General features: G+C 37.8%; 1 protein-coding gene across 7 annotated transcripts; it reads left to right on the forward strand.

Moving 5' to 3' along the window:
- The first annotated feature begins 14863 nt into the window (after positions 1-14863).
- RPS6KA5 (ribosomal protein S6 kinase A5) lies at positions 14864-99019 on the forward strand. 7 transcript variants are annotated; one of them, XM_082318417.1, is made up of 18 exons: positions 14864-15486; positions 16015-16205; positions 27408-27479; positions 40168-40386; positions 45504-45619; positions 46372-46479; positions 65750-65833; positions 68513-68616; positions 78247-78397; positions 79414-79575; positions 80769-80894; positions 81611-81744; positions 84922-85015; positions 87283-87453; positions 90915-91106; positions 91713-91872; positions 92888-93051; positions 94035-99019. In XM_082318417.1, the coding sequence occupies exons 2-18, from the start codon at positions 16172-16174 to the stop codon at positions 94272-94274; spliced, it is 2331 nt and encodes a 776-aa protein (XP_082174543.1). In that variant the 5' UTR covers positions 14864-15486; positions 16015-16171; the 3' UTR covers positions 94275-99019. The 7 variants fall into 7 exon arrangements, with proteins under 7 accessions (XP_082174543.1, XP_082174542.1, XP_082174544.1 ...); XM_082318416.1 differs by lacking the exon at positions 16015-16205; XM_082318418.1 differs by lacking the exons at positions 14864-15486; positions 16015-16205; positions 27408-27479; positions 40168-40386 and adding an exon at positions 44894-44989.
- Positions 99020-103679: the final 4660 nt, after the last annotated feature.

Raw genomic sequence — 103679 nt, forward strand, 5'->3', positions numbered from 1 at the left:
ATGCATGGTCACAGGGCTGACGGGGTGCCTGTTCCTCCTAACGAATTCCATCTGGAGGTAAGCAGGTGAGTGATGTTCTGCTTCCTACACACCATAAAAATACTACCAAGCTCCCAAAAAACTGTGCCATGTTCCTGCTATCAGGTCATTCAGGCTACCCCCAGGATTATGCTATTTCTTTTGGGCTCACACGTCTGCCGGCAGGTACTAAGTCACTGCGTCCATTTCTCCTCACCAAGCAATTCTCCTCAGATACGGTCACCAAAGGAATGACTGCAGACTATGTATTTACACAAAGATAGTGCCCTTGAAATGCAGGTGTCTCAGCAGGCTGTGTGTGGGGAACCTCCAGTGAATTGTATCTCTCCAAGTACTACCGAGCACAAACATCTTTGCCTCCACAAATACCTCTGATGGAGAGATACTGACTTTCTTTGTTCCACTGCTTCCTTCAGCTCTTAGACCAAGAAGTACTGTGAACAGCTCAAAAGGACCGAGCATAATTTCCTTGATGGAACTCCTGGCTTAAGCAGAGCTATTTCGATAACCAGGTGAATCAGTGGCAGGCTCTGCAACAATACCTCACTGCAAATTCCAGGAGTAAGTGTAGATAAAGTGCTGTTAGCTACTGTGTGATGTGATGGCAAATGGTGTGCACCTGGACTGCTGTTTTATCTTGGAGCATCCACACTGCCCGCATATTAAATGTTATCTGCATCAAGGATGCCTGCACAGCTTTGTTCTGCAGCATCCATTCCAATTGGAAAGGCTCCATGAAGTTTCAGACAAGTTATGGCTGCATTACTATGTTTTCATTACTGCATACCTGACAACTATGGTACTATGTGGCAACTATAGTTGTCATGATAATCTGGAAACTGCCCTTGATGGTCTGTTTGGTGCAGCCAGGCACCTGCAGACACATTTGCACTCTACCTCCAAGAGCTCAGGGCCTGACTGACCAACACTGAGTAAAGCAGCATGATGAAAAGGTATAGTGATAAACAGTAATATCAACAATCAGACATATACTCTAAGGCTAACAATGACCACAATCCCTATCGAGAAGAGAGTGCTGCTTTGTCCCTAGTGAAGATGCCCAGGCTCTAGAAACTGCAGATGTTCCATACTTATTTGGTAGACTGCATCACAGAGCCCATAAATCATCAATGACAATGTTCCCCATCCTTGAACTTGTGAACAAGAACCTGCAGAATTAGTGAGTTATAATCCTGAACAGTCAAAGCCCCTTGTGGTGGGACCCAAATGAAGATCTGTACATCATTCATAGCTCTTCTTCCCCTGACTATACAGAGACAATATGAGACTCTATGCCACGTGAACCTTTGAGGACCTCAGCTTGTCAGTAACATGAGGGATGGAAGAACTGGATGATGTGGCAGTTCAACCAAGCAAATGAGCATGTTGATACCCTGACCTGATTGTCCAGTCATCTGTAGGAATCAGGAATGAACTAGTTTTATAGACAAATGGCAATCATGCTGACCATGGGAAGAGAGGTTCTGCAAGTGGTGTGTTGGTGCTGCAGAGTACCAACAGTACCTCCAGTTGCCCTCTCCATTTCAGGAGACTCATGACAGTCATTCAAGACCAGCATATGATGTAATCTCACTAGGCAACTGTCCTCATCCACCAGAATATTCGTTGACAAAGCAGAGAATGAGTTACCCTACAGCCATAGGCTGAAATGGTGCCTACTGTCTAGAAGAAAGATGGGCTTGAACTGAAGCATTGTGTTCTGAAAAGGAAATCCCCAATTACCTTACACTCTTAAATTGAGGGAAAGAATACAGGCCCTTATCAAGCTGTCCTGGACAGCCTGACCCCACAGCACATGGATGGTTCTGATACAGTCAATCATGGTACCCTCAGAGTGTCACCATTGGTGGCGGCAGCACCACGGCTGTGCAGCAAGTGCAAGGGAGAAGTTTAGGAGCTCTGTTAGGCTTGGGTCCTAACACAGGTAACGCAAAGAACTTCTCATATAAGTTTCTGGTTACAGACTAGATCAGGCATCAGATGACTAAATGCTGTCACTCCGTTAGCTATTCGGTGGCTTATACAACTATTGTGTTCAATGCAGTTACAGCAGACAGAGTGAATATCTCAAACCGCTGCTTTCATGTGCAGGTTTCAGCAGAGAACTCAAGAATTTGAAAAAATACACAGTTCACCTTTCTAGTTCATAGAATTAATCCTGGACTTTTACTGCTTTTCCCTACATTCTGTGGGTAATTGGAGTAAGACCTGCAGGCCTATCACCCTCATACCTTTTATCACAATTAAAATATTTTTTGAAAAAGCAGCTCGGTGTTGAAGAGATGACTCATAATGCTGCAGCATCAGTTAGCTGATTTGAAAGAGATGTTAATGTCATAATTTTGATTTTCATTACCAAATAATAAGAAGGTAAGGGCTGAAAATGTATAACGCATCTATCGCCTCATTTTGTGTTTTTAAAATATACATAAGCTACACAGGTTGGTGTATCTTGGTGTGCTCTACTTCCAAAATTCCGTTTTAATACAGATTTGAGCCCATATTTTGTATAGAAGCAACACAGAACAAAATTTAAGCTATTACTATTTTTGTTTATTTATTTATTTAGGGTTTTGTTCCCAGATACGGTTGAAGTAATATGCATAAAACTTTGTCTCAGAGCTTACAGTTTAAGGACTCAAACCTGTAGTACTTCTATGAATATAACATAAGTAGATAAGTAGTCCTATTGAGTTCAAGGACAAATGAAGTGCTTAAACATTTGCTGCATTGTACTTCATCTGCATAAGTGTTGCACACAAGCCATATACTATACACAGATCTGAGTAAAGAAAGATGTGACAGAAAAGTTAGTTTAAAGTAAAGAGGGAAAAAGATGTAAGCAATACACAGGCTTTTTATAAACAGATGTGTCTGGAACAAGCTAATACCCTTGATATAAAATAAGTTATAATTAGTGTTGATGAACCATACAGTTCAGAAATGAGGTTTAGCTCTTTTTTAGCCTGCTTAACAACCATTGATCTTCTTTTCCATTTTCTGTATACATGCCAGATAGGCAATTGCAATAAAGTACCTTAAAATTCCATAGCTTCTATTTAGGAGGTGCTTTAAGATATTAAGTTTTGAATAACCATTTTTGTTCTTGGATTTTTTTCAGGTAACTTATTATATATCCTAAGTATGGAAAGTGCGCTAAGTTTTGTTTCATTTTGTTTTCAAATGGGAAAAGGCTCTTGGCTTGTTTGAGCATTAGGTTTTGATCTGGCTGACTTTTCCTCCTTCTCTGAAATGGATTTTCACTTTCCGTTACATCATAGTGCCTCAAGAGTGTCATGGTGTGGATTAATGCATGAATAAAGTCCAAATAAGTCAAAATGTTATTACAACAGTATTCTTCAGAAGATAGGATTAAAGCTACATCAAGCCCAGTATCCTGACTTTGATAGTGGCCAATAATTTATACTTAAGGAAGAGTTTAAAATTAGAGCAAATATTGACAAAACTTAGCTGGTATATCCTTCCAGCATTCCATGACATTCAGGAACGTTGGAGCTAAGGGTGATTTCTTTGTTTGTAGAGGTTACATAGGAACTGATAGCCAAGTGGACTTTATCCCAGTTTACAGCATATCATATGGATTCCAGTAGCTACCTCCTAAATTAATTTACTCAGGGAACTGTCTAGATGCAAAAGCCAAGAATTTTGCATGGTTTGTTTTATTAGGATTCCAGTTCAAAAGCTAATATATTTAAAAGTAACGAAACTATCCTTACATTAGAATGCAATCTACAAACGCAGACATTCCTTTAATCTTAATCCCATAAATATATATCCTCTTTAGACCAGCATCTTAGAAGAGTGTTCCCAATACAATTAATTAGCTATTACCAGAAATAACTTCTCCCAAAGAAGGGTCAGGCTACACAGTATATGCAGTGAAAAAAGACAAGACAAATTAAAAGCACTCAGCAGCTTGCATTAATGGGCTCCAAGTCTAAATGCACAATTAAAATAGAGCATTCACATTTGCAAAAACTGAACTGTGAAAATCTATGGGTTTTGTCTCCAAAAGATTAGTTGAATGTGTGGGGTTTTGATTTTTGGAGAAAGGGAGTAGTGAGTTTGGTTCAAACCTAGGCCTATTTAGCTAGCTTCTCTTTTAATATAATTAGTATCAAGACACATTTTTGGGACCACCTAGAATTCTGAAAACTAAGTATTTAGGATCAGCATTTCTGGACAGAAAAAGATAAATCTACAAAACAGATAATTGCTCAGCTACCTGGAAATAAAAACAAACAAAAATATAGAGCAGGGTATACTGTATGATATATTGCTATATTATAACTATCAGGGAGTACTTTTAATAATATGCAAAGATGGAAGAACATTATCATTTGAATAAAGGCTGAAGGTGTTTCTCACTACAGAAAGAAGAGCAAGGATTTTAATCAGCTAAAAGGAAGATGAACAGGCATCAGTTACTAGAAACTGCTATGATTTCCAGTCAGACTGATGGAGCAGTAGAAGACTGCTATTAAAAAAAATAGTTGCTACTACTAAAACATTTGAAAAGATGATGGTAGCTAATGACTTTCAAACTCCATTCTCTACTGATAGATTTCCCTAATGGAAATCTCTTTTCTATTCTCATAATACTTGTCTTTGTAAATTAACAGACTTTGACACAGAACATTTGGTATACACGGCTAATTTGAATCTATTAAGCACTTCAAGCTGCAGATATATGAGATATACAATCATTGTGTCTATGGGAAAATTGTCAGAAATAATGAAGGTTCACTGGAGCATGAAAATACAAGACTGGAAAGAAATGAGACTTTCTTGCTTGACATCGAAAATATAGTTTACCAGAAGGCATATAAAAGAATATGAAACCATACATAAAAAATAGCAAATCCGTGTCTTCCTGATCAAACAATAAACATGCTTTTTTTTTTCCCATTTACTGGAAAGTTTAAAAAATAAGCATTCTGAGTAGATCCAGCTTCAGTTTGGAAAATACTACACAGTGTTTTCCACTCCTTTTGAAGAAGGAAACTATTGCAATCAGTACTTGGTTTCAAACTCTAGGCAAAAAAAGTGTGTGCATATATATATAATATATATGCATTCATTCCACAGTTATCATTTAAAGCAAACTGTTCTCAATTAAACAGAGTTATTTCAAGACTGCATAAATTTAACAGAATAAAAGATAGTCCAAAATTAATATCTTATAGTTCAAAGAATAGAATGATCTGTATGTGACTTTTCCATGGTTACTAAGTATTCAAAAGAAAATATGCAAAACAAAGTGTATTAAGCGGGCATTGTTTAGGATATAATCTATGTATACTAAAAATAGCTAAGAATATTAACAGACATGCATCTAACTTCAGTGACTTTGGGTTCATGAGCTCTGCAGAAGTCACACATCTCAAATATCTTTCTTAAAAATAAACAGGAATAGAGAGGATACCATGCTTATAGATGGCCCATTTTGTTCCCAATAGACATGTATTTTTGAGGGACAATCAATTTCTGACCTTTATAGAAATTATCAGCTTCAGTGAAAAAGTCAAAGTTTTCCCAGTTTTCAGTTGTGCTCTAAGGGCTCTCATCATAGCACATTAATGAAAAATTTTGGGGGGCAACTTTGTGTTCAGGATCTGTATATTGCTCAGCTCAAAGGAGTGCCAATCTATAGCAAGGGCTCTTCACTGCAGTGGGATGTAATCCCACTACTTCTACTGCAGTGGGATGTAATCTCTTACCTGCACCGAACCCTTGTCCTGTGACTAAAACCATAAGCATATGTTTTCAATTATACGATTGAAACTTCTGCGGAAAATAACCTCAGTAGCACCTATAAAATAACATTTAGAATTAATTAATTAGATTTTTTTTTTAAATAAAATAGAATACACTTGTGGCTTCTTTGAAACAGTTTATGAATATTGCAGGTAACTTGACTGCTGGTGTATTTACTGCATGAATACATGGACTTAATAGGTAGATGCAAGGCAAGCAAATAACCAGGAAAGACAAGAGATAAGCCTCTCCGAAGTAAAGATTAGCAATGAACATTCTATGAACAGGGGATAGTAAGATCATTAATAAGATGGATAGGCAGGCTTTCTTTAACTGTTTTGGTTATATTGTTGTTCTAGACAAGGCTCTGTTTTAATAAGACTATATGAATTCTGCATTTGTCACTTTTAAGAATCTCAACAGGAATAAAGTTTCCAAAACCAAACAGAACAACCAAATCAATAGGGCCAAACCAGACTGAATTGTAGCCCAAAGCTTCAACTATACAAGAGGATGCACTGTGAAGCTTCAATCTAGGGAGGTAGAAGCATTGAAAGGAAGAGACGAGTGATGATGTGCAGATGCGCAGCATCACCTGCAACGATGACAATAACTTCCCTGACTCTGTAACTGAAGACAAATGAACGTTGCTGCTGCTGTAGCAGAGGCAGGGAGTGGGGGGAAGGCTGCTCTCCTGGGGCGTGTGGGTGGGGTGAGAAGGCATCTGCTTCTTCAGAGAAAGAGAGGCACTGGGAAGATTAGGCAACTGTTGCCTTAGAGGAGGAATGATTACTTTTTCATGGGATATCTGAAGTCAGAAAGGGTACATAAAAGCCTACAAAAAAGCATGTCCTGGTCTGGCTTGAAACACAAGATTAAATAAGGGATTAACACTCGCTCTGTGTTTGTCAAAAGCAAGGAGAGGCTCATGATTTTTGCAGAAATCCCCTTCATCCCCTGCCTATATATCCATCAAAGGATAGCGCTCCAGGACTGCAGTGGGTCCATGGCCAACCCCAAACAATTTATGATTCTGTTGCTTTGGTACTTGCTATCCAAAAGCAATTATTTTGTCTTCTGTATAAACCAAACCAGTACCTCATGCTTGCCCACTGACTTCTATCACATAGCTTTCTAAAGAAAAATATTGTCACACAGTGGAACAGATTAACCAATTTATTATCTAAAGACTTAGTAAAGTAATGGAAAGCATCTCGCAGCAACTCACAACCACCCAAACCCAAATGCTTTTGTGGGAAGACATCGTAAGGCCACGTTGCAGATATACGTTACGAGTGAACGAGTGATTAAGCTGAAGTCATACCCTAACTTCTCTGCATATTACAAGTAATTCTAAGAACTTGTGGGATTTGCCTCATTTGACTTCCCATTTGGAAGACGCATCTCACTAGAGTCGTAGGAAGGCAACATTGAGTCCAATGGGAAGCAAATCACTAACTACACAGTTTCTGTAGTGACATGGTGGATTTGGTGTAATAAAATCTGGTTGAATAGGAATGTGTTCTTTTGAAGCTGGAGAGAGATGTGGTATTAGTGTAAATCTTCATTAAATCCCAGAAAATGCTGGGGGGTGAGGGGCTTGAAGTAGCTCAGAATTAATGGAGTTATTTACAATGTCGATAATCTGCACTGCTGTAATGTTCCCCATCAATATGTTAACAAGCAGCCAGAACAGAAAAGTAACTTTAACATGACATGTTGTAAGGAGGAGGATGCCAAACCTCACTCTTAGCCAGACTTAATAAATGACAGCCAACGGAAAATTGCTTAATGGGACATTTCTTTGCCTAGAAGTCTAACACTTCAGAGAAAACGCAAATCCTGAGGAATTTACAAAAGGAGTGTAAAATGCCTTCTGACCAACCGGGGTTTTGATATCCTCTTGAAAGATTGTCACAGCAAACACTTTACATTAGAAGAGAAGTGTATTGAAACTGAGGGTTCTAACATCTAAATACCCTAGGTTTCCCCTATAAGCCCTTTACCTAAGCAAAATAAAATAAATGAGGCTGTCCATGTATTACTGAAAGCTCAAAAAACTGCTAGTGCCTGGTGCATAACCTGTACCTACAGAAAATATTTTACTGGACATTTTGAGGCGGGGGACTAGTGCTTCACGTTCTGGGTTTGCCTACGAAATAGGGGCAGATCCAACAAAAGCATGGAGGAGATAAAAGGTAACAATTCTTCACTCTCTTTTTTAACTAAATCATTATGGGTCATCAGATGAAACTAGCAAATGGCAAAGTCAAAGCAAACAAATGGAAGTCTTTATTCATAGACTGCGTAGTTAAACCTTAGAAGTTTCTTACCACAGTTTGTCGTGACACTACACAGCTGCTATTGGCCAGTGCTGGAGATGGGATGCTGAGCTAGACATACCCTAGTTTGTATCCTATACCCCAAGAAATCAGTATGGGATGAAAAATTTAAGAAAAACAGTAATGAAATTATAGAATTGCTGAGTACCAGTTACTGGTTAGCTCTAGACCCAAGTCATACAGTTTACAGTGCCAGTGTCAATTACGCAACTTCAGTTAAAAATCCCCAGTTTTTTTTTGATGTACTGAAAATTTGTGATTTATTATTACAGATACTGGCTTTACTACCTGATTTTTCACAGTAGTATTTTATATCTGGTGTGTGTTCATGGAATCATGTTTATCTACTGTTCTTATAATCCCTTTTTTTTTTTTTCTTTCTTTAAAACTAAGGGTAATCTTTCAAATATTTCATCAAAACATTTTCCTGATCCTTTTAAAGAATTTTTTAGATGTAATGCTGCTTATATTAAATCATATTGTATTATAGTATATAATATATTACACTACCTTAAGAGGTGCCTTCCAGTCACCTGATACTTGAAACTAATGGGAGTTTTTGTATTTTTTCTGAAGAGCTCAAAGTTCCTTCCAAACTCCAGGAGATATTCCACCTGAGTCTGGAATACATTTCTCTTAATTTAGCCATCTGTTTCAGGATTTTCTCTTCTGTTATTTCATGGGAGCATCTTATCTTTTTAAATTTAAAAGTGTAGCTTCAAAATCAATAACCATACAACTATTGTTAAGGTAAAGGGAAAAGGAAAAAAGGAATCTCTGCAATATTGTTCACTTCATTAAATCTTTTTTTTCCTCTATGGTAATTTATCAGATGTAATGTCTTTAAATACATCAGTAGAAAAAAGTTGTGGAAATGCACTTATTAGTTTTCGTTTATGCTTTTCAAAAACTGCCTTTCCCCCTTCATTTTATGCAGCACTTCTTCTCACTTACCTCCTTTTCGGTGGGCTCTCTGTTAAGAACTACAGTGCATACCATTAAGCTCTGCCATTTAATCACTTTTTTTTCTCATGTTTTTGCTTCCTTCTTTGGGGGTGGAAAGCAGATGCATGGATTCTGCAACTATCAGAATGTACTCGTGGTCTCTATGCTGAGTTAAAAGTTTTAATTTCCTCATCTCTAGCTTTCAGATCATCTTGATTAGCTTCTCCTTTCTAAAGTCCCCGTCTCCAAAGTTTACAGACAATTTTCAAAATAGTGAGAATTCACGTAAGTCTTCTGAAAAGGATTTTGAGTTTAATTACACTGCAGTCAGTATTACTCAGAGGTTTAATGGTACCATTATGTAGAACAGCCCTCTGTGTTTCTTCCAACAAATTTTAAAATAATTTCAAATTATTGTGAGTGAGTGAGGATTAGGATCCAAAAGTCAATTCTTTGTATTAACTAGAAGTTCCATCTCTGCCTAGCTCAAGTATTTAAGCAGATCAGAAATTGGAATAAACCCCTATTTCTGTTCTAATAGATAGTGCTGCTTCCTTTCTCCTCTGGACAGTGTTCACTTCTTTTCCTTTTCCTCATCAGAAACCGAGTAACATAAGAAGTATTTTTATTGTTTCTCCCTTATAGCTGTGTAGATTTTTAACAAACTTTTGAAAGTGTTGCCTGGAATAGTAGTTGTAACTGTATTGTAACTGAAGAAAAAAATAAACAAATGAATTTTCAGTGAAGAAATGAATACTAACTGAAACCGGACTTAAGTTTAATCAAAGATGTAACCTTAGAATCAGTAACACATCCTCACTTATATGCACTCTTTCAAGAAACGATCCATTTCCTGACAGAGTTGTACCACTTCCGTTAAGAGAATTATTAGGCTTGGATGCTTAGCATAACTTCTCCTTTCATGGTAAGACATTAAGTGGTTTTAAAGAGATAAAACTGTTGGCCAGAGCAGTTTCATACAAAAAATGCTTTAAACAGCAAATTTACCTACCCAATCTACTTCTTACAGTTATCAAACACAAAATGTTCAATTGCAGATTTAAAAAAAATCACAGAGAATATATGTAAACTCAAAACTGGAACTAATATTGTACTAAAATCTCACACAAAAGCTGTTTCATGTCATGACTGTCTTTCATAGGGAGTCCTTCCCTAAATTCATTTCTTGGTTTCCAAAATTTGATCCTCTTTTTCCCTTGCTGTGCAAAAGTTCTCCGTGGAGTGATTAAAGGGAACATTTTGCATCATCTGGCTTTCCAACATTTGTACTTTGAAAATAACACCTATTTCTGTAACAATTCAGTGACCATAAGAAAGCGCCAGATGCCTCCAACTTTAGCTCCATAGAAACCACATTTTTCATATGCAGCTCCCCTCCAGAAAGTAAATCAAGTACCTCAAAACTGTAAAGCAGTGGCACCCTGGAAGCAGGCAGCTACAGCACTCATTTTCTTCTTTCTTTCTTTCTCTCTCTCATTTCCTCTCAGAAGCCTGTACACTGAGCATTTCAATTTCACCTCAGCCCTCAAACCAGCCTGGCACACCACCTCTTTTAGAACCAAAAAGGAAATGTTGTGACACTTTTTCTTAAATGAAGTTCAATAATATCTTTCCATGTGGGTATTTCCCACAACGTTTTTTCCTCCGTCACTTCACAATTAAGAATAGCAAGTAAATACACATATTTCAGAACAGTTGTGTTGTGGGGTAGAGAAGGGACATCTATCTTTAGAACTGTGTTACTCCATGTTCCCAAACTTGCAGCACATGCTCAGCCCAAATATTGAACTGTTTGTTGATTGACCTGTCAGGTTGCTTTTATCATACACATGAATATGAAAATCCTACTTAAAAAAAAAAATACATTTACACTATGGAGGGAGAGGGGCTCTGCAGTTTTAAATCGTTTTTACACCAAATATTTTTCCTTTTAACATTGGAGAGGTAATTTATTGAATGCACATCATACAAATAGCATTTTTTTTGTTCAGTGGCATAGCACACACATAAATGAGTATTTAAAATGCAAGTAACATTTTCAGTCAGTTAAATTGCACTCAGAGCTGCACTTCTAAAAGCACAGTTTACATAGCAAGGGTGGTTTTACTTCTCCAACCTATAAAGGAATCTCTTATAGATCACTGTGTATTCCCTGTGGGTCTATAGCCCATCATTGTTTCTGTACTTTCACATGCCTGCTTTGGCTGCAGGCTCAAGCCAAATTTCCTCCCTCATCTGACTCTGTGACTGTCTCTGTTAGTGATTTAGATGGGACAAAGGCAGAATCTGAGCGCTGGCACATGACTACCCATACTTCTGACTGCTGGCATGCTTTCGGGAATGGTTGGGCCCCTGACTAGCACTCTCCCAGGCAATGCCCTCGTACAAGCTGGGGGCCAGCATAGCTCAGTAACAGTTTGCAATCTGTATAAATCCGGTAGGCAATATGGAAAAGGCCACGCTGTTTTGAATGGGAAAGAATTTAGCTGTGTGCATGCACGCTACGCCATGCTATGTCAAGCTACTTGCCCTGACATCTAAATAACGAGTCCTAATCTGCTTTTATTTTCTGGTATAGATGTAGCCTGTATGTTTCCACCAGCCTGTAAATCCCTTAAGGCTGAAAAAACTGTGTCCTTTTACAAACAACCACAAAGCCATGTGATACTGCTTCAGAGACAACGGTGACAGAGGTAATGAAACCAGCCCACTATGCCTGGACCATTCCACTGAAGGGAGGTCCACTCTTAAATCAAGCACACGACCAAGTTTAATTCTCCACTGCTCCCAAAAGTTCAGCTGAAATGGAAACTTGAGCATAGTCTTGTACTCATGGACTACTGACAGGAGGTTTAGGATTTCAGTGCAAGTATAGCTCTTTTGTCTGTCAAAAGGTGGGATGCTTTCCAAGCACTCAGTAGGGCTGCTTTGCTGTTTCTGGATATGACACCAGAATCCCACTGCAAAAATATTTTAAGACTGGAGAGACTGTTATGAAAAAAATCTTAATTATTTTAATGGAACGACCATGTTGCTCAGTTACTTTTTCCAAGATGCAAGCAAATCAGCGGGTCCCTCAGTGATAACAATGACCTTTCAGCTCATGCAATAGTACTTTCCAAGCCCAGTCACAACTTAAACCTAAATATACAGGGTAATCATTGTGTCTTGCTATACACATAGTCAGCAGCTACTGCAATGGATCATTAACCTTGATTCGGTGCTTTAGGGTTATCGCCTCATTCTTTAAAGCTCTTTTAGCTGAAATTTAAAAGGAGAAAAGAGAAAGTTTCAGCCTGAGGCAAATAAGCAGATAAAGTCTGTCAAGCTATGAACATCTGAAACCAAGACTATTAGCAACTACTGGGTTCATTGCCAGCTTCACTCACACTGAATGCTAGTAAGGAACAGAGTGGAGTCAGATTTCAGTTTCTCTCTTCTGAGGCTGCCAGGGATAGTTAGTCCAAAGTGTAGGCTAGTAGAGACACTGGAGGAAATACAGGACTGGTCTCTTTAAAATGTAACATATGGGACACAGTATAACCAGAAGTGGTTGTTACTTCTTGTAAAGAAGAAGTAAAACTGACACTCCCCACTAGTTGTACAAAGGAACCATTAGTTAGAAAGATGCAAAAATGTAATTTAACAATGAACTTTATCAGTTTGTATTTTCATTATTTTCCCTTTTGTAGTTTAATATTATGCTGATGTAACATTTACCGTCTCTGCAATAGAGAGGCTTCTAAAACCAAGTGACAAAAGTTAGTGAATCAATTATTTTTCAGTTTGAAAACATCTTCTGTGATCACACTTCCTATATTTATAGTCTTGATATAGTACTGTTGGAAAGGCAGTAACTGAATGGACATTTTCAGTGAAGTTGTGTATACCGTATGCTACAGGGAGATACCTCAACAGAACACCTGCAGTGCTTTGTGGAAAACACCTTCAAAAGTTTTATCAGGAATGCTATGAAACCCTTAGACAGTATTTTTAATTTCTGGGAAGAAAACCAATCCCAAATACGCCCTAAAAAAAAAGTTTGGTATTTAAACAATTCTATGGTAGAAAGCTCTTATCAACTTTAAATAGTTCAACTCAACTTCTCTACAGGAAACTGCAGAAATGTGTGTATGTATATATGTACATGCATTTTTTATATATATGCGTACAAACACACACACACAAAATATATATAATACTGGAACATGAATAAAGGATTAACAGAAGACATTTTATTTCATTGATGTCTGATGTACCAGAACTCTGTGTGAACACAGCTGTTGTATGTGACATGGCATTGCAAATTAGCATCTTGTTATAGTGTCAAAGGATGGGAAGCAACAGCATTCAAAAGCAACAAGTCAGGAATTACTGCAAGTAAGAAACAGGGAGAAAAGTGATTTGTGTGATCTGTCTCAAGGAAACGTGGACTGCTTTAGATGTACCAGATTGCTTCCAAAACATAACAGACTGAGAGGCCTAAGTGAGACGAACAGGTCTAAGATGATTTGAAACACATCCTCCTTAAAAACGACATCAAAAGCCGCTGTCAGGATAGCGGGGCCCACGCCGCTAACAGGACCAGATGAAAATGCCCCAAGCAGTGCCATGTGAGCCGGGCACCCCGCCCGGGCCTCCTCCCTCTCCCGCCTCACAACACGCCAAGGCAGGCCAGCGCCTCGGCAGACCCAAGCAAGCTCCCCCCTGCTTCCTGACCTTTCAGCGACCACAAAGCGTGTTTTATCTGCCACTAAATTCAGCCTCTGCAACCTCCCGAGACGACGGCTCCGCTCGCTGCTCTGCAGCCGGGCCGCGGACGCCGCCTACTCCGCCAGCCCCGGCCGTCGGGGCCCCGGCCCCGGCTAAGAGCGAAGGCCGCGTCAGGCGCGACCCGGGGCGCCTCTCTCCCCGCAGCCCCCTGAGCGCAGCGGGCGCCAGGCCCGCGCTCACCGGCCGCCCGGGGCCCCGCCACCCACGCCCCCGCTCCGTGGGGCCCTGGAGCCTGCGTGACCTGAGCGCGTACCGCACGGCCGCGGCGCTGCCACCCGGCGCTGAGCGCTGGCCTGAAGGCGGACGTACCGGCGTGCCGCACTGACGGCGGCAGCTCTCCAGCTGCCCCAGCCCAAGGAGGCGGCCGTGCCGAGCCGAGCCGAGCCGCGCCGCACGGACGGGCCACCGCTGTGCGCCGGCACACACCGCCCGCGCCGTGCGTGGAGGCGGAGGTTCAGCGGGCGGTCAGGGCCCTGCGGGAACCCCCCGTCCCGTCCCGTCCCGTCCCGTCCGTCCCTCGCTCCTCCCTGCCCCGTCGCGTCCCTCGGCGAGGGGATGCCCTGCTCCCCCATCCCGCCGCCGCCTCCCCCCGTGCGGGGCTGCAGCCCTGCTCGGCTCCCCCCTGCCGCCGCTGCGAGTGGGGAAGCCCAGGGGTGCTCCCCCTCACCCCCAAGCGCGATGGAACCGGCCCGTAACCCGAGGGAAGGCCGCCACCGCCGCTCCCTCAGATGATTGCCAGCCCCAGTGGTCAATCAGCGCCTTCCCTTTTCTCTAGGCAACCTAGCGCCCGCCCTCAGGCGGAGGGGGAGCGGGAGAGGCGGGCGGGAATGTTTACAAACAAGATCAGGAGTACGGGGATTGGGGGGAAGCCGGGGGCGGGGCCATCGATTGGCGCAGCCGCCGGCCCAATGAGCAGAGGCGCCGCTCGGCGGAAGGGCGGGGGGAGTCACGTAGAACGTTCTCTGCCCAACAGCCGTTGGGGTTCGCGGGCGCGCGCGCCCAATGAGTGCTCGGCGGGGGGAGGGAGTGGGCGCGAGCGCTTGAGTAGGAGCCGCTCCTCAGGGCGCCCCCTCCTCCCGTCTGGCTCAGCCTATCCCGGCTGGGCCGCGCCGCGCTGGGCTCGGCCCCGCTCGGCTCGGCTCCGCTCCCGTCCCGGCTGTTGGGCGGGGAGGGCGGCCGGAGCAAGGGGGAGGGGAGCCGCAAGGACATGGGCTGGCTCTGAGGGCCGGGGGAGGGAAGCCGACGTGCGTGTGCCTCCCTGTATTTTAATAACTGTTTGTTGTTGGGTGGTGTGGTTTTTTTGGTTTTTTTTTCCGTTTTCCCCAAGGCGGAGCGGAGAGCAGCCGCCCCCCGCCCCCAGCGCGCCTGCATGGCTCCTCTCCCCCGGAGCGCCCCTGGAAAATAAAATCCGCCTCAGGCCAGGTGACGTCCCCCGCCTCCGCGCTCACACTCACGGGGAGCGGCAGGGGCGGGGGAGCGCCCGCCTGTGCGAACATGGAGGGACCCTCGGGCCCGGCGGAGGAAGGGGAGCTGCCGCTCCTCACCGTCAAGCACGAGCTGAGGAACGGTGAGCGGGGCGGGCCCGGGGGCCGGGGCGGCCGGGGGAGGTCACGGCGGCGGGGGGGGGGGGGGGGGGCGTCGGCGCCGAGGGGAGCGCTCCTGCCTGAGGGGAGGGCGGCGGGAAGCGCGGGGGGTGGCGCAGGGGGCCCGGCTGCTGGGACTTGGGGAAGAAGTGCTGAGGAGGAGGAGGTTCAAGAGAGTTGATCGGGACCGGTAGGGAAATCTCGGAGAGGAAAAAAAAGAGGATGAGCTGGAAGACATGGGCAGGAGCGTGTGAGATGGGGGCGGGGGGCTCCCTTCTTTTATTTCTGAAAAAAGTATTTCAATTGGACTTCTGCTGCGTATTTGGCTCCCCTGTCCCACTTCCCCACTGGTATTTGACGCTTTTGAAGGAGATAAGGGTTAGCCATTCTTCTTCTCTCTTTTTTTTTTTTTTTTTATTTTTAAATTGTGTGTTTGACTTTTATGGCTATGTCAGTATGGGGGGGGGGGTGCTGCTTGTTACAGTCCTAAATGATGTCGTTTTATGTGACAGCTTTTCTCTGACCTCGATGAAATGCCGGAATTGTAGGGAGGGGAACGTGCCAACATGTAACCGCAGAGTTATCTGGCTTTTCAGCCTATGAATCTTCTTGTAGCTCGGTGGTTACTTGAAGACCCTCTAGAGAAGTAGTTCAACACGTGAAATATATATGACCTTTCAAGATACAGCAGAAATGCTCTGTGGTAGGTTATTGTGTTGGGGAAGATCTTCATATATTTTTAATAGGGACTCTGTGCTTCTCAGAAGTTTCCAGGCAACTTGAATACTGCAGTAAATCTGGATTTTACTGTTAATTTAGAAGTGCGTGTAAAACATAATCATGATGTTTATTCTCTGTATTTATTAACAATGGAGGTGCTATTAACCCATGTTCTTCATTCCTTTTCTCTCATCTTTTTTTCCTCCATGATGAAGTAAATGTAAGTCTGTGATGCTGCTCATTGCTAAAGTTTGAGAGAAGTGCCCCTCGGGTTAATGTGTTGGCATTCTCTAATGGGCCGATGGGGAAGGCATGTGGTCCCGTTCAGCCTTCTGTCCCCCAGTCGCTTGGGTCTAGGGGGCTCCCTGGAGGTGCCCCAGCGGAACGTAGCTATCACTGCAGCTTTAAAAAAAAAAAAAAAAAAAAAAAAAGGCGCTCTTCCTGATAGCTACGCAGAAACCAAAGGGACTGTAGTTTCCTTCTTTCAAGAAGAAGCAAAAGAGCTGGTGGAAAACATATTTGTCTCGCTGGATGTTGCTAGATTTCAGTGTGCAGCAGAAAAAGGGGTAACGGGAAAGGAAGTGGAACGCATTCATTCTATATATTTACCTAGCTATGTCTAGATTTCCTTTATAAAAGTTGAGACAACGCATATCCCTGTGGGATAGTTATTTAAAGATAGCTTGAGGAATAAACACATTCATATAAACTAGACAAAGAGCTGTCTGATATAGCATAATAAGTAATTTTAAATTTGATCCTGATCTTAAAGCTTTATAGATTCAGGAAGTACTGATACTTGCTTTTAATTTAAAAATTCTCAACCGTGTTTGTGTCCTTTTAAGCTTCTGAAATTCAGCTTAATAGGAATCAGTTGCTTCTCCCCTCCTCATTCTCTTCTTATTAAGTATTTAGAAAACTCTGCTTTCTGAAAAATGCTTTCTAGCAATGGCTTGTCTATTTCTGGAGCATTAGGGTGGAGGAGGGAGCTGCTCTGTCATGTACTCCTGGGAGACTCCTACTCCTGAAGGTGTCAATAGTGTCATCGCTATGCAAGACGTATCAAGATACTGTTTCAGAACTTGTCTCTACACAATACACAGAGATATGATAATTTGAGGAGAAAAATTGCAGTGAGCTTCTGTTGATATAGACATATAGAAATAATCTGTAGGATACTTTGGATATTTTTCTTATTTTTTTGTACTGGGTCTGGCTGTGTGGGTGCCTAGCTGCTGGCTAGGGTCAACCCACCACAGTTCTAAAGCGTGCAGCATGATTATTTACTTTTGCATCATTTTGGGAAAGAGGGTGAGGGGACATGCAAGAACCAGAACTGGAGCCAGAGGATCTTCGTTGTTCTTACATACTGAGGTTGTATACCATGAATATCTTTTTAATGTGCAATTTGTTTAGATTCTAGTGTTCCCTTCCTCTCTGTGTTCTTTCTTTGATGTTGCTAGCTCTGTGACTAATTGAATGATTTAGAATTACATATCGAAAGTAGCTGTCAGTTTGCAGATGAAAAAGAGGTCAGTCTCCACAGCGCTTTGAAAGAATGTACTATTGTGGTAGAAATAGTGGCTTCTTTGAGAAGGGAGTGTCTCATTTTCATATTGTGGAAGTTGTTGCTTGAACCTCTTGATAACAAACTCAAAGTACAAAGAACTGTATATTCAAATCAACTAAATGCAGGTGAACCTATGGTTATACTTTGCATTTGCAATTACTTGGGTCTTGGAATTGCTCTAAAAATATTAAACGAGTTAGAGACTTGAAAATGCACAGTTAGAGCATATGCAGTGCTATTTCTACACAGCTCTCAGCTGATTGTTAACCCTATCATACCACGGTTTGACTTCTTTTAAACTTTGACTTTGAAATTACAGTGCTGGCTTTGACATGTAGGGTCAACCTTAATTTTAATTCTATATCCTGTATTCTTAGGGCCCTGAAACTCCTCTGTTGCGTGACCAAAAAGCAATTGCTAAAAAAACATCACTTCATAGGCATGTAGATTGAGTCTGTGATAGGGAAGGAACTGTGGGGCATAACACTTGAGTGCCTCTGTGAGATGCCATGTGATTTGCTGTATTACAAATACTGGGCACTGCGCTGTACATATATATTTTATTTTAATGATGCAAAGAATCATAATGTCCCCCTACTGCTGGGGAAACTGTAAGCATGCACGTGCTTCAATGATTGTTCCTTCAGTTGGTTATTTTGTGGATTAGACATAGCAGTGACTTTCAGGACACATTTCAGTTAATAATGATTTTCTCCTAATATATTTAGCAACTTTTTTCTTTTTTTTTTTTTTTTTTTTCCCTTCTTTTCCTGTCACACAAACCATTTCTTCCTTGATAGAAACCTCACAATTCGGCCACTTCAGAATAGTCACCATCTTTTCTCACTTTGGGAAGGAAATGACTTTTTGGCGAAAGTGGAATCACCGTCTCTTTTCAGGAAGTAGAAGAAAAAACATGCCAAAGATCAAATGGTAGGAAGTGGTGACTGTCTCTGATTCTCCCTGAAGATCTCCAGTGAAAGTAATAAGAAAATGAAATTTTCTGCCGCATCTGTTTCTGGAATCTTGTAAAGGAAAAGGTTTTATTTTTTGAAGGCTAACCTCAGAGTTAGTACAACTTCTAATCTTTTTGGAGACCTGAGAAGTTACGTATTATTTACAGTGAAAGAAGAATATCGTTGCCTCTTCACGTTTTCTGTTTCCTGGTAATGCCGTGGAACTGAACAATGGCAAATACAAAACCTATTAGAGAAAAATTTTTGTGTGATATGGAAGGATATGGGCAGAGAGGGAAAGACCTGTGATGTAGGAAGGGAAAAAGGAAATAGAACTGTTAACAGTGAGGTTTCTCCCCCCTCCCCCTGCCCCATTGGCTTCTGTTGTAGCTCTTGTTTTTGGGAAAAAATAAAACAAAGATCAAAGGATCCTGAACCTTGAGTGTATGTGACTAGGTAGGCGATTGCTCATCTTGCAGCATGCATGTGCACTCCCTGCTTTGCCTGGTGAGAGGCAGAGATTAGCAAAACTGGGATCTTGAAGGGAACTTCTGAGACATTCCATGAATATATGGGCGATAGCCTGTATATATATTGCTTGTTTTGCCTCAAGACGTTTGTTCTTTTCCTTTTGGCAGGTCTGTTTTGAAGAGGATACTGGATTCATTTTAATGCTATCACAAACTTTGGGCTAAAGAACTTGCTTTAGTTTGACTGTAACTTGCTTTACAGTCTGACTGTAACATGTGAAATGCGAAAAGGCGTGTATAGTGCAGAAGCCAACTTAGCAATGGGCTGCAGGGCTCCAGCGGCAGAAGAATTTGGAACTTCCACTTGAGTCAAATAGTCTAACTTATAATTCAGTGTGAAACTATAAAAGGCTTCAGACAATAAATACATGAACTATTTGAAGGGCTTAATATTGCAAATTGTTAGTTACCCCTTCTTGAAGGAGAACTTAAACTGGAATGGATTTATTTGTAAACTGTGAAGCTTCATGTTACATCGTAAGGCATTGTGAAAATTCCTATGGCTAGAAAACATGATGAATCATGCATTAAATAGAGTATTCAACCTTTGCTATGGAGCTACACCTGGCACCTCTACAGTATTTTGGTTTTTATTTTTAAAAGGAAATGTTCTTATGAAAGTTTAAAGATACTTTTAAAATTATATTTTCTGTAAGACACAGATTTTTTTTAATTTGACTCTGTACTAATTCTGTATATTGATAAGAGATCAGGAGATATTAATAGTTGAATATTTCAAAGATTGAATTGCTTTTACTTCTACTTTTCTCTTTTGAGCACTAAAATATATGTGTACTCATATTGCTGTGGGAAGTATAAAGAGTGTTTTAAGAGAGTAAGTTTATGAATCATCCTTAATACGACTTAAATCTCTCAATTTCACTCTTTACAGAATCAATACTTTAAAAAAAATGTTTTGTAGTCTAGGAATTTATTGTTATCTGTCTTCTGGTAACTTTGATTATGATAAGCTTTCATTATGAAGGAGGAGAATGACTGTTGGTCTTTTGTGTTTCTGCCCCCCGCCCTCTCCCCGGGCTTTGGAACCTAACAAACCTGGCTAAAATGATCTGTAAAAGGGTCTGGTGCCATTGCTCATTTTGCTCTCATTGCTTCAGTGATTTTCTGTAAAATGTCTGATATGAGGACTAGTAGTTGCAGTCTTCCTTCTCAGCCTGTTGTTTAGCTTTACTTCAATGTATTCTAAATGTGATGGTTTAAAAGCTCATGCTGGATTCCACAAAAGAGTTAGGAGACATATATGCCACTTTAATGCACTTCAGGATTTTATTCAGGAGGCAACCCAGAAAACACTTGCCAGAGTTGCTGAAACATATGAGAAAGCCTGGGTATCTGAGGGTGTGATTTGCAGCTATATTCTTCATGTAAATATTTCTGTTGGATCCCCTTCATCGCTTGGCATCATTTGATATTTTATGGTAAACTTTCTCTCTCTCTCTCTCTCTCTCTCTCTCTTTTTTTAACCATTATACAATCCTAATGATGAGGTGCAAGCTCTAAGATTTCTTTGCTTCTGACTTATTCTGTCGATAGGCAGATGACCTGATTTATGAAGCGCTCATGTTATACACAGCCACTTTATTTGTTTTTGTGTTTTGTTTTGGGATCTATTGTGACTGTTTCATCTTCCCATATTTTGTTGACATCTGTAAATATTTTATGCTGGCTTGAACAGATGATTATAAAAGCTTTACCTGAGAGAGGATAATTCTGAAGATAATTCTTAAGTTTCCTGGTTAATGTCTGCATAAACTAATATGTAAATACCTTCCATCAACATTTAAATTGTCAGTTGCCCTTCTTTTGTTGATAAATTAATCTACGTTGTTACTTTTAACAGTGTCCAAAGTGCCTGTGATTGAATAAAGTGTAATTTTTTTGAAGTGTACTGATTTCTGATGATAGAGAAGACCACAGTTGATTCGTATCTTGCGCTTAGATATAATTTCTTGTTTGAAACAGTATGCACAATCTTTAGATATCGGTTATTTTGATCTGACTGTTTCACCCCTGTTCAGCATTAGATTATCTATAGCAACTTTACTCATTAGCATCTTGCCTAATTACATTTTGGTTTTTTTGACTATTATGTGATGTATTATGTTACTGCACATTAAGCTTCTAGCTAAACGTGGAGGTGCTTCTAGGTTGAATCTTGGTGACCTCATAGTGATTCATCTCACAGTAACGACAAACCTTACAGCAAAATCGCCTCTGTAATAGGGAAAGGGCTACTGCTGATGAATGCAAATGGATCTTAACATGCAGCATTTTCCAATTCAGACTGTTATGAGTCTGGATTGTTAATCTCAGATGTCCGCACTTTTATCTTTACTTCAGCTTCTGATGTGCAAATGATAACTTTGGCGGGATAGTCTTCTGCAGCTTCAGTCTATTTTCTTAATGGTAATGATAGTTTCCTGTCATGTTCCCCACAGCATTTCATGCTTCTGAATTTCTACATACTGTATTCTGCTTAGCTAGTACTTCAGAGGTCTTTGTCATCTTTGGCTGTGTAAAGTTTTGGCTTCCAGGCCTTCTAGAATGGGATCAGCAGCTTTGTGAGATCTTGATTTCCCCCCCCCCCCAGTTCAGATGGTCTTCTCCTGAAGCATCTGATATTATAGAGAATGAACAGTTGTCACCCCAGTTATCTAAGTTGTGATCCTAGAGTTCAGAGTAACATGAATTGCATTTTCTCTTCTTTGGTGTGAGTTCAGAACTGTGTGCATGTTTTATTTTTGCTCTAAGTTCTTTTTTGGCCTAAGAAAAAATGCAGGTAGTCCTTGAGAAGGTAGGCTTTTTAAATTCCATTTTAAGTTTGTAAGATAGTTCCCTGTCCTGATTAAATGGTACTCTTGTTCAGTGACCTGACAATTACTAGCTGGTGATGGTCTGTCAGCTTTCAAGGACTGTGGAATATTTTTTCACTTCCTTTCACAAATAGTTCTCAGTTGCTGTAACCAGTTACAATCAAAGCATAATTTTATACATAGGAGAAAAACAGTATAACATCCTAGATGCATTTTCTTCAGTGTCTAACAAGCAATAATTGTGTGGTTTCTGTTACGTGGTGGTTTTGGTGGTGTGTTGCCCCCATGCCCCCCACCTCCCCCCCCAAAGGAATGTGCTAATTTTGCTTAATCTCAAGGAAAAACACCCACTCTTCACTCTGAGTAAGGGATAATCTCAAGTTTGTGTTCATATAACTTTGAAAACAGCATCTGTTCTTTGTTGCTGTGACTTCAAGTAGGTCTGTTAGGTGAGTGGAGATGGGCCATTCTCTGAAGTAATAGGTTAGAATCAAGTTGATCTTGGTACCAGGCATTGAATACTTAATAGTTTGAAATATTGCAGAACGTCTTCTGTCCTGTTTTTCCTTCTTGCTTTCTCTATTCTGCTTTTAAATTGTCTGAGGTTCATTGTTCTGTTCAATGAAACAGCAGAGCTGGTGTCATGTTGCAGTGAATAGCAGAGACAAGTTGCAGCTTTCAGGCAGAGCATCTCTTTGAAGGTTGCTTGATCTAGTTCAGTAGAGGAAGCTCTAGTTTCATTTGTCTGCTTAAAAACCTGTATGCAATGGAGTCCAAAAACAGGGACACAGCACATTTTAACTTGAAAACAACCACTGTTGAAATATTATTTCTTAAGATCATACGAGTACAATTAAAAGCAAATACAGTCATTACACAGTACCAGCTTGCACAGTTCTTACTTCACACTTGGCCATCTCAAAGTTCAGGTATAGTGCAGGTGACAGTCATGTCTCTTATGTCATCTGGAGATCCTCCATCAAGCAGAAATACTTTGTTCTGGTTCCCAGAGTTAAACAGACTGTCCTACTTCCAGGAGGCTGGGAACAACAATACTGATCTCCGTGCATTGGGTGTACCTGCATGTGGAGGTTTGTCTTCACAATGTGAATGTTTCTAGATATTTGCTTTCTTTTTGCCTTCAGAGGTGATAGTTGTGACGAGTACCACTATTTCCTCTTTGTATTTATGGATGCCATGATGTCCTTTCACTTTAGTCTTTGTTTCTGGGTTGATCTGTTGTATCTTGCTGTTGCCTTCAGCTGCGTACTCTCCTCCTTGCTGTGTTGGTCCAATACTGATTACTGTGGACTACAGTAGAAAATCAGTAAATGGAAGCTTTTCCTAATTGTGCACTATGCAGTTAGCATGTCTCCTAGAAGGTGCTGTCAGCTTACTGCTTTGTTTTCATCATGTACCACCATCCTTTATACTGCTATGTCATGCGTAGCTTCAGATCATTTGTGGAGAAACTCTCATCCTGTTGACTTGGGCAGTACTTTGTTCCTGTTCAAGCTGAGTTCCCTTCCTTGGTACTGTTCAGCTGATGCATCAACAGACTTGAAAAAGGGCATGGAGAAGTAAATTTTCTGTTTCCAAAACCGCTTTGCTTGCGCTCAGTTAATTTAAGAGCTTTCCCAAAGCCGCTGTTTCTGAAAGGCATCTTTGCATGCACCAAAATGTTATGGTACTATTTGCTAGAAATACGGCTAGCTCGATGCTGGAGTGTACATCCTGTTGCACTCTTGACAGGTACATTGCCTTCATGCAGGTTGCACAGGCAGTTGTTGGGTCAGGTTCTGATACCAATCCTAGCATGGTGATGTCTGTGAGGTGGGAGAAGCATTTCGCTGTTCTGTCAGTGGTAGTAGTAATGGCCTTCTTGTTGCAATCATTTAAAGCCTCTCAGACTTGGAACAGTTGTCTTGTAATTGCGGAAAGCATTCTGTGTGAAAGGTTGTCCAGCAGTGGTCATTTGGGTTTCTGGGAGAGACTGGTGAATAGAATAACTGATCTTTGGGGATTTATGGTCCTGAAAGCAAGTTGAAGGAAACGTTGGTATGACGACTTCCGTTCTGGAGAAACTGCGCCTCATCTCAGCTAGAATGTCAGTGTGCTGCGCCTGGTTTCAGCAGATGAAGACAAAGAACTGCTCTAGCAGTGTCATTGGAAAGAATGTGGCACAGACACAAGCTCTTCAGCTTGCTTTTCTTGGGGTATGACTTAAGAGGTGGACTAGGTGCAGCAACTGAGGCTGTTGGAGCAAGCCATTGCCAGCTGTGGCAACGTTGGGAGAAGCACTTTCTGGGAATTGTTAATTCTTCTTGTAGCTTTGAAGATTTTTTTTTTTTTTTTTTTTTAAATTAAGGATAATTTTGCTTCTTGCTTTATAGGGAGTAATTCTGAGAGACAGTTTGTAGGTCTCGGGTGTCCTGTCATACCTCTGTGTGTTATGCAGCACCTTTTAGCTATCTGATCTTGTAGAACGGCTTTTTTCCTGAGTATAATGCAAAAAGAATGAGGTGGGACTTATTTTATAGTGAACATATGCTTATTTGTGATGTAGTTTTCCCCTTTTACCATGAAAATAAATTACAAAAACCTTCAAGATATTTAATTTTTTTTTTAGGATGAGGCAATTAAATGTCCTAAATGGAAGTAAAAATGGGATTAAGTGTATAGTGCAAAATTATGGCTCACATTGAAATAAGTACATAATAATTCAAACTAGTATCACTTAGCTTTTTGCTGTGTAACCTCATGAAAGTGGGAAAGGTTTTACTAATGTTATTGAATGTGGAATGCAAGTTAAATTGAGTTTATGGTACTGTTCAGATTAATTAATTGAGTTTAGGACTTGATCTGTTTTCAGGACTATAGCCAGCACTGCAAATCTTCAGCATGTGACTGAAGATGCAGCATTTCTCTGTGCTCCACTCTGTCTTCTTATTCAGTTCCAAGAACTTGGCAGGATTAAATGACTGTTTTGCTTTCTAGAAGGGTGTTTAATTGAAAAGCCTTCTGCTGACAGCTCTTAAAGGATGTGAGATGGTAAAACCTTTCTGGAATTACTCCATAACGGAAGATCCAAATCAATGGATTTCTTGGTGAAAAATTTCTTCCTACTCTGAGTTCAGCACTTACTTAGTATCCAGAAATGTTCTAAGTCCTGAATCTCTTCAGTGACATCCACTGCTTCGTTAAAACTGCGGACACTCTAGCCCTGGTCTTTTTAGAGTAGTCCCTGACTGCTGCTGTCCCTGGCAGGGAAGACACTGTTTTGAAACTGTATACATTGAGTACTGTTCTCAGTACTTGTTAAGAAGAGTAATCTGTAATATTAAGTTGCTTCAAGACAGACTGCTTTCTGACTGTGACACAATGTACTGTAATTATGTAGACACTAACTCGGTCTAGATTTGCCTTACCTGCTGCTACTCCCTTCTTGGCACATGAGTGCATCTTCCTTACTGCTGACTTTAGCAATGACTGTGATGTAGCACTAGCAACAGTGTTTGTAGTGAAAATAGTACAGCAAGCTTCAGTTCAACTCATGTGGTACATATTGTCTCATTGATTGTTAATGATTCTGGTACTGTCTTGCCTAGTACACGTTATTAAAATGGAACTGATCACAAATTAATATTTCTCTAATAATAATTTCACTGTGCTGTGTGTTTTTTTTTTTCCACATGTAGTATTAGGATAGCTGCCAGTAATTTCAAGTGGTCTCTCTGCACTTATTCCAAGTTTGACTAATCCCCCATAAAGATGAATGATAGGAACTGAATATAATATTTTAGATGAGATTTGATCAGTGTCTTGCATGAGAGCACTAATGTTACCCTATCCCAACTAGAGGCGTTTTGTGTATACGTACAGATTCCTAGGATTGTTGGAATAAGCCACAAATTTGCTTTTTCATTTATTTAGTGTTTGGATTTTCTATGCATGTTCCTTCTGCAGTTCTGTGAATGGAGATTAACTGTACATCTTGATAATTAATTCAGAAAGCATACTGTCTTGATAGAGTTTCTTAGAAATATTAAGCCAAATGAGAATTTCCGTTGAATGGAATAAGTTAATTTCAGCATCTCCTATCAAAGAGTATTCCGCTTTTGGTTAAGAGATCTTTGTACTTGAAATCTGTGGTGCTGCTACTGAAAGCTTCTTGCACATCTTTCCCAAGCTTCCTCCCCCTTTGCCTTTAGACATGTGGTTTGTCTTGAAGTTGCTCTTTGAGAGGCATTCTTTTAGCAGCCATGCCAGTTTATGCAGCTTCTGCTGCTTGATGCTACATCCTTAATTGTGCTAGTAAAACTGCTTATGCAGCTGCTCATTAAAGTGGGTCAGGGAACTGAACTTGGTTAAAAATAAACTTAGTTACTTTTTTGCCTTACTGCTTTTAACCTGGATCATTTCAATGAGCAGCTTTGCTGAATGGCCTGCAGTCATATCAATGCCAACGGATTGATAATATTATGATAGGAATGAAAGATGGAAAAAATGGGAACTGTTTAAGGCTTTCTTTTAGCAGCTTATGAAAAAACAAAAACAAACAAAAAAAAACCAAACCAAAAAAAACCCTAAACCAATAGCAAATCAGCCCACTACAATTCCTTTTTTAAATAGGGCTTTTTACTTCCTCGCTTAGAAAAATGTCTGTGAGGAAAAAAAAATACTCAGTGGTATAGATTTGTATAAACGTAGAGCTTCCTCCTCCCAAACTCCCCAACAAATGAAACAACTTTGTAGCAGCTTAGATTTTTCAAGACTTGTTGGTTATGTAGACTCAAGGTCTTTCCTACTCGATAGCAGTGGAGAGTCTTTATAGACTTAATAATCTTATGTGAAATGCATAAATAGTTATTGGAGCTCTCCTTAGGTCATCCCAAGCACCATATAATCCAAGAACATGAGAGTATACAGGGTGCTGGGGCTAAAGGATGACCTGATTGCTGTCTATAACTATGCGATTAGAGGTTACAGACAAGGTGGAACTAGACTCTTTTCAGTGGTGCCCAGTGATAGGGTGAAAGACGGTGTATGCAAGCTAGATGGGCTTCAGTTATTATTCTGTGATTTTATACCTCCAGGAACACAGATGGCAGGAAGAAAATTGCTCTCCCTTACTTTTAAAGTTAAAAGAATACAGTATGCAACTGGAATGTCCTTCTAGTGCTGCTTATTTCATTCATCTGCTAACTCGTTTTTACTGAAGCTGTAGTAATATGTCAGAATGATGTTTCAGTGTACTGCATATCTGATGTGATTTTTTTTTTTTTTCCTCTTCAGCAAATTTGACAGGCCATGCAGAGAAAGTTGGCATTGAAAACTTTGAACTCCTGAAAGTTCTTGGAACAGGGGGTAAGATGCACTATTTTTTCTAAGTTGAATGTTGGAAGTATTACTCTTAAGTATAGTTTTGTTTTCTAGCTGAGGTTTTGGTAATTGGAACACTCCTTAGGAAGATATATCACTTTTGTATTGCATAGCATAATTTTCTTCACTTTTTTTCTCATAAATATTGTGCAAAATTGGAGGTTGTGTGTTCTAGCTTATAGCACTTTTGAAGATGCACTTTAAAAAAAAAAATGGAAAATAAATGGCTTGAGATTTGTGGCAATGTAATACAGTTTGTGAAAAATCTGATCTAAGTTAAGGCATGATCTTGATAATTTCATTAAATTTTTGGACTATGTTTTCATTAATTTCTGGAAAAAAACCATTAACGCTAGTACCTTATTGAACAGGATGCTCCACTTATTAACTATATGTTTTAGAGTTGGCATTGGCTCTACTAGTCTTTTTCTGTCCTATTCAAATCCCAGAAATTTTTAAGATGGAAAATGTTCACTGTCGTATTGTGGATTTCAGCACGATGTTGGAGATTTGTAGGATGTTGTAGGATTGCTGACTGTAACCAACAAAAAAGCTTTGTTTCTCGTTTGTTAAAGGGACACACACACAGGCCCGTACACAGACCAAAAGTAATGGCTTTTATTCTTCTTGGTGTGTTTATGCATTTTTTTTTTTTTGTCAATATTAACATCAGATGCAGTGTTGAGTAGATTGGGATAATCATGATGGTGGACTACATCAAGGTCTATAGAAGTTATAAGTTAGTTACGATATTAAATTTTGGGTGTTATCAGCCATTAATGGCTAGCAGCGAGGCTATAATTGCACAAGCTGCTACATCACTGAAAAGAGCTAAGGGTGTTGATTTTCACATTTAGCTGTCATATAGATTCTTTCATAAACTCATTAAGCTGCTAAATCACCGGAGAGTGTATTTTTCTGTTTCTGAAGTAATTTTTTTAAAATTTAAATTTAACAGGCTTAACAATTCAACCATTGCTGCTAAATTTCAGTAGTTAGTGGTGGAGGCAAGGAAGCTTTAATATTCATAGATATACGTTGCATATTCGTAGGTGGAAGCAGCTATGCTGTTCTGAAGTGGTCAGTATTGGTCTGAGTGGGGTTGACAAAAGCGAAATTACTTATAATTAAGCATTTATGTCAGGATATCTTTCTCTCCTGCTGATAGGAGGGAAACATTGGCTGGATTTTTAATTATACATATGTATGTGTGCGTGTATATGAAAACCAGTCCCATACCTGAATTTTTTCCTTTTTCCTTACCACTGCCGTTAGTCTGAGATCACCTTAATATTACAACTATTGCATTTGGAATACAAAGTAAGTTTTGGTGGTTTCATAAGTGTCAGTCTTCAAGTTCAGACGAGTAGTAGCCTGACTTCCTTCTGCTGTCTTTAGGCAGTGCCTCCAAAATACCCCTTTTGCTGCTGTTAAACTGTTGTCTGTCATTCGTTGCTACCTTCCATGCCTTCTCTTCTTCATGAACAGATTAGCCAAATTTCTCTTGGCCTGGGATGCTCTTACTCGTAGCAGGTAGTCCTTAGGCTCATAGTGCAAAGCTATTCTATTCGCTCAGGTTAACAGGGTAATTTTTTATGAGTGACCCCTTTCAGAAAAGGCTACTTCAATGGGTTGACAATGGGATTGACAGTGTGTGTATGTGTGAAGAAAAAAAAAAGCTGAGGAAGCATGCCTGTCTATCTTCATCCTGCTGTCATAGTCATGTTGTTCCAGAAACATCTTCTGTTGTAGTAGACTTCAAACTGTTTCAAGAACTGACTAAAAGATTTCTGCAAACTTTAGGAACCCAAGGACAGCTTGAGTATCCTGGAATGGCATTTTTAAGAGCAGCACTATTTTTTTTGGTCAAGGAAATACTAGTTGCACTTTTTTAATATGTAATTTCAGTCATAGCCTGAGGTTCTTGCTTCGGAAATCTGGACTGTCAGGGCAGTTAAGAAGCTTTGTTCATTCTTAAGCGTATCACAGCTAAGACTAGTGCACGAGGTGTGTCAGAGGTGGTTGCTTGCCAATTACTGGACAGCATTAAATGCAAATAACCTGATCAGAATGGAGCTAATTCTGTTTGCTTTGGGGAAGTGACCATCTGTGAATTGTCAGTGTTTGCAGTAACATGGAATCGCTGAAAACAGGACTGGAATGGGCTTGAAGAGGTCCTCTAATTGCTGCCCCAAGACACAGTCAGACCTGCATCATTGCTGACAATGATTTGTTCTTAAAAGCCTCCAGTAGTAGAGGTTCTGCAACCTTCCTAGATGTTCATGCTAAGGATGTTTTATTTCCTAGCTTGAGAAGCGTTCTGGGGATTGCAATAAGCAAAAAATCCCCTCTCATTCTTGCAAGAGGTTTCTGGAAGAACATTATTTCACAATAGGATATACCTGTATTAAGGCATTTCCTCTGTAAATATCATCCAACAAAATTTTGATGCAGTTCTGAACGCCATCTTCACTTCCAGCGTATTTCTAATTGTTACGGTCAGAAGAGTTTCTATGTCTTTCATTGACTCGACAGAGCAGGACAGAAACTGAAGCAAGATATTGGCCACTGGGCTAAGATGATCCCGAAATATCCATTCTACTGTGAAATAAATTTTTATGAGTATTGGGCCTACTGTTACAGAACCACAGAGAACTTGTACAAATTGACTCTGGTGCTGTTGGTTTAATAACATACAAACCCCTTTGTAAAAACTTTAGTTTTTGGGAAGTTCTAGAACTACCTTGTCAATGACAAGAATTATTGTGCAAGCACTGCATCTTAAGTATGGAAAACCAACTTAAATGCTGTGGATCTTGCAGTATCTGCTGCATGTGAAAAGTCTGGGGCTATGCATTCAGTTATTTAGCTGTCTTACTGACTGTATGTTTTTCCTGTGCAATGTATCTTGCTTTTTTTCCCCACAACTTCCATAGCAGGGAGATCACTTTTCAAACACTTCGTAAGACACTAAATACCTGTTTGCATGCAAACTTTGCTACAAGATCTTAAGTGTGTTGTGTCGTGAGTTGTAGGGTCCTGTTTAGGCCTGCCACTACTTGATCTCACACTTGAATTGAGGTTGGAGGAGTGAGTATGACTGCTTTGACTTCTCAGTTCTTTCTACTAGAATATATGTTTACTTGGGGGCATGAGAACTGTCTATAATGGCAGTAACATAAGTCAGAAATATTTGGCATAGCAGGCTCTTATTGCAGACTTGTCTTAAATGATACTGTACCAGAGTAAGGCCTTATTTAGAACTTGTGCTCTCTTGTACAAAACTACTCGTCTGCATTTCAGTTGTTGTCCTTAGGTTTGCTCTCACAAAAAATGAGGAAAAACTTCAGAAGATATTTGCATGCCTTCTGTATTGATAAGTAAGAGTTGGGTTTGAATTATCTTGTTCTGTAGTTTTTTATTCTATTAGAATAAGAAAGGAGGATATTTTCTTCAACGTATATCTAACTAATTTTTATCTATGTATAGTTGGCAATCTAATTATGGTGAAACTAAATGCCATCCCTCTAAAGAGTAACTGCCTGGTGGCTAGGTTGCAAGTTGCAGGTGCTTATTAGATGCCTTTTACCTTTCAGCCAGGAAAAAAAGGGATAATTTCATTATTTCAGGAATTTAAAATATTTCAAGTATTTTCAAGTAGGGGGTGTGTGGGTGGGGTTGTTTTGTTGGTGTTCTCCCCCCCCCCCCCCCCCCCCCCCATGGGGAAGGCAGGGTGATTCCTGGAACCTGGAGAACTTTCCAGACAGCCATTGTATCTCCATTAGGGACTTGCACCCAAATTATGGGCAGGATGGTAAGAGAGAACAATGGTTTTTTTAGTTTTGGAGTGTTGGATTTTTTTCTGACCATTTTGAGAACTTCTCTATTCTTTTACACTAGTAAATTCTGTGAAGTTGAAGATGGGGCTGGGGTTGAGGTCATCTTAGACAAATTGGGTCACAGAGGCAAAAGGGATACTATTGCTTTTTTTTGGAGCAATTTAAAGAAAAATGAGGAAGATGGCATCTGATGGCTTGTGTTTATATGTTGCTGTGTATTTTTAGGCAAGAGCTATCTTTACTCTGGCAGTGAAAGCCTTATTCTGGTGTGAGCTTTTAGGTATTACAGATATTACCGTAATATAGCTAATGCTAAATAAAAGCTGTGATGCTGTTTTAAAATTCTTTGCTGTGGAGTTATGCAGCATGCAAAGTGGTTTCAAACTATCTGATATTTAAATGATCTACAGTAATACAAAGCAGAATATATTGAAACCTCACAGTCATGTTAAGTGATGACTGTAGATGTTATTTTAACTAATTACAATATTTTAAATATGGACTGCTATGAAGCAACTGGAATAACTAAAGAAGATACTCAAAATATGTTAAATTGAATGATACCTTGCTTAAGTATGTGTAATTGTGGTAGTTTCGTATAAATTTAAATTTTCGTTTTTAAGTTTTATTTTTTTAAAAAGACAAAAAAGTTAAGATTATTAGAAATAGTATCCTTGTGTACTGCTGTTTCTCCTATGGAAGTGATTTTTTTGTGATAACATTTTCTTCACGCTATGGCTTAGCATAATTTTATACTTATTTTCTTTTTTTGCATTTCTTTCTTGCATTCCTTTTATGTCTGGTTTGTTCTTGTACACGCTCTCGCAATTGGAAGCATGCTTGTTATATTTTGCTTTTTGGTGTTAAAAGAATATCATAGTATACACATTCCTCTCTTGACCTGAGTCTTACAGGAAAAGACAAGGAAGCAAAAATCTGAGTTAGTAGCCTTTTAATCTGAGTTAGATCCTTTTACGTTGCATTAAGGCGCTATTAATAGAATAAACTTCCCTGTTGAAGAAATCAGTAATGCTTTACATCAGTGAAACAAAATACATGACACTATGCCACCGTTAATAAAGCTATTAATAACGTACTTGTTGCTTTGGGAGCAAATTATTGCTTACTTGACTTCTCTGACTTGCCTGTGTTCTGCTCAGTATATACTTTCTGAAATTCCAGCTCTTTTTGTTTTCGTTTAAGTCCTTTTTTTCCTGCTGTTAGCCTTGCTAATCTGAAATTTTCAGATTTCCTGTCCACTGAATTCATGTTTCCAGTTGTCCCTCCTACCTAGTTAAAGCTTTTCTCCTGTGACGTAGAAAACTAGTGGCTAGTCTATAGAACAAGGTTGCTTTACAGCAAAGTAATCTAATTGCTTCCCAAAGCCACGAAATGAACAATAAGAGACAGTGGCTGTGTTGGTTTATGCATGCCCACTGGACTTATTTGCTTCATTCTTTGTAAATATGTTTTTAAAATAAAAAAAAATAATGCAGAGTGCATTCTGGGTCATACATTTTTCTACTTGTAGATTATTCCTTTTTTTTCCTACTCAACTGTTGCTTCTTCTGATTTTGATAAATGCCACTTTCATTCCCTCTTTCAACTGTACTTAAGAAGAGACAATACAAGTGGTTCCAGAGCATGTGCCCTAATGATCCAGTCTACTGCTTGAACTACAGTCCACTAATGAAAACAAAACAGTAATTAGAAGCAAGAACATAACTGACTGCATGCCAGGTGCCCACCAAAGCCCCTCTCTCACTCCCCTCCTCAGCTGGCCAGGGGAGAGAAAATATAATGAAAGGCTTGTGGGTTGAGATAAGGACAGGGAGAGATCATTCACCAGTTACTGTCATGGGCAAAACAGACTCAACTTGGGAAAATTATTTTAATTTATTACCAATCAAATCAGAGTAGCATAACGAAAAAATAAAAACCAAATCTTAAAACACCTTCCCCCCACCCCTCCCTTCTTCCCGGGCTCAGCTTTATTCCTGATTTCTCTACCTCCTCCCTTGCAGCAGTGCAGGGGGACGGGGAATGGGGGTTGCGATCAGTTCATCACATGTTGTCTCTGCCGCGCCTTCCTCTTTGGGGGGAGGACTCCTCACACTCTTCCCCTGCTCCAGTGTGGGGTCCCTCCCATGGGAGACAGTCCTCCATGAACTGCTCCAGCGTGGGTCCCTTCCACAGGGTCCAGCCCTTCAGGAACGGGCTGCTCCAGTGTGGGTCCCCTGCAGGGTCACCAGTCCTGCCAGCAGCCTGCTCCAGCACAGGCTTCCCACAGGGTCACAGCCTCCTTCGGGCACATCCACTGGCTCCGGTGTGGGGTCCTCCACGGGCTGCAGGTGGATCTCTGCTCCACCGTTACCCTCCATGGGCTGCAGACGGACAGCCTGCCTCACCATGGTCTTCTCCAGGGGCTGCAGGGGAATCTCTGTGGGGCACCTCTTCCCCTTCCTTCTTCAGTGACCTTGGTGTCTGCAGGGTTGTTTCTCCCACATATTCTCCCTCCTCTCTCCAGCTGCAGTTGTGCAGGTTTTTTTTTCCCCCTTCTTAAATACGTTATCCCAGAGGCGCTACTGCTGTCGCTGATGGGCTTGGCCTTAGCACCCCCCGACCCCAGCTACCAAAAACGTGCCACGCAAACCCAATACACTGCCATACATGAAAGAGAATATTTTATACATGATCTTTTGGAATTAAGTGCTTATATGAGAAGGATATTCTCCTTATATGTGGAAGATACTTGGAATATGAAGGATATATTCATATGAAGGGAAGAAAATTGGTAGGATGAATGTCAGATTTAAATAATCAGCTCAAAAATCATGTTATACAAGAAGGTGTAATGAAGTTCCATCTAAGAGGTCAGAAAGTATTCTGATAAAGTTAAGACTGTGAAATTAAGTTAGCTCTTTCAAAACCTATTGAAGAAAATATAAAATAGTCTTCTCATAAAAGCAGAAGAAAAAAAGAAGTGGGGTTACTGTGTTCAGGAGAGTGAGCCAAAATTAGGGAGTGTCTAAAAATAATTCCAAACTCCAATTAATGTTTTACTTCAGTTTCTGCTGAGGACAGCTATGATGAATACTGAATGGAAGGTGGGATGGCTAATTGGGGACAGAGTTTGGAAATGGGAAATTATTTTTCTGTATGAAGAGCAGACTAAAAAGAGGGGAGTGTGTTCAATCTAAGAACCTGGAACCTGGACAAATTCATCCTATTCATCCATCAGAGAATTCTGAAAGAACCTGGACATTCAATTGGAGATCAGGAGCGAAGATTCTTACTTGGACTAAGGTCAGGTAACCACCTCTGACTCCAGTATAACTGGAGAGAATAGTAAAGCAATCCTACATTTAAGAAGGAAAGAAGGAAGTAAGATGATGATCCAGGCAGCCATTGGTTTATTGTTCTGACTTCATCTGACTTCAGCAGTATGCAGTGCCTTCAAAGCAATTTTGAAGAAAATAATTTACCTTAATTTTGGTAATAAATAAAAATGAATGGCATGCTTATCCAGTGGTAGATTGTCTTATATATGAGAGCCGCCTTCTAAAAATTTACTTCCTTTCAAAAAGAAAAAAAAGTTTGGCATGTATTGCCTGCCATACCTATTTACTGTAATAACATTTGCTTTTTTAAAAAAAGCTAAAGGTAAAAATGCACAAAAGCAAAATGCTGATATAAACTACATTTTAAGATGCAACTTACCCTCTCCTGTCACTTTCTGCCTTTCTTATTTATCACCTCTCACTCACTTGTTTAATGGGACAGGGAACTTGTTCTTGGGGAAATAATAATTTTGAAACAAGTACCTTAAAGATTCTTGCCTATCTGATACTTAAGGAAAGATGACAGAGAATGCCTCATCTTTGAAAGTTTGGTGGTGGACAATGAAAATTGGAAATGCTTGTTGAGAATGCTATTATTTGATCTTTGTTAAGGTTTTTGCTTGGCGCTTTTTTTTCCTGTTTTTAGCTGCTAGAGCTATATGCCTTTCTGACTTTGCTACATCCCCAATTTTAATTCATATGGACAGATACTGCACAGTTCTGCCTCCAAATTCTTTAGGAAGATTAGATCTAAAGATTATTTTAACAGTAAAAAGTGCAGAGGAAAGAGGTCATTAGGCATACGTCATGCAAGAATACGGTGAAGTTTATTAAAATCATTAAATATTCTGTACCTTTGAGGCTTTCCTATTGTTGTCTCATGATTATTCTTACACTGATAATAAACAAGTAATTTAAGAAAGAGGTGTAGCTTATGTTAACACTTGAAAACATTGCTTTAAAACGGTCTGTATACAAATGTCAAGTTTTGATGGATTTAGAAGTCCGAATAAACCATCCCATGTGCTATAAACAATAAGAATTGCTTGCCTTTTTCTCTCTAAGAATTAGCTGGCATGGTGCAATGGCTTAATTGTGCTTGCATTTATACGGAAAGAATAAAGAAGCAAAGTACTTTATAGTTTTAATTCATTGTCTTTCATCAAGTGTGTACTTTAGAATATTCTAATGACTTGCTGAATTGTTACTTACGATGATGTGTATTACTATGAATGTGTATTCATGAAAAAGGCAATAGCGAAAGGAAAGCTTTAACCCCCAATTACATTTTTCTGCCTCACAAATTAAGTGGAAATTTGGTATAAATTGCTGGTATGAAATCTCTTATTCATCTTACAGGCCTGATATCCATATCAATCTGCAACTAATAATTGGTTTTTTTCTTTAACTTTAAATTTTTATTTTATTTCTCTTAATAAACTGCAAGGTCAGTCTAACGTGTGTGTGTGTGTGTATATATATATATAGTATGTATTATATAGTCTTTTAGTTCTTCTGTCATTTAAAATATTTTTAATGAATTTTGGGGGTGAATATTTGGTGACTCTGTCTGTATTTCTTTATGGGGGATATATTGCTGGCTAAATATTTCTGCCTTGGGAGTAGTTGAGATGTGCCTCAGATTTTATGAGAATGAACACGTGGCGCTCTAAGAAATCAAAAAAGCTTTTCTGAAATGAGATTATCCAGTAAGGGTATTCTTGCAATTAGCTTCTGTGCCTTCTCATTGCTGCCACTCATATGAATTGCTTTTGCAGTGTTGTCTTTAAGTAGATTTCTCGTGGTGATATCAGAGATTCTGGTGTTGAATATATCATGAGTCATTTGATTAAAATAGTGCTACTTAAGATTTATTCTCATCAAAACTGCTGAGAATCCTCATCATTCTGTCAGTCCTTTTCAGATTTCTGAAGAAACAATTTGTACCATGGTAAAGCTCTATATTGCGAATTGTTTTATGGTAACACTAGTATAGTTTCCAGAGATTTCCTTACAGCTATTACACTTACCAGATAATTTTCTCCTCTGCTGTATGTAAAGCCATGGTAGGTGCTGTTAATATACTGCTAGCATTCTGCCACTTAAGGTGCATTATTGTGTTTTTATAAAGTGTGATTAAAGATACAGGTAGCCAAGTGTTAAAATGTAGGGGCTTTTGTTTATTTTAATTTAGCTTGACTTAATGTTCTCCAACATTTCTGATAAAACTACTGTTTCCCGGGAACCTAAGGAAACTTCTGTTGAATGCTTTAGACTGGGCTTTTCAGAGAGGCACGAGGAAACTCAATGTCAAGCTCCAGCTGAAAATTGGTGAAAACTAGGGCTGCTCCCTTAAGCAGTTGAGAAATGCAAGCTAAGGCCATTCTCTGCACTGTTTTTGTTGCATGTTAGTAGAATGCAGAAGTGTTATCTACATTTTTTGAGAAGTAATTCCTTAAAAAGATGTAAATACTGCTTTTGGAAGCAGTTTTTTTTAAACCAATATTCTTAGTAGCAGGGGTCTGTTTTTCAGATGCTAAAAATAATTTAATATCCAGTATTGGAAAAATGGGTGAATAACATTAAAAATGTGCATATGCATAACAGTATTACTGTGGTCACAATATTATTGTCTGTACAACCTTGGTCCAGATCACTTGTGTTTGTACATCATGACAGGATTTATGATCCATGCCTAAAGTAATCTTTTTACATCTATGGTTATCCATTTCTTGATGACCAACTGGTGACTATTGGGTCTGACTTAGATGTACTTGAGATCTCATAACTACAATTAAAGTTGAGGAAAGCAATACAATACTGAACATCTTGAAAAAGATTGTCCTGGGTATCTCACATTTGTCTCCCAAAATAGAAAGATATGTTTACACTAACCTGTTCTGACTCTATTTGCCATTCTTGACAGATAGGTTGTGAAAACGTATTTTATGAAAGGTTTTATTGAGAGTAATGGGTTCTGTAAAGAAGGCAAGCATGAGTCTTTAGGGTGTGATGAGTCAGGCAAAGAACTTCTTAAAAAGAATTGTTCGTTATATGAGCAGTATTACTTTTGTATACTGAATGAAGCATAACTCGGTTGTAGGAAAAAAAAAAACCAAACATGTCATTTGATAATTTAAAACTCTCTATTACTTGTCTGGAAAAACAGGAAAAATCTGGAGTTACAAGTAATTACTTATTGGGAGCAGGTATGCTATAACATTTTTGAAGACCAACTAAATTTGAGTGTCTCACATCAGGACAGTATACCCTGTCTAGTGTATTTACAGTTTTGAGATACTTGAGCATTCTCTTTGAGAAAGAAATGTGAAGATAATTATAGGGGTTGGACAAACCACCCAGCTGGTTGTTTTCTGTCTCTTGATGGCTTAAGGAGATCCTATGAGCACATGGAGAGGCATACAATGATGGCTTCCTTAGTGAACTTGTAGCAGCCTGCAGTTTGGGGTCTGCCTGAGCCAGAGATTCTCTTCTGTGTTTAGCAACACTTGGTATACTTTCCTCTCCCTCAAGGATTTATATAATCTTTTTGAACTCATCTACATTTTTGATACCTGCAGCATAACGTAACAGTAGTTCCACAGCTTAACCGCGTATTTGTGTGTATGTTTTGGGCAGTTCTCAATCTTGATACCTAATGATTTCATTTGTTACCTTAGTTATTTTATTTCTAGAAATAATGAAAAATTGTTCTTTACTTACCTTCATACAGTTTTTGATTTTTTTAACTCTCTAGCATCTTCTTAAGTACTCTACTTTTTCAGGCTAAATAGGAAGTCTAAGTGTGTTTAGTTCCTTTCATAATTAGAAGAATTCTGTTATCCTCTTCTGTATTTTTTTTAATGTTTTCCTAGACTTTTTTTTTCTGATGGGGGCGAGGGGAGCTGGGCACAGAAGGGAGGAGAGACTGAAATAGTGTGCATCACTCAAGATATGAACATACAAAGATTTCATACTACAGCATAAGGGATTTCTGGTTTTGTGCTGAAGGTTTGGGAGATGGTACATTTGTCATTTTTTCCCCTTCAATACCTTCCTTGAAGTTCTAACATTCCATTTGCTTTTTGGATTACCACTGGTTTTTTCTCATGGGGTTGTCTATGGTAACCACAGGTATTTCTTCTTTTTCTCAGTTATAACACTATGCAAAATTAATTATTATCATACTTCACATGGATTACTCATTTACCTATTTGGAATTTTATCTGCCATTTTATTTTTCAGCTACTTAATATTTTGATACTGTGGTACAGTTTTCAGCAGTCAGCTTCCATTTCTGTTGCAGTGGATAATTCACTAAACTAAGAAAATCGTCTTCCTCGCTGTTCATATATGACTGAATCAGGCAGGATGAATTCTTGTGGTGACCTCCTTTCACCGAAAAAGCTGACTATTTATTTTTAACTTTTTGGGTTTTTTGTATACTAATATAATTCTTCATTCATAAGAGGACCCTCCTCTTTGCACCTATGGTTGTTGAGTGTTTTTAAGACCCTTTTTTAAGGGAACTTGCTAAGTACCTCGGAAATCTAAATACATCAACCATATCACTGTTCCTTCCTCCTGATTCCTTTGAGCAATTATTAATAGAAGTAATTATTACCATGTACAAAAGTAACACTCATTCTTTCACATAGTATCCTGTTTGTGTATCTGCTAATTCTAACCTTTACAGTTTCTTCAGGTTTGCCTGGTAGAAGTATCAAGTTTATTTGTGTACAGTTCCCAGGAGCCCTTTTTATTTAATTAAAAAAAAAAAAAAAAAAAAAAAAGAATGTCCACATTTGCCACTTATTACTCCAGTGTGGAGTGTATTTTAACCAGATACGTAAATAGAACACCTAGATTCAATAATTTAAAATGCTGGAAAGACTACCTTTTGGTCCTGGTGACTATTTCATTTACTGTTTGTGTTCAGAAAACTTTCTTTTTGAGATAATTCCTCCAGCTTATTCTCATTTAAGTCCAGTATGGGAGCCTCAGAAAGTTCCTATGTACTAAATACTAATGGGAAGAATTCGTTGGCTTTTCTGTGGGTTTTTGGAACTTCAGTGCTATAAAGCCAGTAATGAAAGCATGTAAGTTGTGCAAATATGGGCAGACTATTTTGAGGAAAAAAAAAAATAGCATCTCTCTTACTCCAAACTAAATTCTAGGTATGGGAGTTTTAGGTTATTACAAAGGAAGAAATCATCAGCTTTTAAAATTGCTTTTAAATACTGAAAATCTGTTTGATTGTTTTTCCCACTCTTGCTGTGTTCAGTCACTAAGCTCATTTGGTCAAAATTTTGCTCAGAAAAGGTCAGTGTGAAACAAAAAAAAAGTTCTGGAAGATTTTAGCCTGAATGGTTACTGTTTGCCATAACAATGAATAATTGAAAGTAATAATGATGTCAGCCAGACCTGTTGTATGAGTAGGTGACTGTTGTGTTTTTTTTTTTTTTTTTTTCTCCCTACTTTTTCTTTTTTAAGCCTATGGAAAAGTGTTCCTAGTAAGGAAAGTAAGCGGCCATGATGCTGGAAAGCTGTATGCCATGAAAGTACTGAAGAAAGCAACAATAGTTCAAAAAGCCAAAACAACTGAGCACACAAGGACAGAACGACAAGTGTTGGAGCACATTAGGCAATCACCATTTTTGGTCACGTTACATTATGCCTTCCAGACAGATACAAAGCTTCATCTCATTTTAGGTGAGTAGTTTTCAGGATTCAAGTCTTATGTTAATGGGAAAAAAAAAAAATCTGCTCTTTTATCTCCTTAATGTTTTGTAGTTTTTTTTTCATGTGGTCTTAAGTACTGTGTGTTTGGAGATTGCATGAGAGACCATAGGAAGTAAAATACTGTTCATCTTCAGCAGTGTCTGTGCTTGTGGTTTTCCTGTTTGAACTTCAGTGTGCTACTCTGACTTGGTGGGGGGAGTATTATCAGTGACTTACATGCAGCAAAAAATGTATATGACCAAAAGTACCTAAACCAGAGACATATTTTCTTGAACTTACTTAGAAGATGAAATTTTGGTTTGCACTTTAACTATTAGAATCATAGAATCATAGAATTGTTAAGGTTGGAAAAGACCCTTAAGATCATCGAGTCCAACTGTTAACCTATCACTGCCAAGTCCCCCACTAAACCGTGTCCCTAAGCACCACATCTACCCGTCTTTTAAATACCTCCAGGGACGGAGACTCAACCACTTCCCTGGGCAGCCTGTTCCAATGCCTGACTACCCTTTCGGTGAAGAAGTTTTTCCTAATACCCAACTTAAACCTCCCTTGGCACAGCTTGAGGCTGTTTCCTCTTGTCCTGTCACTTGTTACTTGGCAGAAGAGACCGACCCCCACCTCACTACAACCTCCTTTCAGGTAGCTGTAGAGAGCAATAAGGTCTCTCGTAAAGAGCAATAAGGTCTCCCGTATATTATTATATACTGCATTAGTTTTCTACAGATTTTCAGACAAACTGCTACCATGAATGAAAAAGTTCTTAATCTGGGTATTAAAGGATTCAGTTTATTTTCTCTGCATGCTGCCTTTGCATATGTGGCACAGAGGTTATTGGTAAGGTGGGATGACCAAACACGACTTTGTTACTGGGATTAGTTGGTAGGAAAGAAGAAGAAAATAAGGAAATATTTCAGCAGCAGAAAGCCTTCTAGTTCAAACATACTGCACATTTCCCTCTAAGAACACGTTGTATATTGTCCTCAGTGTGATCAGTGTTTTTGAAATGCTGTCATCTGTCTGAGAGGACAGGGCTACCTGTCACTATGCTGACCAGTTAGTATGCTGTTCTAGCACTGAAATGCTGCAAACCGAAAGATCATATCTGGCAGGTCTTTTTTTCTGAACAAATGTGCTCGTAATGTGGGCGATGCCAGTTAAAGATGATTGTGCTTTCATTTATTTCTGGTCAAATTGCTTACAACACTGGAATCTACAAGTTGGTACAGTTTCCTGCTGTAAAAAGCTGGTGAAAATACTTGTATTGTGGATCAGTTTCTTGTTTTATGCATTGTGATACTTCATTTTGGTAAGTTCTACCAGGAACTTTTGTAAATCTCCATTTACAAGAGATGCTTGATAATGAACTATTGTACAGAAAGCCTTATCAGAGCATTCTTCATTCCACTTCTGTCCTTGCCATTTTGCTTTCCATTTTGATGTGAAGAACCACATCTATTTCTGTAGCATTTGCAAGGTTGGCAGAAGACTGATCAGGTACTTTCTTAGGGTTTTCAACTCAGATGTGACTTCCGTATGTGCGTGTCTCTATTCCCTACCACTGTCCTTTTTCAGGACAGTAATGTTTTGGGGAAAGACTCTGACATTAAGGAGTTATATTCCTTTTACTTTATTCCCCAGTTTCATTGCCTTTGAAGAGTCATGTCTTTCTCAGGAAGATTAAGGATTTTTCCTGATAACGAGGAACATTTACTTCAGGAGCGGGAAAAGAGTATTAAAATAAACTCTAAACCTTACTGCTTCAGGAAGCATTTGCTGCCAAAACTTTTTTTTATGAAACCATTTGATCTTTGAGTATTGAGATACTTGCATGTTTCAATTTTTGTGTGTTAAGAGGCAATCCAAAATCATACATTTCTGTGCTGAAAGTAGAGCTTGTTCATAAGGCTTCGCACGACTCTAAAATTAGAAATATTTCTACCTTTCAGATCAGCAGCAAATTTTGTGTTTGGTATATAAGATGTATTTGTAATAAAACTACAATCAATTTTTCAAGACTGATTATTAGAGTATTTTAAAAGAACTGGAAAATGAATGATCAAGTTAATGCTTGGATGCAGAATACGTTTTTGAAGTTAATTATTTGAAGAAGTAAATGGTCCTTTAATTGAAGTACAAGTTTTGCGATTCCTTTTAGCTCATAACTTCCATGTATTGAACCTTTTATTAACAGACGGATTTAGACATTAAATTAATAAAATTTTATTAATGTTATATGAATCTATACCACTGTCTGTCAATTCTTTGGAAGGTGTTCTATGCGCATACCTTAGTTTCATATAGTACAGTGAGATAATACGGGTATCTGAGGAGCTCAAGCTTAAATGGAGTGTTCACTGGATTCCTTTTGAAAATGACAATTGAAAATTGTAATGTGGATTCTTATAAATTCCTCTGACTAGGACATTAAAGAAATATGTAAAATGTTGTCACAGTCTGGAAAATGCTAAAGAGACAAAGAAAAAGTTAGAACTAGATAGATAGCTTTGTGATTCCTTGATGTTAACCTTTACTAATTAAGGTTTCTTTTTTTTTGTATTTAAGTTATTGATTAATAATTTAGAAAATAAAAATGAAAGATTAAACGAGACAAAATGTGAACCTGTATTATAAATATTATAGTACCATTCTTTAAATCCAGATATTTTTGGCTAGAATGCAATTTAGATCCCGTTAGAAATATTTCAAAAAACAAAAGAAACAAACAGCAAACCAAGACAAAAAAAACCCCTCACACCTGAGATGGATGTAGTTACCTAAAAATAAATACATAGTAATGGAGAAATTTAGGTGACAAGGATAATTAGAAGGCCAGAAAAACATATGAAGGGAAAATTAAAAGCTTGACATTATATTCTCATAAGAGCCAAGGAGGAGGGAGGCCAGTAGTTCTGAAGAACATTACATAGCAGATGGTGAAGAGTAGGCACATGACCACCATAACACAATGTTGAGGTGATGGTTAAAGCAAGAAATTCAAGGCTGATGTATAATTAAAGGCTTTTTGTTTTGTTTTTCACTTTCCCACAAAGTCTACATGAATCCATTCTCAGAATATCAGTTGGGGCCAGAAAGGTCCTTTTTTCCTTCTTTTTTTTAGCAGAAAATGGGAATAATTAGAGGGGCGTTAAAAATTTCTTTTAATCACTTTTTGTAACAGCGAAAATCTCTTCTACCTAACATGGCCTAAAGCTACTTTATAATTCAACTGGGCTTCACACCCTCCCTAACAAAAAAAACCCAACTGTTTGTTGCAAATTTTTTATGTCTCATTATGTAAATCTTTGTAAACCACTTCTTTGATTTAGTTTTGGAATTTGTGTTCCAGAGGCTTCTGAATTTTTGGGGAAACCAGTCTCTGCCTTTGTTTTTATACCTAGATGAATGTGGTGTATAAGCAACATGTCCTTTCAGTTTCAAGACGTTTTAGAATTGGAGCCTCAGTACAGTATTTAATACAATTCTTTGTGCCATCAGATTACATAGCCATGTGAATTTAGTCTGGATCAAGTGCAGACATGCAGTTGCTCGTCTGCCAAATTTCCAGAATACAGGGTTTGGAGTTGATTCCAGTTTTTAGGTTGACTTTAAGCTATGATTGAAAGAACAAAGTATTGTATCCATGTGGGTAGCAGTTCTATGCAAAGCTTGTCACATCAGGTTAACCTACTAATACTTTAAAAAAAAAAAAAAGCTGAACTGTCAGATGGAGTTTATATTGAAGTAATTGATTCCCCTCCCCGCCCTTGTGTCAGTGGTGCATTTGATCTAGCATCAAGAATTTGAAGGCTGGTTGTTACATTGGGCTGTGGTTAGCGTTACAACCTGAATAGAATTTGGCTTGTTCTGCCACTCCTGTGGCAGCTTTGGTTTGTATCTGTCACGGTCCTTAGAACAGTGTGTTAGAATTCAGTTCTTACCTTGGGCTAAGTTAGCAGTTCTGATTAGAAATATTTAAAAAATTTGTTTGTGTTATCTTTGTTTTCTCCATGATGAGAATGCTGAAGTTTTCTTGGAAGAAGGAAGCAATTGTAAAATGTGGGTTATTTATACTTTATTATAATATTTTTCATATGCTTACTGATCTAGATAAATAATCTTCCTCACAGTGTTTGATTCCACTAATATTCCTTCCCAAACAGAGAGCTGGAGAACTAAAAGGAGGAGAGAGATCAGAATATCTATAATTTGTATATATGCTTTCTCCTTCAAAGTATTAACTTAGTTATAACAGGACTGGACCTTTTTCATGGATTTATGTATTACACCAGTGAATCTGTAGAAACCATATCCAAAAAAATCTTGAATAAGATGATGTGGGACGTGTTCCCTGCCCTGTGTATGTAGACCTCAAATACAATATGGTGGCTGTGGGGTTGCAAATTCATGGCTTTAATGTACACTGCTAGCATAAACAGCTCTACCTCTAAAATGTGTTTGTGTTGCAGCGGAGCTCTGTTGTAATAATTACACCCACCCTGCGCCCCGAACTGTGGGATAACCCTTGTGTCATAGCCTGCAAAGAATGAAAGTGTGGTTTCCATGAGGGAATGTATGTGGAAATAATCTCCTCCAGTAACTCTTGCCATCAAAGTTCCCCTTGCAAAGGGTAAAACTTGTAATTGCCCATAGTTGATTATTTTACCCAATACCTGTTTTCTGAATTGCCTTTCTTTATGTCAGTCTGCCTTGTTGCTCTTAAGTATTTCATAAGAGTGTACAAGTATTCTGTTTGTAATATCATTTGTACTCCTTTCTATTCATATTCCTGAATAACTAAAAGACTGATTTTGCAAAAAATATTCATCTTTATAATTTATGGATATTTAGGCTTATTTTATGGTTTTGCTGCTTATTTAAAAGTTGGTTGTGTTCTTCTGTCAGTCCTCTAAGAAAGAAATTGAGTGTTGTACAACATGATGAAATATTACTGAATTACAATAAAGTAAAAGCATCTTATCCCAGAACATCTTATTTAATAACTTACAAAGTACCTATTAATGTTCCAATAAGAAAATTAAGTTGTCAGAAAGTGAAATTAAAAGGTTCTTTATTCTACTTTTTAGACTATATAAATGGAGGAGAATTGTTTACTCACCTTTCACACAGAGAGAGATTCTCAGAAAATGAGGTGCAGATTTACATTGGGGAAATTGTTTTGGCACTTGAACATCTCCACAAGGTAAAGTGACATTATCCTAGTGCTGATTTTGTAGAGCTACAACTGTATTCTTTTCACATCATATAAAGTTAGCAAGGAGAACTATTTTTTTAGATTGTTTTAAATTCAAAGTAACTTCATCTAGCAATGGGACATTAGTTGTATAATTAGAAATACTTCCCAATGAAGTGTCTGTTCATGTGCACCAGATTAAGGGTACAAGTTTCTGTCTACATTGTGAAGAGTGTTGTTATTGACAGATGATTGTTAATTTTTAGTAATCCTTATGAAATGGTGTTTGTCAGTAAAACTAATTTGTACTCAGCATGAAGAGTGTTTGAATTGCACCGTTGTTCAGTTGTCCTTGTTTTGATACAATTAAACAGCAGAGTTCCGAAATTTTGGCACAACTGTAGACATGAAAAGTGTTACAGTTTTCAGAGGTAGTAAGTAGATTTGTAGACTACAAGCATGCATGTATGGTCTAGAACATATTACAGACGCATCCATTTTCATTCTTAATGAAAGCTGAACTGAGTTTTGCACTGAACAGCAAGTATTCAGTCACTTTTAGATTCAAAGGATATAGTATGTCTTTTAAATTTTAAGACATTAATGCACAGTGTAATTTCTGAGAATTTTTAAGTTGCTCAAAGTTATTTCTTTCAAGGCATTTTAAAATTGTCCAAATTGTTCTTTAAATGCATTCAACAATGTCTCCTTGATGTGGTTACACTGATTTGGAAATACTTTTTCTTGTATTCTGTTTGCAGTTGGGGATTATATATCGGGATATAAAACTTGAGAATATTCTCCTTGATTCTGATGGCCATGTGGTGCTGACAGACTTTGGTCTGAGTAAGGAGTTTCTTACTGATGAGGTGAGTATTTGAATCTCCAGTAAGTGTGGACAGAATCCAGCACGATCACAAAGTCAGATTCTGTCTCATTGAAATCATAAACACATTTGAGAGGAGACAAAAACTGCTTTCTAGACTCTTACTTCATAGAACAAAATCTAGTAGTCTGTTTTACTGGGTTTTGAGCTTTCACTTCATTGGTCTTTGGTCTGCCAGTGTTGTCAGACATTTTTGTCTGTTCTAGTTTTCCCTGAAATGCCTTCATGCTCCCTCCTGCTGCCCTTTATGTGAAAAAGGAGAGATCCACAGAAGTCTGAAAAGCCACTTACATTATAATTTTCAGATGCCTTTTTAAAAATGCTTGACTGTGCTAATACTTTGCAGTGACTAGGCAAATGGTATGCTATGACTCTTCTTTATGCTAATAATAATTAATGTATTATTACCTTGTCTCTTTCTCATGTCTTTGTGTCACTTTTGATAAGCTTAATTGCAAGCTTTTAGGATAAAAGCTTATCTCTTATTAAATATGTGCATAGTACCTAACATAGTGATCTCTGACTGTTGATGTTAGTTGTTAAGTATTTGTAAGGTACAGTTTTGTCTTCAAATATGCTTTTTAGATTTCAGAGAGTCAAAATTGTGCAGGATTTTACTTCTGAGAGAATTTTAAAATGGCTATTTTTTGGCTTTCACTTTAGGTATCAGAGGTATTGAAATCTGGGACTGCAGATCTAAAAGTCTTTGTTAGAAGAAGCAGAGGGGTTTTCTAAAAATAGATAACTGGTAGTTTCCTCTAGAATATTTGCATTTCAAATGGAGTCTGGTAGGATTTGGGAGGTACCATTTTAAGAGATATGAAATGTTACTTTCTGAAGCAGGGAAATAGTACAGATAATGTCAGTATATTCCTTTTAAATTATAACGTGAAACCAAGAGGAGGTTCAACTGGCATGACAAGGGATTGCCAGACCAGTGCAAGAGAGGAAGTACAGAGAGATGCAGTTTTTAGCAGGAAAGAATGATAGTAAAAGGTGTGGCTAGGGAGAGTAGGACCTGCTTAGAGTTGTCAGAGAAGCTGTGCTGGGCACAAGAGACAAAGTAAAGTACATGGAATGGTATTACGGCACCGATGGGAGAGAAAAGGAGCAGTCCTCCAGCCTTTGAGCTAAAGTTGAATGAAGATGAAATCTTCCCTGGGATAAGAATGTTGTAATGAATCAGGACCTTCTTTAAGTCTCGAAACAGATGGTTTTAGGAAGTATACTTATTTCTCATCTGTGCTCACCTTTGGGACATCATTTACAAGCAGTGCAAGGAAAGGGGAGGACTTGGATAAGCATCAGAGATGCCTGTCTGCTTTTCCCACACTCTGAATCGGATTCCTCATTCCAGTCATGAAATAAAGCAGTCTTGCTGCTTGGTCGTTTAATGTTTGTTCCTCTGACTCTAATCCATTCTGTTTTCAGTATATACCTCAGAAATCTTTTCATTTAACCATATTTTTTTCTCATATTCTCCTCCACATTTTATATTCGTCTTCCTTGACAAAAATGTTCAACATTTCTAGTGTTTCTTTTAAGGAAAAAAGTAATAGCAGTTGTATTGTTTGCTTTCAAAATCTAAGAAATTGTCTGCACTTGACTACAGTTTTCATGTGTGCTATTGTAATTTAGCTACTGAACCTAAACATGATTAGAATGACCCATTTACACATAGAAATTGACATTTTATATTGTATTCTCTGTAGACAATCCAGCTACTACTAGAACACTTACATGTCACATTACAAAAGATACTTAACTTGCACTTCTGAACCAATGTACAAGAGGTAAAATTTGCCTGTATAACTGCATAGCTCTATATTTGTTTTCATGCTCATTGGGTAGCACTTTTAAATAAAATTACACAACTGCGTAAGTCAGGTAAAAAGAGTGTAGCGTTTGCAATTTAATCAGAGCAGTATGCTTTCCTTTCTCCCCCTTTCTTTACATTTCTTCCCTGGCCCACCCTGCTTCTTGCAAGAACTCTGCCATTAGGAAAGTATACTTATGTAATTGGAATTTATTCTAGTAACCCCTCTCTTTGGATTGTATTTTCTGAAACAAGATATATTTAGGTTATTAAGAATGTATAAAAATTATCATCAATTACAAGCATGTACTATGTTTAGAATTCTTATCAGAGAGAATTCTTTACCATGTATTTACGAATTTTGGATGGTTTTGTAGTTAGGGATACTTGCTAGGAAACATCATAGTTCAATGTTTTCATTATCCCTGCTTTAATCTGATGGTTGTTAAATATTTCCAGGTACCTGAGCAAGCCTAGAATCTAACAGAAGTTGTTTTATAATAAAGAGAGTGTACTGTTTCTTGCCTATCAAAACTATAGCAGATTAATTGACTATTCAACAATGAAAAGATGGGAAGCTGCTTTTCCTAAGCACTATTTGAATGAAAGGAAGCAAATACATGTGACTTCCAGGAAAACAAGAAACCTATTGATTTCTGCCATGTAGCTACTGAAGCATGAGTGTGAAGAGCGCATTGTCAAGTATCCTCTTTGTTATACAATTATTATGTGAAAGGGCTTATAACATGCAAGAACTACAAATCCAAGCTGAAAGCAGTGCAATTTTCAGAGCTCTAAAGCATTTTATACTACTGTTTCACTAAAAACTGAAATTTGTCTTGTACAAGTGAAATGGCAGTCTGGTTTTGCCTTTGTTTTATCTCCAAAATGAAGTCCGTATGCTTGTATTTGCATGCAAAAAGAAGAAATAACCTGATTGGAATAAAGTAGTTTAATAAGGTATTTAGGTACGAAATGACTTCTGATATTCAAATTTTATTTAATATCTCATGAAGACCTACAGTTTGACTAGCCTAACCGTAGAACGGGATTAGGTAAAAGATTAAGAGATTGAAATAAGTAGTGCCTTTTTAGTATTAAGTTTTATGACAGTTGCGTTCTTAGCCCCGTGATGAATTTAAGGCTAGTCTTTCTGATTTTTAACTCTCAACTGAATTGCAAAGAAAATCAGGGTAAAAAAAGACACTTTTTAGCCTTATGCTTTCATGCATCTCAGTTGAGCTGTCTAACTGGGATGTAGAATATATTTGCACATGACATTAATACAAATTATTATTGGGGGAGCGGGGAATTGATAGGACTGACAGACTTTGTATTGAAACTTCAATGCTGTTTTGATTGCATAAGTGCAATCAGTTCGGTGTTGCTTCCCCCCCCCCCCCCCCCCCCAAGTCTTGCATTTCACTTACCTTTAACAAAACCAAAACCACTAAGTTGTTGGGGGTTTTTTTGCCATCTTATTTCTTGTGTAGTGTCTTTATCTTCTGGATTGGTAGCTTAGGCATGTTTTCATCTTTTTATCTCATTAATAGCTCTAGTTGTATGCTGGAATTGTTTCGATTTGGTCAATGTCAGTTTAATCTAGTCATCAGGTCTGGTCTTCATTTTAATGTTTATTGTTAAAATGCTCCTTCATTTTTTTTAATCTTTTTTCCCCCTCACATATCCTTTAGTTCTGTAACTACACTAAAAATCATACTTTAGTATATATGGAGATCTTTATGTCTTAGAAAACATAATCTGAATATGTTCATTGAATTATTGTAGTAGAAATCTATTGGACCATGTATAACAATTAACATTTTTCTTGTTAATTATATCCTGTAAAGTACACTTTCTTCCAGAGTATAGCGAAATGCTCAATTCTTCTGCATTGGTACACGTCTTCTGCATTAGCTTAAGTTTGTTTTGAAGCTTTTGTGTTTGCTTAATGAAGTTTAAAAAAAATTATATAGTAAATACTGAACATTGTCAGTCTTCAAACAATATATCTGAGAGCATACAAATGCCTTAGTAATAAATAATATAAGAGTAGATATTCTGTATGAGGGATGATTGAATTGTAATCTAAGTCAGTTGGATAGATATCTGTGTACTTCTGTCTGATGTGGAGAATGAATAGTTCAGATACATTATTGTTTTCCCATCTGAAAATCTCTTGATCAGAGTTGCAAATTTAGTTGTAACTGTCAGATGCATTTCACTGTTGAATTGTTGTTTGTTTTCATTTATTAGTTATTGAGTGAACATTTTGTTTTTGAAAGATAATGAGTATGTAATCTTAAAAGATTTTAAAGGAAATTTCATTAAAGGAAAAATTATAAAAAGGTGGTTAGTCCACTATGGATTTTAGTAGATGAAGTAGGAAGAGATTCATATACTTTCTTAGAGCAGTTTAAAGGTAGTCCAGAACAGGGAAGTGACTACAATTTGACTCTTGTTTAGTGCTGTATGAACTGTCATCCCACTTAAGTGACCTGGTAGATGAGCTGTGCATTTAACTTTAAAAGACCTTTTATAATTGTCCAATTAAAGTGATAATGTCTGATCATTGAAATTTGATAATGCGTCCTCTGAACACTGAGCATTCTCTTGTGAAGATGAGTTAGAATAGTCCATACTGCGGATGACTGTTACTATATCTGCTTGTGTTTTAGTTAAACGATTGTTCAGTGATGTAGACATAGCACAGTTATAAGGAGTAGATTAACATTTCTACAAAGAGGACAAAGTAAGAAAGAGTAAACTGAATAGTGAAGTTAGTCCACGGAAGTTAACATTGGTTATAGATTTATGTGGACAATTAGTCATTATTTCCCTTATTTTGGAAAAGGAAATGAAACAATGGCAAAACCTTTTTGCTTTAATTGATGTACTTCTGTTGGTGTTTTAAGTGTCCTGAAATTGAATATTGAGAACATACCAAACACACTAAAGGCACATAACTAAACTGGGGTTGTTTAATTGCAAAACCACGTCATCAGTGATCAGATGACTTTTCGTGCCTTAGCCCAAGAGGTATCCTTTTTCAATGCTTATCACAAAGATTATTGTGTTTTCCCAGCATGGAGCAGTAAGGCAGAAGACTGGAGCACAAAATGCATTCTGTCCAGATTTTAATGCCTAAATCGCAAAGTGCCATTAAGAATTTTTTGCAAGACAGATCATGATTTCTTACGGTGACTGCTCTAAGGATAGTGTTTTCTTATTGTAACATACCACTTAAAAATCACATTTTGGGGAGAAATACCAATCTATGTGTTAAATAGCCTGGTATCTTCTATCGGATCTTAGAATAATATAGAATCCTAGAATCATAGAATCGTTTAGGTTGGAAAAGACCCTTAAGATCATCGAGTCGAACCGTTAACCTATCACTACCAAGTCCACCACTATACCATGTCCTCGACATGTTGCTAGTCAACTCAGGAAAATTCTGTTTCTGTTTTCCAAGGGAAAAAACCTAACTTTTCAAGGGCAAATGCTGCCATCCTCATCAGTCTTTTTTTCTCATAGATCTTTTTACCTCTTGAATTACTGTGAATACCTAACTTCAAAGAACCTTGGGCAACTAGGTGTGAAAAATTTACATGACCAGAGATTCATGGCCATATGAAATGAATTTAAAATGAGATGGATTGCATTTGAGCAAAATTGTCCGCTCCTACTCCTCTACCTTTTACATCTGGTGCTCTCTGATACTATAAATGTTTATTTAGCATCTCCTACGCTTTACATTCTCTTTTTTAAAAATAAATTTTTGAAGGCTTGCAGTGGCAGCTAGTAGAATTCTTCCTAGAATCAGTACTCTTTTATGCCTTATAATTTTGTCTTTATTTGAAGAAAGAGGATTTTTTGAGGTTTTGCTTTGTATACCATTATTCTCTCTTTTGGTACTGTTACCTCTCTCTTCTCAAAAGAAGATGCTTCAGAAAACAAGTCTTCCAAAAATTGGAATTTTGAGAAGAACCTAGTACAAAACGTTCATCCGAGATGACAGTGGTACATACTTGCATTCCTCCCACACAATAATGTGCTGTTTCTGAATTTTTTTGCCTGCAGAACTGAGACTTTTGTTTTCTTTTCTCTTAGTTATTTGCTTTACAAATCCATTATCAGGATCTGGTTTAAAGAATTCCTTGCAGAATTGCAATTGCATTGCGTTGCGAAAGCAAAAATAGCCGTTGTGTAAATCTGTGAAAAGGTTTTCTTGAACCTCCACTCGACATTAGATGAGGGCTTAGCCTTGCATTGAGTTATGTTTTGGGGCCACAGCTGTAAAGGTCGCACGTTTCTTGGCTGGTATGCAGTACCAGGTTTAGCTGCTCTTGCTCTCTTTTAAGTGCTTGTTCTGGTGGCAGCTGCTGGCAGGCAAATCTCATTCTTGCTTGAAAAATTCAGTAGCCTGATTCCATGTCTGTTTTGGAAGCAGAAGTCATTAGTGTGTCTAGCTTTGGCATGAGGTATAGTAACCAACATGGTATTTTGCCTTAACTGGCTTCCTCAAGTAGGAACAGCCACTAGGATAGGATCTGTAATTAATTTCAGATGACTTTATAAATTTATTTTTGTATTAATTCTTCTTGAGATGACATTTCAAACTAGTGGACCTTTCATCTGCCATATTGCAACCGTTCTTGGTCTAGTCTAAAACTTTACTTCCATACTACAGTCTTCACTATGATTTTGTCAAATGCAGCAGAGCAGTCTGACTAGTGTACCACTAAACATTTTCCCTGTCTTTGTTCTTCCTCCTTTGTCTCCTACAGAGATCATAGTTTTGGTCCTGAATAGAAGTTACAACTACAGAAGCAACAGTCTACAGCTGAGAGATCTCTTAGGTGAAGCTGTACTCTTTCTGATATGGACAGCTTAATTACCCAGCGTTATGTCTGGGTATTATGACCAAAAAGGCTCCCAAAAGAATTAAAACTGGGGGGGGAGGGGGCGTGTGAGGAAAAAGAAGAAACCAGTCAGTCTGGCATGCACTTTGTTGGAACAGGATTTTTGTTTTTCATTTTAAGTCTACGTCATGTATATGAACCATGAGAGGGCTTTTCTGTCAATTTTCATATGCCTTCCTAAACTGAGACTATAATTATTGTTACTCTGGACAGCTACAATGATGGTGAAGAATGTTACAGATCTGATTTCTATGGAAACAGGTTTTTTCTTGGTGCATTTTTATTTTTGAGGTAAATACCAATAAAACCACTTTCAGATAGGATGACCTCTAAGGTTCACTGAAGGTACAAGGCCTGTTTTTGCATGGAATTTAGGCTTTACATTCTTGTGATTTTCCTGAAATGCAAAGTCTGTTCAGCAGGTCAGCTTGTTAGTAGCATCTCTGCTATGTGGCCTCTACAGCATTGCAAGTAAATTTCCATTTACGACAGTATTCATTTATCCTATGGTCCTGGTTTTCTCCTTATACTTACCAAGGGAACTCTAATGGCTCACTTAATCAGTAGCTTATAGACAGTTTGCTGATAGCTGACGTATGAGATTCTCTGTGTGATACTGCTGAACTCTTCAACTGCTTAAGTTCTTCAGTCTGTTTCTAGAGGAACTGTGGTTCTTGACTAGTTTGTCAGGGAGCAGCAGGACAGGGAGACTGCTCGACGCATTAGTGCGAGCCGGGAGCTAAGGGTGACAGCAAGGCAGGCATGGACCAGTATGCTCACTGACCAGTGGCGCAATCCCACAGTTGCCAAACAAGAAGATCAGAGCAAGTCTAGTGGCAGTAAGACAGGCTTAGACAACAGTCCAGTGGTTATGAGACAAGCTTGTCATGAGGAGGGAGGCTTGAGGTCAAGTCAGGATTTGACGTTGGTGGCTCAGGATCAATGCGGTACATAGCCAAGCACAGGCATACCTGCAGCACGGCTGACACAAGGATCAAGAACGGGAGCCTGAACTTTAGCTCCCATCTGAAGGTGGAGGAGGCCCCTGGCAAGGTTCCACACAGGTTACTCAGCTGCATTGTGTCAGCGTTGGTCTTGAGCATGGATGTCTTCACCCCTAGGATTGGGGAAAGAGGTTGCCAAGCCTGTTGATAAGCGCAGGGCCCTGACATGGTTATCCTAGGAAAGTTTTCACTATTTATGCTTGTAGCCAAAACCTAAGTTATGGCTTTCCAAATTCTAATTACATCCACTCACAGCTGTACAAAACAGTGACAATAATGATACTGTACCTTGTATTCTAGAAATTCTGCTATGTATTTTTTTTTATTTCTGATTTGATATTATTTGCTACAGTATTGACAGAGCCCAGAAAGAGTCTAATTAATGTAACCTGGAAGTTAACTTTGACTTTGAAGTTCCTTTAACAAAGGAAGAAAGACAACTTTGGACTTGAAATGTTTGTTTAGAGGTAGAAGCAGTTAAGGAAAGTAGTTTTACTCCAGCATATTTCCCTGGATTAGTCAGATGAAAAGCAACAGTGAGACTTCCCTAGCACAGTACAAATACTGGCATCTGTTCATACCTAGAAATGATCTACCACTTCAAGCATTTGAGGAGATTAAGAAATGGATTATATGTTGCGGTTGAAAGGACAAGAAAATTATTTCATTTGATAACCTGTGAAACTGTTTAGGTGGGCCTATATCCCTAGTTAAGTCTGAGTCTCATTCCTGAATGCAGTAGTATAATATATCCTTTCTAGCCTTTACTGTCCGAATTTGCTTATTTCTCAACTAATTAATTTTTTCTTCAATGACCTCATAATAATAGTAGAATGAATGATGCTTCTGTCAATTTCCAAATATGCATTGAATAAATTAAAATTATTAGAAGGGACAGTTTAGTTATTGTTTAATTTGTTCTTTCTTGTTAACTAAGAAATTGGTAAAACCATGAAAGGGCCATTTGCCATACTATTGTGGCTGAAGCTATTCCTATTATATTGATACTGATAAATATGCACACTAAGAGATTGCAGGAGCCTCACAAGAACACATTAGCATTATTCTTCCAGAGGATTCACCGCCTGTTTAGCGTGTTTCTAGTATTATTACCTCTTGCTGCCATTTCTAGTTCTGAATTGAAGTCTGCTTCTCTGCCTTACCCTCTTGAGTGAGACCTGTGGAAGTGTAACATGCAGGTTTCATTTGGGGTGACTTGTTCATCACTGGTGAAGTCCTAGCCAAGTATCAGTTACAAGTATTTATGCAAAGAGTGCTGGGAGTTCTGCATGTTCAATTTAAATTAGTGCCAGGAGCTGTTTAATACAGTTAGATACTCGGTATCCTTTGGGACAGTGTTGCTCTCCCAAGCAATTTTTTTACTAAAGCCTTTATAAGAGCATACTAGGGATGTTAGTTGCTGTCATTGAACCTTCAAAACAGAATGATACAATCTATTGTATATCTTTTGTTTGAGCAGACTGACTTTTCTTCTGCTGGACTCTTGTAGCTGATGCAAAAGAAGGAGCAGACTTCACCACACGAAGTTAAGACCATGCGAGAAGAAGGATATGAGAAGTCATAGAAATTGTTCTGTGGGTTTCCTGTTCAGAATTTGTATGAAGCACTACTTAAGAAATAGAATTTTTCTTAGGTACAGTTAGTATATTGGTAATCATACCACAAAAGGAAACAGTCATTTGAGGAACTTCACAAGCAGTTCTGGATTTATCCAATATAACCTTGCAGTCTGTGACAGTATCCAGCACAATTCACAGCAGTCTTTCTGCAGATACCAGAAATACCTGGCAAGGCCAAATCTTCTCGAAGAATCTGCTGTATTTAGTCCCTTTTTTAGTTTTGTAAAGGCTTGTAAAGCATTCTGTATACCTAAAGATTTTTTGTACATCAGGGAAATGTTTTCTGGCACAGTTGAAACGTGCTATGCTCCAGTCTCATTGCATCAGAGAGTTGTAGAATATCCTGAGTTGGAAGGGGCCTACAAGGATCAGAGTCCAACTGCTGACTCCACATAGGGCCACCTGAAAGTTAAACCATGTATCTCAGACGGTTTTTCAAATACTTTCTTGAACACTGACAGGCTTGGGGCCATGACTACCTCATAGAATCATAGAATGCTTTGGGATGGAAGGGACCTTTAAAGGTCATCTAGTCCATCCCCCCTGCAGTTGGCAGGGACATCTTCAACCAGATCAGGTTGCTCAGAGCCCCATCCAGCCTGGCCTTGAATGTTTCCAAGGATGGGGCATCTACCACCTCTCTGGGCAACCTTGTTCCAGTACTTGATCACCCTCTCAGTGAAGAATTTTTTTCCTAATATGGAATCTGAACTTCCCCTCATGCAGCTTTAAGCCATTCCCTTGCTTCCTGTCACTGGACACCAGAGGGAAGAGATCAGCACCTCCCTCTCTGCTCCCCATCATGAGAACATTGTAGACAGCAATAAAGTTACCTCTCCATCTCCTCTGCACTTAGCTGAACAAACCTAGTATCCTCATCCATTCCTCAAAAGTCATGCCCTCCAGTCCTTTCACCATCTTTGTTCCTCTCCTTTGGACTCATTTTAATATTTTTATATCCTTCTTACATAGTGGAGGACAATCTTTCAATCTTTTTTTTTTTTTTTTTTTTTTTCCTTGGACTTGTTAGCTATGATGTGCTTAATGCACCCTGGATATGGTTGGTCCCTTTTTTCCACCTGGGCACACTGATGACTCATGATGAGTTTACCATCAACCAAAACCCCCAGATCCCTTTCTGTAGGGCTGTACTCCAACCTCTTGTCCCCCAATCTCTACATTGATCTCTCATTGCAGGAGAGATCAGCTGCTTCTGATTTCCTTCATTAGAGATTGGTTGATGTACCTAGGAAACATTAATGACTTCAAGGATCAAGGTTCTCTCTGTGTGTTTCTCCTCCTTGTAGTTTGTGGTATCTAGCAAGCAATCATCTCGGCTGAACTTCTTGAGAGCCAAAAGCACAGCATCCCTGCAGATCTTATTTACTCTAGAACATAAGTTGGAAATGCACCATCTTGTGCAAGAATTACAATACTGTGGTGTCAAAGAAATTTTAACATCTGTTGTTCATTTCTACTCCATGTGATCCCTTTCCCAATTGTGAGTCTCATCTCTGTGCAAAGACATCTTTTTTTTTTGCATCTTTATCTCCCAAGAAATTACCACATGCCATGCACCTGGTAATATAAGACAATTTACCCTTCATCAGAGAAGAAAACTTGGGTTGTAAATACTATATGAATAACAATCAAGATTACAGATTTTCACATGCTAGAATGTTTATTCACTAAATAGAACTCAGAGCATGGTCTTTGTATTGATAGTAACTTTACCAGTTCCAAAAGGTTTGTTTGAAAATTTAAATCTTCTGGAGACTGGCTTTCTTTTTGTCATATATGTTACATGGAGACTGCTTCTAATATATTGTGAGGCATTTTCGCAGAAGAGTGGTGAATTTTACTTGCAGCCCTGAGTATTTTATAGAAGTTGGAAACGTAGTAGTAGTTCATGTGACTTACATGGTGTACACATTCACATGAAGTATAACCTGTTAGGCGATTGCTTAAAGAGAAGGAAGAGATATGCAGAGTTTTAGCTAAACTATGATTTTTGTCAGTTTGATTTTTCATCTATATACCTGATCTGAAAGTTGGTATGGAGAATTTTACTACCCATGCAATAAGGAGGAATTGTCCTTGACTTTAAGTAGAAAGACCATATCTGTAGTAGATTAAAAACCTTGTTTAAACTTGCTATGCAATTTCAGAGTACCTCTAACAACAGTTAGGCATTCCTCTTGTCTTGCTAGGTCATAACATTTTGCAACCTTCGTAATGATGAGGTCAGATTAAGTGAATGAAGCAATTTAATTTGCCACCTCACATGTATGGACAAGCATAGGAATCTCATAAGAATGTTGCTGAAATCTGCGGAAGAACCCAGCCAAAACATGCATAGTAATTCTATTATTTCTCCGTAACAAAAATGTGACAAGAACCAGTAAGTAATCCTTGTCTGGATTGGAGAATGTTTCAGTGGACTTGCAGAGAGTCAGTCCTGAGAGCAGCCCTCGGTGCCTTCCGTGAGCTTCTGGCTACCTGGTTCCCTTCTGTTCCATTGCACCCTCTTGCTCTGTGTCACTAGGTGCTACTCAGTCACAGAGTTGTTGCTGACAGATGAAATACATGCCACCAGAGACTGCAACTCTGACTCTCCAACTCTAGAGGTTGTCTTTGTGTTTTTTTGGCCCAACAGCACTTAGTGTTTCTAGGTTTTTGTTTGTTGTCATTCTTTAATGTTGATTTAATGTTGATTTAATGTTGATTTAATGTTGATTACACTAAAGGAGTAATTCTTAAGCTATTTGATTATGTTCCTAGAATATTTTATATGAATACAGAATGCAATGAAATTAAAGTGCAAGCCAATTTAATAGCTGAGAAGTGCCCTTTCCCTAATATTGTGTAATTTCCATTTCTTGAAATTCTTACACTAGAGATTACAGTTTAACCAAGCCTTTTGACCATAACCTACTATTGCTTCTATTAGCAAGGAATTCCTATTAGAGAACACATGCACTATTAAAGAACATTTAGAGAAGACTAGCTTTGGGTTGGTGTGGGGGTTTTTTTGGGGTTTTTTGGTTGGTTGTTTTTTTTTTTTTAAGTTGCAAAATTCATTTAAGGAGTCAAGTTTCATCGTTCGAAGGAATATGATAGTAGTATGGTTTCAGAATGTGTCATATCTGATGTTCAGGGTAGTAGTCCAGCTCAGTTAAGAACAAAGTATTTGTGCATTAAGTAGTTGGAGAACAGAAACAGTCTGTTCTGTTTCAAAGGTGACCTTTCATGTAGTTGGAGAAGTGGGTCCTAATTGTGAATGCTGAAAAGAATGGCTTCAGTGAATACTTGGCTAATCCTCTGGCTAAAATATGTTTGCACAAAGACTGTTGTGAATAAAATAAGCCGTAGGACTGTAGGACCCAAGTGTCTGTTGGAGCAGTGACACGTGTTGTTTGAATGCAATTCGTCAAATTGAAGAAGCATTTCAAAGGCCATATATTTAAACATTAAATAATATGTCTTCAAATGGCAGAATGACTGTCTTAAGACACTTGAGTGCTTTCTATATCTGCATTCACACTTTGGAGGTAAAATCACAAATGCTCAAGCTCTGAAGCATTTTCCCAAAGCCGTATTTGTAAGGCAAATAGATGCTCTCCTTAGGCTTGATGCACACGTATAGAACAGCGTACTTGGAATATGCCTCAGTATTCTGAGCCAGGTACTCTAGATGGAGCATCTGGTTATTCTTTGCAGGTGTGGGGTTTTTTTTCATTTTTTTTACCTATGTTAGTATTCTGTTGGCTGGCTTTATCTCAACTCACCCTTCCCAGCATTCACACCTCTGTAGTCTTCTTTCATGTTTTTGTTTGGGTGCTTTGCTTTGATGTGTGTGTGTGTTATTCCCAAGGCCTCCGAAACAAAATCTTGCGGGTTAAGACTTCATTTGATCTTTTTCTTTGTTTTTGCTCCCATTTTTCCAATGGTCAAATGGCATGCTCCAGTTAGCTCTTGTACAAACAGCCAATTTGGCAACAGATGGGTGCATTTTGTGCTTGATGTGTGTATGGATTGTATGTTTGTCTTGGTGTAACTTTTAGTTACCTGCAGAAGTCTAAACAAAAATCCTATTTTCTTTAGTACTCAGCAGCAACATACTGATGACACCATTGTCTCAGGAGGTACTCATCACATCAGCCCTTGCCTGCTTGAGTCTTGAACCTTTCAATGTGGGTCATCTTCTTTTGCTCTGGGGCTGCTTTGGATCTCCGAAAGCTCTTCTCTATACTTTCCTTCAAGCTGACTTGGATGCCTTGTCTGCCATGCTATGAGTAAGCATGACAATCACAAGATGCACTTTCCAGTTATGCAGATCTCTGTTTCCAGAGGGCATGGTTAACTTGGTTTTTTTGAGCCCTTGAATTGATGATGTTCTCTGCTTATTGAAGGAGTTATAATACCATGTACCAGTCCCTGGGGATCTTGTCCTCTACTCTAAGATGACTTTTTTTCTTTACGAATACTAGTTTGGCCCCGACATTCAGACAGCTGTCTACCTGTGTCCTCCTAGCTGAAGATGTCTTCAGCCAAGTAGTAAAACACAGTTCGCTTCTCAGATGCAGATCTTTGGGTGCATGTGATAAAATAATGCAGGCCTTCACCCCCCAGGTGTTGGGAAACATCCATCCTGAATCTGCTGTCTCTTTCTTTGGCCAGTTCCCATGCCCTTTTGGATGTGTTAGGACATTGAATCAGACATTTTCAGTGCATCTGGGCTGTGTGAGTTTTTTGTGGCACTGGAAACTAAAACCATCCTTCCAGCACAGTAGCTTCTTAAATCAGACATAATGGAGTAGCCCTTTGTCCAAATAGTTGGCTGCCAAAAGGCAGTTTGGCCCAGTAGAGGTGAGCCTTTTAGGAGTATGTTGTGCATGTGTGATTCCTTGGCTCTCCTGAAGTCTCATCTAATTCCTGTGGTTCACTTTGGAATTACAGTTCTTGTCCCACATACCCTGTTATGACCTGTTGAACAGTTATGAGACTTAATAACGGTCTGAGCTACCATTGCATATGTTGCTAAACTGAATTTGCACTGCTGTAGACTAGGATGTGTGCTCTCACGGATACATCCTTGTACTATAGTAGTGACTGTTTCTCTGTCAGTCAGGCTTTTTCTGTAGATGTGGTGAGTTTGATTAGTCTCTGCAGAGAAATGGAGTTTCTTCCTCTTGCTTTTTTTGCCACTGTTGGACAGTCACAGAATACTAATTCTCTGTCCCAGAGCTGCTCGGTGGCTAGGTGCTGTCAACATTTCCTGGTTGGAAGACAAATTATGCCATTTCCTTTTTGATGAAAGAAAAGGAAAATGGGATGCTAAAATAGGTAATCTGGAGAAAAGGCTGCAGGGATCATATAGACATGGTATTGAAAGTGTCGTGGCAAGTTAAAGCAGTTACACTTCACTAGGATGCTCAGATCAGTCCAAATGATTGCAAGGAACTCGGAAAGGGGGCAGTGCACTATCTTTTTTATATTGCCGTAAGCGTAGCGGGAAAAGTTAGAGGTCTGCCCCGTGTGTAGTACCAGACTATTTATTAGAAACAGCCTGGTAATACATATAGGCACATCCCCAGTGTCAGTGTGTAGCTCATCTCAAAGAGTAAGTGTTAAGGGAATATAACTTATTTTTGTAATTTAACAGAAGGATGGTTTAATGAAGTGAACTGCCTGGCTGTCCAGGTGAACCTATCTATGTTCACTGATCAAGAACTCGTAACAAAATTCCCTTTGTATCAGTGGCTTCATGAAAAGTAGTTGCACTCTTAAGCAGCTAAGCGGTTTGAAGTAGCCACTTTGTATACGTTTACTAAAAGCTATGCTGTTGCATAAACGTTCAGGAATGATGCTGAACTTGGTAAAGAAAAAGCAGAAATCAAACCCAGGTGTTGTGTGCTAGAAGACTGAAGACTATCTCCAGGTTATCTGTAAACATGGAAGCACTGCTGATTGAGAACAAACATAATGACACTCTTTGAAAGGCAAGGTCAATATTGTCATTGAGTTATTAGAGATGGGTTAGCTACACTTCTGTTCCCTGCAGTTGGTGTCTGATTGCTTGCTGTTCTGCCACTCAGAAGAGGGAACTGCAATGTTTAAGGCGTGCATGCTGAGTAAGGGAAGAAAATGAGCATTCTGTGTTATGTAAAAAATTCTTAAGCTCGAGTATTTGCAAGATGTGCATGTTGACTGAGAATTCACATGTAGGTAATCCAAGTTCAGTTGTTGTTTAATAACGTCCTTTCTTGTCTTACATCTCATAACATGAAAGTATTAATAATGTGGATTCTAGAATTTGGATTCATGTTATAAAGTTGAACGAAAAGTAAATTGGGGGGGGGGCAAAATACAAAATGGGGTTTGGTTGTGGTTTTTGAAATTTTCGGGGAGGGCTGCACACTTGATTTGTGAGCGCAATGTGCTTTCACAAATAAGTAGTGAAATACAACTTACAGTGACTTTTTGTCACAGAATCACAGAATGGTTGAGGTAGAAAGGGACCTCTGGAGGACATTTGGTCCAGCCCCCCTGCTCAAACATAGTCACCTAGAGCCAGGTGCCCACAACCATGTCCAGAAGCCTTTGGAATATCTCCAAGGAGGGAGACTCCACCACCTCCCGGGGCAGTCAGTGCCAGTGCTCCGTCACCCTCACAGTAAAAAACCGTTTCAGAGGGAACCTCCTGTGTTTCAGTTTCTGCCCATTGCCTCTGGTCCTGTCACTGAGCACCACTGAAAAGCGCCTGGCTCCCCCTTCATTGCACCCTCCCTTCAGGTATTTGTACACATTGATGAGATCCCCCTGAGCCTTCCCTTCTCCAGGTGGAACAGTCCCAGCTCCCTCAGCCTTTCCTCATCTGTTCCAGTCCCTTAATCTTCTTAGTGGCCCTTTGCTGGACTCTATCCTGTATGTCCACATCTCTCTTGTACTGGGAAGCCCAGAATGGGACAAAAACCGAAACTGTTATTGGAGGTAACATTCCTTGAAAATGGTTTTAAACCCACATGTAATGCATAATACTAAAGACTATTGGTGGCTCCCTGTAAGAGGCATCTTTAACAATGACAAATTTACGTAATTGCTCCTAGTGAAACTTAATACTGTAACAACTATGCTCTGTAAGTAACATCTAGATGTAGTTGGTGGGGCTTGTAATTCAATAAAACGCAACATAAATGGAGGTGTCTAACAAAGAAGTATCCAGATTTTGTGACTTCAGCTGTCTGAAGTCAGGACTTTCTCCAGCATCTTATGAAGGCAAATCTGTGTCAATTTGTAGTTGAGTCAGACAGTTGACTTTATTAATGTTCTGGGGAGTGCTATAGGTCTCTGGGCTTTTTTGTGTGGTTAAATAAGAAACTATAAATAGTTGGTATTGGAGTGTTTTTTCTCAATTGTCACCCTGTAACAGTCATAAGCTGGTTCTAACAGGGCTACTGGAACATGCCGGTAGTATACGTAATGGCAAATCAGTGTTGATTATGAAGAAAATGCTTAGTGGGTCCATTTTTGTTTTTTTTTTTTCCTCCCTAATGCTGAGTTCCAATTTACTACTTAATTTCTTCCTAAGATCTCCACTTGTGATAATCATCTGCTTTCTTCTTGGCTCTGTTCAGCCTTGAACTTCAGCAGTAGACCACTTCTAAACTGAAAAGGAAGCAAGAGCTAAAGGATGCAAGTACCTATCCAGTGGATTAGAAGTTAGGTTTTTTATAAACCTCATTGCAAACATACCCCAGAGTGTTTTCAATTTATAAATACCAGTTTGTGACTCACAGTATGAGGTTTTCATATTGAAATTCAATTACAAGAAATTATTTTAAATGATACAATACCAATTTTTTAAACCTCCAAAATTATTTTTGGGATTTTAAACACAGAATTTTACAAGGGACAAAAAAGTACCTCGGACATGAATTTAAGAAAGAAATAAAACTTATTTTCAAATATTGTTTCAGGAATTCCATCTTTCATATTAAAAGCTAAAATGATTGTAAAAGGTAAAAAAGGTAAAAAGTAAATATAATTGCAAATCAGAACTGCCAATTATGTATAGTAAGGATTGTAATAGTTCCTCACAAAAGCTACTACTAATAATTCTGCATGTTTTGAAATGTTTTTAGTGGGCCTTCTCAGCAGCAAAAGGTACCTGAGATCATAAGGGTTCTGCTGTACCACTGTATACATTCATATACAACTCCCCAGTCTGTTTCTTGTCACTGTATAACTTGTAGCCTAGCCTTGTTATACCACATGGAGACAAAAAAGACATAATTTTGCGGATGATTTGCTGAATTTGCAGCTAACTAAATTATAATAGTTTTCATCCATTTCTTTTGGTATATTAGCATTAACAATTGTTTATATAAATCTCAGCTTGGCTACATTATCTTTACCCTTTGGAGAGGTAGCAAGCAAAGAACAGTTCCATTTTGTATTTTTCACTCCCCTTCCTTTTCCTTCTTCCCCCCTCCCTCCCTCCCAGCTGAAGGAAAAATAAACAGAAGGATATATGAATAGCTTTAGATTGGCTGATGCCAGGATGGAGGGCTAGGAATTTCTGAAAATTTTTTTTGTTTATGCTTTTTATCACAGTATTTTTCTTTTAGATAACAGGTACTGGAAAAGAGAATCAAACAGAAACAATAGTTGTGTCAAAAGAAAGTGGAATAATGAAAAATTTATTATTTTATGGTTTTGTCTCAGAAGTTAATATTTCAAGTTAATATTTGAACAAAATGAGGCCTATAACTATTTTGAACTCAGAATTTTACCCCCCAAAAACAGTCACAGTGTATGTATTTTAATAAATACGATTTAATAATACGCTGTTGGACTGTTGAATTTTTATGCCTCAGGGTAGCACTGGGCACTATTTCTACTTTTAGAAGCTTCCTCTCATTAGTGTAGTACATTCTCTTATATAGCGCCTGTTTTAAACTCCAAATCTGAATCTACAAATGTAAAACCTGACTTTTGAAATATTTGCTTTTTTGAACACTCTTCTTTAAAGGACCTATCAGGATCTCTCCCCAAAATGCTAGAAGCTTGAAGGATAAGGGAGGAACAATGTTGCATGGCCCAAACACATGTGCTTTCGTCATTAGCAAGGTACAGCATGACCTCATGTTGACCTCAAAGGTAAATCGCTAACAGGGAACAATTATACATGCCTGTGAAAGCAGCTTAGTTTTGAACATAATCGAGACAATAACTTCAGTGTGTAGAATAAAATTAAATTTACAACTCTGTCTGTCTGTCTGTCTGCCTTTCTCTCTCTTGTCTCTCTCCAAGTCTCTTCTTGAAAGAATGTTGTGTTTTTTATATATGTGCGTGTGTGTTGTGTAAGAAAATTACTTTTCTAGAGGTCATAATAAATTCCTAAATACGGGGAACCCAAAGGATCTTGTATCCAATGTAGTCAAATTGTACACCTTACAATGAAATGCTCTTTTTAAAGGAAAGGTTTCATTTGTTGTCTAGAGTATTGATATTGCAGCCTTCAGAATGTGTGTCTATATTACCTTGGGGAATCTTGTGTAGTTCTGAAATGTATGGATCTTTTAGACTTATGGGAAGGTTTTTTAAGTCTCAATATGTTAGTTTTTGTGTGCTTATCTTAGACTGCCACACAAACCTATGACATTTTATTTTTTCATAGAAGACTAAATATGCTGTAGCATTATGTGGTACATCTCTACATAGGATGGAATATGATTTAGCTAGCAGTTCTGAGCTATTTGGAGAAGAATTGCTGCCAGCATCTTGGAACTGTTAGCCATATCTGTCCCGTATGATTTGTAGAATATAATTGTTTGACATGAATTTTATTTTCTTTTTTTGCTAGAATGAGAGAGCATATTCCTTCTGTGGAACAATAGAATACATGGCTCCAGATATTGTAAGAGGAGGAGATACAGGGCATGATAAGGTATGTTCTATCTAAGTTTATTACTGAAAAGAAGTTGATTCTTTAGGCAACCCTGTTGTTCAGCTTGAGGGGTTTTTGTAAAATGTGATAGTGTCTTATTTAAACATGCCTTATTTGAAGTTGTCCTAAAATAGATTATTGCCTATATTTAAAAACATCAATATGATGTATTTTCAGTTTTTAATCTTAAGTAAAAGGCATATTTATAAAGGTATCAAGGCTCATTTGTGTTCTATTCAAAATTTGTTCTAAATGTGCCATGGGACACAAAAACTTAGCTGACACTTACTTCCTTTTAAATAAAAAACTATTTAGTTCAGAGTGGAAAAATGACTGTTTTGTGGGTAATTCTAATATATTTTTTAAATTGTACATCAGGGAAATTGTTATCTTTCTTGAAGTATGGAGTGGGTTATTAATTTATTAATGTTATAAATGTTCTCAGATTGTAAAAATTAATAATGTTTAGCTTGAGGCTCAAGTGTTATTCTGAATTAAAGTGTCAGGAATTGATAGGAAAGATCAAGACAACCATAATTCACAGATGATATTTGAAACCAAAAAAACCCTACTCCCCAAAAGAATTCTACAGTATTCCTAGATAAATTATTCTGATTGCTTGCTATGCTGAGAAGTTTTGGAGAATATTTAATTATTTAATTTCTGGGTTTTTTTGCTGTAGATTGAGTTGACTCGTCTTTCTGTTGGGGGTTATGGAATACAGTTGATCACAGTTCCTCTTATAACAGCCTTTTTAAGCACTGGAAAATGTTATGTCACCCTCCATCTCCTTTTTCTAGACTAACTGGACTCAGTCTGATTTTTGCCTGAGAAGGTTCTTTCTTCTCTTTCTCTATGCATTCAGCTTCTCTTTTGGTCTGAGTTTGCCTGTATATTTTTTCAGGTAGGGAGCACTGTAGTGGGCACAGTGCTTCAGCTGAGAGTTGGCAGCTTGGAGTACAGCAGAATGATCACCTCCCTGGTTATTCTATTAAACACAAAATTGATGGGCTTTGTCTTTTCGCTTAGTCATTGTCTCACACCTACTTTGTATTCCACTGTAACCTCTGCATCTTTTTCTACTGTACTGCTTGCTTAGTCATTATTAAAAACGGAATTTTACAAACTTATGAATTGAAGCTCTTTCCTGCACGCTATTTCTTAGTTTAGTCTTGCCAGTTTCAGAGCATCTCTCCAATGTGTCAGTCACTTTGAATTGTGATTCTGTCTTCTCAAGTGCTTACAAATTTGATATTGTTGCTGATTTAAAGAGGAGTCTCTGTTCTGTTCTCTTTGGTTCTCTCTGATACTTTCATTAGATGTAGTGCAGAGCCATACAGTATTCTATAAGAAATAGCTTCACAGTTTGATACCAAATATTAGCTGATAAATAAGGGTCATTTTTCAGTTACCTATGTGATGGTAATAGTTTACACCACGGACTCTTAGCCTCACCATTGGCAATGTCATGTGTTGGTGTTAGATGGTTTCTAGGATATATCATATTTACTGCATATCTAGCAACCCAAAGATCTTATTTAAAAAAGAAGAAATGAGATTGCTTTAGTATGCTATGCTCTCATTAATCAATGTTTTTGATTTGTAATCTCTTCTAGATAGCTGTATTGTTTGTCTAAAAGACTTGCTCTAGTATTTCAGTATTTATTTTTTTGAAGTTTGATTTCTGATTCTGCAGATCCTCCTTCTCTTTTGGAAAAACACATGCCAAGAAAAAATTCTTCTGGGATTTTCTCTGATCATTGTGCATTTGCAAAGATAATTACTAACAGTACAGAGACTTCTTCAGCTAGTTCTTCTAGATACTCTTGGCTGAATATATGAAACATCAGATTTTGTGTATCTTGAAGCAATAAAACTAAAATGTGAGGCCAAATTGTTATCATTTTACTAATTGTCTTATTAATGCCTGTATGGCATTAAAGTTGTCAACATAAGTAAAGCAGAACTTCAGTTTCATTGATTTGCAAATTTCATGGAAGTAAAACTGAGACGTTCAAACACTTGTAGTTAAATTAATTTTGTTGAAATGACTAAACGGTTTCCTTTATTATTCATAGTGGCATCATTTCTTTTGAAAGAGAAATATTTTGTAAGTTATGAGGTATCAGAGATATGAATAATGTGATTAGTATATGGGAAACCAAAGATCACATGTGTTACCAGGGGATATAAGATAAAATTCCATAGCATTATCAGGTGCCCTGATCAACTGTGACCTGTACTCTTAAAATGTGCTTTTTGAAAGTTCCTTAGTTTCGTTCTCAAGCTCCTAAAAGCTCAGGTTCCACTACTTCTTAGCAAGGCTTAGGTTCCTCTGTTATTTCGAGTACATTTTAGAATTCTTATCACTTCACAATGATAAAAATGAAAATGAATTCTGGGGGGCGGATGGGAAAGGAACTTTAGTGAAAAGAGTTCAGCTTGAGAAATTAGTTGAATAAGCTAAGAGGAGAGATTTCAAAATAAAAATAATTTATCCTAGAAAATACCTCCAATCAGTACTGCAATTGTTTATGCTTTATTGTATCCAGGTTTGCCTTTATATTGATAGGTGGGCTCTTCCTTTGCTAGTTGCTTTCTGGATGCATTGTTTTGTTCGTTTTGTTAACAATTTTACTTCGACGTATCATAACATACATAATTATTGTTGTTCTATAGGCTGTTGATTGGTGGAGTGTTGGTGTTCTTATGTATGAATTATTAACTGGAGCATCACCGTTTACAGTTGATGGAGAGAAGAATTCCCAAGCAGAGATTTCTAGGTAAAATTCAAAACAGTAAAGTATACGTGCTTGCTCACAAAATGATGCTTATGCCATAATATATGTTTTGTGAGAGTTTTAATCTAAAATTTAGGAAGAAAGTGCTACCAGGGTAACATTTTAGGTGCTCCGCATTACTGAAATCCTGCCCCCCCCAAATGCACATTTCCTATTACTGGATTTCTCTTGGAGTGGGGAGTTGAGGCCTTAAATTGCACAAATTAGTAATCGCACAAATTAGTAATTAGTAATTGCACAAATTAGTAGTCCCCAAACTAAGAATAGTCTTGCTTCTATTGGAATGTATTACCATGGTTCTCACCGTCACCTGAAGTCACTTGATATTTAAGGTTAAAATGGGCAACAGAACATAACATTAATTATTAAATGATTTATTTTACTTCTGTTATAAATTCAGGCAATTTCTTGGAAGGTTGAGACCTGTTTATTGGTTTCTAGATCTCTACCAGAACAGGAAACTTAGAGGGCCAGTAGAAAAAATATGGGGGGGAATCCATTAACAAAACAGAATTCCTGACTTCACCCTCTTGGTCATTATCATGGAGTTAAAACTTAAATTAACTCTTTCTGACCTATTTAAGGTTAGAAATGTTGTTGATTGCTTACTTACGTCATGTTCGAATTGGTAATTTTGACTCCCAAGATTTACTAAATGGAACTCTGAAGGAGTTACAAATTTTTTAGAGAGAACCGTAACCTGAATTTTACGAATACAGTTTTGCCCCCAAACTGGGAAACTTTTTAGGTATGTATGCCACAAGATTTGACTGTCTTTTGGTAGGTCCTTATGTGCTCTTTAATACCTAATCTTTCTGATCATTTAAGATTAAATTCAAAGCTGAGAAACTGCAAGGTTGCTAACATCCATCCTCTGATGACTAATAACCTAATTTCTGATCTAAATTTAGTTGTGGCAAGTTTACTGAGTTGATGCTCAGTATGCTTTTGTTCTGGTTGGTGTTCATGCTACACATTTATAGACAGCAATCCTGTAGTCTTGCAGCTTTTATTTTGATAAATTTAGAAGGTAAATTCGTACCGTTTTCTTTATTTAAAGATGTTCCCCAATCTTCCTGTTTCCTGAAAAAGCCTTTTCTTAACTCAGCTTGTGTTGTTCTTTCTTACATATGGACAATTTATTCTTGTTGATGTTTCAAGAGGATCTTGTTTAAGGGAAGTAATAATTCACCATCCGAACAAAAAGATATTCCTTCCTTTTTTCCTGGGTTCCTCTTGTTGATGCCAGTGGTGGACTGATACATCTAATTCCTTCTCCTTCTCTGTCACTTCCAACTGACAAGCCCCTAGTTTATAGCTGAAATCTCATTAGATTTTTCAACTATATGACTGCATTTCAGGCTTGATTTCATCTGTCTTCTGTTACTTCAGTACTCATAAGACCCATGGTTTCTGAATCCTTTCCATTGATAGCAATTTCTGTACTGGATGACATCCGTTTTGTGTCTTTGCAGTTCATTATGTAATGAATGTGATGTTCCTTTTAAGAGTATGGCTGAGCATATGAGAACATTGCTCTTTTCTCTGTCCTGGCTGCTGCACTGAGTCATGTGGAACCTTCTGGGGAATGGTGGTTGCTGCGTGCCTTGGGGAGCAACAGGAGTGTGTTTGGGCCTTTCCCTGAGGGTAGGGTAGAGCAGGCTGAATGGATGTGAGATATCAGCAGGCTGTGGTGCTCCTGCGGCCCAGGCAGAGGGTGAGAAGAGTAGGGAGCAGAAGTACATCTCAGAGAAGATGGGAAGAAAACATTTTTCTAAGGATTGAAGGGGACTGTATTGAGTTTGCTGCAACTTGGGAAGCTGTTGAGCTACTTGCTTGAGAGCATGCCTGAAAGAAATGATCTGCCCTTCCTGACATGCTAGCCTGTTAAATTTAGAAATTCTTGTTATCATAGTCATGGCTTTTCAGAAATACCCTCCTTGTATTTATCTCCACCATGAGTACACTGAGCTCTTTCAAGAAGTAACAGCTGAGTTTTCAGTACCTGTCTTTTATCCTAAGCCTGTGTGGCTTTGAAGCTATGATCTTTATTTCCTGTCTTCTTTGATAATTTTGTCAATGAGGATACCTTCACAATTTATGCTTAATGTCCTTTTTTTTTTTCTGATTGTTAATTCTTTGAGTTATGTCTGCAGCCTTTTCTATAAAGCTTTCTGTTGAACTGGGATGCAGGCTGTAGATAATTTTACACCTATAATTAAATAGGTTCCACATTCTCTCCATGACTATGTTTGATCTTTCTAGTTTCATTTCCTCTCTAAACTGATGAAAAACTGAATTGCAGATAGCTTCATCAGATATTTAGAGTTGCCAGTGGTAATGAAATTGCTAGCACTGGCACAGAGATATGAGTTGGTACAAACTTCTATCTTGATGGCAAAGTTATTCTAAATAGAAATTGTATTCCCTAACGTAAATATGCTTTAACTTGCCAATTGCAGCAGACTTAGAGAATTCAGTTTTTCTCTTGTTCAGCCACAAGCCCTGAAAGCGTAGTTTCCATCGCCTTTAATTTTTCTGAGTTTAAGGAAAAAAGTTGTCTTCTAAATGAATCCCTGTCCTGCTTTTATTTTATCTAGGTGGGAAGTAATCTTAGATATTTTTAGATAATTTTATTCCCTTGTGTGGCACAATGGCTATCTGCTGTTAAATTTGATCACGAAGTTTTGTTCTGAAATATCTCTCTAATGGACAGTTCAGTTCTGTCAGAAATAGTTACTGTGTGGTTTGTGACTTTTTTACCCTTTCTGATGAGGGATTGTGTTCAGTTCTTTTATCATAACCTTTTTGACAACACTGTGGACTTCTCTTTCATGGCAAGTGCAACTTAAGTGAGTGCATACTTCAATTTCCCTTACGTCTCTGTCTCTCTCTCTCTGAAGACTTTTTGTTCACATGCTTGGTGTTTTGGGCTATTAAACTTGATTAAAAAAATTTCACAGAACTACTCAAGTATCTCTCCTTTTCTAGTATGCCCTCTCCCCTTTCTTTTCCCTTCTTCCCAAATCTTCCTTTCATTTTTGAGAATTCTGGACCTCCATTGCTGCAGAGCTGTGGATGGGACCCATCCTGCAAAAGCATAAGCAAGGGCTGGGTTTGATTACAAACCCAGTATTTTCAGTTTGACCGTGAGTGATTTGTAGTGCTGACTTGAAAGACAGACAAATCCATTTTAAGATGTTGACTTTTGAGGGTCTTTGTCATACATACAGGGATTTAAAATGAGCATGAAGTTTTTGGAGTATTATTTTGCTGCTGTGCAGCTTAGAAAATTTTATCAGCTTTGGGGTTATGAATAGATAGATACCTATCTTCTTCCGTTTTTATATATATATACATCTATAAAATAATCTGTAGAAGCTTATGATGCCATATTAAGATACTAATGCTAATGGCAGCCTATGCTCTTTATTTGATATAGTTGGTTAGACTTTATTTAAACTTGATGGAGGATGGCTGAAATTTGACCATCTGCTAGATGCTATCAAGATATTTTGTCCACGATTCTGCAAGAAACCTTTTCTTGATAAAACCGTTGGGAAGATGCATAGCAGGTGTATACTGGGATTCCCTTCTTTATTCTCTGCCTGTGAAGACTCCAGTGATTGCTAGATCTTTTAGAAGACAGAGCAGTCATTAAATCCGACTTGTAATTTGCATGGTGTCTTCTGGAATTTCGTCCTAGAGCTTATAGCTGTCTGCTTAGAATGTACAGTGTTTATACGCCTAGATGGGAGTCCAGAGTCCAAGAACTGATAGACAATAATGTAACGATGCTTTTCTAACACATAGCAATGAGTTAGAAAATCTCTGCCACATGAAGGAAACCATTTGATGCTAGACCTAGTGTGAATCACATCACATCAGTGACTCTGCCTACAGATCAGTTCAACCTTTCAGTAAAGCAGATGGTTTTAAGAAAGTCATAAGTATTGCATCAAAGTCTCCAACTTGCCTAGAACTGGGAATGCATGTACAGATCTGACTGCTCAAAGCTGGAACAAAAGAATCTGGCATTAGTAGTTCTGAGATGACAGGGTTTTCAGTAGAGTTGTTCTCAGATGTGAAAGTGAAAACTTCGGCAGCTTGTCCCTCAGCCCTTTATCAGGGTTACAGCTTGGGATTGCTTTCTCTTATTCCCTGAACATCAGGATGGATATGTATCTTTTTGGTGATGCTTGTAATACAGTTCCGAGGGCACTGGTAATAGACTATAGTAACAGTTCTAGCATAAACCTAATGTTTCTCTTGGTCAGGTACAGTGATCCTTTCAGTTTCTCATGATCTGATTTTGTGTTTTACCTGGTGGAAGCAAAAAAAGCTTTAGGTTCTGCACTTTTGATGTTTTATTATCATTTCTTCTACAGTCAGGTTCAGGCATCTGCTTTCAGGCTAATCACCGTGGAGGGTGAAAGGTGGCTTGCATCTCAGTATCACATATTTTATGTCTTTCTTGACCAAAATAGTTGAGTTTTGTTTTTTTCTCTGTCTATAAAATCTTTGGTTGGCACCTAATGGTTACTACTTCCTAAACTTTTTCATCCTCCTTCCTTGTAATTAATTTTGTTTCTCACTGTTACTATTTTAAACAAGTTACGTAGTTATGGTTTCCAATAATGAATTGGCATTAGTTTGTTCAAGCACCCCATCTTCAGTTAAGTTTTCCATAGCTTATCCTTTACTTCTCAAAAATAATCACTCAGTGGATATATTTAATAGTAATTTTTACAATATAGTTTATAGAATGGTCAATCTAATGCTAAAAGATAAATTGGTCAAGAAGTCAAATTGCCAAATTGGTCCTCTTGTCAATTGATGTTTTTATCTTCTTTGACATAAATTGGATTTTCTCGGCTGTGCAGTGCATCAGAATTTTGACTAGTTGAGCTGTTTACAGAGTTAAATAAAATGAAAAATGAAGAAAATATCTTTCAGCTTCTGGGTAACAGCGTATTTTGCTCTTTCATTTTATCTTAACCACTGGGAGCAATCTGCTGTCCGTGTTGGAAAACTCCCAATGACACTGTCTTTATAAGGCCTTTATTGAGCATTGCAAGGGCATTCCTGCTTAAGTCCTTAAGATTATCACCCTGGAATGAACGAGGTCAGAATCCTCTTCAAATTCTCTTTAGACTGACATTGTAGTATAAGTCTTTGGCATGTGGTTTCTGCATTTCTGGTTGGTTTTAAATACTATGCCTTCTGTACAAGGATGTTTTATTCAGTCAGCAAACACGTATCCCATCTCTACTGCTTTGGTAAAGAACAGATAAGAAACCTGTGGTCAGTCTATGTAATTTTTAAACTATGAGCTAGCGTAGATCAGTCATGGCAACTCTATGAATTTTTCATAACAAAATCAGTGAATTTGTTGGCTGATTTGTCAAGCTCAGCAGGCTGTACCTGTTAACGCAGAAGTGGCTCTGAAGATATTGATAAAGAGGGGGAGCATCTAAAGGTCAAGGTGTCATTTCCCTACTGTATCCTTCACTCATTGAAGATTAAGCATCTCCTTCTCCTCCGTATCATTCATTAACATGTCCTTCGCATTATCATGTATGCTCTTGGTCTGTAGTATTTATGGGAGAAACTGATCAGAGCTTAAGTTCCTGCAAAACAATACCAATGGGCTTAGCTTCTAGCTCTGCATAGTCTGCCATAGAGAAGAATAAGATGTCAATAATCCAGGACTTCAAAGTGATAACCTCCTTCACTTATGCAAGGTTTCTCTCAAAGCGTTTTCAGTACAGCCAGAGTGCTCTCATCAGCAGGGGTAATCTCACCTCATCCCAGCTCAGAGGCATTGTACTAGGCTAGGAGAAGCAGAAAAACCAGTAGAGTAGTCCTTCAGCAGCTTTGACCGCAGTTGCCACTTGGGATACTTTATTTTTCCTGCTTACTTCTGTCACTGTTATTGGACCACATAAACATGAAATGTGCAAAAGGATGGAGGTCATTCAGAAAAGGAAAGGAAGGTAGTTGATAAAGGCCATAGCTTCTTTTCAGAAGCACAGACACATGCAGCTTGCTTCCTCTGAACACTTCATGGGCTGCTCTTACAGCCTTGAGTGACTTACCCTTCAGTACAACACTTCGCTAGTGTTGTACTAGAGAAGCCAGACTCTCTTTACTTGATCAAGCTACTTGATTAGTCTTCACCAATTTATACTCTCTCACATGTTGATCCCATATGGTCTCTCTTTTCTGGCAGCTTGCTTTCCATCCTAATTAGTGTGTATACAGCTTCACATACTTCAGTTCCATGACAATTCTAAGTAGTTCCTGGAACTTCTAAAGAAATTAGCTTCACTACTTCTGTAGTGTGGTTCTGTGAACCAGTCCAGAGCATCATGAATATTTTATAGTATCAGTCAACCTCAAAAGTATTTCTGAGCGAATGCCACTGGCATGTGGCAACTTACGTGGAGTCTGCTTGTACAGCCTGGCAAAATGCTGCTTTCTCTGCAGTGGGCTCTAGGAGGGTCAACAGATGGACGATATCCCTCAATATAATCATACCTTGCTTTTTCACATAGGTAAATACCACTTCATTGTTAATTCTGCCTATAAAAAGCAATAATCTAAAACAGTAATCTTGGCAAAAGGCAGGAATTACTGATGCTATTGCCACAGAAGTTTTCCATTAGGTAAAATACAGTGTTATACCAAACTATTATTGGCAAAATATGTATCCTAATTGTTTTGACAGATATAATCTTTATAGGGGATTCCTTCCCCCAAGAATTTAAGGAGTGGTTTCTACCCAAAGAGCAGAATGTTAGGTAATATGAAAAGTTACTTTATAAACCTGTCTTAGCTTCAGCTGGGACTCTCTGCTCAGTTACCACATCAATGGTACAACCGATCACAGTTCTCAGGCTGACCGAAGACATGCAATATGTCACTGGAAATTATCAATCAGAAGGATGAGACTTACTAGTGTTGTTACTGTGGAAGTACTTCTTTTGGCTAAGAATTTTCTGGTAACTTTGTAGTGCAGGGTTCTAGAAAAGAGTTTCCACTGCTTATGTTTGTTTTACTCTCTTTTTCTTATGTGAATGTATTTGCATCAGAAGCCTGAGATGTGGGCAAGAATCTTATTGCTAGCAGTTACCAGCATCACTACTAGAGAGACTGATATTCTGAGGCTGCACAGAGAAATTTTACTCATGTGTTCTCTATGTTACCCATGTTACCAATCATCCCAGCATCTATTTTCAGAAATGTTTTCAGATTTTTATCTGACTTGGCCATCTGTAATCTCTGACATTTTTCAGACAGGAAAATGCTCTAGAATTTCTCTTTTGGATTCTAAGGACATTCCCGAGTCTCAGTCCCATTGCTTTAGAAATCAATTTAAAAAAACCAACAAACCTGACTTAGGGTTTCTTTTTCCCCTTCTGAGAGCCCAAAGAGAAGTTGTCTTTTCCAGGATCTTTGTTATATACCTTTCTGATTCTCTCTTCAGAAAGGCTGATAAATACATTCCCTTGAACTCCTCTAACTGAAGTGATTTTCAAGCTAAGAAGACATTGTAGATTCTGTTGGCCCTCCTGTAAATCAAGTAATTTTGCTGTCAAGATGTCCTGTCTTCTGTCTTAAAACAGGAAGGTTTTCTTACTTCCTTACCTGCTTCCCCTTTCTGAAACTGGATGATTTTTGAAGAGGCTGAATCTTTACTTCTCCACCAGTCCTACAGTGTAAGAATCCTCTTGTTTAGTGATGTTTAAATTTGGTATTAATACCCCTAATTAAGAAATCATTTGGCAATATTGTGCTTTCTTCTTCTTTTCTGCAAAGTGAGGTGTGTCCAGAAGTTGAAGGCAAGGCTTATGGTTGCTGTTTACTTCTGCTAGCAGAGTGGCTGTGATTTAGACCCTTACTAGCAGATTATCCTTACATCATTTAAAGATACAATCCATCTTAAAACTCAGACTGTATTTTCCTAACTCATTTCAGTGTTACTTAAACCAAGACGTTAGCTTGCGTTGTCTTTTTGTTTGCTTGAAATTGGATACTACATCAGTAGAAACAACCCCTGGGATATGTGCATATTGAACTTGTTTTTGTCCTTCCATGCTGGCAGGACAAGATTATTTAGGAAACAATCTGTTTACATCTATTTTTGGAGTAATCCAAGAAGTTACGTATTTCAAGATAAAAATTTCCCATGGGATAGATGACTCTAAGGATATGTCATGCAGTAACTTTAAACAAAATTTAGTAATGTCCTGCAGTGATCAACTTAAGCTCTATCAGAGACATGTAAAGATTGAGATTTTAGTGCTGCCACAACCTCATATAATTTCAGCCTCACAGTCTCTCATAGCTTCAAAATCTTTCAGTCTGTGTTTAGTGGAGGCACTCTAAGTCCTTCTTCTATGTGTTGTGCTTCCTGAAGTCACCACAGTGAGAGTATGCATACAGATATATGGACACCAAGTTGAACATGAGCCAGCAACGTGCCCTCGTGGCAAAGGCAGCAAATGGTATTCTGGCCTGCATTAGACAAAGTATCAGCAGGTTGAGGGAGGTGATCCTTCCTCTCTACTCAGCAATGGTGAAGCCACACCTGGAGTACTGGGCTGGACCAAATGACCTCCAGGGGTCCCTTTCAACCTCAACCATTCTGTGATTCTGTACGCTAAGAGTTTTGTGTGTGTATCTTTTTAAACCTGTTTGGTATGTGTTGTCTGTGTGCATTCTCAGTTTTCCTTCAGAGTCTTTAGCTTCAATGTCTACATTTGGAGTAACTGAAGGAAAACTTGCCTTCCTCTTTATATAAAACTGTGGGAGCTACACGTATGAAAGATAGGTATTGAAATGTGATTTTACTTAGGCTTCTAAGATTTTGAACTTCCACTAGCTTTATTTGATAGCTCCTAGTTCTTGTACTGAAAGAGACAGTTAGGTCCCTACCCACTTTCTCTTTAGCGTTCGTTGTTTTGAGGAGAACGCTATGCCCAGTCCCTTTAAGTCCCCTTTTCACTAAGCTGGATAGTCCTAGCCTTTTTTGTAGATCTTCATATGAAACACATTCTGTGTTTGTGATTAATCTTGTTACTCTTCTCTAAAACTTTTCCAGTTATAGTGTCTCTTTTTGAGAGTAGGGCATGAGCACTGCACACAGTATAAAAGGTGCAGGCAAACCTCAAATGGCTCAAGTGTGGGGTTTTTTCTCTGTATTTTCTAATAATTTTTAACATTGGAATTGTTTTTAGTTTTTTTGACTGCTGCTAGGCATCAAGTTGATGTTGTATCATCATGTTGATGGAGCTATCTGTTGTAGCTATGAGATGTCTTTTGAATAGTAAGCTCAGTATGTATGAAATGAGGATTGTTTTTCTTTTGGGGATTAAGTTACATAATTTACCTTCTACAGATGTCGTGTTTCATGTCTGCATTTTCTCAAACTTTTCTTTATTTAAAAAAAAAAAGGAAGGTGGTTTCACATTTCTCATCCTCCTGTCTTTGGGTACAATAGAAGTTTAAGTGAAATATTAAACGCTGCCATTAGTATGGTAACTCCTTGATTTAACACTCAACATATTAAGTAATTTCCAAATAATTGTTATTTTGTTTGTTTTACAGGAGAATATTAAAAAGTGAGCCACCTTATCCACAAGAAATGAGTGCACTGTCTAAGGATATAATTCAGCGTCTTTTGATGAAAGACCCCAAGAAGAGGCTAGGTTGTGGTCCCACTGATGCTGATGAAATCAAACAGCATCCCTTTTTCCAGGTAAAACAAACAGCAAAACTCCCCAGATACCACTTACTCTATGTTAGTGCCTTTGAAATCCAAGTCTAAAGAAATTCTGTTGTTAAATTGTGGTTAAAATTGTTTGTGTGCTTTCTTTGAAAAAACTAAGTATGTATTTCTGGTGCTTCTGGAGTTAAATATATTTTTAATTAGTATAAATTTTGGAGTATTTAGAGTTGGTAGTATAAATTAAACCTTTCAAATAAATATTTTCAATGTAATTATCATACCATTCAGCATGGGCAATGTCTTGGCTTTTTAACTTCTGAATTTCTTCTCATCACCTCTATATTTCCTTCCTTTTATAAGAGAGTCTGGCAAAGTAGAGTTAAGCTTCCTTTATTCACTGTTTGTTTTGGAAGAAAAAATTTTTCCTGTTACAACACTTTGTAATCTTGATTTCCTTTCACTTCCTCTCCTTCACAGTAATAGGACCATTTTCTCATAACTATCATAGAATCATGGAATCGTTAAGGTTGGAAAAGACCCTTAAGATCATCGAGTCCAACCATTATCGTGTCTGTGCTTCCTAATTCTAGCCATGCATTCATGCATTTAAATAGGAATCCAGAGGCATTATGCTCTCAGGACTCTGGAAGCTGAGATTAGTAATTAAGCATAGAAATCAGCAATGAAAAGTTGAAGATACTGCATACATACGCTATGGCTTACAAAAATATAAATGTTTTTCCTCTGAAATAGAGGAAGAAATTTAAGGGCTGTCATGCTAATTGTTTGGCTTATCTCCACTGTTAAATTTCTTTGTGTTGATATTTTTTTTTTCCTTAACTGGATTCTGTCTGCTTACAAATAAGTGTGATACTTCTTGCCTTTACCTAAGCAAATTAGTAGGGCATAATTTGAATGCTTTTCATCTGCCTGTGGAAAATAGCAAATAGAGTTAGGACTTTGTTTCTGGGCAAGTCTCTCTTTCCAATATCTGTTTCTGTTAAATTTTCATTTGATTCAAACTTATTTTCCTGTTTTTGGTTTAGAATATGAATTGGGATGATTTAGCTGCCAAAAAAATATCAGCTCCATTTAAACCAGTAATCAGAGATGAGCTGGATGTCAGTAATTTTGCAGAAGAGTTTACAGAAATGGATCCGACATATTCTCCTGCAGCAACTCCTCAGACTTCAGAAAGAATATTTCAGGTATTTTAAAAATTCACATTAATTAAAAAAAAAAATCATTTATTGATTCCATGCATATAGCTAGTTTGTTCAGCAGTTGCAAAATGAGAAAGATGGAAACAGTCCTACTGCGAACATAAAATTCCATGTCTCTCCATTCCCAGCTGAATGTCCTACCTGCTAGACTAAAGTCAGTCTGTCCTTTATTGATTCTTCATACCCTATGAGTCTTGTCATCTTGACTCTATCAGCCTGGGCTACCAGCTTTGACAACAGCAATGTCGTTTGCCCATGCCCACACTATGCTCTAGTTGAGGTATTCCTTTGGGAAGTGGGAGCTAACTGCAGAGTTGAAAGTAGATCTTCCATGTCCTTTAGGAGCACCCTAATTACTAGACTACTATATACAGATCAGTAAGAAAGCTTTCCTTACCATCTCCTCCGTGCTATTAAAGAACGATCCTTTCTTGCACTGCACAGTCTCGATGTCAAATGGGCAGAAACAGCCCATGTACAGCGTTGAACTTGGTACCAAAGCTGCAGAAGTGAACAGCAGTTCAAATTGCTTTCTCTCCTCCCCCTCCTTGTGCTTTATTGTTTTTTATTGGCTGTTTTTGAGCAGCTTAGTGCTTAGGGTACAGGAACATAGCATCATATTTTGGAAGTTGTTAAGATTTGTAGTGAGTGGAGCGAGCAATTGATGCATGTCATAATATGATCTGATTCATCCTGCAGTGGTAGTCACAGCTATTCTTGTTACGATGTCCAAACTGAGTACATCATTAATATGAAGCTTATTTTGTTTTGCCATTTAAAAAGGCTTGATGCTTACATCACAACATAAAAACTATTTCATGTCTTAACTTAAAGGTGTTCTGGGAAGCTAGCTAGTTTGAAGTATGAGCCTTTATCACTATTGCAAAACAATTGAAGCTGAGCCAGATTTTTAGCATTATGTACCAGCATTTTTGTATTATTATTGTTTTATCTATAACTGTGGAGAATCATATAACTAATTCCAGGAAGTTACCTGTTCACATTGAACAGAGTAATATCTACCCATCAATGAGACAGTTACGGTTTCTGTTATTATGTTATGAAAATTTTGATTTCTTTGGAAAAATTCTTCTGAAATGTCTAATGTTTTGTATGCAGTATGATAGTGTGTGCAACAATTTCAAGCCGTGCCCTTTTCTGCTGTCTTAATTTCATAGGGATATTCTTTCGTTGCACCTTCTATTTTGTTTAAACGCAATGCAGCTATAGTAGATCCTCTTCAGTTTTATATGGGGGATGAGCGGCCTGGAACTACAACTATTGCCAGAAGTGCTATGATGAAGGTAATAATAATATAAAGAGCTGAATTAATTTGAATATAACTTTCAAAGCAGCAATCCCAAGCTAGGCTGCAGATTACAAAATAGTCATTATTCACTTATCTATTCTCTGTAATGGCTCCTCAGATGATCCAAGTGTATAATTTGCATGTGGTACTGTTAAGAAGTGGTTGAAGTTTAATCTGAAAAATGAGATGATTGTCTAGTTTTACAGAAGACTGAAGTATAGTAGTGATAGTAGTTTGACTCCTGATAGTTCTTATTCAGCCAACCGTTGTAGATATTCTTGAAGCGACTTTAATTATATCAGAATTCCTTCTATGATGTATTTGCCCAAAAGTAGGTATAGTTGTGTGAAGCCTTATAAGAACACATGCTCTTGTGATGTCTTCAAATGAGCACATAGTTTTGTGGATAAATGTATGTACAGCCATCTTTGATCCTGTTTGTCTGAATATTTTGTATCTTAAGCTATTGTAGTAGTAATGATTTATTTAGTGATTATGTTTGTTTAATGTAACATAAGATTTACTCTTTGATTGTTAGAATAAAGTTTATGCATATTATTAAATAGAAGTTAAGATTATATTTTATCAAAAAGAGAGCTCTTTTACAATTTTAAATGTAGATGAAAAATTCTCACAAAACTTTACTCTTTGTCTTTGACTGTGTATACTAAAAGTATTCTGCAGAACTAAATACAGACAGTTTCCTAACAGGACTCTCCATTTTATCATCATTATGAACTGGATCTGAAAGAGAAACCATTGGGAGAAGGAAGTTTTTCCATTTGTCGAAAGTGCTTACACAAGAAAACTAGCCAAGAGTATGCAGTAAAAATAATTAGCAAAAGGTATAAATATTCTATAAGACAATAAAAATATTTTCTTTGCTTACTGTCACCCATGGATTAGAATAATGTTTGCTACATTTTTGGAAGTGGAAAAATAACTTTAAAATAATTTCCTATTTGAAGAATCTGTAGAAACTTATAGTAACCTTATGACCTTTGGAAGATTCTGAGAGTCTTTTGAAACAAAATGTTATTCTTGTTGGGGAGGACACAAGAAGAAACCTAAGGAGTACATTTCTGGTTCCTAGTTGTATTCTACCCTAATGTCCCCTAATTTTGCTTCTAACCAGAGTAAGGTATAAGGCCCTCCTGTCTTTAGACCTAAGTGAACTGAATGTTGGCTTATGCTAGCTCCCTTTCCTAAGCAGCCCAATTGGTTGCCTATGACATTGCTTTTAAGAAGAATCTGTAGTGTGGGTTGCCTCAGATCTAATTAAGCGTGTGTGTGTGTGAAATGCAGTTAGACTATGGAGTTGTAAGTTGCATCTTGTTTCCTGGATGTTCTGAAGAGAACAGCACAATGGAGGCAGCTGACTTGCTTTGTACATGGGGACCATCTGGTTCTCTTCCAGAACAGATAACCTCTGGCAGTTTCTGCCCAGAGAAAAATTAAGATAAGGGATTCTTTGAGGGGTGGATGGATTTTTAGCTTCATTTTGCAGTGTTCATTAGTAAATATGTCCTTAGTGTGTTGTAGAATGTTGGCAGGAAAGGGAAAGTGTAAATGTTCTGCTATCAGAATGATAGTTCACAGTGATCTCTTCTCCAAGACATTTGGCTGTACCTCTGTTTTTCCAGACTCTAGAAATAACTGTCCACCAGACTTAAGTGTTTCATCACATGCTTTTAGGATAGGATAATTTCAAGAATAAGACACCTAAATATAGGTGTCTGAGTCAGTTTTCTGAGGTTTGCTACAATTAATGGAGGCCTACTCAAAGCTATTAGTGGAGCCTACAGAGAGGCTTGAATGACCAGGCACTAGCAGTGGGATTCAGTAACTTAAACATAGGCATCTATGTAGTGGCATTTTAGCATCTGTTGGTGTCCTCTCTGTCCTCCAGTTCCCATCAGTCTTGTGACTACTACCTTTATGTAGATGTCTTCATGGCTGATGTCTTCCAGGCTCTCCTGTGCTTAGGCCACTGAATCCTACTCTAGGTATGTATTTTATGGCGAACTAGGTCACTCTGTAAGATTCATTAACTGGAATTTCACTCATTATAATGAGACTTTAGACAAGTAGTATGCAGTAGGCACCCACCTTGGGTGTTTTAATCTGGAAATCTCTGCCTTGTGTCTACATTAAAAAATTTTTTCTGTGGTGCATGCAGCGCTGCAGATCAGTACTCCCATCTCATCCTAAGCTAATGGATTTTTTGTTTCTGGATAACAGTGAGCAAACTAGTATTGACTTTTCCCATAGAACTAAACTTTTAGGAATTATGTCCCTAAATGATACTACTCACAGGTTCTTTTGCTCTTTCTCCTTCATCTTGGTGGACCAGGCTAAATGAAGGTAAGAAGTGGTCTGTATACAGAGATTTTTTTGGGATTGCAGCTGTGAGCAGACTCAGAGCATATTTGTGTAGTATTTGGAGGTAGCAGTAAACCCACACTCTAAATGGCTGGACACAAACCAGCCCTAAATAAGAAACTGTTAAACTGTAAATAATATTGCTCTGAGCCCCACACTAGTTACTCTTGCTAAAAGGAGAAGTATAATAGGTTTCTAGTAACTTCTTTGCCTCAAAGTCAGATAGTCTTTCACTCCTACCATCAAAGGTGCCAAACAAGTGAATCCTACACCCAGGCAAACCTTTTCATGATACGTGAGGTGAAAGCTCAGATGATGAGTTCCTCTGTGGTGTTGCTTTTTAGTAGTGCTGGACCTGCCTCCATCCAACAATTTGAGGTTTTGTGTGTCTGACGGCCAATGAAACAGTGGAGTCCTGTAAACTTGCTTGAGTTACTGTTTTAGAGCTTCCCATTTGTTTTTCATGATATTGTCTGTTTAAAATCTGAGATGGTAACTATTTATAGAGGGGAAATACCCATAAAAGTTCACGCACAAATTTCAAAGGTTTATGTTCATGGTACTGAACCTTTTTCATCTGTTTCCTAGGTCCACCTTCTCCTGATAGAAGTTTAGGGGGGAAAGACTATCGGAGTCAGTTTTTTAATTTCTTAAGGACCTGAAATCACTTTTGGTTTAAATAACATCAGCAGAGATGCAGGTGGAACAGCTTAGTTTACTTGTTCATTATATGAAGCCTATGGAAAAACAGTATTCTCTTGCACAAAGTTCTCATTGCAGTTCTGGTCCTAATTAGGGGGGAAAAAAATGCAACCAAAAATTAACACGTGTGGTGAGAGAGATTCTGTGTTATCCATAAGGCCATTCTCTAAGTCAGTACAGGATTAGCCTTTCTTGGAGAGAGTTCTGGCAAAAATTTTCAGGCATTATTTGCCCAAAATAAATAAACATATGTATTTAGTGGAAAAGAAAATGTTCTGCTCTGTCCCCATTCACATAGTTTTTATAATAGTCACCATGTTCACTTGTTTTGGCTATAGATTTCAGTACTTGAAAGAGAATTTGTGCAACGATTTTTGCTCTGGAGCTAGTCTCTTCTTATCTCTTCCATTTCATATTTTTACAATGGCCTGTTTAGGGGTTCATTTGTATAACACAGTTCATATATAGATGGTGTTACTCTTTTTTCTAGTAGGATCTCATAGCTTCCATACAGCTTGGGAAGTACTTATCTCCTGTAAGAATGGAAAAGGATTGGGCCAATAATTTAAGTCTTCAAGATAAAGCTGAACTAACAAATATGTGTAGGAACAGAGGTGAAGTCAAATTGCCCTGGACTAAGGGAAAGGTTTGGTTTAGATAGAAACTATTCTATAATACCATTTCAGCTTTTGCTGTAGAAAGTTGCAGTTGCATCAAAAACATTGTTTGAATTGGCTGTGGGTTTTTTAATGTCCTAACTTGCAGGGCTATGTGGTGAGTTTTGCTCAGTTTACTTTGAATATGCTTTTAATTGTGTTCAAGCAGATGTAATATTAAAAAAATCTAGATTGCAAGCAATTAAAAAAAAAAGGTGTAACACTTTGAATGTGCAATTTGCTCAGTAAAATTGGTACAAAATGACTGCTCAATTTTTTCAGAATGGAAGCCAACACCCAGAGGGAAATAACAGCTCTGAAACTCTGCGAAGGACACCCGAATGTAGTGAAGTTGCATGAAGTTTATCATGACCAGGTATTTTGAAGAAACTATGATCAGCACTTGCCAAACACATTGCTATGTGTTTTCCCAAGAACTTTTAGGAGTTAGTTTACTGTTACTGTGGAGGCAACTTTTTTCCTAGGGCTTTTGCCTAGTCAGTATAGAAGATGAAGCAGAAGTTCTGCACTCAGGGGAACTTGCAGTTACTCCAGCAGATCAAAAAAGTATTTGGAAGAATTAAGAGTCCCACATTCTGTTTCTGGTTCTGTCCTTGGTCTACTTTGTTAATCATCATACAATATATTCATGGCTCAGTTTACATATGTATGGTACTGAGGTGCCTGATTACCTTCCCTCGGAGTTGTCATGAAGTGTCTTAAAATAATATTTGTGAAATAATTTGGAAGTCTTGCATATGAAGATTACATATCTAGCATTTTTTTCTTACCTATTGCTAACTTAATGGAGGTAACCAAGCAGCTTGCTAAATTACCAAATGTGAAAGTAGAGCCTCTATTTGAAAATATATTGAGAGCACTTTCAGGTTTATTTAGAGACCTTAGTTGTCTTTTTCTTTAGTGTAACGCAAGCTCCACAGCATGTAATAAGCCATAATTTCACCTTCCTTGGAGGTTGGCCTTGATTTGAGCTAGGGGTTTGGACGAGATGTCCTGCAGAGGTCCATCCCAACCTAAACTACTCTGTGATTCTAGTCTATGATTTTGTAACAGAACATGGGCTCTGTTGCCTCCCCACGTATCCCAGTCTGTCCCCATCATGCTGTTTATACAAGGACCAGCAGAGTGCTCATGTGGAGCACTTCTAAAATGAGCTGAGAGGATGAACAACCTGTATTGTAATCTTTAATGATAAGGAAGCCTTTTTCTTGCATTTATGTACAGTATGAGAACATGTGTGTAGAACAGGACACTTTTTTCACTTTCCTCTGAGTAGACTGACTATGCTCAGGAATATCTAAAAAAAAGTGTTCTTCAGATTGCTCTGCAACTGAATAGGCTACTCTGAACTATCCAAACCATTGTATTCTTAGTTGCTCCTGCTAGCTCCCAGGTGTTATCTTCCAGATTACTCATGCACAATATTCTGAAGACCAGAACTGATCAAAATTTTCTAGTTTTGATATATCAGTCTGATCAAATTCTACATTAGTAATCCAACCATAGAGTATTGGGTTGCAGTCTCTTTTGGTGAGCCACAAGAAGTTTTCTAGGAGAGAAAAGTCTCTTTATCCTTTCTGCCTTTCCTGTCAGCTATTCCCAAGACATAAAGAAAATTTGCAGGAGAGGGTATCTTACAAGCACTACTAGCAACATGACTAGTAGACACCTTGTTTGTTCTACAAAGTGTTACCGCTTTCTGTCTGCATAGCTCTGCTTCTGTTCCTTCATATCTAAATACTGTGCACCTTCTGTTCCTGACTATTTCTTTGAATTTCATTTTTTGACCTCTTCCCAGAACTTTTTTTCTTTGCTTGTGAGTTTTACTTTTGTTACTGTCATTCAGGGGAAGGAAATGCTAAAAGCCATCACGTGGCTACATCCATTGCCTTTTGAGAATGCTAACTTCGCTTCCCTGTCCTGAGAAGTCTGCTGTTTGTTTAATGGCAAGACATTTGAATTGCAGTTGATAGTGTGCTAATGTTGTCTTATAATCAAGGAAGTCACTACTTATTAATTGTCTTGAAAAGAACAACCATCTAAACAACCTTTAGTTTTAATTTAAAAAATACTCTCTAATGTTTGGGAAGATGTCTATTGTGATTCTAATGATAAAAGTAGCTTTGGCTACTACTCTGTAGGGGATGAAATCAGAAAAAGTTCTAGATAACCTTTGATTTCACAGTAAAACTTCAAGGTGCTTTAGAAAGGATTTGGTAACATTAAATGGGTAACTCCTTATGCATATTAATAGAAATGTATTCCTACATCCGAACAAGCTTAAATAGCAAAAGTCTAGCTTTTTCCAGCTTTATTTGTTAGCCTAAAGAAAGGCATTTTATCTCTCTACAAATTTATCCATTTACATGGCGGCATTGCATTTTTGTAAATAAATATGGGTGGGCATGGGGAAGACATCAGCATTCTTCAATCTCAGTGAGATTGATGGGGAAAAATGTCACCTGAGATAAGATTTGGTACTTCTTATTGGCCTTCCAAATTGCTATGAGCAGCAGTTTTATTTCTTCAAACTTTGAGAACCTATCAGAACCTAGCTCCTGAATGAATGTTGGTTTGCAATGTTAAATTTCTAACATCCCATATTTTTCTTTATTGATTCAGCTTCACACGTTTCTAGTAATGGAATTGCTGAAGGGAGGAGAATTGCTTGAACGTATTCAGCAAAAGAAACATTTCAGTGAGACTGAAGCCAGTCATATTATGCGCAGACTTGTTTCAGCGGTGAGCCATATGCATGATGTAGGAGTAGTCCATAGAGATCTGAAACCTGAGGTATAGTAACTTGCTTATATATGTTTAGACATTAAGTTATTAAGTATCTGGAATGTGACGTATTTCTGTTCCTCCAGCTTTTTCTACTTCTATATTTTTAATAAAATGTTATCACTTTTACTTAGCAAATTCTGTAGATATTTTTCTGTTCATAGGTAAAAGAAACTGTTAAACATTTTTAATTTTTTAAGCAATTTACACTTTAACTTGTTCAAAAACATTCTTTGTCTGTTCGGAAGAAGTTTTTACTACAAGTAAGTCTATATTTATTGTATGAAACAGTTCACAAGCAGAGCTAGGTTGCTTGGGTACTTTGCCTGTACATTTCCACCTTTTGATTGATCTTAATTCCCTCAGTAGGGCTTCTTTCGGAGGTAGCTGCGACACCCTTGCACTGTCTTCTGTCCCAGTTAAGCACAAAATGAACCACAAACTAACACAGCGAACTAATAAAGATGTGTGATTTGAGTTCAGTGAGTTTAGTAGTTTCCCCAAAAAAACATTTATTTAATATATATTTTTCAATAATTACTTGTTTTGGTATTTTTATTGTGCAGCAACATCTTGCCTTCCAGACAATTCAGTTTACTCTGATAAGGTTAGCCACTGGCTTTGTTCTGCTTTCTGGAGCAAGTATTTGCTCCTTTTTCTTTGCCAACAATGGGCTTGGATATGTGTTAGTTCTCTTTTGCCCAAGAATAGTGTGGATTGATGTTAGTTCACCCAGTAAGGGTGTTATATTGTATTGGTGATTACAGTCATCGTACCTCAGGAAATAGCTACTCCTTCTGTATCTGGAGTTTGAAACGATCCACTGTTCCTACTGATGTTTCATCCTTTTGTAACATACCTTCTGGTGTATTACAAACTTGCTTCTTTTATAGTAATTCCAATTCAACAGGTGAAGAAGTCAGCTAGGTGCTGGTATTAAAGTGTTTTTGAAAATCAGTCCAAAATATATACGTTTGGAACCATCTCTGTACTAGAGTCTCTGTACTAAATAATTAAATGAAGAGGGGCTATTGTGAAATTCTAATGTGTCAGTTGAAAATGTGACTCTTGGAAAAAGTTTCTCTGCTGACGTCATCAAGGAAAGAAACAGCTTTTGAAACAAGTCATTATTAAAAGGACAAAACCCAGAAATCCTTTCTCTCTTCCTATTCTTATCATTTTAGTCTTATTACCATCTTGAACATAAAGGCCAAATTCTGTGAAGCAGAGCTTCAGCTGCATGGTAAATTAGGCAGTCTTCAATTCTACGTGATGTTCAAGAACAGAAGTCTGGGAAGTCCCAGTAACGAAGGGTTAGCAAACAGCTTGCAGAATGCATTGCCTCCACAAAGTTGGACTTAACCAGCCTGTCTCCTTCCTGCTTGTTGTTTTGAAAGTTACTATTTTAGGTTCAGACATGAACTTAGTATGGGATATGCAGGCTTCCCAATATAGATGTGGTTAGTGCACCTTTCTGTAAAAAGATGTATAGGAAATTCTGTTGCTTTTCTAGCAATTCCAGTCAGATTTGTTTGATGCTCAACTTTGACATCTAATGCCATACTGATAAGTTTAATTTAAAAAATATGACTGGTTACATGTCACTAAGGATGAGCGTTTTTTTAATTGCATGGACGGGAAGATTCTCCTGTTTAAGTAATAGCAATTAGACGCATACATTGCTCTGCAAAATAGAGGAAAAGTACTGGATAGAAAATAGAGAATTCACAGAAATAAAGAATTTATGTAGCGTATGTGACCATTTGGAGCCTCTCAGTAGAGGATTTGTGGACTGTTTCTGTGAAGTGATCATTAATCTGTAAACCGGGTTCTAAAGATTTTAGAAAAAACATACCAAGGCAGAGATAATGTTGTTTATGTATCCTTAAAATATACGTGGAATATAGCTTTAAGTGTGGGGTTTTGTGAAACGCGCTTTATTTACCTAATCAACAAAGTAGTCTGAACCCAACTTAGGACATTTGGACTGTACTTTTCTTTCTGTACATAACCCAATTTCATTTTTGTCTTAAGAAAGGTCTTTTTAAACCAATATTACTGCAGTTCTTTATTTACTTGTTGGCTATATAACATCACCATAGAAAAAAGATGTATTAATCACCTATCCTCATTGTGTTAATATTTTTGCTGAAATTAGGCTTCCTTCAGATCCATTTTGCATAACATTGTAATATGGAAAACTGACTTTTCTGGTTGGGCATTAAGCTGTAACAGCAGTACAGAATGCAAAAATAGTGCTTTGTACCAGCTATTCTCTTTTATCCATAATGAATGCTCTCAGGTTCTCCTTCTTGATCTGCTTGCAGTCTAACGATCATTTTTTCCCGTTCTTAATGAGTTTGAAATTAATTACTTTGTGTTGAGTCATTCACCTTTTGTATTACAAAATTACATAGGGCTATAGGATTTCTAATACTGAGACTTTTTCTAGCATTGCGTAGATTAAGCAGCAAAGGCAACAGCAAAATTTTGCCCCTCTCAGAAGTTCAAGGGGGGAATAGAAATCATTTATAATTCATCTTGGCCTTAGCCAGTTCTCCTAAGACTTAGCTTCCCTCTTGTATCTTTCTTGACAAATAAAAATACTCAGGGAAGAGAAGAACAGATTTTCTTAAATCTTCCTCTGAACTGGTAACAACTTGTCTGTCTTCAAGTCCAAGATGCCACATTCCAGTCTGTAAAGCTGGAATTCTCAGGGACTACTGTATCAAAGTTTCTTTACCTTGGTGTAAGGAGTAGGCCATTGGTTCGAGGTTGGACTGCGATGTGACCTTCAGTGCTTGAATGCTGTTGGTCCCGGGTCTCCTCCAGAAAGCATATCTATACTGACTTCGAGATCCATGCCAGACAGCAGTCAGTACAACTACCGAGCTATTGGTGCACTTTCTAGTCCACCATCCTTCGCTTTCAAATTCAAATGATTCTTTTGCATTCCTGTGCTCATGGCAATATGGCTTCAGTGTGTTCCCACTTGAGGACCAAAGACTATTTGGTCACAAGACAAGACATGCAACAGGAGTTCCACACACAAGAAAGCTGTCATTCACAACATGCCAGAAGGAAGTGGAAGCTTAAGAAAATTTACTTTTGTTTGAAGAAGGCAGCAATTCTCCATTTATGTTGATATCTTTGCTTTTTTTCTTGTCAGTGTTCCCCGAATTATTTTCCCCACTGTTCTCTGCTAAATACCCATGTTCATTAATAATCTCAGACAGAACTGTCCTGACTTGCAGATATACAGGAGACAGCTAAACACATCACATTTTCTTACCTCCCAGAGTACCGTTATTTCTTCTTTTCCATTTTTTTCCCCAATGTCTCCCAGTTTCCCTTTTCTCTAGATAATTGAAAATTTTCTGTAGTTACAAATGTAGGAAAAAAACAGCTATTAAGTATTCTAACCAATTTTCTAACCCAGTACTGGTATTGATTTTGTCTTTGCTTTTCAGAATTTATTGTTTACAGATGAAACTGATAATTCAGAAATAAAAATAATTGATTTTGGCTTTGCTCGTTTAAAACCACCTGATAATCAGCCTCTTAAGACTCCATGCTTCACTCTTCATTATGCTGCCCCAGAGCTCTTGAATCACAATGGTTATGACGAATCTTGTGATCTGTGGAGTTTGGGGGTCATTTTGGTGAGTGACAGAGGTTTTTAATTGTAACTTTATTATATGTATTTACTTTTTGTTAAAATGCAAAGGACTTGACACAGTTTCAGACTTGAATTGGGTAGATGCTGAATTCAAGTGAGGTGAAAATAATGCTGCACAAGTAATAGGTTCCAAAGACAGATGTTTTCCAGGGGTGGAGACTTTTTGTCCTAAGCAATAAGTGAAATTCGACATTTCTGGGAATGGAAAGAATACTTGATACAGTCTCATTCTTAAAAAGAGATATTCTTGTTCAGATATTTTACAGGCATTCATATAATCTTCCTACAGTTTCAATTCAGAGAAGGAATCAGCCTGCATTCTGATTTACAGAAAATTAATTTCAATAGATATAAACTGATTAGAAATACCATTGTGTTTGGTTTATAGTTTCCTGAAATATACGAATGTTTTTTCTAACAAGGACTCCAGAGAAGGTCTTGCATATTTTAAATTTTCTATAGCCTTGAAGTTATGCTAGTCGAAGTTTTATTGTATAGTGGTGATGCAAACAACAGTACTCCATGTTTAGTAATAGGGTTGTCAGTAAATATACTGTGTTTGTTAATACTACTTTTGTTCTCATGACAGTATACAATGCTATCAGGACAGGTACCATTTCAGTCTCAAGACAAAAGTTTAACATGTACCAGTGCATTGGAAATTATGAAGAAAATAAAAAAGGGAGAATTTTCCTTTGAAGGAGAAGCTTGGAAAAATGTTTCTGCAGAGGCTAAAGAGTTAATTCAAGGTATGTATTCACAAATGTTTCATGTACCTTATATTTTTATCTCAAAAGATAAAATTTAGAGAACTATACAATATCTGGATGCTGTAATCAGCATCAGAGTGCCTAACATGACAGAGTAGTATCCACAGCTTGAGCTATGTACTGACCCCGAATACAAGTTATGAGTGGAGGTGGACACATCAGAATGGCATTACAAATTGCTTGTACGCCTAGCAGAGAGCTTTCTAATATAGCGAGATGCTGGTAGAAGGTTAGCGGGGTTAGAAGTAACCGAACAGTTTCAGAAGAAGTGAAGTCACTCTCTTAAAATGTATTTAAAAGCAGAGTTTTTCTTTTGTTATTTTTGCTTTTGTAAAAACACCAGGTTATAAGACGAATGTTTTAAAAGCAGAGCTTTTGCAGAAAATGAGCGTTTGCAGAAAATGAATGCATTACTGTCATTTTTCCCTTGGGCTGTTTTTGAATGTGTGTACCAAGACTACTGTATGTCTGAGCTGCTTCATTCACATTTGCCATGCTTTGATTCCCCTTAAGGTTTTGACCATCTAACTGTTTTCAGCACGAGATAGACACCAATCTCAATTCTACTAAGATGGAGTTCTGAATTTCTGTAGAAGCAAGCTTGTAAGGAATTTTTCTGCTAAAAATGTAGGCATCTGCAGATTCAGACTTCAGTGGATCATGCAGACAATCAGAGGCTTACTCTCTTGAACTTCATCCTAGACAGGTTTTAAGTGAAGAAATCATTTGGTAGTTCTGAGTTCATGTGAAAAGAGATCTGAGTTATCAAACAGTTAAATAGCAATTTCTTGCATTTAATGATTCTTCTGGAGAGGATGATAGTATAACATCATGTGAGCTTTATCTAGGATAAATATTGGCATACCTAGGATAAATATTGTCATTACTTCCTTATCAAAGCAATGCATGAGATTTTCTTAAAAAATAATTGTATTTTCTATTAAAAAAAGATAAATAGCTCACAATTTAAGAGAATGTAATATATTTCTATTAGGACTTCTAACAGTGGATCCAAACAAAAGAATTAAAATGTCCAGCCTGAGATACAATGAATGGCTTCAGGATGGCAGCCAGCTGTCATCCAACCCTCTAATGACTCCTGATAACTTAGGCTCTTCTGGAGCTGCGGTGCATACATATGTCAAAGCCACTTTTCATGTAAGTTCTAAGAAATCTTATGTCATGTGCTAAATTTTGTAATGTATTAATCTAGATTTTTGTATGTTTTCTCTCAGTTGAAAATATGTATTTTTCCTTATAGTTCAATGATTGCTTATAGCTGTAATTTTTTCCTCCATACCTACCATCTATGATTGAGTACAGTGAAAACATGAATGATGAGGCAAGAATGAATTTCTTGAAGAAATTTATACTAATGGTGTTTTGGGGACTGAGACACAGCTGTTCATGAAATAGCTGTTATAAATATTCCGCTTCTTAGAGAAATCTGTTAAAAGGTCTTCAAACTTTTATAAAAAAAGAGAAGAAACTTTCTATTTAACTTAAGTAACTGTTTGACTTTTTGTCCTTTATGGTTACAAAATTGAGGTAAAATTTCTGGAACATTTCTGGTTCATGTTTTTAATATCACGGATACTTTTTTTAATGGACTTGCTCGCCTACCATTGTATATTTACTAAAAATGTTTGAACTGCAGCTGTGTTGTACAAACATAGTGTTGATTCTCACGATTCCTTCCACAGAGAATAAACTGAAATTGAGCAGATTTATGCTGAAATACTTGTAGACACTTCTTACCAAGAAGAGAAAAAGAAAGAAATTGTTACACGGAGAGGTCCCGATGATGCAACATAATTTGGGCTGAAAGAAAAACTGTAATTTAACTACATGTAGTTTCTGAAAATGTAGTCTTAAGTAGGTTTAAGGCTTAATAAAAAATATTTCTAAATTAAAAAGAACAAGAAGGGGAAGATGCCAATTAATAATGTTATGTATTGACTCTTAAATACATGTAAAGGCTAATAAGGTTATTCTTACAGCTTCAGTAAGTATTAGTAGGGATCTGTCAAGGGATTGCAGTTTATCTTATGACTTACCATAGAACATTCATAATAAGTTATGAGCCATAACATGTCTTAAACCTCTTGAAAAGCTTAGAATTACCTTTTATTTTTAAACAGGCCTTTAACAAGTACAAAAGGGAAGGATTTTGTCTCCAGAATGTTGACAAGGCACCTCTTGCAAAGAGAAGGAAAATGAAAAAAACAAGTACAAGCACAGAGACACGTAGCAGCTCCAGTGAAAGTTCACATTCTTCTTCCTCTCATTCTCATGGTAAAACTACACCTACAAAGACACTGCAACCAACAAACCCTACAGACAGCAATAACCCAGAAACCATCTTCCAGTTCTCTGACTGAAAGGCAGAGAATATCCTGTCTTGAAGATTTAAGTGGTTATAAACTTGGTAGTACCGATATTGTCTTCTCCCATCCTTCCTCCTTGTGGCTTCCAGGCTACGGGAATATGTCTGTCGCTTTAAAAATGTATTTCAATCATACCTTTTTAGCTTTGTATTTCAATACATTTCTTTTTAGCATTAAGTTTGGTATCACTGGATATGGTATAATACTATTATACAACCAACATTGTATTCTCTTAGGGCTAAATTACTAGTGTGCAGTCAAGCTCAAGGTAAGGAGCTATGCTGCTCTTGGTACAGCTTGGAGGAAGACTGTTTCTCAGTGTCAGAATCTTCCTCCCAGTTTCTTTCCCACTGTTCAAAGAAAGGAAAGCTCTGTAACACGTATAGAACTCTTGGATCTTCTGCTTTTACCCAGCTCTGTGAAGAATGTCATAGAATTTGATTCTTCACGCATGTAAGGAATCATTGGTACAATACACCAAAGCAGTACAGTACTTTAAGGCCTTTTAAATTTGTGGTTACATTCTATCCCATTTATTTGAATTTTAAGAGCAAAATGAAGTGTTATGGAACTCTTATAAAAGTAACTCCATATATCTTGTTCTAAACAACTGGGAGTATAAGTCTTAGATTTTTTTTTTTTTAATTTATTTAATTTTTTAAAAAACATCTAGGCTAAAAGATGTCTGATAAGGTGAGGTGTCTAGTACTGTGATACAATAATTTTTATTTCTACTTTTTGAAGTTATTAACTTTTAAAATGTTTTACAGATTCTAAAATGTAATGCTATAAGAGAAAGTGAAATTTCTTATTGAATGCTTTGGAAAATGGTCACATGTTAAAATATCTATTTCAAGAATTAATTATAATTTATATTTTCTTTTTATATTTACACAATAACTTTAAAATACTAAGATTTTTTTAAAGATGCAAAACTCCAGTTTCAACATTTGTTATTATAGGGTCCATACAAAATGTATACCAAGTTATTTGAATTTTGCATTGTGCAAATATGGCAGTTTAATATTGACTGTAAAATACTAGAATATATGTTTTCTTTTTTGCACTTTACAACATCAAAAGATGATGTTTTATAATAAAGTGCACTCAGATCTCTCTTCCTACAAGGTGCTGAGCACTGTTTTACTGGGTTGAATGACCTGAAATCCACCTTATTTGGTGGTTGTGGTCATTGTGAAGGAGAATTCTGTACTTTGCAGGAGTGAATCCCTGTATATTACCCACTGTTTTCATTCCTTACTTTAAACTGCAAAGCTCTTTCTATCTTGCTTTTACATTGTATATAACAAATACTAGACCTGGGCACCTTGTGTAGTGTAGATGTTAACAACTTATGCACTGGGAATACTAAAGGGAAATTATATTGAACACTGTGCTTCACAACTTGTTCACTGTGGTGTTCTACAGTGAAGTATTTCCTACTGTGATAGTATAGTATGTACATAACTGTTTGGAATCATAAATGTGACTTACAGAAACATCAGCATAAACTTTTAAATCAGCATATTTTATAAATTTATGGAGAGCTCTTTTATTGCTCGTATTCTCAATGACTAGGGGTAACTTAAGTGCTAAAGATGACTCCAGTTTTGCAAATGCTTACATGTGTAAGTTTCCACTGAAGTCAGAGAGACTCCTTGTGTAAAGTTAATCATATGCCTAAATTTGTGTGATGGAAGACTAATTGACTAGGGGATTTGTTAACAGCTTGTTCTATCTTAAAGTAACCTTAATCCAAACCCTATGCAAAAATGGTTATGGGAATTGTTTATATCAGTGGTTTTATTTATAGGATTGTATCAGATATCAGTATTGACAAATACAATACATCCATGTTTACAGGGATTGTGTATATCAAAACAAGGCTTCGAAGCCCAACATGTTTGTTCTGTGTTTCTTTAATATTAATAATGGCATTCTGAGGTTTTGGAATTGCTCATGTGAAATAGTTTACTACTTTCTTGATGTGAATGTCAACAGTAATTGCAGCATTAATTTCAGGTTGATGTGAATATTGAGATTTGCACTGTTTATGTAGAAGTAGTATATTTAAAGATCAGTATATGTGCTAATAACACAACCAATTTTAAGTGGCCAATGTTAAAATACTGAAAAATAATTGTCAATGTAATATATTCAGGTTTGCTTTCTGGATGCTCTCTTTGGAAGTAATCTCAATAGTGAACATGGCTCATTTGTAAAAGAATACTTTCCCTCTCCCCAATAAACTTGCTGTAAATACAACAAACAATCCACCATTAATACTTATTATGCAGACAGTGGAGGTAAATTGGGAGGTTGGAGAAGAGGTTGCTTCTAAAGTTTGCACTTTGAGGAGTTCTTGGAATTTGTTGTCTTCAGGGTGAGGACAACAAAAAAGCAATTTTCAGTTTATTTCATTTAAGTGTAAGAAACTTTTGGATACCAGGTGGATTTGGAATATTGTAACCCAGCTGAAATAACTTCCTAAAGTTAGGAACACAGTACAGTTGTTTCCCTGTTGGGAAGTTTAAACTGTTGCTTGGCAAACCGATGAAACAAGAAAAAAGAATGCTTGCACAAGATATTAAATGCTAGAGATAATGGCTGTATTGTCAGAGGTTTTTTTCACACAGGTTTTGAGAGACTGTTGTGAGACTAAAATTATTAGAATACATCACTTCTATCAAAGACAACTTTTATAGATGAATATTCCTGTGTCCTCTTTGAGCTCTAACAGTAGTTATTAAATAAGAATTTAAAAACAGAGTAATACTTCTTGCCAGGGGTAAGTACATTTAGGTGTTGCCTTGCATTTGCTTTGAACCAGTTACCTGGGGTGGCTGAAATGTTTATCGCCTCTGAGTTTCTGCTGCCTCCAGGTAACAGAGCTCTTGATGGGGTGTTTTTGACACTAAGCTGTCTGAATTTTTAGATTAGCAGCTTTACATAAACAACTGCTGATCTCCACTTACATTGATAAAACTGAGTTGCAAACTAGGCAGCTCAAGAGCAGGTTCACTTCTTGTTCAGATGTTGTCTAGTTGCTCTTGGCAGAACGATGTTGTCTCAGCTCAGTCTGTTGCCCAGCCTGGCACTCTAGGTCATATAAAGGCCATGGGCCAAATTTTTCGTACTCGTACCGCTATTTCAAATCTGAAGTGTACAAGCCAATCTTCATTAGTACTATAAAAACTTTATATTGTCTTGGTAAAGAGGTGTTAGACTGTAAATTATGTTTATACTCAGATGAAGTTTCCTTCATGGTGCTGCTATGCGTCAAGCAACTTTAATGTGTAGTAATGATATCTCTCTACTGTCAGAAATGTAATGCAGTCAGCAATATGGTGGAGAGATTTGTTTGAAAAATCAAATTTCTTATCAGTAAAGATTTAAGTAACTAATGTGGTTGTTAATCTAATCTTTTAAGTACACAATATTCTGTAAAAATATTTCTTTGTAATACTTTTAGAAACACAAATATTAGGAATTAAGAGGTAACTCTGCTAAAGGATTTAGAGGAGTACAAAGGAAGTAATATGACTTACTGTTCCTCTGGCTTAGTGAAATTTCTATACTTTTATATAGGGAAAAGCAACTGAAATATTTATTGTTTCTTAATAGAAGGGTTGATGCGTTTGGCATATGTATTGTTTACTGCTACCAAAAAAACTTATTAAAATGCTTCATTAAACAGTTTTGGGGAGGGTAACAAAAATACAGTATTGCATCAGAATGGATTGAGGCTTCAAGTTGGCATTGCCGATGTACATATTTTCTCAGCCCTTTTCCATGGCTGCTTTTCTGAACAAGGTAACGATACCTGCACAGCCGTGTTCCCTAGTGCTCATCCAGGAACAGAATAATTCTTGGCAGAAAATATTCATAGAATGATGATGTATGTTTATTGGTTGTGATGAAGTGTTGCACAAGTGTCTTACATTTTTAATATATGCATGTATTATGTGCATGTATGTAGATACATGCTGTATTGCACGTCTAGGCCTCAATTTAAAGTAATATGCCTTGTTTAAGAGAACCTGTACTTAAAAATGAGTTCTCGACTCACACAGATTCAGAGGACCAGACAAGGGGGCTACCACAGAAGAGGAAGAAGGTTATGGGAGCTCAGAGATGAGAGGCTTCTGGGAAGATGTTTTCAGGAGTAAATTTCTCCCCTTGCTATCTCTGCGTGCGTGTAATATTCACTGACACTGAATTGCAAGCTTTCTTGCCAGTTACCCAGCATAAACCCATTTCCTAACTCTGCAGGTCTGTGAGTATGTGCGTGTGTGTGTCTACACACATGTATCTTTATATGACATTTTGGTCTTCAGTTGGAATTTTTTGTTATTGCTCAAGTATCGTTCCAGGTGTTTTTAGCAAGTTGGTGGTCTTCATTCTTTCCCCCCATATATGACAGTCTTTCTCAGCACTGATTTTTACATTGTGAAACATGACATTGCCTTCCTTCGGTCAAGAGATTTGACTGAATATTCTGGATTGAGAGAACAGGAAAAAACGTGGCTGTTTCTGCTGCAAAGAGAGAAAAGTGCTTTGATCTTTGCCTGCCTGTGAGAAACACTTCTCAGTTTGCTCCTGTGACCCACAGGGCAATGGATTCTATAAAAAATAAGAAATGCAGAGCTGTTGGCTAGCTCTCGCCTGCCATCCCGCATTTTTATATATCGCTCATTCAATAGATTCTGGATGTTCAGAACACCTATGTAGAAAAGAAAACTGAGGATGATTCTTGTAGTCTGTACTAGTAAATAAAGTGATGCTTTCAATTACATAGACCAGCTGGAGCAGTCTTGTTTGTTGTGCCCGGAAGCAGCGAAATCTAAGACACCTGCAATAACATAAATTTGAAGAAAACCCATGTATTTTGACAGCCTTTGTGTTCTGTGTGATGGAAAGGGAAGTCTGCAACTGTCTGGGAATCAATGGTAAGTGTTTAGGTAGATGAGATAGTATGGGCTGGTCTGATAGCTTACTGTCACCCACAGCGCCATTCCTGCTCCTTTCTTCTGGCCACATGCTCTACCCTTTTCTTGGTTCTGGTGTTTGTATCGCCTCTCAGCTAGCAGAGACAGGGGGAAATAAAAGTGTTCTATTAACTTAGCTAAGGCATTTTGGTTAACACTAGATTAATTGATTTCATAGTTAATCCAAAGTAAAAGCAGTAATGAAGCATTGCAAAACCTAATATGCTATAGTGCTATGGTTTTTGAAAGCTAATATTTTATTCAGGAGGTAGAAAGGAATCCATACTATTCACACATAAAATTGCTTTTTCAAATTGGCAACCAATCTGGCTGTATTCACAAAATTCATGCAGAAGTCTGCTAACTTCCTTTAAAATGCCAACAGTAAAGCAGAGGAAAACAGAACTCTTTTTTAATTGCTCAGGAACTGCTCAAAAACCTATCACAGATGAAAATGCAAACTGAGTGCAAACTTGCTGCATTTTTCTTAATACAAAGATAATTTTACTTTGTCAACAAAGCAAGCTTCACATCTTAAAATCGACTCTCATTTATGTTTATCTGCTTTTCCTTGGGTTTGTGTTTTTGGTTTTTGTTGTTGTTGTTGGTTTTTTTTTGTTGTTTTTTTTTTTTTTTTTTTTTTATTGGGGGGGAAATACATAATTGTCTTAGTATGATTGTGACCAAAGCTTTATTTTCATAAGTAATAGAAAATCTAAGGATTTAGGCTAAGGCCTTGTGAATTACCAGAAGTCGTCTGCTGGGAACGGTAATCACTATCTTTAGCTAGTTTAGTATATAGTTTTATATATATATATTTTATTGATATTTGCTGATATAACTACATCTATCCTAGTACATTTTACATCAGTTATGGGTGTGATTTTGTGTGACACATTCAGCTATGCTAAAAAAGCTTTCAAGTGTAAACTAGTCTTTGGAATTACAGCAAAGTGAGAAGAAAGGGGGGGAAGTGGTATTTAAAGATGATGATGCAAAGAGGGGACTGCTCAAGGTTTGTCTCCAAGTTACATTGACAGAGGTGACTAGGTGGTGGTATCATTGTATTGTCTGAAGGAGCTTACTCAATAACAGTATGTATCCTTTTTTTTCCTTTAAAATCAATATACAGTGGAGAAGAGTAACTAAATTAATTCACAAAAGCCGCAAGTACCTCAGAACTTTTCTCAGTTGTCTCCTTAATGAGTTCTCATCTTTTAAATATATAGCTCAGCTGTACATAATAGTTATTCAGTTGAAGCTATGCCTACTTGAGGGAACAGGATCCCAGTGTCTGGTGATGCGTTCGTTGTACAGCAATCGTACAAATTAGAACTCAAGGTGCTATATCCCTGCTGCTTTTAAGTTCAAGTGTTAATACTATTCTGCTTAATGCGTATCGCCATGTCAGTCCATCCGTATGCAGCCCTGGCAGGTCACTTAGTGCAATTTTAAAGCTGTCAGGTTGAAAGGAAAACTTGAGATCTACTTCAACACCAAAGTGAGAACAAGCCTTTAATCTTAACCTACATCTGGATTACAAAAATGAATAAAAGCTTGGCATTGGCTTTCAACCTTGACAGTCTTATCGTTAAGATGCTACTGCAGCAAATTTTGATGCTTACAGATGTCTTTACTGTATTGATCTCTTTCACCTGTAGAGAAAGAAACCTGCAAGATTATTTCCTGTGAGGAAAAAAAATGTCTTTTGCTAGAGTCCCAGCAGAAGAGATCATCTGTACTTTCTGCCTTTACCTCTGAAGCTGTAAAGGCAAGAAATGAATTGGTGACATATTCTGACAGCTGGTTATAAAGGAGCAGGCTGTGTTAATTTGCAGTAAGTGGAACAGGGCGTGCTGTTCTTGTGTCAGTGTGGGCAGGGAGGGGGAAGAGGGAAAGAAATGGGAAGAAGGGAATGCTGAGCGCTTTGCCTCACTGTAATGTACAGGACATTCTGGTTGCACACCATTGCTTTTGAAGAAGCAATGGTCTCCACATTTAACTTAAAATTTTTAAGGAAAAAACCAGCTTCACCTGTCAACTTTTTTCTTGGAGGGAAGTGGTGCGATCTTCAAATGGTAAAGGCAGCAACATGGACATTGGTTTCCTTAACTCACTATATGCCAGTTATCAACATTACAGTGAAGATTTCTTTCTGACAAGTATGCACTTTTCTAAAATTCTTAGTCACATCAACAAAGTGCAAAACCTTGTGGCAGAAGTTTACCAAAAAGCAAGATAAGTAATTCTAATGATTTATTTTGCCCAATATCAGGATATTCAGAAAATGAATGAGGATAGGGTTCTGATTTTGGATGTGGAAAAACACTAGGAGAGGATCATTTTGTGAATGCAGTGGTGGAAGAAATACAAGTAAGCTGTTTTCTAGGAGACTGCTCAGAACTCACTGAAGATTTGCAGAACCAGATGTCAGCTGAATGCTCCTGTCTCTAGAGCTGTTAAAGCCTAACTGCGCTGATCTGGAGGATGGTAAGCCCAGCCTGTCCTGTCAGAGCCACTGGTTTACGAAAATCTGTGGTTAGGGCTTCTGTATTGGAGGTACTTCCCCTTATTTGTAAGTCTTGCTAACCACCAGGGAATGAACAGTGTTTGGGAAATCAGTTTCTTTAGCTATGTTGGAATGATAACTGTAATGAAGGGTTTGATGTTCAGTCAGCCAGTTTTCTTCTCCAGGCCACGGTGTTCAGAAATAGGAGACTTTTTTGTTGCCCTAAATTGTGTGGTTAACCACTGTGGTGGCTTCAAAGTTAATGCAAAGCAATCTGGAGAAGTACATCATGTCATTATTAACAAGTCAACCTTCCTTTCCCTTAGGAGAGATTCTTGCCAGAGCTGTGCACAGTGTAGAGCAGCAGCGTGGATATTCCCCTTGGTTAGCTAGTGATCTGCGTGTCTGTTGTTCCTCCAGCTCTTGAAGTTGCGCTAGGGACTCTTCTCATAGAGAAGAATTAAAAAACGGAAGCTGAACATCTGAATGCTAGGCAGATGGTAACTTGGGTGAAGGCAGTTTTGTAGGTCAAAACCAAGGATGTTTATTGGCTGTTGCATTATGCACATCTTTTATGGCAGTAGGGAGAAGTATCTGAACAAGTCTCTTAAGACAGACTGATAGTATTTGAGCTATTACTGATCTCCAGCACTGTCAGGAGCTTGTTTTTGGAGAAAAAGGTGTGAATATGCCTATGTGTTTAAGTCCTATGGTGTAATGCTCTCAGTATACCTAAAGAATCCCACGTTCTTCTAGGGTACACTTGGGTTAAGTAGATTATGCAGGTTATGTTTGTGGGGTTTTTTTAATTATTTATTTTTGCTCCCCATATTATATACTTAATTGTGTTCCTTTCCTGAGCTTTCGATTTATGTTAACCCTCTTATCTCTTTGATTTCTCTAGTCTTTCCACTTGTCCTGAAAGGCAATGCATGGATCTTTCTGCCCAAAAAGAACTGTAGATTTAAATGTCCAGTATATAGAAGGAATAAAAATATGAAGGCAGGCTATGCAAAAAATCCTTTCCTTTATCAGAAGTGCAGAAATACCTAGCTTAAAATACACTGGTCAATTAATAGGTATCTTACTCTTCAGACAACTGTTATGTTTGATAAACGGAATGAATAGTGTTAGAAGTACAAAAAGAACAGTTTTAAAAATACAAAAAAAAAAGAATAAAGTAGGTTTTTTGAGAATGAGTACAAACCCAAAGGTACAAAATCAATTATCACCTTCAAACTTGAATCTAAACATACTCTCAACAACAGGTGTCAGATTTGGCTGGCTGATTTGCCTGTTACACTTTGAAGGAGGGTTAGGTCAGAACCATGCAGCAGAAATCTGCTTTGTCCTACATATGTGAAACCAGATTTTCAAGAACCCATACTTGGACTCAGCAGGAGCACTAAGAGGCTGAAAGTTGGCAGTTATTCCCCAGAAACTTTGCTCATGAATCATCTTTGTGAACTGAAGATAGATAAAACCCACAGAACGATAGTTCACATCCGTCCCCAACCAACTGTAGTCACAGTAACATTATTGCTTTCTACTTTAGTTTTTGTCAAGCAGCTAAAAAAAGCACGTATGTTCTGTGGTTACCTGGTCTGTGCTCACAAATAGAATGATCTCCAGGGCGGTGAAGCAGACTGGAAATGATCCATTCTGTGGTTTCAGGCAAATGCTAGACCTTTCAGAGACTTCTTTGATCATGTTACTGTATTTTAAATAAACTGTGGCTCAGTCCTAAATCTTCCCTGGAAATATCTAGTTGAACTCTTCATAGAAAGCAGCTATGACATAGCAGAGTACGTGAAGAGGAAAAATTTTGATTTCTGGAGAATCTCAGAAGACGCAAGCAGAATTTGTCTTTCTGCCAATGAAAGCAAGTGTTAGGCAATAGAG

This window comes from Platalea leucorodia (assembly GCF_965183815.1).
Source record: "Platalea leucorodia genome assembly, chromosome: 7".
NCBI lineage: Eukaryota > Metazoa > Chordata > Aves > Pelecaniformes > Threskiornithidae > Platalea > Platalea leucorodia.

Excerpts from the sequence above, each read along its gene's own strand:
- RPS6KA5 (XM_082318416.1), top strand. The coding sequence starts at position 15,414 with ATGGAGGGACCCTCGGGCCCGGCGGAGGAAGGGGAGCTGCCGCTCCTC. Across the intron at positions 78,398-79,413 it reads AACAGCATCCCTTTTTCCAG|AATATGAATTGGGATGATTT; the intron begins GTAAAACAAACA and ends TTTTTGGTTTAG. Across the intron at positions 85,016-87,282 it reads ATGAAGTTTATCATGACCAG|CTTCACACGTTTCTAGTAAT; the intron begins GTATTTTGAAGA and ends TTATTGATTCAG.